At 36.5% G+C, this 121,896-nt stretch overlaps 6 protein-coding genes and 1 non-coding gene across 15 annotated transcripts; 3 read left to right on the forward strand and 4 right to left on the reverse strand.

The window, feature by feature from the left end:
* Positions 1–5,654: 5,654 nt before the first annotated feature.
* Positions 5,655–54,181, forward strand: LOC106062437 (uncharacterized). Of its 8 annotated transcripts, none has more exons than XM_056030135.1 (15): positions 5,655–5,766; positions 10,782–10,857; positions 12,140–12,256; positions 20,645–20,776; positions 26,470–26,604; positions 32,304–32,401; positions 33,942–34,120; positions 34,897–35,124; positions 36,283–37,436; positions 43,541–43,732; positions 45,365–45,509; positions 47,114–47,281; positions 48,353–48,633; positions 49,973–50,158; positions 50,878–54,181. In XM_056030135.1, exons 3-15 carry the CDS (start codon positions 12,170–12,172, stop codon positions 50,950–50,952), a joined length of 3,060 nt encoding a protein of 1,019 aa, XP_055886110.1. In that variant the 5' UTR covers positions 5,655–5,766; positions 10,782–10,857; positions 12,140–12,169; the 3' UTR covers positions 50,953–54,181. The 8 variants fall into 8 exon arrangements, with proteins under 8 accessions (XP_055886110.1, XP_055886106.1, XP_055886105.1 ...); XM_056030131.1 differs by having other exon boundaries at positions 5,656–5,766; positions 10,782–10,862; XM_056030130.1 differs by having other exon boundaries at positions 5,743–5,790; positions 10,782–10,862.
* A 2,162-nt stretch (positions 54,182–56,343) lies between these two features.
* On the reverse strand, positions 56,344–72,450 carry LOC106062430 (uncharacterized). Its single transcript, XM_013220702.2, has 9 exons — positions 72,348–72,450; positions 69,830–70,100; positions 68,497–68,656; positions 68,252–68,364; positions 67,266–67,400; positions 65,216–65,420; positions 64,563–64,707; positions 63,386–63,500; positions 56,344–62,472 (listed from the first exon to the last, which is right to left on the reverse strand). The coding sequence occupies exons 2-9, from the start codon at positions 70,004–70,006 to the stop codon at positions 62,317–62,319; spliced, it is 1,206 nt and encodes a 401-aa protein (XP_013076156.1). The 5' UTR covers positions 70,007–70,100; positions 72,348–72,450; the 3' UTR covers positions 56,344–62,316.
* Positions 72,451–77,659: 5,209 nt separating this feature from the next.
* Positions 77,660–77,731, reverse strand: Trnah-gug (transfer RNA histidin (anticodon GUG)). The gene has a single exon. It is a non-coding gene; the product is annotated as a tRNA-His (tRNA).
* A 434-nt stretch (positions 77,732–78,165) lies between these two features.
* On the forward strand, positions 78,166–85,676 carry LOC106062429 (KH domain-containing, RNA-binding, signal transduction-associated protein 2-like). The gene is made up of 10 exons (XM_013220701.2): positions 78,166–78,305; positions 80,736–80,866; positions 80,972–81,088; positions 81,208–81,351; positions 81,520–81,632; positions 81,771–81,827; positions 81,935–82,088; positions 82,366–82,439; positions 82,773–82,864; positions 83,379–85,676. The coding sequence occupies exons 1-10, from the start codon at positions 78,215–78,217 to the stop codon at positions 83,489–83,491; spliced, it is 1,086 nt and encodes a 361-aa protein (XP_013076155.1). The 5' UTR covers positions 78,166–78,214; the 3' UTR covers positions 83,492–85,676.
* Positions 85,677–85,785: 109 nt separating this feature from the next.
* On the reverse strand, positions 85,786–91,956 carry LOC106062428 (uncharacterized). The gene is made up of 3 exons (XM_013220700.2): positions 91,798–91,956; positions 89,294–89,884; positions 85,786–85,990 (listed from the first exon to the last, which is right to left on the reverse strand). The coding sequence occupies exons 2-3, from the start codon at positions 89,874–89,876 to the stop codon at positions 85,947–85,949; spliced, it is 627 nt and encodes a 208-aa protein (XP_013076154.2). The 5' UTR covers positions 89,877–89,884; positions 91,798–91,956; the 3' UTR covers positions 85,786–85,946.
* LOC106062426 (ATP-dependent DNA helicase PIF1-like) lies at positions 88,464–112,257 on the forward strand. Of its 2 annotated transcripts, none has more exons than XM_056029299.1 (13): positions 88,464–88,771; positions 98,974–99,132; positions 100,162–100,329; positions 100,947–101,379; positions 101,675–101,764; positions 102,149–102,302; positions 103,670–103,784; positions 104,712–104,818; positions 105,592–105,731; positions 106,790–106,896; positions 108,060–108,147; positions 108,746–108,891; positions 110,880–112,257. In XM_056029299.1, exons 2-13 carry the CDS (start codon positions 98,977–98,979, stop codon positions 111,132–111,134), a joined length of 1,959 nt encoding a protein of 652 aa, XP_055885274.1. In that variant the 5' UTR covers positions 88,464–88,771; positions 98,974–98,976; the 3' UTR covers positions 111,135–112,257. The 2 variants fall into 2 exon arrangements, with proteins under 2 accessions (XP_055885274.1, XP_013076151.2); XM_013220697.2 differs by lacking the exon at positions 88,464–88,771 and adding an exon at positions 97,520–97,587.
* Positions 111,920–120,026, reverse strand: LOC106062427 (G-protein coupled receptor 157-like). Its single transcript, XM_056029300.1, has 5 exons — positions 119,499–120,026; positions 117,670–117,853; positions 114,827–115,038; positions 113,476–113,667; positions 111,920–112,480 (listed from the first exon to the last, which is right to left on the reverse strand). Exons 1-5 carry the CDS (start codon positions 119,742–119,744, stop codon positions 112,178–112,180), a joined length of 1,137 nt encoding a protein of 378 aa, XP_055885275.1. The 5' UTR covers positions 119,745–120,026; the 3' UTR covers positions 111,920–112,177.
* Positions 120,027–121,896: the final 1,870 nt, after the last annotated feature.

The raw sequence follows: 121,896 nt of genomic DNA on the forward strand, positions 1-121,896 counted from the left end.
AGCGCACTTGGCCTCTCGACCACGCTTACCACCATTATTGGTGGTTTGCTCGCGAATGTTTACCAAGTTCAGATCTACTTGTCAGACTACAAATTTTAGACCATTGCTTCTTCCATTTGGCAAAATGTTCAAATGTTATTTCTAGTCTGGTGATCATGCATTGTCCGTGAAGCACAGTCGTGCCATGGACTCTTTATGAGTGTAACTTTTTTGTTGATTTAGAAACAGATATATATTTAGATATGTTAGCCTACAAGATGGTTTATAAGTCACTGCTGTTTTTTTTAATGCTTTTTTTAAAATCTATTTTATTTGATGCCACCCTATTCACTTCCCCTATGGCCTCACTATTCACTTCCCCTATGGCCTCACTATTCACTTCACCTATGGCCTCACTATTCACTTCACCTATGGCCTCACTATTCACATCACCTATGGCCTCAATATTCACTTCCCCTATGGCCTCACTATTCACTTCACCTATGGCCTCACTATTCACTTCCCCTATGGCCTCACTATTCACTTCACCTATGGCCTCACTATTCACTTCACCTATGTCCTCACTGTTCACTTCACCTATAGCTCACTGTTCACTTCACCTATGGCCTCACTGTTCACTTCATATATGGCCTCACTGTTCACTTCATATATGGCCTCACTATTCACTTCACCTATGGCCTCACTGTTCACTTCATATATGGCCTCACTATTTACTTCACCTATGGCCTCAATATTCACTTCATATATGGCCTCACTGTTCCCTTCACCTATGGCCTCACTATTCACTTCACCTATGGCCTCACTATTCACTTCATCTATGGCCTCACTATTCACTTCACCTATGGCCTCACTATTCACTTCGCAAGCGGCCTCCAATTACCTAATGCCGGCCGTGTTTACACTGAGTAACTTTGTGGCGCGTTACTAAGCATACGGTGTGTAGATGTATTTTCTTTAAATGTAAATTTAATCAATAATATTGTAGTTACATCTAGGTCTATATCTTATACACAACACTGTTTATAGTGCGGTCTTGCCAAGTATCTTTGGTGAAAGCGCTCAAGTAGTCTTAGTTGCTTTCTGTATAGTACCCATGTCTCGGATCCATATAGGGGGGTTGAGAGAGCCACCGCTTGCGAACGCAGGTATGGACAGTTTAAGGAGACTTCTTATGGTCCGACAGTTGCGCTGAGCAGTGCAAGTATCCCGCATGAGAGACGAACGTATGCCAAAGGCAGTCTTTTTTGGTAAAATGTGGTCGACGTAACAGAGGTGCCCCACGGAAACGCTTTAATGGGCGGATTGGGTGCCAGCTTGCCTTAGAGATATGGAGGAATGCACCTGTTACCATGCGGCCTCAGAACGAGACAGCTGAATACACTTTAGAGACCATACTACGAACCGCTGCCAATGACAGACGCAGACGGTGAAAAGAAATCCTTATGCCTTAAGCGACAACTTGCGGAAAAATGTTAAATTAAATTCTTAGGATTCTGCATGGTACTAAAAAGAGCTAATGAGTTTAGATTTATATCAATGTTTATTCTTTTAAAAAAAAAGGTCTACAGTTGTTTGCATATTGTTGAATTATTTTATTTAAAATAAAGTAAGCTTTTAATGGTGCATATGCACATATGAAACTAATAATGTCTTTTTACAAAGCTTATATCAACTCAGTTTGTCTGTCTATCTGTCTCTCCTTTATTCCATATCAAACAAAATAATTAATTACCAATAATTAATTGACTAGTTGGTTAATTTTGTAATAGATTCTTGTTTTGCTAGATACCATAGCTAATTGTTTAAAGTCTCAACTTGTTGATCGTCCAAGGGCTGAGCCGAAGACTCTTCGAGCTCTAAATTTGAAAAAAAACCTGTTTGGACGCAAAACAGTTAAAAAAGAAAAACCTGTGTGAACACAGTTCTGTTTGAGAGAGACCCGAGAGAGACCCGAGACAATGCCTATGTAAAGCATTGCTGTTTCCAATGCTTTTGGCCCCGGACGCATGCTTGGCTGTACATGGCCGAAGGCTGAGGACACCGGAAGCCTCCGCCATTTTCCTTCGTTATACCAAGCTAACCGTGGGGGACTCGCCATTTATGCAACAGTCCCTTGAGGAACACCGCATGGATGTGTGACAGGTTTGTGGGGACTTTTTACAACTCCGCACCGTGCAATGGGTGGACTCTCGTCTACCCGTGGTCACCCTCACGGGACGTTTTGTTTGGCTACCCATTTAACCTAACCACTTCCTCTAATGGTCGTTTCCACACGAGCTCCACGATGAGGCAGAGTAGCTTTGCTCGTGAAAGTTTCAACTTGATTCGAGAATAGGTGTGGGAGAAATTACTTGTTCAATTATCTAATGGGACGAAACCCTACGTATTTATCTGTATCTTTGAATACTGAAGATTACTTTCCCTTGTTGGTATCAAACAGAATAATAAGTTTAATTAATTTATTAATACTTTAATCGACTAATTGGTTAATTTGTTGTTGTTTTCTTATTCATGTCTTTTCTCTTAAATAAAATAATTCAACAATATGCAAACAACTGTAGACCTTTTATTATTATGTATACACATTTATATTTATCTAAACTCTATCAATATTTTGATGGTCTCTACTCATTGTAATTCACCTGTGAAGGTTATGAAATCTCCATTTAATGTTTAAGGACACTAGTAGACTACAATTTGTTAATAATTTAATCAATTAATTGGTTAATTAATTGTTGTTTTCTTATTCATATCTTTTCTATGCCAATGAATAATTGGTCAAAGTTTCTTGATCCGACAACGATTGTGACAGAAATAACTGATACACAGTTGTTTGATATTAGCTTTGTAAAAAGGAGAAAGAACGGGGGAATGACTCTCAAATATTACATTCCTTTATAACCAAATATAAGAATATAAAACGAAGATCGCAGTACAAGTAGAGAACGAGACAAAACAAGACACCAGGAACAACGTTTGAGGTTCCAAATGGAGGGAATTTTTTTTAGGGGGTGGGAGGGGGGAGGAGGTTGTAGAGTTGTGATTTGATATCAATGGGAGTAAACTTGCTAAAGTAAAGAATACTCAAGACTCTCTTTATATCTTTACAAAGCTAATGTCACTCACTCTGTCTGTCTGACTGGTACACATTTTGAACACGCCATTACTCCCACTTACCATTCTCGGATCAAACTGAGACTGCACAATTGTTCCTAACAAAGCACGAATCAAGAGAAATACATCTTACAGTATATATTTTGAACTGCGCTCTTCCCTCTAAGCGCAAATGAGACTATTGTCAACAAGCAAGATGTGGATCCCTTTTTCCTTAGATAAACTTTTCTTGAAGTATGCTTTATATTTTGTTTGTTAATTACTTGTGTTTTCCACAGGTTGTAATGCTAACTGATCGCTAGAGTCTTATCTAGATCTACATCTTCTTATTTTGTGTCCCCTTCTAGTACAGTCGCTTCATCTGTTTCTGTCCTATTTATGTTTCTAGAATGTCGTCTTAGTCAATGAATCCCGAGCTATTAGAACCATACCATTAGCGTATATAAACTTACATCAACAGAAGATAATTCATTTTACAAGTTACATACCGAAAATACTGTTTAAAAACATGTACAATTTAAATTACAAAAAAAAAAACACTTTTTTTAAACTTATAAAGGTTAAATATTTTTTTTACAAATATTTTTTTTAAACCTATAGAAGATAAGAATAACAAATTACTTTTTTTAAAAACCTATACAAATTAAATATAAGACAAGCAATAGAAAAAGAAAGGAATACTTTTTAAAAACAAAGCTTATCTAATCGAAGTAATTAAGTAATTACAACTAACTGATTAACTAATTGATTATTTTTTTTATGGATTCATATCTTCTCATCGACAATGAACAATGGTGCAAAGTTTTTCAACTTGATCTGATCATGGGAAGTGGGAGAAATAACGTGCTCAAAATTGTTAACCACACAGACAGACAGACGAACTGACTTGATATACACCGGGAGGCTTTCTTTATAAGTAATTATTGTTCTTTGTAAATCAAATAAAGGACAGGTTAAGGTCGTTCAAGATCTCAATACAATGTCTTGCGTACCTAATGGTGAATACAAAAATCTAACAATGCTGCGTACAGATAACTCAATTTATTTCCTGAACTGTCTTCCAATCCAACATTTCTATCATGGGCCGTTGACAAAAATATTTTAAATCTTGGAATTCTATTCATTTATTCTTGGAATATTATAAAACAATCCCCCCACCCCAGGGCCCTTTTTTTTTTTCCCACCCATGCAATTAGTTGACCAATGATAAAGGCAACAAAAGGGTCACTAGGTCGTGACTGAAGCCAGAGGGGTACAGTATCAGGTGCCAGTCACGCCAACATCGATCGGTGCTCCAGAAATTGATTTTTGCGTTATCTAAGAAAGGGGGATCACTTCTTTGTATAATGGTGTCCTTTCATCGAGTCAACACGAGTGGTTGCCCCTGAATATTGCGAACTAGCTTATGCGCTATCATCGACGTTTAAAGAAACATGTCATTATTCTAGTGGAACAACGACCTACAGGTTGATCGACCACGAGCTTGGGAAATGTTACACAACAGCCACGCCGTCGTTCCGGTACACTGTCGAAGGTTAATTAATACCATTCCATAGAAGAACAAGCCGATGGAAAGAAGAGAATCGGAACATGGAGCGAAAAAGAGGGGTGTTAGAGATGAGAGAGGAGGAGAGAAGGGGGTATAATATGAAAAAGAGGGGAATGCTATACAAATTGGGATCAGCCGAGACCAGCAGTCATAATATAGGCCTGAACACAGACCTGTGACGTGGCAACATGTGGTCAGTTGTCACGTCACAGATCTGTGTTCAGGCCTTCTGTGATGACTGGTCTCGGATGAGCTGATTAAATTTGCAGGAGAGAGAGAAAAAAAATATACTTGAAAGATCAATTTAAAGAAAAAAAAAGAATCGAGAGAAAGTGTAAGAAGAGAGAAATCGTGAGAGAGAGAGAGAGACAGAGAGAGAGAGAGAGTAAAAAGAAGGAGACGAAGAAGAAGAAATCAAGGGGTACAAAGAGAAAAAGAGAGAGTAAGAAAGAGAAAAACAAAGCTTGAGAATGAGAGAAAAAAGGCAACAAGAGGGAGAAATGAAGAATGTGAGAAAGAAAGAGAAAAAAGTGAAAAAGAGATAGGAAGAAAGGAAGAGAGAGATAGTGAATTTTAGTGAATCATATTTAAATAAAGTTTTGGGGAAAAAAGAAAAAGGGAAGAGGGAAGTAGGGCAAGAATTTAAAAAAAACGGAAAGGAATTCGAAAAAAAAAAGTTGGAAAAAAAAAGAATGATTCATAGTTCATTGCATTTTGAGCTAACAGTTTGATATGCAGGCACTTCGAATAGAATAAAATGGAAATAAATAGAACAATATCTAGAATCATCGAAAGATACTAATCTGTATAGATACATTCAAAGAACGGCCTTCCAGGTCCTCACAACACAAATTCAAGCCTCTGGCATGTCTGAACTCTCGTCCTGACGTCATAGAAGGGGAAGAGCGCTATCTGCCAAAGTCTGTTACGTTAGTATTGGCATCTAATCCTTCCTGGCCGCTACACTCCAGGTGCTTTTTGCGCGCGCACACATCCAACACACACACACACACACACACTTTTGAATCACGTGGAGTAAGACAATACCACGCGATCCAGATCTTCTCGATATCGGAGTATAAGTCAATCATTGGACGATACAGGTTAGTGCCTAGTGTAATTCTCGTGTAAGTATTTGCCATTATTGCTCTAAAGTATTTAAATCGTTTCAGCGTTGTTTATTTTTTAAATTAATTCATATTTTAAATTCGTGCTTTTAATTTGTTACCACGTAATTGTTGATAAATTATTTTGAGACAAAAAAAAAACGAGCTAAGAGATTTTGTGTCTCTGTGTGCGGCCTTTAAAAGCTCCATTTTTTAAAAGTAAAAATAGGGTCTCTCTTAAAGAAACTAGAACCTCTACATTGTTTTCAGTAGCTAAAGGTAACAAGGGTGATATGTGGGCAGCACAAAGACCTGTGCTTTTTCAGATGTTTTAACTTAGGACTTCTGCTAGCGGTACGAATGTGCTTACAGGTTTAAATCATCAGGTATGACTCTCTAGTTAGCCAGGCAGTTCATTAAAAACATATGAAGCCTACTCACAATGCGTATAATGTAGGACGTAATCATCTTTCTTTTTGAAGTAACGTCTGTATTATATAAGATAATATAAGATTTATTACAAATGTTCATACATGGAGAAATATAAATAGCAAGGTTTATTTGTTGTTCTTGTTGTTTTTGTTGTAGTTATTTTTTGTTGTTGGTTTTTTTTTGTCTTAGTTCCTGTTATTGTTTTGTTGTTGTTGTTGTTATTGTTTTGTTGTTGTTGTTGTTTTTTTTATTTTGTTGTTATTGTTTTGTTGTTGTTGTTGTTTTTTATTTTGTTGTTATTGTTTTGTTGTTGTTGTTGTTTTTTATTTTGTTGTTATTGTTTGTTGTTGTTGTTATTGTTTTGTTGTTGTTGTTGTTGTTTTTTATTTTGTTGTTATTGTTTTGTTGTTGTTGTTGTTGTTTTTTGTGCCTTCGATGTACAGAACGCGAAAGTGGAAAGTATTCATAAGGGAGGTATTCTAATCCACCATATACTAAGTTTTGTGCAATTTTCAGCACTGTAGTGTCACATTTCTACGCTCTTTTGCTTTTAGCGCGAAGTAATTTATCATTGTTCAGTTGACGACATAGTTCATGGAATTTCATGTTCATGTAATATTTTGAAAGAAGATGGCGTAACAGAGGTGTCTACCGTAAGCGCAATAAAGATCAAATGATTCAAATCATGCGCCGTTTCGCCCTCACTGGCATTGAGGAAAGTAACTGGCAGCAGATGGCCCTTTGAAAGAGACAGAGAGCTCTCACGAAGGCTGCGGGACATACATTTGAGACACCCCAAAGGAAAGCCTTTATTGAAGACAGGCGCAGAAGACGGAAAGAAAACTTAAATAGACCGACAGGGGACAACAGCTTTGTCTGCATGAGATGCGGGAAAATATTTTGGTCGCAACTGGGTTTGCGTAGTCATGTGAATCCCTGCACTCATTCTTACTTTTGGTATCGAAGATATTATCATAATTATTATTATAATTATATTTCTAAAGTAATTTTTGCCTGTCTCTACAAGAGATTTGTGACGTTAGAGAAGGAAACATACAGAAATATTTGAACAGCAATACAAATAATAATAGCTTTTGTTTTTTGGTCCCAAGATTAAGGACGAGTTCCACAAGACTGCACGTGACCACGGAGACCCAGTTGTGACCTACATTTTTTGCCACAAAATACGTTGTCTGCTCATGTCCTCTGCAGGGGGCTTTTCTCTGGGTCTTAAAAATCTTTTTTTCGAGACCTTTATGAGACCGGTCCAGCTGTCTCTTTCAGAAGCCATCTTCTGTCAGCTACTTTCATCTGTGCCAGTAAGGGCAAAATGGCGCGAGATTTGATCTTTACAGTTCTTCCGGGAGGCGCTTCTGTTAAAGGAAAAGAAATACTGTTAAGAGTGACAAGAATATTGGCTTTAATGTCCTTGCTGGGGATTGACAATAACACACTTCCTTCCACGCTCCTCCCCCCCATGCTCCAAAATAAAATATAGGAGTCTCCCTCCCCCCTTCTCCTAGCCTAAGCCACGTGTGTGCCATTTTGTTTTATCTCTAAGCCCAGGGAAGCCTACGTCCTACGTCAGATAACTTCCAGGGCTTCAAGCGTACAACGTCAAGACGAGATCGTCCAGCCAATATATCTTATCTATAGTAAGAGAGTCAAACTCCCCCAAGTGAAACCGATAATCGATATATGTGATCGAACTACGATAGTAAGCATGTAATCGAACCTTGTGGTACTGCAGTAAATGGTTCCACTAATGAGTCCTTTAATAAGATCGTGTGTGCACCCAACAGTATGCAGTCGTGCCACTGGCTACTACACATGATTTGCTTAAAGGTGTGCATTCTGTATAGCACGTTCTGTTGGGTACGGAGGAAACTATAGTGGATTAACTCTTTCTCTCCTAACTGACGATACCAGCGTTGATTCCACCAGAATGTGGTAAATAATTACGGAGAAAAAGAGTTAACAACTTAAGTTAATAGCAGCAATACGTATTTGACCGATAGTTTGATACTCTGTTCACTGGATAAACCAGCGACTCTATTACCTTTTGTAGACATGTCAGTATACACAATTTAAATTATCAGTTAGATAACTAATGAGGTGCTTAATTGAGGTAAATATTGAGCTAATTATTTAAGTAATTATTGATGAAATCATTAGGGTAATATTGAGGTAACTATTGAAGCAAATACTGAGATAATCACTGAGGTATATTGCGGGATAATTATTATGGAAATTATTGTGGTATTGATTTTGATAATTATTGAGGTAGTTATAGGGGTAATTATGAAGGTATTCTTTGAGGTAATCATTGATGTAGTTTCTTCACTTTCAAATAGTTCTCCTTGGTCTGTTAGATCGTTAAAAATGTTTCTTGAAACTTTAACAAACCTTGTGCTTGTGTTGAACCAAGGACTTTGCCATCCTTTTTTTGTGCTGACATTTAAACCCTTGTAGCACTTGAAAGGAAGCGAGGAGTGTATCTCATGGTATTCTTGTCCACATACAAGGAGTAGCCAGACTCCGGCCAAGAGCCAACTCTCTCTCTCTCTTTGTCTCTGTCTCTCTGTCTCTGTTTCTCTCTCTCTCTCTCTCTCTCTCTTTCTCTCTACCTCAAAACCTTGCAAAATAAGTGTGCAAGAAGTAACACTCTCCAAGAATGTGATCTCATTTTCTCGTCCTCTCGACGGTGGCGGCATCGCGAGTCGTAATTACTTCCAAATCTTCCAAAGTACGTGCCGAGTGTGCAGAGACCGACTCTAAACTGAGCAAAGTCTGCCTGTTTATCACCCTAGAATGCAAAACATGAGTCACTACTGTCTGGTTTACTCAAACGCATTTAAAGCTAACCAGTTTTCTGCATTCCTGTTATTCCACCTTTCTTAAATAAACTTCATCTTATGATTTGATGCTATCTCTGCAATGGTTGTGTCATTACATCTTTCATGGAACCTGGAAGCTGATCTCAAAAAACGACTCTAACAGTTGTATATCGTTGAGAAAAGATTTATTAGCTCTTTGGCCACACTGGGAAAACTCTAGTTTGACCGTTATATTTTTTCAAAGTAAAAAATAACTAAATGTAAATTTGGCTGGAGACTATATCTAGGTCTAGAGCCAACATGGTGTAGTTACCCGTGTTACCGTACAAGTCGAGCAACTTTTTTACGAAATTTCTTATGAAAAGCCGGCACCGAAACCTTTTCCCATACACCCACTTTTTTCTGACTACCCACCTTTTCCAGAACTGGTCCACACAAGAGATTGGACCATAGCGCATTGAGCATCCCAAAAGAATGAAATTGCACTAATCAATGTGGCAACCTCTAATTTTTCTACAATTGTATAATGTGGCTATTTTTTAGAGTATTTCTATTATAAATTTACGACATGATTGTCTCAAAATAATTGATACAATTACGTTTAATATAAACTTTCTTTTACTTTATTTTTACCAATGCGGAAGTTTTTTTTTGAAATATATTTTACTTGTTTTTTTCTGGATCGTATCTAACCAGATCATTGCGTCAGAAAATGTAATCCTTAAAGATAAACTAACAATTTCACAATCAGATTGTTTCCCCTTGATTATAAATTATGAAGTATGAATGTTTTTGTTGTCATATATTTTATATATAGAAGAATGATAACATCTGCATAGCACCTGCACAGTTTTACTGTAAACATAGGCTAACAACATTATGGCCAGCTAGTTAACGCCCTTCAAAGTATGCAAGAGAGGCAATGCTTGTTGAACATAAAAAATAGTCTCAATCTTCCTAAGATTCCCCTCGCCCCCTCCCCCCCCCCCCATTTTAAACCCAGCAAGTTTAAAAGTTTCCTTTTAGAAACTTGCGGTCAGATGATGTAAAGGTCATCTGTTTCTGTGGGCCACTGTTAACGAGGGTGTCATGTAGCCAGCACAATGAACAACCGCCTTTACTTTTCCCCAATTAATGTCAGGTACCCATTAGAGCTGGGTGGAATAGAGGCGCCCTAAAGATCCCGAAATTAAAAAAATCCCAGTTTTCGCCAGGATTTGAAGCCGGTACCCTCCGGTTAGGAAGCCAAGCGTTTTACCATTCGGCCACCGCGCCGCCTAAATCCACTTAATCAGCTTTGAAAACAAAACGATATCTCAATAAAACAATGGGCTACTTCCTCAGACACACCGCGCGCACACACACACACACACACACCCAACAAACTTCAATTCTGTCCACTTCCCACTGCAACGCAAACTTCAGTGTCTCTCTTCGTGACACCACCACCCCCACCCCCTTTTCAATGCCGTCATCGACCCATATGATTCAACTAGCGCTTTAATCAGAGGATAAATCACCCCCCCCCTTTATCCACCCCCGCCCCTCACCACCTCCCTAAACAATACCTTATTCCCCCCCCCCTCTTCAAAATGCTACCCGACCAGGTGTAATGTGAATTACCTGGCACCCAAAGGGCCGAGAACTTTTACATACAAATGAAAAGAGCATTGACGCCGACATGACAATCTTTTGAAAGTGAATGCACATTCAATTTATTTGTTTCTTCTGTTGTCTACCCAGGTTTAAATTGGGACCAAGACACAGAAATGTTATCTCAACACACTTAGTGGCTCAGTTTGTTTAGATCTACTTCTTGGTAAGGTAAGTCCCACGTAGTTTTGTATACATACTTTATATCTACCGAAATGTAAACATATTCTATCTTCATGATCTATGTAGATTAAAAGAGAGTGGTTATTGTGTATGAGTATAAACGTATTCAATATGAGAACTTAGCTGTTCTGAGTAAATCATGGTCCAGAATAATGCAAATATTGAAAACCATAATGGTAATGGATAAAAGCACACTACTTATAAAATGCGTCCTAATGGCATCCGACAACCGGTCTAGATCCTGGCTTTCACGTGTGGCTCAGATATTGAGTCTGGCTTAACTTTTCTCACTAACATGAGAAGAGGCAAATACGGGTAACTGGGGCCTTAACCAGTAAGCTTCGGGCAAGAGGGGCTCGTTAGCCATGGCTGGCTACCCACCTAGGAGAAGGAAAATTCAAACCTCTATTGCCTTGAAGCTATACCCCATCATGGAAAAGTCTTCGGGAGTCAACCCCGAGGAAAAATCAGGAGCCGGTGACCCTTAGGCAGTTTGCAGCACTCATTGCTACACCCTGACAGAGCCAGCGTTGACGCTCTTCTGTATCGGCTTCTTTGAATACATCAGCTGTGGGGAGGAAAGGGGGGGGGGGGAGACTGATGTTTGGGCGATATCATTCCGACCACAGCTAATGCCCAGCCATTAATCTCATTTCCATGAGATGAGTCATAAAGGAGACCATAGTTACTAATGGTAGAGAACGCAAAATAATGATGACCAAAAACAAAAACAAAAAACCGTAAACGAAACGAAAAATTGACTACGACGTTGAAAATTGAAATATCCCATTATTACTTTATGGTATTATTATTAGTTCAATGCATTGGTTAACATTGATTAGATGAAACACACTTGATTGTATGCTACTAAGTTTAGTTGCTGGATTGATAAGTGGATTGATAGATTGCCTGATTGGTGAATTTACTCCTTTGTTGATTTGTTTGTGAATTGGTTGGTCGATTGATAGGCTTTTGAATTGATAGATTGTTTGCAATGGGATTAATTTGTAATTTTTTTTTGATTGATTGATTTTTATTGTTAATCGATTGATTTGTTTGTAAATGAATATATTGAATGGTTGATTGATCGGTTGTTGGTTAGTGTATAAATTGTTAGATCACTTGTTGGGCTGGGTTGGTTGATTGATTGATTGATTGGCTGATTCGTGTGTAAATTGATTGAGTATTTGATTAAATAATTTATTGATTGATTCATGTATAGACTAATTAAAATTATTGGCAAACGTTTCTCTGTTCATACAAAGACAACCAAACAGCATCGACTGCTCTCTACCATGGGCTCCAGTGCCTCCACCACTCAGGCTGCTGAACGAAGGACAATGTCAGCAGATGGGATCAGACCTGTGGATAAATTTCATAGGGTAAGTGCATCATTCATGTCTGCTGGTTAGACGGTTAGAGTGCAAGAATGCCAGACCCAGGCTTTAACTCTTTCTCTCCTAACTGACGATGTCAACGTTGATTTGACCCCCATTAAACTAAATTGATTTTTAGATTTATTAAACTTTAAATTTGTGTTGGGTAAAAAGAGCATTGTACGAAGACCCACCAAAAGTGAATAAAAAAAAAAGAACAGACTACACTGGACAGGTCACCTTGAAAGAATGTCAGATAACAGAGGAGCGAAAATTGTATACAGGCAAAAATCAAAAGGCAGGCGACCCAAAGGCAGACCCCGAATGCGATGGATTGATGATGTGGAATCAGATCTGCATCAGCTTGGGGTTTAGGGCGTGGAGACGAAAGGCCCAGGAGAGATCTGAGTGGAAGGATGTGTTGAAGCAGGCCAGAGCCCTCCATGGGCTGTAGCGCCACTGGGATGGATGGATGGATGAAAAAGAGCATGCATTCTCCTACACTTCAATATTAAATATAACATTTTCTGATAAAAAAAACAAAAAAGTTATTGAAGTTAAATCATAACAGGATAGTGAAATACAAAACGAATAATACTATAGAAACGATGAAAATAATTACGGAGAGAAAGAGTTAAAACAATGTTCCAGTTCTGATCAGGCCCTACGTGAATTTACACGAAACTTTTGAATAACTGACTGGTCTTACCTTTGGAGACATTCGTTCATTTAACGTCAAGAAGAATTACTTTAATTTTTACCAGCTGGAGAGCTGCTACCTTTTTACAAAGCATATATAAACTCACTCTGTCTGTCTGTCTAGTACAAATTTTAAACAAGTTTTTTTTCTCCCACACCCATTCTCGGATCAAGTTGAAACATTACATAATTATTTATTGTACATAACAAAATATGAATTAATTAAAAAAGCAAAATACTTAGTCAATTAATTATTGGTAATTGATTATTTAGTTTGATTTTGATAAAAAAGGAAATGAATTATACAATATTGATATAAATATATATATATATATATATATATATATATATATATATATATATATATATATATATATATATATATATATATATATATATATGTAGATAGATACATAGATAGACAGTAAATGTGGAGTTCTTTCGCGTAGACATTTTTCTTGTTTAAAAACAATAAATAATGGAATTATTAACGCTCTCATCACACAATTTTTTTCAGGCTAAAATTTGATCTACTATATTCTATATTCACATTCGATACACGTGTTTGTACATAAATTAGCCTCGTTTTAAAAAGGGTGTGTGTTATAATCTATTTAAAAAAAAATATGCATATAAAATACACCAAAGTAACGTTCATGAGATTAAATTTATAAGCAGTCTATTAATATGAGACTTGTAGGAGGCAGAAGCCTGCACACACAAAAAATAGCCTGCGCAGGGCCTCCACTTTCTAGAATTCGGCACAAATCCTAGTGACCTAGTCACTAGTCAATATAACAGCCATCGCTTTGTCGAATAGACCGCAAGGGGAGACAACTGAAAAGCACAATCTGTCTGATCTTAGTCAATACCTTTCTCGAAGCATATATCTAGCTGTGCATAGAATGCCCAGTGGGTATAAGTTAACTACTGATGGCCTACTGTATATAGGATGCCCACAGTGCCTAAAGCGCCTAATCTTCATAGAGTACATATGGTCTGTAGAGTGTCTACTGTTCCTAAAGTGCCAACTGTGCCCAAAGTGCCTACTGTCTAATATTTTGGCTAAAGTGCCCATTGTTCAGATATTGCTTACTGCCAAGAGAGCTGCTGAACTTTAAAGGCCTACTGTTTGCATAGTGCTTAATGCTTAAAGAGTGACTGCTATGTCTAGAGTGTCTATTGTGCATTTATTGCTTACTGTGCCTAGCATGCCTACTTTAACTAAAATGCCTACAAAGTGCCTACAGAATGAAAAGACCACGTATTTTTACCGTCTCGGTTATCTTATACTAGACGCACTTCCCAGTAACAGACAATGGTATCTCGCAAGAACAACAATGTAATTGTGACAGCAAGAAAAAAAAAACTTTGGTTATCGCCCTTTCTTGGAACCCGCAATGATTGACACATTGAAGGTCCGACAATAAAAGGGGGAAGTAATTTAACTCAGACCTGGCATTAACTCAACATTCCTGGTAGTGCTATTCTGAAAAGAAAGAAAAATAACATTAACATTTTAACATGTTTTTACAAGTTGTTATTTTCTTCTGTTCCCCTTATCTGTTGTACTACTATACATTTTAAAGAAGAAATTAACAATTAACGGTGGTTGAGCGGTATAGCGATTAGCTTCCGAACTGGAGATCCCGGGTTCGAATATTAGTGAAGACTTTGATTTATAATAGCGGGATCTTTAGTTGCCTTAGAGTCCACCAAGCTCTAATGGGTACCTGACATTAGTTGGGGGAAAAGTGAAGGCGGTTGGTCGTTGTGCTGGCCACATGACACTCTCGTTAACCTTGGGCCACAGAAACAGATGATCTACCCTATAGATCACAAGGTCTGAAAGGGGAACTAAATAACAAAATGCTGCCTCTGTTATGTATCTATAAATGTAGTGGCCTACAAGCCTTATATTTTGAAATACTATTGCTTCTCCCAATTGATACTTATATATACATTTCTCCATTGTCACGGCCAGCATCACATCAAAAAAATAAATTATCTTGAGTGTAATGGATCTATAACTCTGCAGCACTTTGTACTCATAATCACATCTCCAGATACTAGTATGATGTTATAAGCCAGGGGTTCTCAGACTGTGGTACGCGGATCCCCCAGGGGCTCGTAAGACGACCAGGGAATTTTCGTAGAATGATAAAACATTGTATACAATTAATATAACGTTTTCACTAAAAGACACATTTTCAGTTCCGACAATATGAATAATTAACCAGCCACTCACTATTGTTTAATATGTCAATCATGTACTAATCTATGACGACTTAAAAACCAAGATTTGAAAACATACTTCACTTGGATATTCCAGACTGGATATCAGATCCCAATCACAGATGCAGGAGTATTTTATTGAAAAATCACCAAGCAAGGAACTTAAACCAATGTTTTAAAAAAAAAAGATGCCAAAAATTCTGGTTTACAGAATCATATTCCAAATATATTTCCTGCATTAAGGTCATTATGGGGTCATTCTACGGAAGTTGTTAACAACTTTCCCGTCTTCTTATTGGGTACAACGTGGATTCATTACAGTAATGAACCTCGTCATAAAGAGAAAAAAAAAACAATATGTGCTCATTGAGCCGGGGGTAAATACACACATGATATCTTATAAACCAAAATCATTATTTTTTTTAAATTTTATTTTAAACAAAAGTTATAATCTCAATAAATACTCCTTAAACAAAATTAATATGCATTTATAAAGCGTAAGAACCTCTGGTATAAGCGACTCCTTCTTCCCTAGTGCTATTAGAGCATGGAATGGGTTGCCTGAGCTAGCCAGGAAAACCAGTGACTTGGCAGAATTTAAGTCATTGGTTAATATGCATGACTAAATGCATGACGCGTAGGACGTAATCATCTTCTTTTTTGAAGTAACGTCTGTATTATATAAGATAAGACTGGTTACATGACATCCGCATTAAACGCTCACGATGTAACCGGCGAAGATGATATCTTACAACTCTACTTAATTTGTTGTGTAGAAGGGACTGGAGTTTCCTGAAGGATTACTGACATTAGAATTGATTCAACTGCTGACTTTGTAAAACAACTTTGGTGTCAGGGTGTCATGTAAAAAAATTAAATAATACAAATAATGCTAGACAAGCACGCATACTGATAAAAAGATAAGCACACATATTGATAAATAGATAAGCAAGCATATTGATAAATAGATAAGCAAGCATATTGATAAATAGATAAGCAATCATATTGATAAAAAGATAAGCACACATATTGATAAATAGATAAGCAAGCATATTGATAAATAGATAAGCACACATATTGATAAATAGATAAGCAAGCATATTGGTAAATAGATAAGCACACATATTGATAAATAGATAAGCACGCATATTGATAAAAAGATAAGAACGTATATTGATAAATAGATAAGCAAGCATAATGGTAAATAGATATGAAAGCATATTGATAAATAGATTAGAAAGCACATTGGTAAATAGATAAGCAAGCATATTAATAAATATGTAAACACGCCTATTGATAAATTATTTCCCATTTTCTTAAGTAAGGGACTTAATGGCAATCTCTTCGATTCCAAAGATTAATGATGAGTGCAGTATCTCATGATAATTCAGCTGCGACCTGCATATTTGTTCGCATCTCATGCAGTCAAGCTGTTTTCCACCAATTGAAAAAAGGATATATAGCAAGATTGTACGGCTGCCTAAGAGATTCAACCCCAATGTTGGTTCCATACGTTAGAAATATAAAATTTCTAACATAAGAACAATTAAAGGGAAATAATATTAATTCTACAAGAACTCCATTTCTTTCACCACATATATAACACATTGTATGTGTATTAATATTATAAACAGAGAAAAAAAAGTAAAGTCCACTCATTAGGCCACGTGGTCTATATGGCAGATGATGTAAAGGTCATCTGTTTCTGGGGCCTACGGTTAACGAGGGTGTTGTGTGGCCAGCACAACGACAAACCGCCTTTACATTTCCCCAACTAATGTCAGGTACCCATTAGAGCAAGGTGGACTCAGAGGCGACTAAAGATCCCGAAATTAAAAATTCTAGTCTTAAACAGGATTCGAACCCGGGTTCGGAAGCCAAGCGCTTTACCGCTCGGCCACCGCGCCACCATTAATGTAATAAAGTGCATTTATATTAAAGCTTGAAGAGCGAAGGCTTTCTACAAAAATTCTACCTCCAATTACTTAAATCCGGCACTGATTAGGCTTCATTCGAATTTCATGTTACGGCTAGATTTAGGAAATGGGTACCTGAAGGAGGGGTTGGGGGACTGAATTGTGATTCCAGGAAGTCTGCTAGTCCAAACAGGAAAAGCCCCAGCAGCATTCTTGATCACCCGTGCAAAACGGAGACCTCTTTAATTAGTGACAAGGACAGCTTGTGACTTCAAGAGGCGTCAGGAATATCCGAAATCTAAGTTTAATTAATTCTAGAAGTAGGCAACAGTTGTTCCACGCTAGGCTTTTTTTTTTACAATACTTCTATTAAAGTTAGAGCTTCATAAAGCAACCATTTGGAACCTGGACAACTGACACGAATATCAAACGTAGGAATTCTTTTCCCAACGATGTGCATTAACTGTCAAATTTCAAGGAAAATCGTCTAGAGTCGTTTTCGAGAGCCGTGCCCAGGTTCCATTTGTTTCCATGAATGTGAGACCTGAATGCTGAATATAGTAATTTTTCTTTAAAAAAAAAGTAAAAAAAGTTGAACCAGCTAAAAAAAAAATCTCTGTCACTATTGTTTATGTAATAATGTCACCATGGACCACGCACATTGAAATTAACCCATTAACTGCTACAATTACCATGTGATTAGTAAGTAACGTAGAGTTACCCTTTAAGACCGTGCGGTAAATGTATACTTTTAATCGCTCTTTGGGCGACATCTGTCATTGTTCAATAGAAGCATGACATTCCCTAGCCCCACCAGGGTGTCGCCCACGCCACGCGTGCATGTATTTACCTTTCCTCCCTCGTGGTCATGTTTACTTTACAGTCATGTTTTGTTATTTACAAATTGACACAGAAACAAGAAAAACATTTTGAAATATTTTTTTAATAGACAATAGCTACTTTATAGAACTGATAAAGAAATTGTTTTTCCCAATGGTTTAAACCGAGAAAGAATCCTGGTTAAGCGAATATATAGATCTACTACACTTTGTAATATTTCAATGATAGGCCTTTGTTATTAGTTTTTTATTTGTTTGTTTTTTGTTGTTGTTGTTATTTAGTTGTTTGGCACATCGGCACAATTTAGGCCATGTCGCGCCCATAATCCCTTAAGGGATAGGCCTTAAAATCTAGACTTAGAGAACGATGCGCAGAATTAATTTATTATACTCTTCAATTAAAAATGCCTTACATTCGGAAATTCCCGAAGGCGATAGTCCTTTCAAAACCGATGTTGTATCAAGATCTAGTTCTAGTTCTCTAGCCAAATTTTAAAATATATTTCTTTTTTAATTTGAAAAACTATAACGGTCAAACTAGAGTTTTCTCTGTGTGGCCAACGAGCTAGCAATTCTCTGCGAAATACATCAACAGTTAAATTTCTAAGAAAATCGTTAGGGCGTTTTTGAGATCCGTGTCAAGTTCTGACTTGAATAGAGGTATTGTAAAAACGTGCTTGCGCATACAAAGATGTTAATCATGACATAAAAACTAACCAGAATGCATTGCAAATTTTGAGAAAGTAAAAACGTATTTTTTTTTTGCTAAGAATAAATGAAACAAAAATTCTTGAAAAAAATATGCTGAATATCACTTGAAAAAAAAAACACGTTAATTCTCGTTAAAACAATTACGACTGTCTGATATCTCGAAATTAAACTAAATTAACACAATGTTGAAGATTAAGCCCTTGTGATGCCCGTGATGTTTTCCGGTACTTCGAATCTTATGCCCACGGTGTATAATGAAGCTCCAGGGATGTTGCCCATGAGAGATTTGTCTGAAATTTCCCCAGGCTGAAATATGTTGGAAAGAAATGATCTAAGTGAATTGATAGTAGAAGTGTATTGTAGATCTTAGTACTAGAATGGCAATAGCCTTTAAGCTAGGAAACGCTACAACGTTTTAACACAGAAAGAGGGAGAGAGAGAGAGAGAGAGAGAAAGAGAGAGAGACCGAAAAAGAGAGAGAAAGAGAGACAGAGAATGCCTGAAAGAGAGAGAGAAAGAATGAGAGCCTGAAAGAGAAAGAGAGCCTGAAAGAGAGAGAGAAAGAGATCCCGAAAGAGAGAGAGCCTGTAAGAGAGAGAGAGAGCCTGAAAGGAGAGAGAGAAAGCCCGAAAGATAGAGAGAGCCTGAATAAGAAAGAGAGAGAGCCCGAAAGAGAGAGAGAGCCTGAAAGAGAGAGAGAGATAGCCCGAAAGAGAGAGAGAGCCTGAAAGAGATAGAGAGAGAGCCTGAATGAGAAAGAGAGAGAGCCCGAAAGAGAGAGAGAGCCTGAAAGAGAGAGAGAGATAGCCCGAAAGAGAGAGAGAGAGCCTGAAAGAGAGAGAGAGCCTGAAAGAGAGAGAGTCAGAAAGAGAGAGAGAGCCTGAAAGAGAGAGAGAGAGAGCCCGAAAGAGAGAGAGAGCCTGAAAGAGAGAGAGCCCGAAAGAGAGAGAGAGCCTGAAAGAGAGAGAGAGCCCGAAAGAGAGAGAGAGCCTGAAAGAGAGAGAGAGCCCGAAAGAGAGAGAGAGAGCCTGAAAAAGAGAGAGAGCCTGAAAGAGAGAGAGCTTGAAAAAGAGAGAGAGAGAGCTTGAAAGAGAGAGAGAGCATGAAATAGAGAGAGAGGGGGGAGAGAGAGAGCATGAAAGAGAGAGAGCGAGAGAGTGAGAGATTACCAACAAAACCTGACGTATCGTTTATTTCCTCATTATGCTAAGTCGACATTCAATGCTACATTTACTTTTTATGAAATAACTTAATACTTCAATACATCGTTCATCCAGACAATGCTTCGATGTCAGTGATCAGTCCAACTAAAAAATCATTGAACACAAGCTTGTCAATAGCGTGATCTGTAGAAAGCCCCTCTGCCTTTTCCTCCCGCACTAATATAAAAAAAAAATCAATTTTACGATACGCTCGACCTGGCGTCTAATAAGAATAAGCTTTAATCGTTGCGAACAGACTAATAATGGGTCCCCTGCCACCATCGTGTGGCCTGGTGGTTGGTATTATAACAATACCTGATACGTTCCAATCTAATAAGCCGCACAGGGAGCTCGAAAAACTGTGTGATAGATTATTTGTTCATGGAAATTTGACCAGTCTGTACGTATTAAAACATAGCATTGTGTGGTACAACATAACATTATGTATTATTTATATATCAGATGAGGGGGGGGATGCAGGGCCAAGGAAAATAGAGATGTGGTGGCCAGTGTATCCACTCGTAGATAAACTTATTTATAGTGTGTTTACTTTTATATTTAATATTCTGCTGATATTATTATACATATACGGTTTCGTATGATGGGTCCCCCATCATTAGTGGGTCATAGGAGTGAAGCTCCTTCTCAGCTTCTTAAGACTCGGTAAAAATCTACTTAAAGTACACGATGATTTCTTAAAAAGTCTATTTCACACAATTTTAATGACGGCTCCGTACTACGTTTAAATAGCAAACTAGTATCAGTTGTTTTGTTTTTCTTTCCTTCTTCAAGATGTCACTTCCGGCGTCTATGGCAACCTACCACAGGATTCAGTTACCTCCCCCACCCAGACCACTAGCAACAAGAAAGAATGACATATTTCGATTGGAGGATTATCGATTTGTGGATGAGTACGTGCTGCAGGTGAGTAAATAGACAATTTACACGTGTTTCACGTCTGCTTACTTCCCGTAATCTATGTCACAGAAAGTGGTGGTTGTCTTCTCTTGCTACCAAATTCTCAGAAACCTATTATCTTATATGGGTCAGCGTCACGTGTAACAATATTAGAATATTTCATCCTTCTCATAGACAATGCATTACGTCAAGTAATAATTCCATGTCAAGTAAATATTACCTGCTATGCATATATTACTAGTCATGTTTATGTTACCTGTCAAGTATATATTACTTGTCATGTACATATTACCTGTCATGTATATATTACTATTATCTTATATATATATATATATTATTTGTCAAGTATATTTTACCTGACAAGTATATATTACCTGTAATGCATATGTTACCTGCCTTGAACTTTGAACACTTACTTGACTAGTATATCTTACTTGTCTCGTCTATCTTAGATCTTCCTGTATCATACATTTAGCCTGTCTCAAACAGTTCACCTGTCTTATACATTTCATCTTTTATATTCCATCTATCTCGTAAAGTTCACGTCTTGTATTCTTCCTTTCCTTGTATGCTGTCAGATATGCTTCATTTTTCTTGTATGTTTCATTTCTTGTACTCTTCACCTATCTCGTAAATTTCATGACCCGTTTCTTCATCTGTCTTCTAGAATTCATTTCAAGTTTGCTTCGTTTTTCTCGTATATTCCATGTCTAGTATGATGGCCTTAGTAATAGCATCACTACTAATCTCACGTTCGTTGACACCATCCGAGATCTAAAAAAATGGTTTTTAACTCTTGCTCTCCTGATCGACGATACGATCGTTGATTTTGACCTCATTAAAATGAATTTGAATTAATGTTTAATTTTATAAACTTGACTTTTTGTTTTATAACGGCCCAGCACACGTTAGAGACTCCACAATATTTCTTTTCTGTTCTGCATCCGCTGTGTCCGCCATAAAAAATAGTCCCTTGCATGTCTGACAAACCTGAGTACATGTACATGTATAAATGTTCAAGTCACGTGGACAATTCTTACAATAGCATGATGTCAAGTGGCACGGGATGGACGGACCACACAAAACTTCAGCTATTCCCCTTATCTTATTTTATCTTATATACTACAGACGTTACTTCAAAAAAGAAGATGATTACGTCCTACGCGTCATTCTGCCAAGTCACTGGTTTTCCCCTTTCGGAGGCGGCTAACTAGTGTTCATAACCAAAACAAAAATAGAATAACACAAACCACATTCAAAATAATTAGATATCATTATTTTAATGACAAAACACAATAAACATTTAGTATATATCTAAAACATTCCGCGTCAAAACGACCACTGCGCCAAAACGGCGTCCACAAAATGTGGAGTACCGATATATGTGTGATAGTATGTTCTAATCTAATGCAATGGGTCGCCTAAGACCGTCGATAAATGGATTGTTTTTTGTCAATTCTTCTATTGCTGTGTACGTGTGGGTGGGTGGGGGTCGCGGAAGTGTTGGGGGGGGGTGTAAAAAGGGGTTTCCGAGCTTAAAAGGTTGAGAACCGCTGTTGAAACATAAATTGTTGCTGAATGTTTTATTTGCAGTTTTGCACATTACGTATTCATTCCACATCCACAAGGACTATACGCCATAGGACAAGTCTTCTTCCTAGTCAACGGTTCATTGTGTTACCGGGGTGTCATGTGTCATGTGACCATACTAACAATAAGTGATTTTGAGAACCAGACTCCGCCTCAAAACAGAGACCCCCTTAAAAGAGAGACTTCCTTAAAACAGAGACTTCCTCAAAGCAATGACTCCCTAAAAGCAGCGACTCCCTCAAAATAGAGATTCCTAACCCTAACTTCCTCAATTTCGTGACTCCCTCAAAGCTTTGACTCCCTTAGAGAACTTACTCTCTCATAGCCAGTGACTCCCTCAAAGCACTGGCTCACTCCCTCAAAGCACTGGCTCTCTCCCACAAAGCACTGACTCCCTCAGAGAACTTACTCTCTCATAGCCAGTGACTCCCACAAAGCACTGGCTCTCTCCCACAAAGCACTGACTCCCTCAGAGAACTTACTCTCTCATAGCCAGTGACTCCCACAAAGCACTGGCTCCCTCCCTCAAAGCACTGGCTCCCTCCCACAAAGCACTGGCTCACTCCCTCAAAGCACTGGCTCTCTCCCACAAAGCACTGACTCCCTCAGAGAACTTACTCTCTCATAGCCAGTGACTCCCACAAAGCACTGGCTCCCTCCCTCAAAGCACTGGCTCCCTCCCACAAAGCACTGGCTCCCTCCCTCAAAGCAGTGGCCCCCCCTTCCTCAAAGCAGTGGCGCTAAAGTATTACCCCTAGAGGGCCACTAAAGGCCATATTAGAACCTCATTAGTAATGGACACCTTTCGTGTGATTACAGATGTCATCTAACGAGGTTATGGCTCTTAGCGTCTATAGAACATAAGAGAGAAATATTAAACCAGGTTTTGGTTTCATATTAATTGAGTTAATAAACTTGACGTTGTTGATCATGCTTGTCACTACACGTCGTATTAAAAACTCCATTCCACACACACACAAATACAATAAAATCAATTAGTTCAATAGACTGTATCGGCATTCAGTGCATTGAACAGGACTTAACCTATCAATTTTATTAAACGCTCTCTAAGTCTTCGTAATGCAAAATATTCTGGTTGGGATAATTAATCGCAAAGCATATGCAAACCATGCCCACAAATACGTCATCTTTCAGACACATTCGCAACAATGTATACATTGCCTACATTACGATACATACAGTTCCGTACTTAAGCATGGAAAAAGCATATAAAATGCATATCAATATGCATATCAATGTTAATTGCGGGGCTCCTGTCAGGCGCGGGCTCCAATAGAAGCAATTGGTCAAATCGGCGTAAGGTCGGTTCTGATGAAGACGTTAATGTCTTAGGGTGTGGCCAATCCAAATCCACTTTCTGTCTAAGATCTGTCCCTCTATATTTCTTTGTCCTCCCAAAGTTGTGTGTTTTCAACTTTGTCCTAGCACTGTAGAAGTTCTCCCGGTGTTTCTAAAATGAATTTAACTCTTTCTACGTGCATTGATTCAGTTTTGTATCGACCCGTGTTTCGATTCTGTAACACGAGTGTTGGCTGTATCGATTACGCCTTGATCCAATGTTTTAAGGTCGTACTCGAAGTGAAGGTACTCGCTGGTTTGATTGTTCTAGAACTCATTCACAAAGTTGCCATATGGTGATGAAATATCTACCCCCCCCCCCACACACACACACACAGTTTTGCACCACGTGACGCTGCCCTTCATCTTGCCCTATCAAACCGTATCCTTGTTTTATTTATTATTTATGTGGGCCCAAAACCCATACTTGTCAGCATGACGTTACCATAATTTTCTAAGAAAATTTTCTTCGACTATAGCCAATTAAAAGTCGAGTTACCAGGTTACTTCGGGGAGGAGAGGTTGTTTTTTTTTTCTTTAAAAACAAAACAACAAAAACAAACAAACTTTATTTTTCTACTTCATTACTAAACCATGAGATACCACCTGTGTGGAAGTCATCTATAATTGTACCTGTGCCAAAGGTTTCCAAACCGAAGGAAATGAATGACTATAGACCTGTTTCACTTACTTCCATTGTGTCTAAATGTTTAGAAAAATTGGTTAAAATGTTTCTTCTGAATGATCTTTGTAATAAGTTAGACCCTTTACAATTTGCTTACCAAAAGGGTAAAGGTGTAGACGATGCCATCCTAAATATTTTAAACTGTGTCTACAAACATCTGGACTTACCGAATACTTATGTAAGATTGCTCTTTATGGATTTCTCATCAGCTTTTAACACTATACAACTTCATTTACTCATTGAAAAGATGAAAGCGTTGCAGATTAGTCCATACATAATACTATGGGCTAATGAATTTTTGACCCAGAGAGCTCAGAGGGTTAGGGTAAACAATGTTATATCTAATGAACGCATAGTTAACACAGGGGCGCCCCAGGGGGCTGTAACATCGCCATTGTGGTTCATTTTGTACACCAATGATTTTCAATCCGATAGTTCTTGTTGCTCCTTCACAAAATTCGCTGATGATGCGGCTCTTCTTGCCCTGCTCTCAGAGAGCTCAGACGTAAATGAGTATTTCAAAGAACTAGAACACATTGAGGAATACTGTAAAGATAATTTTTTATTATTAAATGTAAAAAAAACCAAAGAAATGATAATCGATTTTCGTAGGGACAAGAAGGGAAATGATATTGTTTCTGTAGCTGGAGAGACTATTGAAATTGTGCAAACCTTTAAATACCTTGGTACTATCCTAGACAATAAACTAAATTTTACTGCAAATACTAATTATATCAGCAAAAAAGGGCAGCAAAGATTACGACTACTAAGAAAACTGTCCTCGTTTAATGTTAGCGAAAAGGCCTTGGCTATGTTTTATCACGCTCACATCTGCAATATTTTAAGTTTCAATATCACTGCCTGGTATGGCAATCTGAGCATTAAAAATAGGAATAAACTTTATAGAATCCTAAATGCTGCTGGCAAAATCATTGGCAAAAAACAAACCCCATTTGGTCAGTTGTTTGAGACAAACATCTATAAAAAAGCTAACAAGATCCTCGAAATAAAGAATCACCCTTTGTGTCAGGATTTTGTGATTTTACCATCACAAAAGAGATACAAGACACCGATAGCAAAGACAAACAGACACAAACACTCTTTTGTTCCCCTGGCAATCAAATCATTAAATAAGAACAATCTGGTATAAACTTTGTCACATGTAAATTATGAGTGAGTCTGGTGTGAATGTACACTTTGGTTTCTTATAGTTATAATGTTTTTTGTTTGGTGTAATGCACAAATTGTAAGACAAATTTCCTTACGGATAATAAAGATTATTATTATTATTAACCTACCAAACCGAAAGAAAAACATTTTTTAATTGTTTTTTTTTAAACGATGTGGGGGGGGGGGGGGAGATCTATAAGGCTGAAGGAACTACCTTGAAATGAAAACAGTTCCTTGTTTATCTGAATTGGAATTTTTTTTTATTGATGTATATACCTTAATATCCACAGCAGTGGACTGAACAAATAGTGTGCCACAAACTAGGATATACCAACCTGTTGTCATCCAGACAGAGCTTATAAAATATATCTCTAGCTTGGGTTTGTACTCATGCTTCTCTACATCACAGAATAGCATGCTGCGTACAATCCTAACTTACATTCAATCGGGTGGGGGGGGGGGGGGCTAGATCAGCAGGCATGGCATCAATATCTGGATCATTACATACTGGAGAGTTGTCTGGACTTTTTCCACACTAAATTGCATCATATTACGTAGAATGTGTGTGTTTACGCATTCCGCTGTTTGTAGATATTGTTATTATTATTTTTGACTAAAATATGAAATAGTAATTGTCAAAATTTTAGTTTACACTTATTTACATATATTCGTTTTCATATATACCTTGATAGGTCTAAGTAAGTTTTAGTGAGAAATCGGATATTCTATTTCTTCCGCTCTGCACTTCTTTGTCCTATGAACCGAACTGAATTACCCCGCCCCCAAGTAATCACTTTTATCTCCCTCAACTCACTAAAAAACAAGGGCGCCCTTGTTTTTTGTACCTATTCCTAATGTACACGTCTCTAAATAAAGATATTTTGTTTATTCCCAGATCCCTCCAGAGTTGAACAGAAGCACCTTTCGGGAGTTGGTCGAATTCCTAACAGCACCACTGGAAGGGACCGATTTAGAAAGAGTCCGTGCTATATTTAGATGGGTGACGTCAGTTGATGTCTTCAGTGTGCAGGTAATTTTTAAACATTCAATAGGGTGTCTGAGAACGAGAGCGTAGTAGGAGAGGGAGGGAGGGAGAGAGGGGGAGAGAGAGAAAGGGAGAGAGAGGGAGATAGAGAGAGAGAGGAAGAGATTATTATTATTGCCCTTTCAAGGTGTCTAAAGTTTAGCTATAAAATAAATAGTACAGAAAAATAAAATTACTACGAACAAATAAAAAAAAGACAAAATCATTACCCAAAAAGACGTTAATAATTATCTATTTTCTTTGATGTTTTTAGTCGTAGTCCGAAATGTTGTTTTTACTTTGGTTCAAGTGGGTTTCCTATATTTATGTATATTGTTTCCTATATTTATGTATATTGTTTTATTCTGTACTGTTGTTCACCCTTGCAGCAGTAAATCGGACATGGATTGCTTTCCTTGGAATGGGCATATATGTCTTGGAAAACTCGTTCATATAAAAAGGTGATAGTGTCAAGCGAAATATGGACTTTGACAAATGAAATTAAGTTCCCCTTTCAGACCTTGCGATCTATCGGGCAGATGATGTTAGCTTGTTAAGGTCATCTGTTTCTTTGGCCAACGGTTAACAAGCAGGGTGTCATGTGGCCAGCACAAAGACCAACCGCCTTTACTTTACCCAGCTAGAGTCAGACTCCCATTAGAGTTGGGCGGACTCACTGGTGCCCTTTAAATCCCAAAGTTCGAAATCCCAGTCCACACCGAGATTCGAACCCAGGACCCCGGGTACGGAAGCTAAGCGCTTAACCACTCGGCCACCGCGACCTGTTAACATATGAAAATGAAATGCTTAACGACTTTTAGGAGAAACGCTAAAGAAGATGGAAGCTTTTAAGATCTATGAAGGACTGGGCAACACTCTTTGAAGTCTAGGCTCTATGGAAGTTCCCCTCCATCGGCGTGTATGAGCGAAAATTCTACCTGGGAAGGATCCAAGAAGATATACATTTATTACATCTTATTTCTGATTGCTCGTATCGCAAGACGCTCGGGTTAGAGGCGAGGCCGAAGGCTGAGCACACCGGGGAAAGTCCCCCCCACATCGCCTCACTGTATCACATCAACGATATACCAACCAGGGTGACACGTTGAGAAGCATTGCCTGGCCGGCCAGATCCCCAATACTGCAAAGTGGCTGGAAGCGTGGATGCTTCAAACACTAATCACGTCTGTGTTTTAAGGCGTTGTGGTGTTCTGTAGAAGAGACATAGTTATCAGAAGTAAGAATTACCTACAGGTAAGTGTGGAAAGAGGGCCAGACTTTGGAAAAATTCAATACACAGTGGTGTAGCTAGGAATTTGCCATCATTTGAGGGCTCTGGAGGCTTGACCTCTTTGGGGGCCCCTGCATTTTGCGTAATTTTAAATATTTAATGTAAAAAACACTCATTTGGGGCCCCCTCAAGCTGGAGCCTGGGGGGGGGGGGATGATTTTCAAATTCTCCCCCCACCATAGCTACGCCTCTGTCAATACAACGGGTTTTTTTTTTTTAATCAGTAGAAGATTACATTGCCTTAAACACACAAGACAAAACAGTACGCTTAATGTTCACACAACGGTTAAGGCTAGCATTGTTCAGAAATTGTTCCAACTTGATGACCATTAGGTTGTCTACTGTTCTCTGTTGTAGACACATGTAACTCACATGTCAAAAGAACGAAGCCCTTGAATTTGGGATTCTTCTTTAGTTTAATGGATGTCCATACATTCCGAGACAACAATGCTATTTGATTTTGTTATCGTGATTTTGTTTGTTTGTTTGTAAAATGTTTTACATGTTTCGGATGTTCCTTCAGAGTTGAAGATAATTACTTCCTAGTCCAAACCTCCCGCAGGACGACGGGGGATGGGAGCGGGTAGGGTTTGAACCCTCGACCATCGATAAATGTGAACGACAGTCCAGCGCGCAAACCGCACGACCAGGCAGCCATCCATGTTTGTAAAGGAAACCTCAGCATTTGCGCTATTCAATTTTAGCCTTGTCATCATAGGAATCCTTGGGCCTTAGGCCTCTTTTCTTTGCCTCTTTTTTGGGCCCTCCTGCCTCCTTTGTGGGCTTTTTTGTGCAAAGCGTTTTATTAAAATAAAAAAGATTTGAATTGATGTACTTTCATGATGTTCTAAAGTTCTGGAGATCACGTGATTTCATCATCACATGGATTTAATGGCACAGAGATCACGTGAGACGACGATTTCATATTGGTATGGAATCACGTCAAATTAAATGAAGATCTCGTATTGATATGAAGATCACGTCAGATTAAATGAAGATTTCATACTGGCGTGATTAATATTTATTGAACCACAAGGTTTTGAGTTAGATTAAAGAATGTATGGTTATATGCAATTTATAAAGCTAATTGAATGTTAACTAAATGATAAGGAACAACAAACAAATTACACACTTATGAAAAACAAAATTGAAAAATGTTCGCATCTAACTTGTCAACTTATTTTCTTTTTGCCAAAAAAAAATGTCTAAACATTTTTACAATGCTATGTCAATTAAATAAGGTCAACATTAGAATAAAAAATAAAAAAAATTAATAAATGATGAAAATGAAAACTAAGTAGTCTCCCCGGAACAATATGACCTACTTACAAGCGTGTGTGAGAAAAAGAGAGTGAGAGAGAAAGAAAGAGAGTGAGAGAGAGAGAGAGAGAAAGAGTGTGAGAGAGAAATGCATATAGTGTTTCACCTATTTTTAAAATCGTCGGGAAGATTTGATCCGAAGCTCTGGTAACTCTAGGCCAGCAAAACGAAAAAGAGATCCCTCTGCTGGCATGCCTGAACAATAGAGCTGTTTGGAGGAGATCCTGTTTTGGAGAACCAAGTATGTGTCTTCGTATCACACCACTAATAACAGACAGGAGAAGTTTGGGGGTGATCCTGTTTGGGAGATCCAAGTATGTGTCTACGTATCACACCACTAATAACAGACAGGAGAAGTTTGGGGGTGATCCTGTTTGGGAGATCCAAGTATGTGTCTACGTATCACACCACTAATAACAGACTGGAGAAGTTTGGGGGTGATCCTGTTTGGGAGATCCAAGTATGTGTCTTTGTATCACACCACTAATAACAGACTGGAGAAGTTTGGGGGTGATCCTGTTTGGGAGATCCAAGTATGTGTCTACGTATCACACCACTAATAACAGACAGGAGAAGTTTGGGGGTGATCCTGTTTGGGAGATCCAAGTATGTGTCTACTTATGACACCACTAATAACAGACTGGAGAAGTTTGGGGGAGATCCTGTTTGGGAGATCCAAGTATGTGTCTACTTATGACACCACTAATAACAGACTTGAGAAGTTTGGGGGAGATCCTGTTTGGGAGATCCAAGTATGTGTCTACTTATGACACCACTAATAACAGACTTGAGAAGTTTGGGGGAGATCCTGTTTGATAGATCCAAGTATGTGTCTGCGTATCACACCACTAATAACAGACAGGAGAAGTTTGGGGGAGATCCTGTTTGGGAGATCCAAGTATGTGTCTGCGTATCACACCACTAATAACAGACAGGAGAAGTTTGGGGGAGATCCTGTTTGGGAGATCCAAGTATGTGTCTGCGTATCACACCACTAATAACAGACTGGAGACGTGCCCAAAGGCCGACCTCACCGTGGACGTCCACGTTTTACTTGTCTATACCAAGCTAACCGTGAGGGGCTCAGTGATTTTTGAAACGGTCACGACATGTGGATTGTTGACATAGTGTTATGGACTCTCATCGCAACCCTGACCATTGCAATGAAGTGATCTCACACCTTCGTAGGCACCGCTACTGGAGTCTTGTTTTGCTACCCTTTTGGTCTAGTTGTTCCCTCCTTAAAACCATTTTCACCTGGGCAGAGTAGTAAGGCCGGGTGTCATTTCACCTGAAATTCCAGTAAAACCAAGTGATGCAATCCCGTAAGCTGAAAGACCCTTTCATCTTCTTACACATATTTATCAATTCCTTCGGGAAGACTTGCTGATCTATTCCTGTCCTCTTCGTGGACTTGTTCGGAAGGCGCCAATCGTGACGCCTGAAAAACGTGCCTCCGTTCCTGTGCTACCAAATGTGACCGCTGTTTAATGCTCTCTGACACAGTGGATATACCTGTATTAATAACATCTTGTATTTAGTAGTAGTAAACGCAAACACATAACACACAATCGCTAACAGACAAGCGAACTGGGATATACTGGTAATAATAATAATATCCATCCATCCCAGTGGCGCTACAGACCACAAAGTGTACTATATCGGCCGTGCGGGTGTCCTCCATAAATAGGGCCCTTGAGGTAAAGTAAAGTTCCCCTTTTAGACCTTGTGGTCTATAGGGCAGATGATGTAAAGGTCATCTGTTTCCGTGCCCCACGGTTAACGAGGGTGTCATGTGGCCAGCACAACGACCAACCGCCTTTACTTTTCCCCAACTAATGTCAGGTACCCATTGGAGCTGGGTGGACTCAGAGGCGCCCGAAGATCCCGAAATTAAAAATCCCAGTGTTCACCAGGATTTGAACACCGGACCCCGGTTCGGAAGCCAAGCGCTTTACTGCTCAGACACCGCGCCTCCTGGCCCTTGAGGAACGGTGCGTAAATAATGATAAGTTTGTTATGGCTTTTTTCCAAACCGGCACTATAAGGCTCGTTCCATAAAAATCTTATCTTGTAAAATACAGACGTTGCTTCAAAGAAAAAAAAAGATGATTAGATGGTTAGACGTGTGTCCCCAGGTGAATCTAGTTATGCGTGTTAATCAATGACTGCAAATGTGCCAAGTCATTGGTTTTCCTGGCTAACTCAGGCATCCAATTCCATTTTTCTAATAGCACTGGGGAAGAAGGAGTATTTGTAAGACTTTGTCCTAGCATATGGAACAAGAAATGTGCCAGGAACAAGAAATGTGCCTAAGGTCCTAAAGCACCTCAAAGGGGGATTTTTTTTTTTGATTCCATATTGGCACAATTGTCTCCTCTAAAGACCGTTTCTACCCAGGGATCTCATTGAGAAGCATTGCCCGGCTGGGACAGCTACTCAATACTGATTGATGGCACGACACTTTGATACTTCAAATACAACTCATGCCTGTGAAATGTTATGTGGAGAAAAGAAGATTTTAGCAGAGAAGTTAAGTTGACATCAGCAGGGGCGTAGCTAAGAATTTTCCATCCATTGGGGGCCCGGGGGGGGGGGCTTGGCCTCTTTAGGGACACCTTCATTTTGCGTAATATTTAATTTTTAGTAAAAAAAAACACTCATTAGGGGGCCTCCCTCAAGTGGGAACCAGGGGGGGGGGATTTTCGAATTCTCCCCATTCCCCCCCCCACCCTAGCTACGCCACTGAACAACAGATAGGTGTGGAGTCAAGATAAGTCTTAATACATTTAGCTTCAATGTCTTCTGGATGAAGTGAACCCGATAAACACAACAACAATCTTTCGACTTTTAACAGTGGTGGACATTTTTTTTAACATTTATACAATTAATTGAATGTTAATTGAATAATAAAACGCCACGAACACATTTTACACACACTGAAAAAAAAATTGCGCACCTAGCCTCCCAATTCGTCGTTTCCATGACAACCAATGTATTTTTTTTTACAAGACTTGTTTACAAGTTTATGTCTTACTGTTGACTTTATTTAAATGACATAAAATTGTTTAACAAAAATATTATTTTTCCTCAGATGGACACACCTCCTCCCAGAAATTCACCAATAGAATATTTTTACAAGATACAGACCAACCAAGGAAACCACGCCCATCTTCTATCTGGACTATGTCAGTAAGTATATATATTATATATATAACGTAGATAGATAGATAGATAGATAGATAGATAGATAGATAGATTGAATAAGGCTTACAGATATTTTTTCACAACGAGGCTAGCGTTACACAGCGCGTAGCACGTAGCCTCGGTGCACGTTTATAAAAAACTTGCCCCAACTTGAGAGTGATCGAGAAGGTCAAAGGTTAAAGGTTTCGTTATTATTATTATTATTATTATTATTATTGTTATTATTATTTGTCTTCAGCATAAGCTTTTCTCTCTCTCTCTTTCTCTCTCGCTTTCCTTCTGTTTCTCTCTCTTTTTCTTTCTCTCTCTATCTCTCTCGCTTACATTCTATTTATCTCTTTTTAACATTTTTATTCTGCTTCTCTCTCTCTCTTTCTCTCTCTCTCTCTCTCTCTCTTTCTAAGGCTTTCATTTTGTTTCTCTCTGTGTGTTTCTGTATCTCTCCCTTCCTGTCTTTTTATCTCTTTCTCTCTTTCTTTCTATATTATTTCTCCTTCACTCTCTTTAACTCTTTTTCTTATTTGTTCTCTCTTTCTATCTCTGTCTCACTTTTTCTTTCTCCCTCTGTCTCTCTTTCTCTTGCTCCCTGCAACATTCAACACATTTATTTCACTGATTCAAAACACCTCGAGACTGAGCATGGCACCTTACAGGCGGTGCAATGTTCACCTTTTTCTTTCACCACCTGTTATCGACATGTGGCCAACACAGCAACAAACTGTTTCCGTAGCCCTAAACAAATTCAAGCCAAAATGACACAAACATCAAAGTTGCTATGTTCTTGTTGTTGTTGTTAGTGTTGCTATCTCATTATTACAAAGTTTATATCAACTCATTCTGTCTGGTAAAAAGTTTGTACACGTTATTTCTCCTACACCCGATCTCGGATCAAGCTGAAATTTTAAAAAATTATTTCTTTTACCTGACAACACAAGAATGAATGTTTTAAAAATTATTTAATTAACTATTGGTAATTAATTATTTTGTTAGGTAAACAAGGGAAAGAAATTGTTCTTTACTGATCTGGTTGTATAAGTTAAATTAGTCCATAATATACTTTTTAGATATAAAAGTTTGAGACTAATAATAGATAACTATAAACCATTCTATTTTCATGAGCTTCATGAGTGGTTAGTGTATATGTGCGAAGAGTCTGATGAGGCTTTATATAATTCAGATCGTTCACCTCTTTTATACATGCATTTAAAAAGCGATCACCCAGATATCCCCTTCTTTCTCCCCCTACCCTTTTCCAACTATTCCAGACAAGTAATAGGATTATAGTGCTTTGAGAAAACCAAAAACATTAAATAGCGCTAAAAATTGTAAAACATTTGTAATCGCACAGATTTATTATTGTTAGTCTAGATCTATAACAAATTTAATTACACGACTGATCCAAACTTTTTGATACAAATACGCTATATAAAAGCTTTGTTGTTTGTTTTTTTATTTTATTTTATTTTTTTTTTCTTGTTACTGTTGTACTACACATTATTCTATCTGCGAATTTTTATCTCACCAGAATGGCAGGTCTCCCGTGCGTGGTCCTAAGTGGCATGAATAAAAGCGCTGCCTACGAGATAGGCAAAAAAGCAGACCGGAACAAGATGGGGGCCCAGTGGAACGCTGTGTATGTAGATGGTAACTGGAGGCTGATTGATGCATTCTGGGCCTGTGCCTGTGTCGTGGGCAAGAAATCTGGTAAATAATGCACATGCAGTCTTATTATACAGGCGAATCCGGGTTATTTGACCACCGTTTTATCGGACCTCCGGTTAATCGCATCAGACGCTTATTCGGCCAGAATCCCAAAATTACCGAAACGAATCCTACTATTACAATCAAATTCGGTTAATCGGACTAAAACAACTAAAACAATTGCGTCAAGATATGGTCCAATTAACAGGACTCAACTGTAATGCAATTTTAAAGCTTGACAAAGTAATAAAAAGTTATTGCTGGGAACGGGTTTGAGGCAGTGCAAAACGTTCACTCAGCCAAGACCTTACCAAGGAAGTGCATTTTTATTGAACCCTCAAAGAAAATAACAGGCTTCATTAAAAATTCTACCGCTGACAGCTGGGTTGGGAAACGATGACCTTTGCAATTGAAACAATAACCGCTCGATCTCAAAGAGGGACCTTTTACTTAACTCTTTCTCTCCTAACTGACGATACCAACGTTGATTCCACCAGAATGTTGTAAATAATTACGGAAGAAGGAGTTAAACATACATTTCTGCTGTTGTGAGGATGGAGGTCTAGTAGGCTTTGGAGGCAATCCCCTTCTGGATTGAATCTCCAAAAGTAAAATTTTCAGGCATATTGATTTCCTCTTTATGAAGATTGAATATGAATTCATTGTGCTTATTTTTTGTTTAAATCTAGAAACCTACAGCTCTAAACATACTGTTACCAATTCTTTTCAGATCTTCAGTTCGGGGCCACAGCTATCTAAAGTAACATTTTCTCTTACAGGTGAATGGACCCTTGTGGATGCGGACGGAGACGTCCAGGAAGATGATGAGAAAGCTACCGAGGGAGTGACGCAGCACAGGATCAATGAGTTCTTCTTTCTCACAGACCCTGATCACTTTATCTTAACTCATTTCCCAGACGATCCAAAGTGGCAGCTTTTAGAGAAACCTCTGACAATGAAGGACTTTGAAAACCATTTCTACGTTCGGGAGTGCTTTCATATTCTGGGTAGGATTTTACTTTTCCCTTACATTTCCATCATGTTTTTATAAATCTATCTATCTAAATATTTATTGAAGTCGTTATTATTCATTCTCGAATTCGTTCCAGAATTATCAGTCCAAGCAGAGGCGTAGCTAGGGTGGTGGGAAGGAGGGTGAGAATTCGAAAATCACCCTGGGCCCCCACTTGAGGGGTGGGGGTCCAAGTGAGTGCTTTTTTACATTAAATACTAAATATTACGCAAAATGCAGGGGCCTCCCAAGAGGTCAAGCTCCCCAGGCTCCTAAATGATGGCAAATTCCTAGCTACGCCGCTGAGTCCAAGAAGGTTGATCTCTTAGTCTATAGAGGGTCAGGCCTTATCGACTTTTATTAATAATAACCTCATGATCTACGTGACATTATAAGCATAAACAATGTTTGACATGCTTAAAAGTTACGTTTAATCGTTCAAGCTTTTTTTTTACGCTAAAATGAGCACCAATGTTGACAACTAAATTTTTTAACGAATTTGAGCCCATCATCAAACTCCCATTCAGTGAGAGTCCGTGAGACTCTAATCCTCAGTTGCTAAAGTCCTGAATAGAAACCATGCTGTTGCGCATAATTCACTAATACACGTATGCCACCATTCAATTTAAGAACTGGTGGTTTCCCAGACATGTCGGAAAGAAAATCAGCCATTCTGGGCCAATCAAAAAGAATATGAGACAAGGTTTCTTCTTCTTCCCCGCTTCGGGAGCACAGTGAGTCTAGAACCTTGAGGAATAAGAATTGATTGGCCTGTCCTGGGCTATAATAGCTTATTGAGATGAGGTCAGCCTCTACCAAAGGGAAGATCGGTTAGAGCGCCGATGTGCTCCTAGGCTACGACGGCAATTGGGGACTTGTCCCAGCACTCAAACTAGTTTTCCATTTCTATCGTTAGGATTATTGCCAGAGCATGGCGGAAGTGCTATAAAACCAGTAGTTCTGCAGTGCTAAAAAGTGCACAAAATGATCGTATGCATTTTAAAAAACACTATGCATCAACTCTTCATTCATTCTGTACACCGGTTACACCAGAAAGCTATATATATATATATATATATATATATATATATATATATATATATAAATTTTTCCGCCATATATGAAAATCTTACTGGTATTTCTAATGTCTCAGGTTTGTCAATTGTTAAAAGCACCAAGAAGAACTGTGTGGTGGAAACAGAAGACGGTGAGATTGACTTTTGCTTTGGACTGCCACCAGGCAGAAGCTCCACCTACCGCTTCAAGTACATGCTGTACAGGTCCCGCAGTGACCCCATAGAACAAAAGGTCGACCTGTTCTTGGATAGGTTCGTGATGTTTGAGCAGCGCGAAGACCTTCTTAGGTTCGCACTCCGCTTTCCGATCAAGGGAAGCTTCAAGATGGACATCTACGGCCTGGATACGACTGACGGAGACGTGTTCGATCTGTGCTGCACCTACATCATAAACTGCCCGCACGCCAAGCCTAACTGCCTCCCACTGCCGGACTGCCCTCCTCTCGGTTGGGGGCCGGTGGCGCAGACAAAAGAGGCCGGGCTGACGCCCAAGACCCACAAGCAGGCGGAAGTGACGTCGAAGGACGGCTACGTAGAAATACGCCTGTCCAAAGACCGTGCCCTAGCATTCCATCAGCTGCTCAAGCACGCGGCTATCGACGAGGCCACGCTCAGCAAGTACGTGGTCACGCAGTTTGAGAACGACGAGATTGTGGTCTACCTCAGGCTGCCTCAGAAGGGCGAGTACGCCCTAGAGCTGTTCGCGCAAGGACTGGAAGAAGAAGGCGCGGCCTCCAACGCGCTGAACTACCTCATCAACTGCAGCAACACCGAGACTGGCTCGCAGCCTTTCCCCAACGTGACCAATGGGGTGTTGGGAAGAAACCACGTGACCTGCAAGAAGTTCGGCGTGGGCTCCGTCCAGCCGTATCAAGGCATGCTGGAATCCAACGACGGGAAACTTTCACTCGAGTTCACAGCCGACCCCGACGTTGAACTGTTGGGGGAGCTGCACACCAACGACGGGAACGCCTTCCACAAAATGTCCTCCAGTGTCACCAACAAGGGAGGCAAATGGAAGTTTGATCTGAACATGCCGGTCAAGGGGGAATACTCCATCAACGTGTTCGCCCGCAAAAAGGAGGACGATGGGAGACAGATCTACAGTGTGTACTCTTACATCATCAAGTCAGCGGGAACAGGAGGAGGAGCAAAGGACGAACCCGATGCCGAGGGTGAAAACATGGACACGGCGGTTCCGACAGAGACTGTGGAAACAAGCGACGACGAGGTGAGAATATCTCATTAATGATTAATCTTTAGTGCTGCACATTCCTGTCTTACGTATATAAATAGTGTACGCTCCAGCAATCACAAAAACATGCTCACTCTTTGTCCCTCACAAGCATACTCGTGCAAACATTCCAGCTTTGAAACTACAACAAATCTCAAATACATATAGAGATAACGTCGATAATGATGATGATGACGATGATGATGACAATGATGATGACAATGATAATGACAATTATGATATACTTCTGGGCTTGCAAACAGTTCCACATTTTAATTAAATGTAATTCACACTCTATTAATCTTTCTAGAAATATTCGGTCATAATATGGTCTTCACAAAAAACATGTTATTTCTTCTTAATGTTGCTATATAAGGGGGATTACTTAACACATTTTCTTAATTTAAAACTCGGCTATCTCTCTTAGTTACCTTATATGGCCTTATAGCTCGCTTAGTATTTAATTATTTGTATTTATAGTCAGTTCATACCCAATGATTTTTCAATTGCAGCGTCTCAAAGAAAAGGTATTAGCTTTAAAACACTTTGTATGTTGAGTTTTTGCCCCTTAGGAAATTAGAATTTATGTCCCTTAGTAGCTTAGTTTTGTCCCTTAGGAACTATTAGGATGTGCCTTTTAGATTTGATCAGTGATTCTATGTTAACATTCTCTCTCTCTCGTTCTCTATCTCTCTCTTTCTCCTCTCATTATCAATCATTCAAACCCTATCTTTCTTGTTTATCAATTCATTATTTCCCCACTTAACCCTGCGTTGAATCTCTTCCTAAAAACGTTTTCTATCTCCATCTCGATGCCAATTGAAAGATGTCGTTGTTCTTGTTAAGAACGTAACAAACAAAGCGTTTATTTGTGAGACTTTCTTTTTTCGCCTATTGAGTGTTATGAAATGTGTGAGTGTGTGTGTTCGTATAGGCTGAAGAGATTGTAACCATTATGAAGTTACAAAATATTTTTTTAAATCCTTATTTAAAAAATAAAAGGAATGCATAAAGAAGCTTGAATTTAAAAAAAAATATTAGGTGAAATTAAATATTAATAATAGAAGAAAAATAAATAAAATAAATTTTAAAAATAACATAAAAATAACTATATATCTCCCAATAATGTAGAAGTTATTTCCCTTGTTTGATGTCAAACAAAATAATTAATTGACTAACTGGTTCATTTTTTTTTATTGATTCGTGTCATGTTTGGTGCAATAAATAATTGTTTAAACTTTCAACTTCATCCGAGAATGGGTGTGGGAGAAACATCGTGTTCAATTATCTCCTGAATCTGAATCAGATGTCCTTAAGTTCCGAGAACTTCCGGTTCCCTTTTATGGACCTCTTGACCAAGGAAAGGCTTTTATCCATGGCCAGGATGAGAAATTTGCTCTTCACCAATCTCTCTGTCCGAAGTTATCCAAAGTGATCATGTATTCACACCTGGTGTGTCGCTGGACACGACCCCCTTGAGCCAAGCACGAGTTCCCGCTCCCTTGCGAGGCCGGAGGCCGAGCCGCGTGGGGGCCCTTAGTATGCCTATAATGTCCCACCGCACCCGCATCCATCACTGCTCGTAAGGCCCCCGTTAGGTAACGAAGCGGTGGGGGGTTGGACTGGTTAGAGAGCCTTTGTTACATCCATACCACGTGCAATGTACAATATCTAGATCCTACGTGTGGTAGCCCACTGAGAGCTATTTGTGCTACCATTCTTTGCCTATCCGACTCCCTTCTCGGACGTTTCCACGGAGGCGCCACTTTGAGGCGACGGTAGCTGGAATATCCTCCGGTTCAATTATCTCAGGGGACGAAACCCTACATATTTAGCCGTATCTGTGAATACTGAAGGACTATTTCCCTTGTTACTGTCATACAAAATTGCTAGTAATTAATTGACAAATGGGTTATTTTTTTCATATCTTGTCCATGCGAATGAATATTTGTGCAAAGTTTCAAGTTGATCCCAGAATAGGTGCGAAAGAAATAACGATTACAAGCTTTTTTACCAGACAGACAGACATAGAGACAGACATAGAGACAGACATAGAGACAGAGTGAGTTGATATAAGCTTTATAACAAAAACAAAAAAAAAGGGGTGAAAGGCTGACGGAAGTACTAGACAGAGACTGAGACACAAAGGGGCAAGTGTTGATTGCTGTTCTGTACTGAGTTATGAACATATCTCTTGTGATTCTACAGTATATTTACATTTAAATTGAAAGATATACAATATAGCTATGTATTACCAATGAATGTTAATCTCGTTTATTGTTTAAAAAGAAGTTTTTTTTTCAAGTTTTATTACAGATTTTAAATTAACTTTATTTTCTTAACCCTAAAGAAGGGTCATAAAGCAGAGGCGTAGTAAGCAACACGTGCGTCAGGGGCAAGGTTCTTAATTGGCGCCCACCCCCCATTGTCCATGAAGATCACATAGAAAAAAGGGTGTATGGCCTACCCCTTCCTCCCCCCCCCCCCCCCTTCACTACGCTTCTGCTGATTCTTTCATAGCTGTAATATTTCTCAGTTCTCTGCTGATTCTTTCATAGCTGTAATCTTTCTACTCTGCTGATCCCTTTTTAGTCTTTTAAGATAATAAATTTCACCAGTTTTTTTGTGTAACATTTGTAAAAAAAATTTTTGAAAGACTGTTTGAAAGAATATTTGATCTTATGACGTACTTGTTTGAGCCAGCGGGTGAAAATGGCAACCATCCAAGGCCCGTGTTAACAAAAAAATATGGAATCTGCATTTAAAATTCTAGTATGTTGTACCTGCTTCCAATACCTCCGCCATTTTGGCATTTCGTCATAAACCAAGCACCCCCACACACACACATACACTGAAGTGCTCAATTTAATATTACCTGTCTTTGTCAACGCCCTGATCTAGATCTGACAATATACTAATCAATAATGAAATATAATATAATGACTTCAAAAAAAAAACAAGTTTTAATGGCGCACAAAAGCGCTTGAAGATCTAATAAATATAATAATTCTTTGATTAAAAGAAGAAAAGTAAAGTTCCCCTTTTAGAGCTTGCGATCTATGGGGGCGGATGATGTAAAGGTCATCTGTTTCTGTGGCCCCACGGTTAAGGAGGGTAACACGTGACCAGCACAACGACCAACCGCTTTTACGTTTACCCCACTACCCATTAGATTTGTGTGCACTCTGGAACAACAGAAAAATGACCCAATTCTAAATCCCAGTCTTCACAGAGATTCGAACCCAGGACCCATGTAAGGACGTGTTTTTACTGTGCGTTAAATTTGTTTAAATATCTTTTTTTTTTCATTTCATATGAAGTTGAATCGGTAACTGTAGGCTTAAATGCTTTAAAAAAACACATTGGAAAGTAAATTGTATTATATAAGTAGTTTATTAGTTTATAATATGCCTTCATAATGGGCGATATTATGACCTCTGGCGTTCATTTCATTTGTATCACTACGCGATATAATGGTGCCGCAAGTTACGGAAAAGTATGTCAAGACGTTAAAGCTATTAACATTTAGAGCGAACGATTTTATGTAAAAAAATGTTTTGTAAACTCAAATTTGAAGGTTAATGTGCATGAAATAATGAAATGAATAGACACGTATTTGTATTTTCATGTGTAAAATAACAAAATAATGTTTTCTTGAATGAGAGCTAATTTAAGTCTAGAGATTTTCATCTCTGCTGCGCATGTGTGACCTCTCAGTCTTGTCTCATCATTTAGACACAGCATGTAAACATGGCCTAGATTTATAAGATACAATACTATTATAGAGTTGGCAACTTTCTTTTTGAGGGTCTTAGGGTACATACATACATACATGATACATACGCCTTACGTTCTACTTTATATATTAGATAAGCGAGTAGTCAGAACTAGATCTTTTTTTTTCTACTCACTATAAGCAAAATCTGCTCTAACCTGAAACACATCTGGCTTGCCTACGTGCATAAAAAAAAAATAATTTTGTTTGTTAAAATGGTTTGAAAGAAATTGCATGGTTTGTAAGAGTGGAACAATACACGTACCATAACTGGCTGGGTCTACGCTTCAAATGTTTCAAATGTGTGATGAATTCTGTATATTAACAATTCGTTTTATATATGACCACTTTTGTCATCCAGGGGGCTGAGGGCTTTGCACTGGGGTTTTATGCCTCCTCATGTGGCTGATGAGACCTAAGTGAGCCCGGAATGTTCGGAATTATTCCAGCTGGAGCTAGTGTCATTGGCCTTGTTTTTCTTCTCTGACGCTTTTCTTCTGTTAGCACTGTTATCTTGTCCTCTGCAACATGTGCGCCAGTTTTCACAGCGCGACGCCATAATGCCCTGTCATGTGCCTCTGTCCGGCAGCTTCGACATAGTCACGGAGGTCACGCTCTGTCTCCCAGGTGGCTGGGTCTAAGCTGAACGCCTTTAGAGAAGCTTTAAGGGTGTCCCTAAAGCGTTTTCTTTGTCCGCCTTGCGAGCGCTTTCCTTCCCTTAATTGGCCATACAGAAGTCGTTTAGGGATGCGGCGGTCTTCCATTCTGCTGACGTGTCCTGCCCATCGCAGCTGGGACTACATCGGGATTGTGTAGATGCTTTGCAGACCCGCTCTTCGAAGGACTTCAGTATCTGGTATTTTTTCTTCATTTCATAGGCTTCTTTTTGAACTACTGGTTGGGGGTCAATCGATTCCTTTACAAATTATTGCATCGTTTTGTTTTTGTTTTGTTTTTTCTCTGCTTGCTCTTGTGACTTGCTCATGTGGCTTGATTATTTCCAGCATATGTTTACGCATGTATTTTCAAGCATGGCTGTTAGCTGATATTAAACTTAACTTAAGAATGAATTCAAATTATATATAGTTTGTTTTTAAGGTAAAGGTATATTTTCCAAATTCGTACATTTTACCATTAAGCTGTACCTTTTTTTATACCCTGTATTCCTACGTTAGTAATAACTATGAATTAATATTGTGACATAACCACCCTTATATACCAAAGTAGCGTTTCTCAAAGTGGGATACGCGTAAATTTGGATTGTTATTAAAATAAATCTCTTTGTTTGTTTTGGGGGGGGGGGGGAGCGAAGGGTACTCAGCGTTACGAACATTCTAGAAGGGGTACGCAAAGGTCAAAAGTTTGGGAACCACTGTACTAAAGCAACTCAAAAAAATAATAACATCTAATTCAATGTCCGTATCAGGTTAGCTCATACGTTGTCTAGACCTTTGACTTCTCAAGTCGAAACAAAAAGTATAAGTATGACAGACAGGAATGTTCAGTCATGCTTCTTTTCAGTGTTCTAAACATAGGAGTGACTCTTTCAGTTCATTTAGATCTGCGTTTCCCAAACTAGTTCCGCGGAACACTAGTGTTCCGCCAGGCCTGAATAGGTGTTCCACGAACAACTGGAATAATAAACTATTAGGCCACCACGTGAAATTAATCTCACTAAAAAAAATAAGCAACGTGTTCCGCTAAATACTCAGAATGTGGGACATGTTCCGCTAAATAATCAGAATGTGGGACGTGTTCCGCTAAATACTCAGAATGTGGGACGTGTTCCGCTAAATACTCAGAATGTGGGACGTGTTCCGTTAAATACTCAGAATGTGGGACGTGTTCCGTTAAATACTCAGAATGTGGGACGTGTTCCGTTAAATACTCAGAATGTGTAAAGTGTTCCGTTAAATACTCAGAATGTGGGACGTGTTCCGCTAAATACTCAGAATGTGTAAAGTGTTCCGTTAAATGCTCAGAATGTGTAAAGTGTTCCATTAAATGCTCAGAATGTGGGACGTGTTCCGCTAAATACTCAGAATGTGTAAAGTGTTCCGTTAAGGAAAAAGTAGAGACCAATAGCTCGTTGCCACGTCGTACAGACATGTGATGTGGCTTCGAGCTATTGGTCTAAACTGATCACATGTTGCGACGTTGCAGGTCAGAGTTCAGGCCTTCTGTATCGATTGGTCTCGGTTAAACCCTGCAATCTATGCATAACTAACAATCTGTGGTTAAGCAGCAATCGTAAAATACAACAACAGTTAGATCTTTATCTCATGTTTAGAAAAAACGACAACTCTAAATTGCTTTTGTCTGACAGGTTATGATTCCAGTTCCATACGGCTGCGAAAAGGCAGTTGCCACGGTCCACAGGAGAAACGGAAATGACCCGCCTGACCCTAAACAAATCGAGTTCTTGTCTGCAGACGACATGAATCTAGTCAAAGTCCAGTTGAAGGATTACGGTGAATATATGTTGAACATTTACAGCCTGGATGAGAACGCGAACTTGGTGAGTACTGTTGGTGTGCATCTTTCTCCGCGTGTAACAGACCTCTTCCACGCTGGCTCTCTCATACTTTCTTTGTATCAGTCTCTCCCTCTCTCTCTCTCTCTCTCTTTCTCTCTCTCTCTCGCTCTCTCTGACTCCTTATTTCTCTTCCTCATAATTCTTACATCCAGACGTCTCTTTTTTTCACGTGGTCTCGTAGACTCCTGCTTTCTCTTACATCTCTCTCCGTCTCTCTGACTCTCTCTGTGACTCTCTGTGACTCTCTGTCTCTCTCTGTGACTCTCTGTCTCTCCCTGTGACTCTCTGTCTCTCTCTGTGACTCTCTGTCTCTCTCTGTCTCTCTCTGACTCTTTCTCTGTCACTTTCTCTCATAGACTCTTTAACTCTTCTACTTTTTATTCCTCTTCTTCTGCATATTCTATTATCATTCTCTCTTTTTATTTCTCTTTCTCTCTCTCTCTTTTTTTATCTTCTTTTTTCCACAATGTTTTCTCTTAGAGTTTCTTTCCTCTCTCCATATCCCTCCTCTGTTTCATTCTTACTTTGTTTCTCAGTCTCCTCCCTCCTCCTGTCTCTCTTCTCTCATCATCTTCCTTCCTCCTTCTCTCTCTCTCTCTCTTTTCTCTCTTATTTCTCATATTTCTCTTTTTCTCTCTCTTTTTCTCTCTCTTCTCTCTCTCTTTCTCTCTCTCTCTTTCTCTCCCTTTTTTTCTGTTCTCTCTCTTTCTATCTCTTATTTCTCTTTCTCCTATCTTTCTTTCTCTCTCTTTCTATCTCTTATCTCTCTTTCTCTCTATCTTTCTATCTCTTATCGCTCTTTCTATCTCTTATCTCTTTTTCTCTTATCTCTCTTTCTCCCTCTCTTTTTCTCTCTTTTTCTCTCTCTTTCTCTCTCTTCTCTTATCTCTCTTTCTCTCTCTTTCTCTCTCTTTCTCTCTTTTCTCTCTCTTCTCTCTCTTTCTCTCTCTTCTCTCTCTTCTCTCTCTCTCTCACTTTCTCTCTCTTCTCTCTCTTTCTTTCTCTTATCTCTCTTTCTATCTCTTATCTCTCTCTTTCTATCTCTTATCTCTTTCTTTTTCTCTCTCTTTCTATCTCTTATCTCTCTCTTTCTATCTCTTATCTCTTTCTTTTTCTCTCTCTTTCTCTCTCCTCTCTCTCTTTCTCTCTTTCTGTCTCTTATCTCTATCTCTTATCTCTCTCTTTCTCTTTCTTATCTCTTTCTCTTTCTTAACTCTCTTTCTTTCTCTCTGTCTTTCTCTCTCTTTCTCTCTCTTATCTCTCTTTCTCTCTCGTATCTCTCTTTCTCTCTCGTATCTCTCTTTCTCTCTCTTTCTCTCTCTTTCTCTCTCTTATCTCTTTTTCTCTCTCTTATCTTTCTATCTCTCTCTTTCTCTCTCTTATTTCTCTTTCTCTCTCTCTTTCTCTCTCTTATCTCACTTTTTCTCTCTCTTATCTCTTATCTCTCTTTCACCCACACCCAGTTTTGTTTCTTTTGTTCCACTCCCTCTTAAACGCACATATGGCCTTTTTGTCTCCTACGCCATCATGTCACGCTGTACCACCAATATGAGTTGCAGACATCTGCAGACGATGATGTCGACGTTATTTCACTTGGATTGATCTTTTCCACAGGTACAAAATGTGGCGAAGTACCAAATCAATCGCAAACGTCCCGGCGAGCTTTACCAAAACAATCTGAAAAATATTATGGAAGACATTACCAACAGCAGACAAAACACTAGCGAGAGTCTGGACAACAAGAAAGACAACTCAGAAGGTAAGAGATCGCCTTAGCCTAGAAATGTGGTGAGTGGTTTGAAGTTACGAACTCATTTAGGTTTAGAGTTTAAATTTTTGAATTTCACTTTACACTACCATAAGACCAGGAAGTGGATAAGATGAGGATAGACCATCTCTATCAAAACACTTTAGTACCTCTGGACTTCCAAACTTGGGGGAGAGGGAGCAGTGGCGTAGTTGGGGGATTTGGGGGCTTGACCTCTTTTAGGGGCCCCTGCGTTTTGACATACGAGATCAAAACATGAGATAATGGCCCTGATATTTAATGTAAATACATATTTCTGACACTCATTTGGGGGCCCCTCAAGTGGCAACCCGGGGGGAATTTTCAAATTTTAATCCCCCTTCCCCCTCCTTAGCCACGCCACTGGGAGGGAGGTGGAACTCTGTAACAAATACTGACTTTCTGTTCTGATGGAGGTTTTCAAACCATGACCCCATTAAATAAATAGGTCATAGAGTCTATATATAGAAACCACTGGTGCTAACTAAATATTCGAGGATTTGCATTTATAGGGATAACTAAAAATATTTCACGCCTCAGGTGCTTCCTAAAGTTCTAGAAGTTCAAATGCCATTCTTTACCTGGATTCGAACTAGACACTCCTCGTTTGGAAAGCCAAGTGAATAACATTCACCCACCACCTTTGACGTGAAATGGAGATTTGAAAGAAAGAAAGAAAGAAAGAAAGAAGGAAAGAAGGAAAGAAAGAAAGAGAGAAAGAAAGAAAGAAAGAAGGAAAGAAAGAAAGAAAGAAGGAAAGAAAGAGAGAAAGAAAGAAAGAAAGAAAGAAAGAAAGAAGGAAAGAAAGAGAGAAAGAAAGAAAGAAAGCAGGAAAGAAAGAGAGAAAGAAAGAAGGAAAGAAAGAAAGAAGGAAAAAAAGAAAGAAAGAAAGAAGGAAGGAAAGAAAGAAAGAAAGAAGGAAAGAAAGAAAGAAAGAAAGAAGGAAAGAAAGAAAGAAGGAAAGAAAGAAAGAAGGAAAGAAAGAAAGAAAGAAAGAAGGAAAGAGAGAAAGAAAGAAAGAAAGAAGGAAAGAAAGAAAGAAAGAAAGAAGGAAAGAAAGAAAGAAAGAAGGAAAGAAAGAAAGAAGGAAAGAAAGAAAGAAAGAAAGAAAGAAAGAAAGAAGGAAAGAGAGAAAGAAAGAAAGAAAGAGAGAAAGAAAGAAGGAAAGAAAGAAAGAAAGAAAGAAAGAAGGAAAGAAAGAAAGAAAGAAGGAAGGAAGGAAAGAGAGAAAGAAAGAAAGAAAGCAGGAAAGAAAGAGAGAAAGAAAGAAAGAAAGAAGGAAAGAAAGAAAGAAGGAAAGAAAGAATTGACTTTGAGTTTGAGTTTGAGTTTTGAGTTTAGGCACATCGGCACAATTTAGGCCATGTCGTGCACCGAAATCCTTTAAGGATCACTCTCCCTTTATATAACAAGGGCTACATTCTATACAGTTCAATCATTAAAAACAAGGTCTATTCACAGTTAAAATAGTAAAGGTAGTAAGAATTGATCTGGACCAGATTGGTGGAATATTCCTAGTAGTAATCCGATGAGTGATATGGTTCAGTTTTAAAATGTATTTACTTGTCTTCTTTCAGAGCAAAATAAACGCCAAGCGAGAAAACTTCTACACAACGCCATCGATCTGAAAGACCCCCGCTCCCTGGAGGAAGCCATAAAAAGGTGCAAAGACAGTGGAGTGCCTGAGAACGACCCGCTGTTTCTCAAAGCCAAACACCTGCTGGAGATACTTGAGGTTAAAGAAGGTTAGAAGATTCATCCTTCACAAACAGAACCACCACCCCTTCTGTTCAGAATGTTAAGTATCCTAAGGTTGTAGAATCATTCATGAAAACTATCTATGTTCTTCAGAATCGTCTGTTGCACTGAAGCAGCACTGAGGTACATAGACTGAAGCTAAAGATGATACGAATATTCATCATTCACAAAGAGATGCTTCTGTCCAGAAACTGCTATTATGGTATCCGTCAACACAATCTAGATTATCTGAGCATCTGTTACGATGGTGGTGTTCTATCATTTTATTTGTTATCGGTTGTTGTTTGGGTGAATATAAAAAATATCTCTTCGAAATGACATCTCATGAAGTTTTTCATTTTTTTTGGAATCTTCAGCTGGACGATACAACGATTCGACCGTGCAAAGACCTAGTCCATACACTGCAGCACATGAAAAGAAGCGGGCATTGTAGTAGAATCCCAAAATTTGCATCTCTCTCTATCCCACCCCCCCCTCTCTCTCTCTCTCTCTCCCTCTCTCTCTATCTCTCTGAAAGAGTAGGTGCTAGTTTTGAAAGCGATAGTTTTATGGCTGTAGGGGTGGAGCGTGGAGACAGAAAAGGATGCTGGGATAGTTAAAAGAGGAGACACCGTTGAGAAAGTCTCAAAAAATGTTTGTTTTTTTTAAAGTAATAGTTGAAATTGTGTAACATCTTATGCTTTTAATACTATTTTCAATTGTATTTTACTTTAGCTTATATTGAGATCTCGAGTATTTGTTTCATAAAAAGTTTAATTTGTATTGCTCATAGAAGTATTCTAGAGCTTTAGTTTAATTTGTAACTATATATTACAAGGTCTATAACTATATAGGCTACTTAGATCCCAAAATTTACATCCATTCATGCCCAATTAAATACCCATTACTTGCAAGCAACAGCTAAATTGTAAGTTTGGCATTTGGAATGAAAATTATAGATCTGGGGAATCCTCCTAGACATATATGGCAGATCCACGGAAACGTGTTAGATCTATGTGAAAACTGTCTTTAAAGATTGCTAAGTATTTTATAAAGTGCATTCTTGGTTTCTATCACAGAACTCATTGCAGCTACACAGAAGAGAAATCTAGCTGTCCTTGACAAAGCAATAGAACACGCTAAGAGCATCAACTCTGGTCATGAGTTGGACCTCCAGATTGCGATGGCCATCAGGCTCAGAGATCACCTGGCCAAGATCGAGAAACTCCGACACGCTGTGCTCAACATGGAATCCAAAACAGTGTCGGAAATCAAATCCTACACCAATCCACCTGATGGGGTTCACCAGTGCCTTATGGCTACGTTCCTACTCTTAGGTCATCCATTGAAAGATTTAAACGTAAGACATTCTTTATATTAATTGTTAACTCTTTCTCTCCGTAATTATTTACCACATTCTGGTGGAATCAACGTTGGTATCGTCAGTTAGGAGAGAAAGAGTTAATATTTATATTAATTGTCACAGTAATGATTAGTGGTCGTTGTGGCTAAGTGATAAAAAGGAGTCTCAGTTTTGAATCTCGTCGAAGACTGGTGTTTTGAATTTCTTATGTTATCTAGGACGCCCTCGAATCCACCCAACTCTAAAAGGTATAGCTAACATTAGTTGGAGAAAGTAAAGGCGATTGGTCATTATGCTGGCCACATGACACCCTTATTAACCGTCGGCCATAGAAACAGATCTGCCTCCAGATCTGAAAGGGGTAAAGCAATCGAAATAAAAAAAATACTTGAAAAAAAAAATCTTACCTAAGGGGAAGAACTCGTTTACATCTATATCCCTCAATATAGTATGACTTATCTCCCCTTTTTGATATCGAACAAAATTAATGATTACTATTTAATTAACTAAATTGTTTTTTTTAATGAGTCGTGTTTTGTTTGTTTCCAAAACTGGGAATAGGGAGAAATAATGTGTTCAAAATGTGTACCAGACAGACAGATATAAGGAGTTGTAAAAAAAAAAAAAGAAAACAGTAATGATTATCATTAGTCATGACCAATTAGATTTTATAGGGGGTGCGGTGGCTTAGTTCTTCGCTTCCGAGCCTAGGGTCCTGGGCTTAAATCTCGGTGAAGACTGGGACTTTGAATTTCTGGAATTTTTAGGTCGCCCCTGAGTTCACCCAACTTTTTGTATCTAGTGTCCTTTTTACAGCTAGTTACTTGCTCACTTTTTAAAAAAATAAGTTTGAACTCATATGGAATCCGAGTTAAAGTCTAAAACTTCCTCAATATTGAAATTCTTTTGTTTTACAAACAGAAGCTCTTAGAATAGATTCTGCAGTGCTGCCAAAAAAAAAGTTCACAAAAATAATTATAAACCTTTTAAAAAACCTAGCTTATCTACACTGTCTTTAGTTTGTACACCTGATACACCAACAATCTAGCTATTTATAAAACCTCCAATATTAAGATAATGTTCTTAATATAAATACTATTAATCTTGCACTGCAAACATAATGTAGGCTCAATGTGCGATGGATTATCCTTATGATCTTATGGTGAAGAGGTCTATGGATTAATCTGAACGATGAGAAATAAGAAATCACAGGGATTCGAACTCGGCCAACACATTGTTTAATATTTATTAATATTTATTCTAATCCATTCTAAATAATGTAAACGGCTAACATATAGTTTCTATTATATACTTTTTAATGTAATCATCTCGATAGGCTTGGCCTCGGGTGCAAGCGCTAATGGGAAAAACTGGTAAAGAATCCATCATGAGAAAAATCTCACAGTTTGATGCCCAGGCAGTGCCCATAAAGTCAGCGCAGACTGCAAAGAAGATCATCGAACCTTACAACAGGGAACAGATCCGAGATGTTAGTGCAGGCGCAGCAACTTTTTATATATGGGTAAGTGATGTCACTGGCCTAGCAACTCTTTTTATATAGGGGTAAGGGATGTCACAGGCTTAGCCTCTCTTTTTATATATGGGTAAGTGATGTCACTGGCCGCCTAGCAACTCTTTTTATATAGGTAAGTGATGTTAACACCGGGGAACAAAGTTTTCCTGATCCCAGAACTGGAACCCTGGTGTAAATATCCATAAAGATAAAATGGATAGGTCAAGGATCGTGGACCTCTTTGGTTTACCATACAGAGTATATTACAAATAGGCCTAGTGGAATGTAAGAAAGAATCAGTAGACCCATCGTCTTTCCTCACAGTAATCGCTTTCTTGGCTTTTACATGGTCTTAAACAGTTCTTTAAATAACCCACTCCCCACCGCCATCCCCCACAAAAAGATAATAATTATTACTTTATAATGCAGTGGCATCAGTGAGGGGGGGGGGGTGCTGGGGGGGGGGGGGTCCCATCTGGTGTAACATGTCAGGGAATAACACTAAATAGATAAAATATCAGAAATAACGACATTTGATAAGCCAGCGGCAGTTTTTATTTAGAAATCTGATTTTTTGGAAAGGGTGATGGGGTCACACTACTAGTTAATGGACATTATGGTGCCAGGTGACACCAACCACATAGAATTCATAGAAAAATACTTTAACCATCCCTCAAACAATATCTTATCAAGATGTACAATCCTGCCCTTTTAAATTTTGTTTTCAGGCTGTTGGCATGATTGAAGAGGTTGAGTCCTATGGTGGCTCTGAACAGAACGATCCCATGCGCCTCAAGAAGTAGCACGCTAATGTCACGTGACAAAACTTGTTTCTAGTCTGTTGACAATGTAAAGTCGTTTGAGAAATGATGTCTATTGGTGTGATAATTTTTTACTGCATTTATTTACAATGTACTTTTTGTCGTTGTTGTTTTTCTTTATCGAATTTTAATTTCTTTTATTGAATGAGATTAAGGAGTCAACATTTAATGCCGATTTCTATTTTGTTTTATTATTATTATTATTTCAAGAGGTATTTTATTATTACAATTGTTTAGAATATGCTTGTAGTCATTATCTAGCACTTCAATTCATTGAATATACACATTTGACTTCATTAGAGTAACACCTTTAGTAAAATCACTGAATTTAGAAACCTTTCATGATAGAAGACTTCAAAGTAAAGTAGCAATTATACATAAAACATTAAACCATAATCTTCAAAAGTTCAAATACAAAATACTCAGAAAGACACAAAGATAAAGGCACATTCCTTGTTCCATATGCTAGGACAAATTAGTACAAACGCTCCTTCTTTCCTAATGCAATTAGAGTGTTGGAATGGGTTGCCTGAGTCAGCCAGGAAAACCAATGACTTGGTAGAATTTAGGTCATCGATTAGCATACATGACTAGATTGACCTAGGAACACGCAAAGGACGTAATCATCTTCTTTTTTTGAAGTAACGTCTACATTTCATAAGATAAGATCGTGTGGTAGGCACTCTGGACTGGTTTCTTGATGATTCAGGGCTTAAACCCTGCACGTTGCCCACCGTCCTGAAGGACGTTTTTGCAAGCATGTAGTAATCTTCAATTTTGAACGAAGCAGGACGTTTTTGGTACGGTGGCCGTTTAAATGCAGCCGTATTGTCACTGGACGTTTTGGCGAGAAATAGTGTAGTCACATTATAAGATCATTTTGTTTTGTCATTATCAAGAATGAAACATATTTAAGTTCTTTTAGGTGTGTTTGTGTTTATATTCAGTCGTCATTTCTATGTAAAAAAACAACAACAATATATTTGTCTATTAGATTGGGACTTCAGTTTGTGTAATTATTATTATATCACCAACATTGCTCTACTTGTATGACCGGAAATTTTGGCCCACGGGGTTCGAACCCAGAATCATCTACACGACATGTCCCAAGCTCATACCACGCGACCAGACAGCCATTCATAGTTTGCAATATGTGATCATAAAGTAGTCAAAATTTTAAAAACTCTTTTTTCGAGGGGTGGGGGGGGTGGAGATTGTATACTACAGTAGGCCCCTGGTCTTGCGGTTTGCGCGCTGGACTGTCGTTTGAACTTATCGATAGTCCCAGGTCAAACCCTGCCCACTCCCATCCCCCTTCGTCCTGCGGGAGGTTTGGACTAGGAAGTAATTATCTTCAACTCTGAAGGAACATCCGAAACATGTAAAACATTTTACAAACATTTTTACCATACCTACTTTGGTATGGTATAGTATATATAATTTTTAGCCTATAATCAAGAATTGAATTTCACGAGGGCCAGTAGTTAAACTTATTTATGGTAGTTAATTTGTTTACTTGTTTCTATTAATGAATCATTCCAATCCGTCCATGTTTTAATGTTTAAAAAAAATTGTTTGTTTGTTGTTTATTTTTTTACTAATTCGAAACACAAAATGTGATATTATTGTTTATATCTGTGTACAGTGCATGTGTAACGTATGCTCCTGTTCCTTTCTTCAATCGCCCCCCCCCCTCCTCCCGACATCGCTTCGCCATTACGCATAGTTTTGGCGCTGCATCATGCAGACCAAAAATAAATATGTAACTAAGATTTGAAGCATATATGACATTGTGTAGGTCGAGAATTTGTGGTTTCCCAGACTTCTCGAGACGGAGATCAGCAAGTCTTGGGGCAGTCAGAAAGAACATGAGCACATAGATCATCATCATTTATTTCACTGTTCAAGGAATTTCTTTCTTGTATGGCTCTTTTGACGTCACAAATATAGCTAGAGGTCCAACACGTTGTCAGATTTTAAGATCTTCTTTTTTATACACGTGAAACGTTGCAACGGTCTTAGTTCTAGCTGTGAGTGTGGACCTTTTACCAAAATAAGCCTAAGGCCTAATTGATTTTTCAGTAATTTTATGTCGTAGTATTGAATTCGCCCACTCTCTGAGTCTCTCTGTGGACAAGTGAATTTGTTGTTATTGTTACATAGATCTAGATTCTAGAACTTGATTTCTACTGCTACACTCAGTCTATGAACACTAGTAAATTTCCTGAACTTCGTTGCGACGTGGATAGTTATCTCATTCCATCTGTCTCTTGACTTTCGTCGTAGCGGTGCTGTGAAAGTTCGTGCAGCCAAATTCCTCCACTTTTTCCCTCGTCAGCAGCTGTTCTTTGCAGGATATCTAGAGACAGGCCGGTCAGTTCTTTTACGTTATCCAGCTTTTCTTTGGGCGACCTTTTCATCGTGCTACCTCCACTGTACCTTGAAGGATGAATTGTTGATAGTGAGTCATGTCTTTCAGTAGCTGATTCGTCTCTTCAGTGTAATGGAGTTATTACAAGTGTTGATTTGTACTAGGCCTAGCTTAGGCGTCAACTTTCCTTGGCTGACACAGAAGAGAGCACCTGGTTGCATGCGGCCTCAGAACGAGACAGCTGGAGGTCACTCACGAAGGCCGCGGGATACACATTTGAGACCAAACGAAAATCTGCTGCCGAGGACAAACGCAGACGGCGAAAAGAAAATCTAAATCGACCACCTGTGGACAATGATTATGCTTGCCCTGGATGTGGCAAAATATGTAGGTCACAGCTGGGACTGCGCAGTCATGGGGTATACTCCATTCCTCACTGATCTTCGGACTTGAAGACTAGCCTTATTATTAGCCTACAAATTCATTTGTCTTCTTTTTCTGGTATTTGATATTTAAGAGTGTGACGAAAATTGATTCTTTAGATGTCATTGCATTACGTCAGTGATGCCCAAAATACGGCCCGCGGGGCATATCCGGCCCGCGACGTGGTTCATTTCGGCCCGCCGAAAAGTCGACACAAAGCGTAGAAAATCTCCCCTCCAAAAAAAGTCGAAAAATTATTAACCTACGTTAGGGCTCTCACATTTTCTTTGATGGATTGGTCTGTGCGTTTATGAAATGTAGAATCTACCAGGAAGAGTGTACGCATTTTACTTTTTTTTTTGTGTGTGGATATTAAGATAACATATTTGATTTGTAAAGAATATGTGGATGTTTAAAGCCGCGAATAAAAGATTGTTAAATCTTTTAAAGCCTAAATGGTAGAGGATCGATGAGACTATTGACCAAAAAGCGACAAGAAAATGAGTCGGTTGTAACGCTAACTACGATATTGCTCAGTAGACAAATGAAGCCATTTTCTGACGCGTGAAAAAAAAGATAAACTTCAAATATCTCATTAATTAATGTATTAGATACACGAATTTGTAATAAAATAATTTCTTGTCCATTTCATTTCTTTTTTCTACCTTTTGGCTCATGTGGCCCGTGACATGAGTGTCGGAAATTAAAATGGCCCGCTGGGGGAATTAGGTTGGGCATCACTGCATTACATTGTTTAAATTAGGTTTTAAATAGATTCTAATTCCCGTTATTGCAAACTATAAGGCAGACTGGGCTCTCTTGTCTAGGAACAAAAGCTACGGCTATCTACGGATTTCTGTGCCACTTTGGATGGTATTTCCACAGTTAAAAGTGGTGTTGGCCTGTGCAAGGGTATCAACACTTTGAAACTACTCACCGCAGGCTGGATGCAATAGGCCTACAGAATGTTTCTATAACTATCCTACAAGACGCTTTGAACTAGCATTGTGCTCGACAGACATGGTTGATAAGGAGATTCTTTACATGTAGTAAAACTAAACTCAAGTGACCAAGCGAAGCACATGGTGCCAGTGTTCGTTGCTAACTTACACTCCTTCTCCCATTCACAAAAATAAAGTGTGATCAATACATGAATGTGAGTTACCCTTCATCCTGTTCAGTGCCGTATCTAGACTTGAAAAGGCCTTAAGTTATTTGAAATATGGGGCCTCTTATACGGACAGATATTATATGTCAGTGCTAAATATTTCTTGGGGTATCATAAGCTATACCTTGTGTTGCCTGCCTATAGGTAATTCCGGCCTTGATCCTTTTCTGCCACTGACAGCATAAAATTCAAAACCATTATGACTACACTCCCTCGGCCCGCACATCTCAACAGCGCTATTTTCTTTGTTTATTTTATTTTAGTTAGTTATTTCTGTCATACTCTGCACCATCAAAATATATATATATATATCAACATTTTAATTCTGGACTTTCTTTGCTAATAAGAATTTTTTTTTTCCTTGTGTAAATTAACTTGTAAATATCTATGTAATATTTTATTCAACTACTTAAATCTTGCTTTGTTTTTTTTTAATATTCATATATATCATTATTATCATATAACAAGCTATGTATGCATATAGATGAACTATTTTGTCCAATCTTGCCAAATTAACTTATAGAGGTATTCCTTGTAGACACATCAACTACTAGGACAAGAAGAAATATTTTATTGCCCTATTATGAAGCCTTGTATTTCATGGGCTTTTCATTGTATACAGATTTTTGAAATATTAAAAAAAAAAAATCTTGCTTTCTAAGCACCTCTGTTGGTTGTTTTTTTCTGTAAGCAATAGCGCGTGATAATTTGGCTGTAAATATAGTATAAGCCAGAAAAATAGCTAAATATTTAAGTTCACCTGGATATGTGCAACTATATATCTTGGAGGTAAATTATATTTTAAAACAAGTTTCTCAAGATTTTTGAAGTACATTTGTTTATAACAAATTTAGTGAAAGGAATTCTTAACATACAAACTTTGACAGTGAAAGAAAGTCTTAACATACAATTTTAGTGAAAGAAAGTCTGAACATACAATTTTAGTGAAAGAAAGTCTGAACATACAAACTTAGTGAAAGAAAGTCTAAACATACAAACTTAGTGAAAGAAAGTCTGAACATACAAACTTAGTGAAAGAAAGTCTAAACATACAAACTTAGTGAAAGAAAGTCTGAACATACAAACTTAGTGAAAGTCTGAACATACAAACTTAGATAGTGAAAGAAAGTCTAAACATACAAACTTAGTGAAAGTCTAAACATACAAACTTAGTGAAAGAAAGTCTGAACATACAAACTTAGATAGTGAAAGAAAGTCTGAACATACAAACTTAGATAGTGAAAGAAAGTCTGAACATACAAACTTTGATAGTGAAAGAAAGTCTGAACTTACAAACTTAATGAAAGAAAGTCTTAACATACAAACTTAGTGAAAGAAAGTCTTGACAAAAAAAAACCTTATGATATTAAAAGAAAGTCTCAACAAACAAATACAGCACCACAAAAACATGTAACTACTGAACATCTCCACTGAGTGGATGCTTCACTTTATTTCACATGATTTTGTTGTCAATGAGCTGTATGTACATCAAGGTCACAAGCTATTTACACATAAAAAAAAAGTTTGTTTTTTTTATTTTATATAGAGTTTGACTCATGGAGGGCAAAGTTTCACAAGACAACTGGAACAAACAAAATAAAATAACAGAGGGGGGGGGGGGAGGAGGGTGGTCACTTTCTCCCAAAAGTTGAATTGAAATATATAACATCATCATGGGGGAAAGAATCAACTGAAGCATGGTTCTCATTCACACATTTTCATGGTCCACGAGAGACTGTTACCACCGAGTAGCAGAAGAACCATCATTCTAGATGTACATAATATAAATATAAATTCATCAAAGTATTTACTGGCTCCATGGTGTGTGTATGTGGTATGTGCAGAAGAGGTGCAGGAGGGCACTGGTTGGTGACAAACTAGGGGAAAAAAAAATTGAAAGGCTTTCTGGAGCAGACACACCTTAGCCCCTGAACTACACAAACACAGGGTAGTATAGAGGTCCATATGAGGCCCGTGCCCCCCTCCTGCTTTCTGCCCATTAGCACATCAGCTATGACAGGTGTTTATCTGCCAATGAATATTGCTATCCACTTTTATTAGCAGTCAAAAAAAGTGAAATAGGTTTTCTGATATTTTTCACCATTTTGATACAAAAAAAAACAAAAAACAACAGTGATATTTCTATTTAAATACCATTTGTACAGCATGAGATGAATGTATTCAGTTCATTAAAAAATTTATTAAGTTTCCCTTGGAGACTCAGTGATGGGTGGAACAGATGATGTAAAGGTCATCTTTTCTTTTTTGAAGGCCAAGGTTAACAATGGTGTCATGTGGTCAGCACAAAGACCAACCACTTTCTTGAACAATACCAGCCTTTAATGAGATCTGAACTCAATACTATATAGATCAGATGCCAGATTGTTATACCACATGGCCACAATGTCTCCTTATTAAAAGTTTCCCTTCCAGACCTAATGCTCTATAGGGCAGAGTCGAACCCAGGATCGGGAAGCCAATGACTTTGTCACTCAGCCACAGCTCCTCTAATGTCTTCACATTAGTTAAAGCCTATTACACAAAATGATTTTCTATATGAAATGGAAAGGGGAATGAAGATAAGATTGTATACATGTCTGTTGTTTATATGCTATGTATGTAAACCATAAGCCTCTCCTATTTAAAGTGTACATATGACATATTGAAAAATCATACAAACATGTATAAAACATGAATCCACATCAAGTTCATTATCATAGACACTAAACACAAGAATCGAAAGGGGGAGAAAATTTGTTGGAAACATAGTTAATTCTCATTGCATAAAAAAATACATGCATGCATAATCCATACAGGCTTAATGACATGACCTGCGTTACAAAAACTTTGAACTGTTGAATGAAACGATTGTCACCTTTTCACATCATGCAAGTATGCTAATAATTTGATGCTGAAAGTCATCAATTCTATTTAACCAAGGCACTCACTCAATGTAACCAAAGAATATATCCGTGCCATAAGCATATATATATAAATATATATATATAAATATATTTCTTTGTTTTTTTCTCAAGTTTTCAAAAATGCATAAAATATAACAACTAACAGTCTTGGTTTTTGAACACCAGTCATGAATAATGTATGGATAAATAGTCAATAAATAGTACAGATTTGTTCATTTCATGAGTTGACTTGCATATATACAGTGGTATACAGCCTCAAGTCAAAAGGTTGCATCATTGGCATCTATACATATACAAATTCACATTTATCCAATATGTCAATGTCATCTTTTTAAAAAAAAAAATTAAAAAAAACATTTTTAAAAAGAACAGCCTCTGAAGACAAAATTATTTCACTATAAATCAGGCAGAGGAACTAAATGGAGAAAAAAAAAGGATCAGTATCTTCATTACATGCTATGTCTAAAAATAGCCCTACATTTCTTGTTTTTGCACCAACATTCAAAGCAATGGATACTAGAATTCCTTCTTGGCTTATAATTTGTAGACATGTGCTTGCATTATCTTGTAATGCATAATAGAAAATGGATTCTCAATTTTTTATCATAAAAGCACTATTTAAAGGGAATTGATTTCACTTCATTTTTTAGAGGGCAAATGAAAAAGTTTGCTCAGGAGCCGAGGCACAGTTGAACCAAAATTCACACAACCCATTCTGTGCCTGTCTTGTGGTTTACCTGTAAAATATTCCCAATGAAATAGTCTTTAAAAAAAAAAAAAAAAACATATTTAATGTTTCAGCAATCAGTCGACATTGAAAACACCAGCTAAATCATTTCTCCTTGTGGTCTGAGAACAATGCCTTGCATTGGGTGTTCCTTCAGAATGTAAGATTATTACATCCTAGCCCAACCCCCTCCCCCCCCCCCCCCCCAAAGACATCAGGAGAGCAAGCAGTGTTTGAACCCTGGACCATCAAGAGGACAGGAGCATATACCACACAACCAGGCAGCCCTAAGTAACATAAGCATATGTTAATGAAACAAAATGCCACTTGGTTACCCTTTAAATACAAATTTACTGCCAAGTTTCTTACAAATAATTGGATAAGAAAATTGATTGAATTGACTATAAGTACTACAAAGAAAACACAAAATCAGGACATAACCCGAGATAGAAATAATAAAGTAACTCATTAAAAAAAACTTGGATGACTCTAAGAGATGTATAAATTAACACGAAACAAAAAAAAAGTATGCTTAACCCACAAAGACTAGAAATATTACTATTCATTATTTTTTAATACCATGCTATTTCTCTAAATAAAGATAGCGTATATAGTGAATATTAATTAAAATGTTTAAAAATGTGTAGCTTACATTATTGTGAACTAGTACACTTTAGTCACACTTTGACTTTTCCAAATAACACTATCTCATTTTTGTACATAAAAATATAAAGATTGTACAGTCATTGGCTATGTTTAATTATTAAATATCACTTTAAAAAATATGCTGTGAAATAATGGAGATTATCAAGCATGGCAGAAAAAAATATATAAATACCCAGCTTTTTGGTGTCTCTGGTGTACAAACTAAAGGAAATGTGGATAAGCTGGGTTTTTTTTTTAAGAATATATTTTGTGTGCACCTTTTGGCGCTGCAGAATCCAATGTTCTAAGCACTTCCGATTACAGCACAAAATTCAGTATGGAGGAACCATTAGACTTTCACTCTAGGATTTAAAAATTTGTTTAAAAACAAAATGGACAACTAAGTAGAGGTAATCAAGGGGATTTGATATGAAGATCAACTTCCCTGCATCGAGATATTCTTAAAATCCTTTTTGATTTCGTTGGCAACTGGGACATTCAATTTAGCGTCCTTGACATGGTTAAGTTTATAGTGAAAATCTCCAATACCGATGAACTTGTACCTAATAGATGTTATTAAATGTCAAATAGTGTTTACAAACCAATAACATTGACATTCTATGATACATGATCATGTTTACTATGTTCTAGCTACTTGGTTTGTGCTTTTTTTAATTACGAATCATACATTCTGAAATGTTGCTTATCCAATCAATGACCCAGTTTAACATCAGAAATAACTATTCCTACTTAAATATTTTTTTCTACCTACTGACTTTGCAAATCAGCCACTAGATATGATGTAAATATAATTAAATTAAAAAAAAAATGTTTCCCAATTTTCTGATGTTCCTCCAGAGTTGAAGATAATCTACATCCAAGCCCAAACTTCATGCAGAATGATAATGTTATGAGCTGGGACCATCAAGACGACTCAATGACAATCCAGCGCACCCACCGCACGACCAGGCAGCCATCCTGTGAGAAACTAGCCACATGCAAAATGACACTCTAAAAAAAAATATGTTTGAATAAATCAAGAATGACGACATCCCGAGTTGTATTCATGTATTCAGGAAGATTTGGTCAACCCTCCATCAAGCCACTAAAGTTTCTTTTACATGTTTACGGATTTTCCTAGTTTTAAGCATTAGTAATAAAGTCATGTTTGCAATCTTTAATGCAGCGTGGTCTAACACATTAGCCTGCATAAAAAAAAAATTGAGCCATGGAGATCAACATTGGTGAATGCAGATTATTTAGAGCCAACAAAACAATGGCAGCAAAACATAGTTGAGCTATTGCCCTTGAAAGCACAAAGTGTGTTGATACATATTTTTAGAGCACATGTTTCTTTGACCGAACCAAAAAAAAACCTTGATTACTTTGATAAATGAGTATCACTTAACTTAGATTCAGTTTGGACACGTAGTAATTTTATAATTTCAATAATACAAATAAGAAAGTGTACACTAGTTGAAATAAATATTGGACTATGTAATGATTACTTTATAATAATAACTTTCTCTTGAAAAGTCTTTTTTTTTTTTGTTATGTTTTATAACAAGAGAAACAAAAAAATATGCTTCACATTCAAATAAATAAAAGTAAAAAAAATAAACTAGTTTTTTTTTTTCTTTAAAAAAAAACAAAAAAAAACAACAACATTCCTGGAGCAATTCTTTCAACTCAAAAGATATTAAAACACTTTTCTTTCTGCCCTGTTCCTCCCTATAATAACAACTGAATGATCATACTGAATAATAAGATTATTGTTAACCATTTACTGCTTGAATGCACTGCTGGAAGTTTTCATTCTTCATACACTGGCTTACATACACTGTATGCTAACATACAAACCATACAGGGTCAAGCAAACTGGACATTTAGTTAACTAGCCATTAATAAAAATATAGTATTTTAGGTAATCCATAAGCATTCACCAAATTCAATTGAACTCTTTAACATTGCTTTCATTTCTCTTTTTTCACACAAACTGTCCTTACTTTATTATAGCTTTTATTTAACGCTACTTTCATGCTTATAGCATGCTCAGAGCGCTTTTGGTCCAATCTCATTTGTGGACCAGTGGGGGGAGGGGGTATCTAGGAGAAGGTTTTCCGTGCTGCCTTTAGGCGCTCAGTAAACACAACTCTGCCCGAGCTGGGTGTCGAACCTCGAGCCCCCTTCATAGGTAGCCAAGCCAAGCCAAGTTCAAGCGTACTTAACCTCTCCACCACGCTTCCCACTTGGCCCTTACTATTTCTTCACTTGTACTATTATTTCTTCACACCTTGATCAAAACTTTCCATTAAAAAAAAAAAATCACTTCATTTAGTTTTTTTTGCACATATACAATGTCAATATTTAAAGCTAATACAAATCTATACATTCTCAATCAGCTTTTTTTTCTAAACTCTGTGCTGCTGGTTTCTTATCTCCCAGTAGTCCACCAATCAAATTTTTTTTTTAAGCTACAATAGACTGATAGTGCCACCAATTGAAAGGTATGATAGCATTACAAGAGGGGCAATCACATGGGGGGGCAGAATAAAAGTTTTGCTTAGAAGAGAACTCCAAAGAATGCTCCTACGCAAAGCAAGAAAAGCATGTAACTAACTACCTGTCCATTGTAAAGTGTGTGAAATCACCTTCCTCTTTTTTTTAATGCTGTAAACCAATTAGGGATACTGTGAATAAAAAGTTATGCACGTTTCCGTAAAGAAAAAAAAAAATATTCTTAAACTATATGTGAGATCAATGGTCTAAAACTTAAGAGAGGTAGCACAGTACTGGATTGATTGACTGAAGACTTAATTTGATTCAATCACTAGTAGATGCAATGATCTGCACCAAATAAAGCTAAACAGACATTCATTTTGATCACATTATTCAATACTTCACTTTAAGGATATAGACTATGACTTGAAGTTAACATGTGGACAAAAACAATGTCAAAAGGTTAGTCCCGCATCTCTCATCACAGTGGACTTGGAGGGGTTTTCGTTTTGCTTTTGTTTGCTGCTGAAGCCCTGACTGACTTGACATAAAACGTGACCTCAAGACAAGAAGAAAACCAACAGAAATATCACAAAACTTGGCTGGCGGCGCTCTGACTCAGGTAGATAATAGCACCGACAAAGTTCACCATGGCTGCGATCAGAAATACTGGAAGCCACCTGCCATGGGATTGAGTAACAAGCTCTGCTGTCAGTGGACCACACAATATTCCAGGAATAGTTGCCTGTAAAAAATAAAATAAATTAAAGTAAGTCATTTTGAAAGTACAATTATAAGGTTAAAAAAAACAAAAAAAAACATTCAAAACCATTATTAAATTTAGAAATCAAACCTATGAATGTGTACAACAGCAACATCTGCCAACTCAAAAGATAAAGATAATACACTGCCACTTAATGAAAATAAATAAGACCACAAAGGGTCTTACTGAAATGATAAGGAAAATGTTTGAAAAAGTCCCTTTGACCACTGAGAAGTATTTCTCTAAGCTGACAACTAGGAACAGGGACTCTTCACCCCTACTCCTGTCTGAAGGATCCTGTCTGAGACCTTTTCAAGGTTGGATCACACCATATTTCACAGTGTCAACTTGAGTCAACCTCCGTCCACTTTCGCTCCTGGATCTAAGCAGACAAATTTACAAAACATGTTTCCATCTGTGCCTAAAGTTTAATTAATTTATGTATGTGAAACTTTAATTTAGAGTACTGGCCTAACCAGCTTAAGATTTACATTGGATATCAGAATATAATGCATAATTTCATGTGCTTTCATAGAACAATTGTAACTATTTTAAATAATTCAAAATGAAGATTTTAGATCGCAAGTTAAGCGACTTTACATTTCAAAGGTCTTCAGAGTAATCTGAGTGAAATGTTACATTTTAAAAGGAAAATAAATACAGTCTAATCCATATCAGGAAGCAATCATTAAGGTCCTAGCAATCAGCTGGCCTGATTAACCAAATTCAACTGTATAAGTAAAAAAAACAATAAAAAACAAATTAAAGCTTGTTTTCCCAAAACAATGTTTCTTTTAAGACTACTAAAATTTTCTATGTGCTTTTATCACAAATGAACTTTATACTTAATAAACCAAACAAAGTTTAAGAATATTAAGATGCAAAGTCTACTTACAAGGGTATTTGATATGGCAAAAGTGATTCCAGCATGATTCGGAGCAACTTCTGCATGGTTGCTGAGATGACCTGATGAGTTGCATGCACTTAGCCCCAAAGAAATTGAAACAAATCTAACAGGAGAGAGACATAAGGTTGTAAATTAATTTCATTCATTGATTATTAAATAAATTACAGTTTTAGTAACTAAATTAATGTCCTTATATCAAAATTACATAAATGCATTTATGAATTTTTAAAAAAATCATCTTATAGATAAATACCAAAATGATGACTTTTTACAGAGAAAAACAAAAGGGGGGAGAGTAATAAGGAACAATAATCATAGCATCACATGTACTATAACCCTTATTTTGCACACACACAAATACACCAGAGGATAATTTCACGATGGCCCAAAAATCAATGAGTGCAATATCTTGATCAAATACAGGCCATAGATGCTAGGTAAAGCTAGTAATCTATAAAACATAAATCATGTCTGTTGAACAAAGAAACAGCATCTGTTTATCTAAAGGGAGAATGTCAATAAGACTGTTGTAAAGTCAAAGCCAACAAGATAAACAATTGTAAGGGGAGACTATCAATGGCAAGATAACATGAGATGTAGCATGGGAAGTGTAGGAGCAAATAACTCAAGACTCTGTGAAACCCTGGACCATTGAAAACAATTTCTCACAATGATCAAAACTAAAGCAAGACATCTTTTACCCCTCTCCCTATCTCATTCTGCTATCGACCACACCTTTATATGGTTTTTCACAAAAGGTGAAGAGAAATTATTTTATTTCTGAGTGTAAATTACTTTTTCTTGACAAAATCATTGAAAATTATTGGTATGTCTTTTAGTGTGGATATTTGTTTTAATTTGTAAAACTGTTTAGTTTTTCACATTGCCTCGAGTCCAGAAAAGTGAACTCAACTATAAAAGCCTTACGAGAAAAATGTACTGGTCAAACAGCAACACAGTTGTTTTACAAAATAAAAATAAAAAACTTGTAATGACTACCCTATCAATTTTAACACTTTTAATTCCTATTTAATGTCAATTAATGGACTAAATTTACTTTAAATTCTATACATCAGATTAACTTTGTTTCATCCTTAAATTAAGCTTACGAAGGAAAATTTAATTGCAATCCAGAGCTATATAAACACTTGTGACTATTACTTACATAACAGCTAGCGGCAAGTTGTATACAGCACTAAAGAATAATATGAAAAGACCTGGCCCTAAAAGCCCAACTGATGTCATAAGGCGTCGTACTGATAAGACTGTCCACTTATGTGCTATCAATGCATCCGCAAAATGTGCAGCCACTGTAGAACAAAAAAAAAAAGAAAATTTACTTATGATCAAGCTAACTGCTAACATTTGTGAGATGAGAATTTCTTCCCCACATAATTATGTTTCAAGCTTGTTAAGGGCTAACTGAAGTTAATTTTCTGTTTGTTACAATGGAATTGGAAAGTTAAATCTGATGAACCAATGTCCAAAGTTTGTCAAAGAAACTTATTTAGGTTGATCTTCAAGTAGAAACAAAAAAAAAATAATTAAACACACACTATATAACAAGCAACAAAACACATTATAATCTAAATTCAATAAATTCACTGAAAGTTTTCAAAGCAGAAATAACATAAAACTTTTTAGTTCTAGTTAACTCCATTCAAATGCTTACTATTCTAAGTGGAAGCATGAATTTTCAAGAAGTCAATGAATAAACTTCCTGTTTACACTTCTCTTGTGACATAAAAGATATCCACCAGTTGACACAGTTCTAAAGGTCCTTATATCAAGAAAAGTCAAGGAATAATGGTGGCTTACCGACACTAACTAAGGAATTCATGACGTAAGGCACAGCAGTGGACATCATGTGCGACTGATTGGCCCCTAATGTGGATGACAAGTAGGTAGGGAGCCACTGCATGATGATATAGTTGGACCAGTTCATACTGAAATGAGCAATGTAGATGGACCACAATGGCCAATGTGTTATGAAGTCCATCCAGCGGACATTAGAATTGCTAACCTGTTTCCAAATAGATTTGAAAATATTAAAAAATATTAACTTAATTATAAGTCTTAAATCCCAAGCTCATTAATATACAGAACACAAATAAACATAACAACAACTAATATTATTTTTATCTCCATTTTCTATGTTAGGAAAAAAAAAGCAGAAACAACACAGAATTTTTCATCATCTATGGTACACCACTGTAGGAAAGAAGAGGAAACCGTGTCTCATATTCTGTTTGACTGCCCCAGACTTGCTGATCTCCGTCTCGACAGGTCTGGGAAACTAAAAATTCTCGACCTGTACTGTGACATGTATACACTACGCTTAACAGCAGGGTTTCTGTCCAGGGCTTTTGCAAGAGAGGATTTGAGCCTCTCAAGCCCTCACTCTAATGGAGTTTGATGATGATGATGATAGTACACAGAAATAAAGTAAAAGGAAAGTTCCCCTTTCAAGCCTTGTGATCTACAGGGCAGAGGATGTAAAGGTCTATGGCCGCAGTTAATGAGGGTGTCACAAAAATATATGCAACAAATGTTGTTCCTAATCAGGAGGTTTAAGTTTAATATTGTATGTTACAACACACACAAAAGATTAAAAAAAATCATTTGACTATTAAAAATAATTAATGAAAAAAAAATATATATAATTAGAAATAATGGCCCTGAGAGACTTGATTAAAAAATGTCATTTGTTAAATGAAGAAATACATTAACTTCAATGGAAATTCAATTCTTATTTGTGCACATTTCTGTTTATTTCTAACTATATTTATGATTTTCTTAAAATATTTATAGCTTTAAATTTTAAATAAATACAACAAAAGCCTTTTTTTTTTAATTTCATTTCACAATTACCTGATTTTTGTTTGTTGTGTTTTATTTTGTGTTGGGTGGTGGTGTAAACAGTTGAGATTCTTATTTTTCCCTTTACTGATGAAACTAATTGCTTAAATCTTTAATACATTTTTTTGTCAAATTGAAAAGTAATTTTTTTTTCATTCTGTCTCAATGACTAGCTTAAACCATAGTTCATTTTAAATTTAGTCATTTAATTCATCTTCATCTTTCAAGTTCTTCATGGAACATTGGGCCTTAGTAAAAACACACCACTCTCCATGGTCTCTTGCCAGTTTTTTAATGGCTTCCCAGCTCTTTCCTGTCCTCTAGGCTTCGTCTAGTATACTGCGTCACCACATTCTTTTTGGTCTTCCTCTGCATCTTGTTCCCTGTGGGTTCCTCTCTAAGGCCTGCCTGGCTCTGTTTTTGGTATCTTTTCTAATGGTGTGACCAATCCACCTCCACTTCCTCTCTAAGATCTGCACCTCTCTATTTTTCTGCCCAATCATCTCCCACAGTTTGGTGTTTTCTACTTTGTCGTACCAGTGTATTTTTAAGATATAACTCAGACATCTGTTGATGAAGGTCTGTACTTTTTTTGTTGTTGCTTCAGCTGTTCTCCATGTCTCAGAACCATACAGTAGGACCACCTTGACATTTAGTTATGATAGTGCAAATGATCTAAAAATGTACAAAGAGCACTGTTGTACCAAAGTAGGAAACTTAGTTTGAATACAGTGAACATATTTGTCTTATTTTAAAAACAGCAAAGATATAGGGTGTATGTATATTAGTTCAAGGTTTAAGCCAATCAAACATTATATTTGTTCGTGGTAAATTATATACCCTTATTCCGCACAAATAAATGCATTTTCGGAGTACTGAAAATTCTGCAACCAAGGTTTCAATTGATTACATGTAAGAGCTAGTTTTTCAGATTGAATCTAAAAACTACCTTTGTTTATAAGTTTTAAATAAAAGAAATGAGATATGTGTTCTTTTTATTTTTCTTTACCTTTGGAGGGTCAACAAAATCCTCCTCTAAACTGCCCCTAGACTCAGTGTACACTGTGTACCAAATGCCAAACCAAACAAATCCAATCAGCCCAAACAAATAAAACATCCAGGCCCAATGAAGGTGAGGGCACACCTGTCAAAAAAAACAAAAAAGAAAAACATAAAAAATACTTCTTAAAAAAAAACTTTTTATTAAGTTTAGCTGTTTTAATCATTTTGGATTAGTCATATAATTAACTTAGTAGTAGATCTAGACTAACAATAATAAATCTGTGCGATAAGAATTTTTTTTTTACCAATTGCTTTTAGCTTTCTCAATGCGCTATCATGTGTCAAGATCAGTTGGGAAAAAAAGGGGGGGGTATTTAGGTGAATGTTACTGTGATTGCTTTTTAAATGCATTAAAAAAAAAAGTTGTACGACTTGAATTCGAACTCACGGCTCAAGCCTACTAAAGGGGACTAATTCAATTTTTACCAACACATCTGTCAAGAACAATTTCTTTCCAAATTCAATACCAAACTAAATGATTAGTTACCAATAGATAATTAACTAATTGATTTTTTTATTTATTGGTTCTTGTTTTTTAAGGTACAAAAATTAATTGTGTAAAATTTCATCTTGATCTGAAATTGGGTGTGGGAGAAATAACATGTACAAACTTTTTACCAGGGTGAGTTGATATAAGCTTAGTAAAAATATACTTGAGATAGATAAACTGGACTAACTCTATATATTTATATTGAAACAGTAAGGTAAAATTATACACAACAAGGACTGTGAGTGGGCTAGTTTATGGGCTTGGATAATAACGACCAAACAATTGTGAGACGTTTCTTCTAAGAGTTTCAAAAAAATGTTCAAAGTTTTAGTGCAATATTTTACACAGTAATTGCAAATTTAAAACTTCTCAGCACTGATCTTAAAGTTTATACTGAATATGAAACTAATATAAAGAAACAATACAAGTCACACAAAGCTCACCAATGAAGCCACTGTCTGGCCAATAGATCCAAGAGCAACAAGATATCCAAAAGCTCTTGATCTTTCTTCACTTGGAATGGCATGAGAAAAAATGTGAAAGATTGTGGGAAGGCCTGAAAAAAACAACAACATGGAATTCTTAACTTCTTATCTTGAAACAAAGCAAAGCATGTATATGTGTGTATAGATGTATTCTTCTTACTAAATTATTTGACTAGAAATTTAAACAAGGGCCTGTATACTACCTAATCCTTCTCCTAATCCAAGTAAAACTCTGGAAAGAATGAGCATGTGCAGGGAATGAGCGAACAACGGTACAAGAAATGTGGACAGTGACCAGAGGATTACAGCCAGACTCAATATCTTTTTGCCACCATATTTTTTAGATGCACTTCCACCCACCACCTGCAAATGTTATAAATATGTTACAGATAAATATATTTATATACATAATACTTTTTTTCCTTAGATGCTACATCTTTCATCAAAACCATTAGAGTCAGTACAATTTTGATAGAAGAAAAAATATCTCCTTGGTGTTCTGTATTAATAATTAATTTATAACATCTATAATGATGACATGGTTCCAGGTAATTCAAAGTCAAAGGTTATTTTCAGGGACATAGGTGGTCAAATCAGATGTTAGTCTAGTTGCAGATAGGCTTTGGGGCAGGTTCGGAGGACTGTAGTTCAATTTCTCGACAGAGCTTACCTATGTTTCACCATATTTTTTTATTTACCCTTCTCTCAATAACCAGTGCACCCTAATGCAGCTATTACATGTTGTTATTATATGTCCTGTTTATGTATATATATGTTAATATAAACAAAACAGCTCAAAAGTGTGATTGTAGCAGTAAGCTCACAAGAGTATACAAAGTTACAAAGATACTTATCAAGCAAATTTGTTCTCTTTTTTTTTTTTAATTTACAATCCATATAGTAAATGGTTTAAGAGTGTATATCAAAATATTTGTTCTGTTCAAATGTTACCCTAGAAAAATTAATGTATAGATTACCATTAGAGTTATAACAAAACTGGAATGCTTATGAACATGTAAACAGAAGAGTAGCTTATCTTAATCTTTTTTTTTTCTCTTAAAGTATCTCCTGAGTTGACATTTTATATCTTTGAACAGAAGTAAACAAAATAATTGTTTGTTTTTTTTCTATAATAGCATTGTCTATAGTAATTGAAACTTTGAGCGTCCCCATAGAAGTTTTTACATTTTTTTCAGGGTTGAGAAATATTGCGTTAAAAAATATCATGCATCAAAAGCATCAGAGCGTGCTACTCATGATAAAGGGTTTCATTGTTTCACCAATCAGCTTACGTGTAAGGTAACAGTTTAGGAATGAGGAAAGAGTGTCAGTGCCTGCTGACCTCAATGTGGTGTTCTCTGGTAACTACAGTAAGTTCTACCTTCTTGGGGTGTTCCAAAAAGGACTACAATCAAGGGAGCCCCCGAATCCTGCATATGCACACTTGATTGGTGCAGAGCTTTGCTGGCAGTAATCGGAAGAAGCGCTAATTTTTGACTGATATGGGGTCATTTTAACAGATGTCCTTAAACTCACCTGACTACTCATGTATCCAATGGCAAAGGCACTGTGGACCCAGCCCTGTTGATGCAGATCCCACTTAAACTCCTGGGCCATGGAGACTATGGCTATGGGCATGATCACACGATCAGCAGAGTTAATGAAATTTGCCACAGAGCAAAGAGCAATGATGCGAGAGGGCTTTGTTAACATTTTTTGTTGTTGTTCTCAAGGATGATGAAACCTGAGATGCTTCAGTCAGTTAATTATGAGCACAAACTCAACTATATGAAATCCTCCATTTCACCTAAATACATATAAAATATATAAAAAAATATTATTAAATTGGTCAGCTTCATTTTAATATTTATCTTTTTTACAAAAAAAAAATTTTTACTTTTTTTAAAGAGAAAAAATCTATTTAGCATGCATATAAGTTGGACATAATTTAAAACAACAATTAATAAGTAGTTTTTCATATTATTGCATGAATTGCAGTGCTACACTATATGTATAGAACACTAAACTAATGCAAAAAAAATAATTTTTTTATGGAAATGTTTTTTTCTTGAGGATTTGAATAAGAGATTGACCCTTTACAAAACAATTAGATCATATTCATTATAAGACATCAGTTAGGCCAGGTTCACATCTTTCACATTCACTTTCACCTATCCTTTGGTCTGCTGGGGCACCACACAAGATCTGTGAACCTTCTTACTCAATTCTTCTCTGTCAATTGTCTTTAATAGAATTTCATTCTTATGTTCTTTCTGAAAATATTGAAACCTGCCTTTTTACCTGCCTGGATGGACAACTTCGGGGGCCAATTTTGAGTTTGTGTTTCCTAACAAACTGTCTTTGTAACCTTGTTTTGTAATCTAATGTTGGTATTTTAAATTTTTAAGTTTATAATTAATTATTATTCATACAAACTACAATCTAGCAAGCTATTATTTTACCTGGCATCTCTTGGATTAAAAATATGGTTTAAAATTTTTTATTTATAGCTCACAAATATTAGTGTATCAAGGAAATCAATGCAAGACATATATTTAAATATATGTTCAATGTCCAATGTATGCATAAAACTCACATCCAAATTACAAACCTATACTGTTTACATAAAGAAGAAAAATCAAAAAGTCATTGCCTTTAAAACCTTGTAACTTTCCATTTTAGAAATAAATAGATTTAGAGATCTAATTATAGTAATCTAGACTCTAGATCTAAATAAATGTATGTAGTAATAGCAGTATGTCAAATGTGACTGTCTATCATCTGTCTATGATCAAAATGTAGATTATAATCTATTCCTAATTCTAGATAGAATAGATCCTGTTTATGTATCTATCTAGAATCTACTAATGATCTAGCCTAACATTCTTCTTGTACTTATTCTTAGATTTCTACTATTTAGATTCTATCTTATCTATTTCTAGAAGTAGGACTAGAATCAGTGACTGGTTTCTAGATCTAGATCTTCTAAGTTCTAGACTCTAGATCAATAATACTATTTAATAGGTCTAGACTCTAGAACTAAATCTAGTAAACTAGTTCTAATAGATCTAGTACTTAGTAGACTCTCTTCTCTCTCTTGATTCTAGATAGACTAAGTAAAGTCAGTTTAAGTCTACTTTTACTAGATCTAGATATCTTAGTTTGTCTAAGTCTTTAATAAGTATATACTATTATATAGTTATAGTTAATAGTAGTATACTAAGTATAGTATACTAATAATACTAATATTAAATACAATACTGGATTACTGGTCAATACTAAAACTAAAAGTAATACTGTTACAATGACTGTAAACTGTAACAGTAAAGTGTAACAATACCCTGGACCCTACTCATTACTCAGCCCCACTCTAGGCACTTAACTCTAGTTATGTCATAACTAGTATCATATGATATTAGTACTATTACTATTACTAGATTCTAGATCTATTACAGTATTAGTTATTAGTAATTAGTACTATTTACTATCTATTACTCATACTATTACCTATTTAATAATTAGTATTACTATTACTAAGTAGTATACTATTAGTTATTATTAGTAGATGTAGTATTAGTCTAGTATGTAATATGTAAAATGTAAAGTTATACTATCTAAGATCTAGATCATCTACTCTAGTATCTATCTATAAATATAATCTATACTTGAATTACTAGATCTAGATCTATTATTCTATACTTATACTAAAGTAAAAGTTATACTAGTTATACCATAGTAAGTCTTAGTCACTTAATGAGTTAATCTAGAATTCTAGATCTATTTAAAACCAAAAAAAACAAACAATTTTATGAAGATTTACTAAGTTTATCAGTGACAGTGTAGTCTGTAGTACAGTGTAGACATCTGACTCAGTGACTCACCTCACTGACTGTCACTACTTTTCTTAGTTTTTATTTTTTAGAGGGGTAGTCGGTAGACTTTATTAGAAATATTCAAGCTATTTATAAATAAATGCTTAGAAAAAAATATTTGCACTTTTCTATTTTAAATATTTCTTTAATTTCCTCTGCGATAATAAATATTTTTCTTCTACCTTATTTTAATTTTTGACTTAAATCAGCATTCAAACTTGACGTGGCAAGTATCTATGTTCAGCCATTTTGTTTACGAGTTAATGTAAAAGCATAAATCATTGTATCTTCAATTGCAGTTTCGAAACAAAATATATACATATTTATCTAGAGATCTATACCTATGACCTATATCTTATCTAATCTTATATAATGCAGACGTTACTTCAAAAAAGAAGATGATTACGTCCTACGCCGCGTCATGCATTTAGTCATGCATATTAACCAATGACTTAAACTCTGCCAAGTCACTGGTTTTCCTGGCTAGCTCAGGCAACCCATTCCATGCTCTAATAGCACTAGTGACTAGGGAAGAAGGAGTATTTGTACAAATTTGTCCTATCATATGGGACGAGGAATGTGCCTTTATCTTTGAGTCTATGTAGCTTCTCTCTCTATATATATATACATGTATATATTTAATAAATGTTATCTGCAACAACAAAAAATCACTGTTATTTTAACACGATACTATAGTTCATTTCAACAGTAACAATTAGTCCAGATCTTGTCTACATCCACATTGACATTTTTTTATTGACCAATCAATAATCTTTAAAAAAAAAATAATTTTAAAAAATTCCTGGATGCCCAAAATCCGGCCCGCGACGTGGTGCTATCCGGTCTGCCGAAACGTTTGCAAGTAAAGAAAAGAGTCGCCATTTTATTTTTTTTTTTTTGTTTGTTTTGTTGGGTCTCTCAATCTTTCTTTGGTGGAGTTCATACTATGGTATTTTAATAGTCTATTATTGTAGCCTATGTGCCATCACGTCACAACCGAATGAATTTAACACCAAATTTATACGAGAAAGACACAAGTTGATTTCCAATGTGTATGCTGACTTACAAACGAACCCGCGACACTTCATTATGCAGGCGAAAAGGTTACACGTGCATCGCACTGCATGAATTGTAAATCCATTTTACTCAAAGAAAGAATAATCTAATTTATATATTTAAGACTCTTTAAACGATAGTTTCAATTAAATTTTTAGTCTTTTCGAAAAAAAATCCATTTTCGGTCCATTTTACAAAGTGCCACGAAAGACCAACAACTGAAACTGATTAACTAGCAAAATTAACCATACATATTGACCAACCGATAGTGACAGAAATAAGAAAGAACAGACTACGTTGGGCAGGTCAATTGAATGAATGTCAGTGAACAGAGGAGCGAAATTTGTATACCGGCAAAAACCAAAAGGCAGACGATCCAAAGGCAGACCAAGAATGCGATGGATTGATGATGTGGAGGCAGATCTACAACAGCTTGGGTTTGGGGCATGGAGACGAAAGGCACAAATGAGATCTGATTGGAGGGATGTGTTGAGGCAGGTCAGAGCCATCCATGGCCTGTAGCGCCAGGAATCAAAGCAGAGGCGTAGTGAGCACAACATGCGTCCGGGGCAAGGTACTTTATTGCCCCTTACTATGCCTCTGACTCCGAATAATCTTTTTAGAGAAGAAATAGTGAAATGAGCCCGATAGTATTGTAGTCACACGGTTTTTAATAAATTGCTTAGTTTTATTTTTTAGCTGTTTATTTTTTATTTGTCTATTTCATTTGGGGGCCACCAAAGGCAGACAAAAACGAGAGAGTTAAAACAGAGAATTGATTTTTAAAAAGTTTTAAATAGGTAGGTCTAGATCAGTGATTCCCAAAGTGGTCTATATAGACCCCCAGGGGTCTACGAGACAAAAAAGTTTGGGAACCACTGGTTCAACAAGAGGATTGGAAGCGTAGTGAAGCAAATCAATGTCACTATAGTGCATTAGTTAGAGCCTTAGTAGTTGCCATTGCAAGTTACCATCTGTAGGCTACTACGCTGATATCTTTTTGACAAAGCTTATATAAACTCACTCTGTCTGGTAAAAAGTTTGTACGCGTTATTTCTCCCACACCCATTCGCGGATCAAGTTGACCATAACCCTAAATTATTATTTGGCAAAGACAATACATGGATCAATTAAAAAAAAACAACAATTAGTCAAAAATTACTGGTAATTTATTTTATACGGACAAGGGAAATTAATTATTCTGTATATATGGAATGGGCGTAGCCAGGATTTTTTTCGGGGGGGGGGGAGGGGGACTAATATATGTATGTGTGTGTGTACATAATTAATCTTTATTACATTCTGACCCTTCATAGGCTCATCCTGGAGTTAGTTGACTCCCCGCCAATGCCAGCAAGGGGTTCTGGAGGAGCTCCGCCCCGTCGCCAAGCGCTATTTTGGGTATTGAAAGTCAACAAAATGCATATTCTGAGGCATTGACAGTGCATTATCCTGCTATTAAAAAGTTTTATTTCAAAAACTGACTTAGATCCTCCAGCGCCGTTCGGCGCATTGGGCGGCAATCTGTTACTGGCAATGTCTGAAGCCTCTTGCCACCTGCTCTGAGGACCTCCATGAAAGTGTGGCGCCAAGTTGTACTAGGATGTCATCGCAACTCTTATTATTCGTAATTCATTTTGTCAAAGAACATGACCCGCAAACCTCATGCGACGCTCTGTCACAAGCTTACTAAGGGGTCGACTCCCAGTTTGGCATAGGATTTCTTTGATTGAGACCCGATCTCTATAACTGATTCCTAAAATCCGTCTCAGCCATCTTTGTTGAGCCACATTTAGTGTTTTTCAATTTTGGCAGATGACTATTCATTGCACTTCATTAATGAAGCCCAGCCACTGGTAAAATGTGTAACCTCTCTTGACGACGCTCTTGGAATTAGGTGATTGTAGTTTGCTTTAGATTTTATATCGAAAAGGGAAGTTTTATCATCAAAATCATCTGTTGGGGGGTGTTAAACTAAAAAATCTCTGGAGTTGTTTTGTTTTTTAAAATTCAAAACCCCATTTAGCTACGCTCATAGAATTTGGTAACTAGTTTTCTTTAGAATACTATTGAAGAGAGAGGTTTTTAACCTCAAAACTCTCTCTAGTTGGATTTTAAACTCAAAACAATCTGGAGGGGTTTTTTAAATTTAAAAAAAAGCAGTCTTGAGAAGGGGGGTTTAAACTCAAAACCCAACATTGGCTTGGCTACGCTCAAAGCATTTTGTGTGCGTAGTTTGCTAGTTTGCTTGTTTTTTATATTGAAGAGGTATTTTTAGCTTCAAACCCCCCTGAAAAGGGGGGGGGGGCTTAAACTCAAAACCCCTTTGGCTACGCTCATAGAATTTTGAGTGTGTAATTTTTTTTTATACTGAAGAAGGGGTTTTATCGAAAATTTCGGAAAAAGGGGGGGGGGTAAAATCAAAATCTTCCTTAGCTATGCTCCTGGAATTTGGGGATTGTCGTTTACATTTTCTGTTTGTTTTGTTTTATATAATAGAAGAATTTAACTGCAAAACCCCCTGATAGGGTTTGTTTTTTTTAACTCAAAACTCCCTTGGCTATGCTGGGGCAAATAATGGTTTAGTATTAAAATCTCACCTAAAAATAAACAAAATGAAAGCAAAAAATCAGTTACAAAACTTCGACCACTGGAAACCACTCCACAATTCATCTCACACATAATATTGGTCTAGTCATCTGAACGCTCTAGCAAAAAAACTTATTCAATGGATCCCAGCTCATATAGAACTAGAAGGAAATGAGAAGGCTGACACACTCGCCAAGAGTGTGAGAACCAGCTCACTAATAAACTCTGCACTCTATCCAGAAGAATTGAAGAAATTAATTGTAAATAAAATAAATGAGAAATGGACGAGCTCTCATCCAAATCACAAGAAAGATGACGCTTACTTTAAGCGTCAAGACCAACGTCTAATCTTTCGACTCAGGACCGGACACAACAGAATGCGACAACACATGTACCGGAAGCTCAAAATTGGAACCAGTGAAATCTGCCCATGTAGTATCACCAGAGAATGCCGACCACGTCCTTCAAAACTGCTATCTCTACCAAGATGCCCGTATAAGACACTGGCCCCAAATCACCCGAATAGGAAGAAAACTATATGGAGAGCTCCCTGATTTGGAAACCACTGCGCAGTTCATCTCATGTATTGGTCTAGTCATCTGAACACTCCAACATAACAATGAGAACGAAGAAGAAGAAGAAGAAAAATCTGAACGCTCTAACATAATAATGACAATGAGGAAGAAGAAGATAGGCTAAAACAAAGATCACAACTAGACCCCAGACCATAGGAAACGTCCGTGAATTGGAACATTAATGCAAAGCTTCAAACAGAGATATACAATCGGGTCCAACCATAGATATAAAGTCGGGTCCAACCATAGATATTCAATCGGGTCCAGTTACTTGGACCTAATCCTAAAGCACCGAAACCAATCCTTTTATGCAACCAAATCCGATTAATCAATCCAGCTGGTTATTAGGACCAAAACGATCTCTTTCCGATGTGGTCTGATCTAAGTCTAACTTAGGGGTGAAAATTCAACTGAGATCCGCTAGCCAAGTCCAACATGTCCATCACATTGTTTGTTAGTTTTATATGCTTCGGGTTTCCTTCACGAATTGAAGATGATCCGAGTCCGGAACCTACTAGACGACAAACCACACTACCAGGAAGCCATTGTTTCACGTGGGGATTGTTCCAATTTGAGAAACTGGTGGATCAGGGGCGTAGCTAGGAATTCTCCATCGTTTAGAGGGCCCGGGGGTTTTGACATCTTTGGGGGGCTCCTGCATTCTGCGTAATATTTAATTTTTATTTTTTTTAATAAAAAAAAAACACTCATTTGGGGACCCCTTCAAGTGGGGGCCCGGGGGGATTTTTAAATTCTCCCCCCCCTCCACCTAGCTACGCCACTGTGGTGGATATCACATTATCAGTCCTCCTTTCTTTTTATTTTCCTTTTTTTTTCTTTCCCTAATTGTACTTTTTGAATTACATCATTATTCAAATTTTATGTAGTAAGAATCTATTCAGTCATGATTCAGTTATGAATGTTGGTTTCAACATACTAAGGCATTGTGGGGGATTTAGATCCGACGCAGAGCCAAGAGAAAACGAAAGAAAATTAGATTATAAATCTATTTAATTATTTAACTAAAATGTAGGCCTCCGCTTTTATTATTGCCTACTTGAGTAAGAGCTAACTCAGTCATCATCTAATGTTTAAAAAAAAATCATATACACGACCTTTACCCCAGACAAGTGAAGGCATGACTGGCAAAAAAAAATATATATTTTAACAAATAAAAATTCAATTTTTATTTTTGAGATGCGAGTTCTCCAAATCCGAAAATAAAAACAACTAAAAAAAATTGCTGACTTGGACGTGCGAGACAACACAGCCTCTGCCGTGACCAGGATTCGAACCTGGGTTGTCGCGGCCACAACGCGAAGTACTAACCACTATACGATCACGGCCAGTACGCCAGCACACTCAACTTGCAAAATTAAAGATAACATTGTTAATTAAAAAATATATATCTTGTTTAAAAATATATAGAATTCAATATCTTTTTTCTAAAATATATGATATTTATTTATAAATATATTAGAACTATATTATAGTGCCTTTAAAAGATAATGATTAGATTTACCGAAATGTGTCTCTATCTATATAATGAGATATGTTTTGCCAGGATGGCTTTCATTAGACTAATTACCTTTTCAAATTAGACTAATTACCTTTTTCAATTTTATTAATTAATTTAACTTGGAAATCAAGCTAAACGACAATAATTTTTGTTATTTCTATAATTAAGATGAACAAACTTTGTACTTAGTTATTTATTTTTTATTTATGTGAAGCTAACTTATATTTGTTTACTGACTGCCATTTTTCCGTTAGTCCTTGTAATAAAAAACCTGGACTTCTTTAAAACACGCTTCAAAATCTAACATAAAATGGCGCAGACGGGAACGTATCGAGAGGAATTGGAAAATGAACTTAAACAAACAGACCCAAATTCACATGCAAACAGATTAATAGCACAAGGTAAACATATCTAATTCATTTAACTGTGATAATCAGATTGATTCACGTTCGTTTATGTAGATCTGTCCCATATCTCGGAATGACTAATTTAGAGACTGTCAATCATTCATCAAGACTCAAACTCAAATTTTACATTTTACCATTTAAAAATGGTTGTCCACAGTCCAGTCTTGGACTCTTGGCTCTTGGTCTAACCAAAAGCCGGTCAGACTAGATCTAGATCTGCGCACAGCAACATTTTTTTACCGCTTGCAGTCATCGCACCCTTTGTCTAAGAGCATAGTTTTTGTTATTGCATGATTATTATAGCAGTGCCAGACAAAAAAAAGTTATTTTTCAAGTAGATCTAAATCCTGATTGTCCTGAATGTGAAACTCAACTGTCTCAAATCTCAACCAGTTGAACCAACCACATTGACGTCAGTGAGAGCCATTTTATGTAAAAAAGAAAACATTTAGAGTGGTGGGGTAAGTGTGTCTATGCTCAAGTTAGCTAGGCGAAAAAACGCGGAAGTGTGAAAGTAAAAAATGACCGATAAACTTGAGATTCTATATTAGGGAGATTGCGTTTTTGACTTTTTTTCACATAATGATAAACCACACTTGCAAATTTAGTACACTTTTGAATGAAATGTGAGAAGTTTTAAACTTGTGTTATCGATTACTTTAGACAATGGCCTATATAAAGCTTAATTACGTTTTTTTTTATTTGTCATTTTTACATTTATTATAAAAAATAATCATTTTTTGTTTTTAGCAATACAGGGTCCAGGAAAATGATCAATGATTCATTTTTTTTTTCACGGTAGATATCATGCCTGGCTATAATTCTACCATGTTTTATCGCGATATCTCTGTCGCATCTCTCAAAAACTTGAAAATACGGTTTACCATTGGGGGCTATGGGATTTTCAGAATTTACTGAATTTTGATAAGAAAATTTCATCAATGTAAAACCACTGGAGGCTATGTAAGGCCTAATATTCTGGATATATTCAATTAGATTTTATGTATTAATCGTCGTTCCATGAATTATAAAGCGCATTTGAAAAATAATTGTTTCAGATGATTTTGATCCCACTTTTTTAAATATTTTGTTATTTTCTGCCATCAGAACGCCGCCATTTTGTCCCCGCCTCTCTGACATTTCTTGTAGATCTAGACCCGATAATTTGTTTATTTCATCAATATTTACATTTTAAACAAGTAAAGTTCATAAATATAAATGAAATCAGATTTGTGAGCTAGAAATTTACTATGGATACTAAATCTACTATTATATTTCTTATTTAATAAGTAGATTTATCCTCTACGAAACTCAATTCCAACTTTTTGAGCGGGGGGGGGGGGGTGTCTCGCTGGCTTAGCGAGCGAGACGCTCTCATGATGACTCATCTTACTTGTTCCATGTCAACAATGTTAAGTCAAAACGACACAAAAAAAATCATAACTTTCTAACTATTAGACATACAGTCATAATTTAAACACCATTGGAAAGTTCTTTATAAGTATTTTAATGATGTACTAACGAAAAATTGTTTTTTCAAAGATCCAATTTTTTATTTCACCTCCCTACTCAAGTCCAAGTCTTCACTCACAATCACAATATCGAGTCCAGTTTCACAATAGTTTCAGTCCAGCTGAAAGTCTTTATTTTTTTTGTCTCACTTCACCTTTAGGGTGACCCATTTTCTATTTAAAAGCTTCTTGTAAATATGTCAAGTTATACACCATTGTTTGCAGAAATGGATGACTATCGATTCCGTTTAACATTAGAGACGAGTATGAAACTGTTGCGGGTTGAAGTTTATTATTTGCATTGTCTTCTTATTCTGTTGATTAATTAAATCATTTTAAATCTCATCAATTGTAGATACTTAATGTATAAGAAGCAAACTAGCATTGTTACTTTTAGTAGTAATTGATGATTTATTTATTGCGCACAATGAGGCTGCCAAACGTAAACGCGTTTATGTTCCACATTGGGGCCCAAAATTCCACATTTTCAATCTGCTGAGTGTTCCACATTCTGGATATTCGGGGTATGCATGTCTGCTAGCTATTTTCTAACACACATAAAATATGTCAGTACTTTGAGTTTAATAACTGAAGTTGTTAGACGATTCCAATATTTCTAGAAAAATATCTAGCATTCTATATTAGGGAGATTAAGAAAGGTCAAAGTCAATCTGATTTATTAATTTGTATTGTCATTATGTTTAAACTTTAAATTAACTTAAATAATTCACTGTTCATTTTTAGACAGCCTTTAATAATGATGTGCAAACTAAATAACCTATTGGGCTTTGGAGGTGGTTTAGTTTTAAAGAAACCACCTTAACCTGTTGTTTATAAATAAGTTTGCTTAAAGCTTTTGAAATGAAATTTTTTTTATTGCATACATTTTCAAATATTTATTACTTTTCCCTAGAAATTGACAGGTTAACAAAAGGTGAAGATGACAAGAAAGAAAGACCTCTTGTGGCTATGTATGATTTGCACACAGACCGTCAACAGAAATGTTCACTTAAAATTAGAATACCAGTAAAGGAACATCCAAGAGTGAGTACATTATAAATTTTGTCACGTGAATGTGTTTACAGCAATGTATAATGAATTATTTGTAAGTTATATAAAAACTTTGTTTGATTGTATTTTTTTTTTCAGTATAACTTTGTTGGTAAACTGTTGGGTCCTAAAGGTCAAACACTAAAAGCTCTACAGGACCAAACTGGTTGTAAAATGGCCGTCATGGGTAAAGGATCAATGCGTGAAAAAGAAAAGGTGAGATTTGTTACCCCCAATAAATGTCTCCTGAACTTATAAGGAGCAGATCTGAGATGATACTAGTTCTGATTAAATACTCTATTGTTGATTGTGTTTTTTGTTGTTTTCCTTTATAGGAAGAGGAACTTCGCAAGGAAGGTGGAAAATACGCACATTTAAATGAAGATCTTCATGTTTTGGTTGAGTGCTTCACTGATATCACAGATGGTTACCACAGACTTGCAGGGGCTCTTGTTGAATTAAGGAAATTTGTCATTCCTGTAAGTTTTTGTATTTTGAACTGTCAGCTGGTTTGCTTTTTTTTCCCTGCTTGTCTTTGTTTTCTGCAATATTTCAACAAACTTAGATGAAGAGTTGTGTTTCAGAGCTAAGTGTTAGAATCTTTCAAAGTTTTTATGTGTGGTATTATCGTATGCTCTTTATTTTAGGATATGGCTGATGAAATGTACGGAGGTGATATGGTTATGGATGAAATGGGCATGAATGGAGGTGGTGCCCCAAGAGGCCGTGGAGGATTTAGAGGAGGGCCACCAGAGAGAGGGTGAGTCAACTTTTACAGATGTATTACTGTAATTAGATTTTTTTGACATGACTGTTTTAAGAGCATTTTATCTTTTGTTTTTTTAGCTTTTGAAATCCTTTTTGTAAATTAACGTTTTTATATATATCTATATTTAAGGGGTCGTGGTGGATTCCGTGGTCGTGGAAGTGGACCTGCCCCACCACCTGCTGGCAGGTTTGTTTGTTTTAATTCTGTGTTTTAGGTGTTAAAACTTTTTTATATAATTTTTTAAAAAATTTTTGCATGGCTTGCATATATTTTTTTCTTCTAATGTTTTGCAGAGGAGGGCCATCTACTAGAGGAGCACCACCACCAAGGGGAGCACCTAGAGGGGCACCAGCCTCTAGGGGAGCACCACCAACAAGAGGAGGTGCCCCATCCAGAGGAGCCAGAGCTGCAGCTCCTGCTGCTGGTTATGATGGCTATAGTTCACAGGTTGGTTTGATCGTGTTTTATATCCTTGTATTTGTTCTAGAAAAATGTTTTGGTTGTTTAACTAAAGGTTTTCCTACTAGTGTGATATTTTTAAACCACTTCACTTAACGGTTTGTAATAGTTGTGATTATTTCCTATAAACATACTAAGAGCAACATTGTTTGGAGGTCTGTTGTACAAATTTTTTTTAAAAGCACATAATTAAAACGTTTTATTTGTTATTGAAGAAAAAATATTGATAATATTTTTGGCTTAAATCATGTTATTTATTCCTCAGGGCTATGGATCTGGTTATGGAGCCAATTATGATGCATCCTATGAGGAGGCTTATGGACAAAGCTATTCTTCTGGGTAATTTTTTAGAAGGCCTTGCAATTTTTATGGGTTTTTTTAAGCATGCATATAAAATGTCATTTGGTTTTTGTATGTTGGCTCAATTTTGAAACAGGTAGATCTGTCTACAAATGCATGTTGTTGTTTTTTTTATATCACTTTTTTTTTTCTGCTCATTCATCTGTAGAGCAGTTTTACTACTTGGAATATTTAATTTTTTTATTCATAATACTGTTACTATTTTCAGTCACATTTTTTTATGTAACTTTAAGTTGCTAAGTAAGTACATTATTCTATTTTTATTTTGTGTTACAAATTTTTTAAATTGCTAATTTTTTTTTCTTTTTGCAGGCAAGATGGTTCTTACTATGAATATGGCCCTACAGCAAGTGGTGCTGCTGCATATGACTCATATGGTAGTGCTGGAGGTTATGGAGAATATGGTAAATTTGACTTCATCTGTCTGGCTTTATAACTTTTTTTCTTTCTTAACCCTTGAAACATCACAACCTTGTATTGAAAGGATGGCCAATTCACTGAAGAAAAAAAAACTTCAAAGGAAAATCAATGGGCTATTCAAATTAACTAAAAAAAAAACTAATTGTTATAGCTTTAAAAATATTTCTCACACAGTTCACCAAACAAGCTTCTTTGTCAATAAGGAAAATTATGCTAATTAGATCAGGGCCCAAGTCAGCTAAATTAATTTCAGGTGCTTAATGTATGATCTGTAGTATTCCTTGTCCTAAATATACAGTTATGTGGCTACCAACCTTCTTTTTATGTCAGTTTTTTTGACCATTTTCTAACCATGCTTATAAAATGCTTAAATTTCGTAGGTGTGATAGAAAGTATTTTAAGACGCTTCGAGAGTTAAATCCTGGTTATGTGTGAATATTCAACGGTATACAATTGTGGATTTTGTAACCTGACATTTTTTTTCTTCTATCGTTTCAGCTGAAAGCTGGGGTACTGCTGGTGGCAAAGCCCCACCATCAACTCGAGGAGCTGCTAGGGCGCCAACCCGTGCCCACCCTTACTCTAGGAGTGCTCCGAGCGGAAGCTACTGAGCTGCACTAGCCTTTTGAGGGCTATGTCCAACCATAGGTCAACTCTTCCGAAGGCATTATTTTGTGCACTTTCACTGCCATGGCCAGATAGGTTCACAGAATGCATATTTGTTCTCAGCAAGTTACTGAGGTACACTATAGGGGGCATTTTTAGTTTCTAGTAAGACCTAAAAGCTAGCTAACAATATAAAGGGTTGAAATAAAGTATATGGTTGGGTAAAATTTAATGTTATATGGCTATGTGAACCTCAAAGCAAAACTGTCCAAGATATGTATAAAATTGTTGAGTTAAATGCATTTTATTGTAGACCATCATTCCCTGAATAACATTTTAGTTGTGGGTTTTAAATAAAAGTTGTTTTATGACATGATTTTAAAATGACATAAATGTTCTGCTATCATTACTATTAATACCATATTGTTTTACTTCGTTTAATGTTTAAGTTTTAAACCTTCAAGTAAATACTATGTCCTTTAATGTTGTAAATTCAGTGTAGATTTAGCTTGTTTATTGTTCAATTCTATTTTAACCCAACTTTGTCAGTGAAATCAATATTGTGAACATTTTTTTTACTCAATACATTTAGGTGCCCTCACGCGCCTCATTTTTTTATAAGGTATCTTTAACTCATGTGTACATAAACTTCATTTCTCTTTTAAAACCCAGCAAAAGTTGTATTTCAGTTCTTCCTAAAAGTGTTAAGTATTGTTCAATACAATGTATTCAGTTTAATTTTGTTCATTGGTCAGTAATAAAAGTCAAACTTAATAAAAACTCTTTAGGGTCAATGTAAGTTTTATTCTGCATGACACTTTTATCAAAAGTCATTTTGAATTTAATGTTAAGACTAAAAATTCAAAATAAAACCAATGTAAGAAAGAAAAAAAAAGATTCTTATTGATATACAATTACTTTTTTTAAAATTGTTACTTAAACTTTTTTTTTTCTGAAATTTTCAGTTCATTAAAAAGTTTCAAGTTTAATCCTGTTAGTATTAGACATTAAAGAATTTATTTCAATGTATTTGTTAATACCATAATCTTTGAGAAAGATATTGGAATATTTTGTTATAAACATTTCAGATGAATAAAAATTTTGTTACTCAAAATAATTTAAAGACGTTCAGTATATATTCGTTAAGCCCACCACAGTTCAATTTTTAAATCAATTTTGTTGTAATATTTCTTGTAAAAAAAATTAATCATAATAAACCTAGACTAAAGAAAACCAATATCTTTGAGTAAAGCTAAACTTCCTTGACTTGCAGTATGTTAATGTTTGTCCCAGAAGATGTTAATGGGCTGTATAGCCAATTATTTGTCTACCTTCAAATATTAACCACTATTATAAGGTCTACTGTGACCCAAAGGTGTAAGAAAGCCAATGTACAGACACCATAAGAAGAGCAGATAATAATACCCTGAAATTAAACAGGGACACCGCTTTTAAATAATCGGGTTTATTTAAAGCCCTAAAATTAAAAGCAAAGGTGAAAAAAAGCCAAAGTCCAGGTAAATAAGATTTTAAACATCAATAAGAAAAGGCATTTTGAATGACATAGTCATTGGTAGGATACTAATTTGACTTCTAAATAATAAAGTTAGGCATAATATACCCTAAATTATTTAAATTATGCTTTATTATTAAATTGTCCAAGATAAGTCCATAAGAATCAAAATGCCTTTTCATCTTTAATCAAAGTTAAGACTCTTTAAAAAAAGATTTTTAAAAACACTTTAAAATAGTATCTCTTTTTAGTATCTACCATACTAGTAAATTGTTTAAAAATAAAGCTTAGTTTTGCTTTAAATTTTCTGACATTCTAGGTCAATTAAAAAAAAAAACTATTATGCCCTAAAAAGGGGAGCATGAGTTTAAAATATGTTAATAGGCTAGGCGATATGTAGAAGTATATAATTTAATGTCTATAGTGTCCTCTTCATTAGTGGGTTGTTATTTACTGATAGTTCTTAGAGCTAACCATGTTAGTTTTGGTTTATTACTAACAGTTGTCATGTGTATTTCCAGAACTCGCTGGAAACTGTTTGACAGAACCTAGCAACTGTCAAAAGATTATGACTGATACATCATTTGAGATGGCCCGAGAGACCAGCTGAGAGGATTTTACCAGAGTTATCTGAAAGTGCTGCTGATGGATATGATAAACAAGAAAACAAAAACCAATTGTTTGTTTGTTGAGTTATTGGTTTTGTGTGGTTGCCTTTTAAATTTTATTTACACACATGCACCTACCTACAAGACAACAACCAAAAAAAAAAGACTTAAACACAAATTATGTATGTGTGTATATATATATATATGTATTTTATTCTCTGTTGTTGCCAAGTGTTAACATGTACACTGAAAATAGCAGGCCTTGTAACAACTAGCTGATTTCTTTTTAAAAAATGTATGTTGATTGTCTACTGGGTAGTGCTGTGGCTAGTGAGTTGTTCAATCATCGTCACCATCAAAATCCCAGTCATAGCCATAATATGCTGTGAAAAGTAATGAAACGAATTATTTTTATTTACTGGTATTTAATATTTTGTTAGTGATTATAGCTACTGGGAATTTTCGCATAGACTCAAGGGTGCGAAAGAAAATGATATATGGAAGACCTTATAAAATATTTCAGTGCTCAAAAACTCTTATTGTAAATAGCTTATCTCATGTATCACTTATTGTGTGCTCCGGAATACACACACATACACGTTTTATGCTATTGAAGATATTTATTGGGTGATTTAAAAAAAAAAACATCACATCATTTATGGCAATATGTATTGTCCACGAAAATAAATCTGCAGGTTTACGGTTCAGACCGTCGCAAGTTGCATCCGAGAGCTGATCTCGGACAATGGTCGCAGGATTGATGCCAAAAAGCACAATGATTAGGATTCAGTGAAATCGCTTTTGGCCCAAATAATCTTAAGTTAAAAAACTCTAAATACAAAACTACCATATTCCCTGTCTGTACATGAAACAGCTACAAATTATTTGCAGCCAGCCATACACATTTTGTAAATGACTTTCTGGGAAATCCATTCTTTTTGTTAGATCTTATAGGAAACCAGAGACTGCATCACATACTTAAGGAATACCTTTTTTTTTTAATGTTAGTCATTTTATATTTTTAACTATAAAGATCCACCCATAACCCACGAAGAGATAGTAGGTTTAAAAAAAAAAAAAGTACTAACATAAAACTGGGTAAGTGAACACGAATCTCGAAAACGGCATTAACGATTTTCCTAGAAATTTGACAGTTTATGTACATCTTTTGGGGAAAAGAATTACTAGCTAATTATCCACACAAGGTGACATTCATTTGAATTTATTATAGTTTCTCTCATACTTTAGTCGTAAGTGGTATTTCAAAGAGGGACCATCTGTGAGTTTGTATGAACGTACAGGATGGGGGAAGCATAGTTTGTACATGAAAGATTTCATTTATAGGCTATGCGTCATTGTCGTTTTTTAGTTCACTAGTCAGTAGCATTTCTAGCGCCGGTGCCACCCCTCCCCCATGCAATGAAAACTATCGTTGGGTTGTTAATAAATCGAATCAATTGTATCTATTTTGTTGGTCATTTTATCAACAGCTATTGTAGGCCTATATTAAAATATACGATTATTAGAAGCCAACCTAACGTCAGCTGAATATGTTTTCATTTTCGGATACTAATGACTTAAACTTTATCAAAACTGTTTTACATTAGGCCAGCGTTTCTCAAACTTTTACTGGCCATCGTTAAAAAAATAATAATTAGGAGCCTACAACCAAAGTGGAGGTGCTGAGAGCGTTCTCTGGTTACATCGTTGAATCGCAAGCGTGCTTAGGTGCTGTCAGGAAAGGACAGAGAGGGATGAAGACATAGGAGCTTAGTTCGGATGATCCAGAGAGAATCATGATTCTAGAGGTCGCAGAGTAGACGATGAGAGAGTATACCAAATTATTACAGAATGTATTGTCTTGCATGGAAATATGGTAGAGAGAGAGGACTGGTACACTAGTGAGTGTTACCCGGCGCGGAGCGCACCCCTCAGTAGCCCCATGGAGACTCTCTCTTCCATTTGTCCTCCCACAATTCAATTTTCTATCACGAAAAACATTTTTTAATTTACTTTAAAAAAAAAAAAAAAAAAAGCTTAACAAATTTGTGTAATTATATCATTTAGTAGGCCTACGGATCGACCTAGACATAATAAATCTGTGCGATTAGAAGTTTTTGTTTAGCTTTCTTAATGCGCTATGCCCCTATCCCTTGTCTGGACCAGTTGGAAAGAAGGGGATATCTTGGTGAATGTTTACATGTTCGTTTTTTTATTTTAATGCATTAAAAAAATGTTCAATCAGGGCGCAAGAATCCTTAAGGGGACTAATTTAACTTATAATCACGACAATTGTCAAGAACGATTTCTTTTCCTTGTTCATCATACTTAGCAAAATGATTAATTACCAAAAGTTAATGAACTTAAATTAACTAGTTGGTTTATTTTTTGTTTTATTGATTCTTGTGTTGTCAGGTTAAAGAAGTAATTTGCAAAATATTCAGCTTAATTCGAGATTGGGTGTGGGAGAAAAAAACTTTTTTACCATACAAACAGAAGACGTAAGCTATGTAAAAAGCAGTGGGTAAACAAGGCCAAGAACTCTGGGATCGATAGCAGATAACGCGTGAACCAATGGAAAAAAAATGTTGGCCACATGACTGATCTATAAAAGTTTGGTTTATATTCAGTAAGGTATTAGTCTATATAATACGCATTTAAAGTTTTTGTTTTATTTTTTTATAGGCTTATGTAAATTGTTATCAGATTATTTTAACTTGAGAACGAATTTTAACAGGACCACGTTTTTGTACTAAGTCTAAGATGACTTACAATACATGGAATACTCATTGATGGAGGTACTTTGTTTTATTATATATCTTTTGGGGGTATGGGGATTAAGCAATTTCCCAACAGACTTTAACTATTTAATAAGAATTAATCACTTCCTGTATTAGGCCTATCATTCACAAAGCTATTCAGAACGAGGCAAGTTCTGCATATAATTATATGAAATCGAAAAACAAGCAAAATGTAAAATATAATAGATAGGCCTATTATTAAAACGTATCTAAGATAAATAACTGCACATTTACAGCCACATTAACGCTATTTCATTAACTGACTGGTTAAATTTCTTTGTTCACTTATTCGTGTTTTCTTGGGAACAAGATTGATGGAATGAAACGCAAGAGAAACAGCGTGTTCAAAATGTGCACCAGACAGTGAGTAGATAAAAGCTACGTAAAAATAAATAAAAGCATAGGCTCACATGTATAGCTTATGTAGGCTTATATAGATTACATAGCGACTGCAAGCTAACACTAACCCATAGGACCCTCATTCAAATTACCAAAATGGATACATCATTCTAGCTTTATATATCATTTTGCTGTACATCTTGATATCCAAAGAAAAATTCTGAGGACTCTCTAAGAGCCTATGCTGTTAATCCCTTTGCTCACCCTTAAATCCGGGCCTGGCCACTATTATCTGACGTCTAATACCTGGGTTCCTGGTTCGAATCTAGGTGAAGACTGGGATTTTGAATTTCTGGACTTTTAGGGCGTCACTGAGTCCACCCAACTCTAATGTGTAGCTGACTTAAGTTGGGGAAAGTAACCGTTGGCCACAGAAACAGATGACCTTAACATCATCTGCCCTATAGATTGCAAAGTCTGAAAGAGGAACTTTACTTTTCTTTTTCTAATACAAGCACTGGGCATGCTAAATGTAAATGAACTCACCTGGAGATCCGTATCCACTGAATCCGTATCCAAGACCACCATAGTTGTTGTAGTTATTGTAGGTGTTGTAGTTATTGTAGGCGTTGGCACTAGCACTAGCGCTGGCTGCGGCGGAGGCTTGTGCGTAGGCGTTGTTGTTGCCCCAGCCTCCGTAGTTACCTCCCCATCCACCCAAGCCTCCGTAGTTGCCTCCCCATCCACCATAGTTTCCGCCCCACCCTCCATAGTTACCGCCATAGTTACCACCCCATCCTCCACCCAAACCTCCCCAACCGCCGTATCCGCCTTTACCTCCCCAACCGCCGTATCCGCCTTTACCACCCCAACCGCCCAAACCTCCCCACCCACCATAACCCCCTTTGCCGCCCCATCCGCCGTAGCCCTTGCCGCCCCATCCGCCGTAGCCTCCCAAGCCGCCCCATCCGCCGTAGCCCTTGCCTCCCCATCCGCCATAGCCTCCGTAGCCGCCAAGTGCGTAGCCCTTGCCGTAACCACCGTATGACGGATAGGTGTTGTAACTGTATCCGGAGACACTCAGGGTCAATGCAACGACCAACACTAGCAGACACGAAAGATGATTCATGGTGAAATCTGCAATGAATAAATAGAACACAATAATCAAAAACAAGAATTAACACGTTTGAATTTAGTTTAAGATTAAAATAAACGCAAAAGTACAAGTAGTCTGGTAGCCTATTTAACGACCCGATTTGGGATTGTTGTTTTTTTTTTTTTTTCCACTTTGTTTGAATAATGTTTCACGTGTTTCGGATGTTCCTTCAGAGTTGTAGATAATTGACTTCTTAGTCCTAATCTCCCGCAGGAGGACGGGGGAAAAGCTGCTGGCAGGATATGAACCCGGGACCATCAAGGCGACCGAACAACAGTCCAGCGCACATTTTAAAGATCCCTTTTAAATAGTCATTAAAAAAAATCCTTTTTTGATACAATCAAAAAATCTTAGACATTTCATTCCGCAGTGCTGAAAAATGCACAAAACTTATCTTTTTGTGATATGTTAAAATACTTCTCTCATCAATACTTCCGTTTTTTAAACACCAGATACCAAAAAAAAAAACAAAAAAAAACTTGTCTTTTATTATATATAGTAGCCTCCGTGAAATCACCAATAGCTGTTAGCCCTCTCTTTTGAATTAATATCAGAAATTCACACAATGAATGAACATGAAAATCCCGGTAACGCTTGGGGAGGGGTGTGTGTGTGTGCATGGATCTTAAAAGGACATTTTATGGAGAAATAAAAATTAATTTGAAGAAAAAGGTACACTGTTTAGACCACCCTCATTTAAATTTCAATTTAGTGGGTCTACAATTTTAAGCAATAAAATAAATTAATATAGAAAAACAAGAGAGGGCGATGTGGGCAAATGTAAAGGCATTTTAAGGGAAACGTAAAGAAAAACGGTTTAAAAAATAGATATATTGAAAGAGATTATGATATTAATAGGAAAATTAAACAATGACAAGGGGAGACTTAGGTCTAAAATCAATTAGACCTATTAAATCTAGATCTCTATAGGTCTGTTCCTATGCTGTGTCTCGTTCGTTTAGGCTACCTTCCCCTAGTGTAGTCACTACTGACCTAATATAGTCTGCCAAACGTTCAATGTAGCTAACTAAATAATTGCAAATTACAAACAAAAGGGATGATAAATTTAAGTGCTAAACAGTGCCAGACGATTCTCGTAAACGTTTCCAAATACAAAGATTATCCAAACTTCCTGTATTCTGGACACCGGATACACCAAATGTTATTTAAAGTTATCCTCCGTAGATGAAAATCTCCATTAGAGGACCAATACAAGCTAACTCTTAAAAAAAACACAACATTATGGCTAGGCAGACATGTATGGGCCTAAACATGTGGGGCACCACGATAAAAAATCATGGAAAAATAACTCTTTCATTTCTGCAAGCCAGACTAGAGTTATCCCACGTATACTTTTTTTAATTTACTTATAAACACTCTATACAGGATTATATTTTTTTAACGTTTATGTCTTTCAATTAATATCAAAATTTCGTCCGTTTATTTTTCTCTCATAATAAGCCTTTTGTAAATACCACTAAACTTGTTATCATTCAGTAGCATGAAATCATACTGAAAACAAATGAATGCTAGCTATTGTGATATTCAGAACAAGCGCAGACATAATTCTTTAAAACTGAAAGTCTTATTAAATATTATTCCGTCATTGTGTAGTTGTGTAAGCATTAACTTCTGTGCTTAGTTCTCTCAGCAAGATACTGTATTAAAATTGGCTTTTACTTTGTTTATTTTACTGACGATCCTATGCTTCGTACCTAAACCTTGTAAAAATATAAAATATCGTATATCAAATTGACATTTTTAATATTATCTTTGTTGTTGTTTTTTTTTATTAACGCAATTTTGTAAAAAAAAAAAAAAAAAAAAAAACACCAGAAAAAAATGGATAAATACGATCTAAATTGAAAAGATAACCTTAAAACTGTCAACTTACTGTTTTAAGCACGGCTACTATCTCTTGGAAAAAAGCGGCACTTTCAACTCAATAATTATTTCTAAGTTCTCGACTTTTATACTTTTCTTTTCATGAAAATGCCGGGCTAATCACTAGTCTACTGTCCTTCACTTCACCCTACAACTCATCGCATGCCCCTGGGGGGAAATTGGCGGCCAAGCGAGCATAGTTTTAGAATTTTACTGTCGTATTAGAATGTCACAGAAATATTTGATGAATGAAATTTCTACATACGGATGAGAAAAAGCAAAAAGTTGATGGGGTCGTTTGCGGTTTTCGATGAGTTTATCGGCAGGATTAAACGCTGATCTTATCTCTTGTCAAATTAGCTCGATGGCTTACCCATCACTCCATTCATGACATCGTCTAGTTAAAGTGTGATAGACCAATGTTTAAGCATTTTGTCAGTGACTGCGGGCTTAATCTCAAGATGGCACGTGCTGGTAAAGAAGAGCAATAATAATAGATGGAAAATGGCGTGTACTAAAAATGTGAATATATGTATGTCTTAAGTCAGGGCCGGTCTTAGGCTACTGCAACCTACGCGCTCGCAGTGGGCCCCGCGCTTTCATAGCCCCCGCGCTAATTCTAGGTGTAGTAATAAAGTTGCAAAATATATACGAAAAATTCCTGGAATTCTCTCAAATTTATTAAAAATCTCCCGAAAACTCATAAAAATCTCCTGAAAAATAGACAAAATGTCATTTGTGAATGTCATTCATTGCGGTAAACGCCAAAATCCTACGAGCGATAAAAGAAAAAAAAAGGCATTGTAAACTTTCATGTAAAAAAATGTAATAGTCGGGCGAATTTTCACCTGAATCGGATGTTCCAATACTTTATTTACTTTCGTAGTCACTGGCACAATACCATATGTTGCAAGGCTCGTAAAGTAAAGTAAATTTGATCGCAATTTTGTACTTAGTAATGAATACAATTCAAAGTCGAATTTTTTTTTGCAATACAAAATCTTCATTTTCACTTATTATCCGTATTCCCACCCAGAGTAGGCCCCGCGCAATCAGTTTCGCATAGGGCCCCGCAATTGTTAGGACCGGCCCTGTCTTCAGTGATATTAGGGAAGCTTTGTATTTTGTGAAATGGACATATTTTGATGGTCCTTTTTGGGTCTGGGCTTTTTTTTAAAGTCTGTAGTTAACGTGTGCTTTGTTCTGTCACACGTATTCTTTCCGCTTCGGACTGTCTCCACTAGGGTTGGGAATACTAACCCTGACGTCTCTTACACCTGACGTCCCACAGGAGTATTGGACCGGGACGTAGATTCTCTTATCTGAAGGAAAGTCGTAAACTTGTGGAGGAAACAAACAAATGTTTGGAAACTGGAAACAAGAGAAGCGCAAGTGTCGATGTAAAAAAGAGAGAGTGTTGTTTATTGTTGTAGAAAGGAGGTTCTCAAACTTTTTTGGACTTGGGGACTCCTTTATATAGTTTTCAAATTTCAATTTTGTGAATATGCCTATAGGCCTAACTTTTGTTTAAAATAATATTTAAAAAATTAATGAGGTGGATGAGATTTTATCAGTGTATTTATGTACGGCACAATGTTTGTAATTAGCGACCTCAAATATCAATAAGCACAAATTTCTAGTCAGTTTCTTTTATTTGTAATGAGGTTTATTACTGTAATAAATCCATGTTTTACCAAATAAGAAGATGCGAACGCAGTCAGCATTTTCTGTTCCCATAATGCTAGATATAAAATTGGAATCTGTTTTTTTTAAACGAGAATTTTTGGTTTGTGTTATTTCAATAAGCTGCTCCCGTATTAATGTGGATTCACTTGTGATTGGAATCTGAGTTTGTCCACACGCAAAATGGTTCATTCGGGTTTATCCAAGTGTTTTAGGTCGTCAAAGAATAGTTAGTTAAGTAATAAAGATATTAAACAGTAGTGCGTGGCGAGCTAATTATTTTAAAAATTATCTGATCGGATAAACTTGCTTTTAGCAGAAAATTTACTTTAATTGTATAAAATTTCCACTTTTCTGCGGACCCCCTACGGTCGCCTTGAGAACCCTTGGGGATCCGCGTACCTCTGTTGTAGAATATATACAGTAGAGTAACCTGGGAAGTTAATAGTAGTTCAGCTAGGTGGAGAGATTGCTTTTCCTTGTCATGTGATACTGGTGGGTGACTTTGTCCGAGACCAATCGTTATAGAAGGCCTACGATGTCGCAACCTGTGGGCAGCTTAGACCAATAGCTCGTTGCCACGTCAAAGGTCAGTGTTGAGGGCTTCTATAACGAATACGTTTTATGAAGAATGTGTGTGTTTTGTGGCAGCCCCTTTTGTTAATTAAACAGATGAAAACGCAAAATCTACTTGTAGACTAAACATGTATATAAAGCCTTAATATTGTTATATTTAAAGGAAAGTTCCCCTAACAGATGATGTAAAGGTCAACTGTTTGAACTGTTTCTGTGGCCTTCGGTTAACTAAGGTGTCATGTGGCTAGCACAACGACCAACCACCTTTACTTTTTCCCAACTAAGTCAGGTAGGCCTACCCATTAGAGCTGAGTGGACTCAGAGGTGCCCTAAGGATCCTGAAATTAAAAATCGCATGCTTCACCAGGATTCGAACAAGGGACACAGGTTTGGAAGCTAAACGCTTACTTTACCACTCATCCACCACCTCCTTTGTGATATTTAGTTAGCTAGAATTAAGAGAGAGAGAGAGAGACTTGGAGAGAAAGTTAGACACTAGAGAGCTGTATTATAGAAATGTATTAATAAACATAGAAGAGATAGACTTGTCTTTGCTGTTGTTTGAAGAATAGAACTTAGAGTGATAAACCAACAATAAAAGAACGTGCACTGTAAGAGATACTTAGTGGCCCAAGACCTACTTCCAACTTTTGATTTTGAGGATAGTGATTGTGATAAAGACATGCGACTTTTCTATTAGAAGTGCACTGACAAGTGCACCACAATACATGTCATTAAGTTTTATGTCATGCTCTCTTTCTCTCTCTTATTATTAAAAAAAAATATATACCTTTGCTGGTACTGCCTTTTATAACACAACGAAAGCAAAATAAAATTATAAAAGAATTTGATACCTTTTGTTAGGATTTTTAAAGTGTCCGCTTGGGCCCCCATTTGGTCATGGGCCCGGGTTCATTGAGCCCCATCGCGCCATGAATGCTACGCAACTGTCTCTATCTTTTTCACTGCCTGATCTCAACCTGTCGTCACTTTTGATCCAGACACTGCTGACACTATTTTTATTTATTTATAAAGATCCACTCAAAGACTTCGTATAAATTTAGAGAAAAAATAGGGGAAAATAGGATAGCTCCCATGCCATGTAATATACGCTTTAGAGTTTAGAGTGACGGTTACGATGGGCCCTGAGTTTGATCCTTGACCCCCGCTATCTCCCAGCAGTCCCACAGGAGGTTTGGGATGGTATAACTTTTTCTTTGCTACAATGCAAAGTTTAATTTGATCTTGAAAATATTAAGTCCTCGTCTTTGAGCTCAATGAGTAGGGCAACAGATAGGTGGATTCTTTTTGTTGAAAGATATGTCTGATACAACTGTTTTGAGAGAGGAGAGGTGGTGGGGGGATGTGTCAGATGTTAGTAATTGATCGTTCTTCCCGCTGGGCTTACTGTCAAACGATCGCGCTCCTACCAACTCAATTAACAACTGTGATTGGCAGGTACTCCATACTCGACATAACACTGACGGTATTTCTCCAGGCGTAAACATGATTTGGGGAGGTTGGGGGGGGGGGATAAACTATGATGACATTTTTGTCACAGAACTCATTAAATGTCACCCAGACATAGTAGTTAGCAGTCACATAACTTGGAGGGTCTCAAATTGTGGTTCGCGACCATCTAAGATTGAAACATTTAGTTCCTACGAATGGGTTTTAATGTCGCATCAGTGGCCCACATTTTCAATGGGACATGTTTTTTAACAAAAGGAATATGAAGATATAGTAAAGTAAAGTTCCCTTTACAGACCTGTTGATCTATAGTGCAGATGATGTAAAAGTCAACTGTTTCGGTGGCCTACTGTTAACGAGAGTGTCATGTGGCCAGCACAACGACCAGCCGTCTTTTACCTCAACTAATGCCAGTTACACTTTAGAGCTGGATGGACTCGGAGGCGCCCAAAGATCCCGAAATTAAAAATCACAGTCTTCACCATGATTCGAACCAGGGACCTCTAGGTTCGGAAGCCAAGCGCTTTACCGCTTAGCTACCGCGCCTCTGGCCCTAATCACTCCAAGAGGTAACCTTTAAGAAGCATCTTGCCGGTCCAAAGCCTATGTGAAGGAGGAAGGTTTGACGTGAGACTAACAATCTACCTTTACAAAAATGCATTGCCAAAGACAGCACAAAGCCAAAAAGACCTTGGTCACGGGGATTCCTTTCAAGAAGAGTTCATGACGCACACCAGTGAAATCCCAATGGGAAGCTGGTGGGCCAACAAATCTACTGATGACCAAAGCAAAAACCAGAATAGGGACCTGGAATTTTAGAACCCTACTAGAGTGTGGAAAGTTCATCAAGTCGCAAAGGAGATGAGGAGATATAGATTAATATTAAGGTGCCCGGACTAGCGGAAACAAGATTGTCCGCAGGTGGTCTATTTAGATTTTCTTTTCGCCGTCTGCGTCTGTCCTAGGCAGCGGATTTTCTTTTGGTCTCAAATGTGTATCCCGCGGCCTTTGTGAGTGACCTCCAGCTGTCTCATTCTGAGGCTGCATGCAACCAGGTGCTCTCTTCTTTTGACTTCTATGTCAGCTAAGGCAAGTTGGCGTCTAAGCTGGTCTTTAAAGCGTTTCCGTGGGGCGCCTCTGTTTCGTACCACCTTTTTAACTCACAAAAAAAAAAAGACTGCCTTTTCGCATACGTTCGTCCCCCATACGGGATACGTGCCCTGCCCAGCGTAACTGTCGGACCATAAGAATTCCCTCTATACTGTCCATACCGGCGTTCGCAAGGACATCGCTGTTTGTAGTGCGGTCCTGCCACCGTATGTCCATGATGGAGCGCAAGCACCTTTGGTGAAAGCGCTCAAGTAGTCATAGTTGTTTTCTGAATAGTGTCCATGTCTCAGATCCATATAAAAGGATTGAAAGAACCATCGCTTTGTAGACATTGATTTTTGTAGACAGGTGGAGACAAAGACATATTACTTAATTTGAACCAAGTAGACAACATAGGAGATATGTGTGTGTGTGTATGAGTGTATATAAATTATATAAATGCATATATCTGTGGCACTTTACGACTCGAGAGATTACCTTTTCTCTATGCAACTTCTTGTGTGACTAAAGAGGCCAATCCTTGATACACATCTGCGGTGACAGGTTGGGCATATGTAATCACCAGACGCCGTTGCATTTTCACCCTTCTTTCTTCTACTGTTGAGTATGGCATCTGCAATCCGGTACCCTTTCTTTATGCTCGCTCTCCGTGTGAATCTATCAAGTGCCACTTTTCCCAGCTGACTGTGTCGATTTTAAAGAGCTACATGTCGCGTTTGCAGACATCCGTATAGCCTACTTTTACTTTTCATGCATGTACTATATAAAAGATATATGATTATGTATATAGGTCTGTGATCTACGATTTCTGAGTGGCTGCGATGTAACTAGCCTATAAACATTTTAAAAAATATTAACTTGATAAACGTTACTTCAAAGTGGAAGATTGTTACTTTTTTTTTCTATTCTTGACTCGAGACATTCGAAATTCAAATACTGAAATACAGCACTGGTGACACTGGTGTGTTGGACAATTTCATTTGCTCTTGACTCTAAATAGATCTAGTTCTAGATTACCTAGATCTATAAGTTATATCTACAGATTATCAGATAGAATAATAGATCTAGATGTAATCTATATTATAATTAATAATATAATATTATAAAGTATATAAAAAGTATATTAAATATTATTATAATTATGTCTATTCGATTGTAGATAGAATCACAGATCTAGTCAATCTAGACTCTAGACTTCTAGTATTCTAGACTAGAGTCTATCTAATTTATTTCTAGCCATTCTAGGTCTCATCTACTAATGATCTATATGACTAAACTAAGTCTTAAGTCTAGTATCATAGTATGATATTCAATGACAATTGCCCATCTATGACTAAGACTAAGTCTATTCTAGATCAGATATAATCATATATATATATATTTTATATAATATAAATAGTATATTCTGTATATTAATACTAGTCTAGTGTCAGTACTGTGACTATTATATCTAGATCTAGAATCTAGTAGATCTTGTAATCTAGTACTACTAGTAGCAGTATTAGACTAGTATAGTAACTAGTTAAACTAGTATTAGAAACTAAGACTAGATTATAGTAGATCTAGATCTAGTTATTCTAGTATGAGTAGTAGTAGTAGAATAGGGCTAGTTGCCGCTAGATCTAGTTTAAAAATTTAAAAGTAGAGAGTAGAGTCTTAATCTTAAGTACTCTTAAGTCTTAACTGAGTATAGACATAGATTGTCATAGATCTAACAAAACTCTAGACACTCTACTCACAACTCACACTAAGTACTAGATGTCTAGAATGTTACCAGAATAGATCTATAGATTTAGATGGTATTATACTTATACTATATAGTATATATGGTAACTAGACTAGGTCACTAGCTTAGCTAGTCTAGATTTATATTCTAGATCTATATAACACAAGTGTAGTATGTAGATCTAGATCTATAGCTCTAGACATTTTTTACTATATGAATAGGTCTTAATATTTTTAAAAAATTCCCATGCACCCCCTTCTGCCCCCCCCCACCCCAAAAATAAAGTTTCAATAAAAATACTGACTATTTTACCAATAAATATTTACAAAGGCATAGTCCTTCCTGAAACAACAATAGTAAGATGCCCCCCCCCTCCCAAAAAATTATAGCTATATACCCGAACAACCTTATAAAAAATTTGATAATATAGATAGATTTATTAGGAAAAAAAATTTGGGTAGGGATGATTTAGCCCCCAATTTAGGCTTTGGAAGGGACACTGTTAGTTGACCCCACTGAGAATCATCCCCACAATGCCTCTGTTGGTTAAATATTTGAATTATGTTGCTCTAATATTAGCGCCTCTTTTTTTTTTATGCCTCATTTTCTTTTTCTCTTTAGCTTATGATAATTAACTGTGGCAATATGGAGAATCCCACTTTGGTGTGTTCAGTGTCTATAGAAGAACTCTCCCCTACTGGAAACATTTTGAGGAAAGTGCACCACAGAAGTTTGACCATGACACTAGGTAGAGATGAGTTCAGGGAGCTTCAAATGAAGGTTAGTTTTTATTTAGTCATACTTAGTTTTAATTTACTTTGATTGTACATATGTGATAATTAGTGAAGGGCTGCAGTTGCACCCCAGCTTCATTTCTCCACCATAAACAATTTGGAGAACTTTCATTAATTTGACCTTAACAGTATTTTCTTGTGCATACGTGTCTAATCCGCACATTCGAATACACTGCACAGATCATAAATAAGTAAAAACAAAATCTTACAACCCGCAACCGTATACACCTCACAAGTGCAAAGTGTGACTTGCCCTACGATTGGCCTGATTTTGCATCTGTTGGTACTTGGCCTTGTTGTGTACGCTATTCATTCCCAGGGCAATCAGCATAACAGATATTCTTGTAGTTCCAACGTCGTAGTGTATAGTGTGCAGCATGGGCAATTAAAGTGTATTAATTATAATCAGTACTCAGTGGAGTTTTTTTAAGCCAAAAAAGGCCAAAGCATAATTCAAATACAGCCTATTTTAAGCTGCAATTTTATAAAGTTTTCCAATGTACATTTCACAACCACACAGCCAACTATAGGAGGTTTAAAGACCCACAAGTATGTTCATAATTTCTGTTATACAATGTTAATGAGTAAAATAAATTTTGTAAACCCTGCACATTTGTATACCCTTCACAGCTGCCATTGTTTGTAAAAACTTGAATAACCGGCTGGTCATATTACGAAACTACAGTATTATGATAGTGGTCTTTTGTTTTGTCTGCTTCAAATTTGACACTTCTCTTTCTCTGTTAACTCCATGTGTGGTAAAACTGTTTCCTTTTTCTACAACTTGCGGCTTCTCCTTTCCAATTTGTTGGTGTTTAAGTGTTTGTCAATAAGATACTTATTCTTTTACATAGATGTTTGCTTATGTTAGCTACTTATATCATATTGCTGGCTGCGTCCATTAGCATTCATTTATCAGGCTTCTGTCGCTTGATAGTGTTTATCCATCTATCCCTCTCAGGTCTCCGCTGAGTGAAATGTGCATAAAATTTATTTTTTTTTGGTTGTATTTCAGGTGTCCTTTCCAAAAAAGGAGTGTAAATATGCTGTCAAGGAACTTGTTATCCATAAAAAATTTGTTAAAGATGGTAAAGCCACTATTAAATTACCTGATCATAAAATCCAGTTTATGTTGTCCAACTGCCCACCAGACAAGCTTGTTCTATTTTTACAAACATTGCAGGTAAATAAACAAAATTGTTTGGATGTAAATTACTTTGCATGTTTTTCTTTGTCATTTAAGTTGATTAAATAACTGTCTCAGTCATGAGCTGTCTCTATGTCTTTGTTGAATTTTTCTTTATTTTCTTGCCTTGACTAATCCTGTTGATGTAATATTCAGGCATGAAGTCTTTTTAAACTTATTCTGAATCCATTGGTCATTCTGAGCTATTCCTACATGTGTCGCTTAGGGCTAATGTTATTCACAAGTGGAATTAAATAAGCACATTAGCGCCCCCCCCCCCCCACCACCACCACCACCAAAAAATCAGTTAAAAATGACTTACATAATTTAAGTATACATTAATTTGTTTAAGTATTGTAAACTTATCTTCAGAATCACAAGGAAATGTTTAGATGTTTCTGTCTGAATGAAAATTATTAGATCCTACTCAACTTCCTCTAACATGGCGGGTTTTATACCCAGAACCAAATTATATATCCCATGGCCAGAAAACCATCCATACATTATTGATTTTTAAAAATGTTTTGCATCGAAAATGTCTTGATAATGATTTTGAAATTCATTTCACTTTTAAAACATTAATATAACCATAACTCTAAACTTTTTTTTCAAAGACAAAACTTGATGTTCTCAAACAAAAGGGATTCGTGTCTCAGCGTAGCAAGCTTTTCTCCGGAAAACAACACGACTTTGATGAAATCTCTCCTCTCACGTTAAAAGATCTTCAAGTCGCTCATGCAGGAAAAGCTGCACAACCACCGACACTTAACCTTGCCAACAAAAAAAGACCACTGGAGGCTGCTGGTCAAGTGACAAGCAGCAACCCCACAGAACAAGATGCAAAAAGGTTAAAGCTGGTCGCTACAAAAGCTGCACTATTGAAAATGACAAAAATTAATGGGATTAGCCCTTCTAAGGTTTTAGCCAAACCAGTTCAACTTACTCCGGAACAAAATAATGTATTAGAAGCTGTGTTACGAGGAAGAAATATATTCTTTACAGGGAGTGCAGGAACGGGGAAATCATACCTTTTGAAACGAATTATTGGTAAGTTCATTATTATTTAACAAAAACTCTTTTTTTTTTTTAACTTTATTAGGCCAAACAGCTGATGAAATACTCCTCTTACATCAAATTGCCTTTTATTTAAATAACACATCTAATTTAGTAATGTTTGACTCTATTTGAACATAGCATAGTTAAGTTAGTTAACCATAGGAACTTGCATTGGCTGATTTTTATGATAAAAACAAAATTGCCAAAAAAAAAAAATTACTTTATAAAATATTTATAGTTTGTTGATAATTTTATTTTGATAAGATTTAATATAAATATCTTTTAGGAGCCCTACCTCCCAATCATACATATGCAACTGCGAGTACTGGAGTTGCTGCTTGCCATATTGGTGGTACTACACTGCATTCGTTTGCAGGTTAGTCATTAATTTACTGTCGCTTATAGTTTATTTATAGTAATTTATTAGTAAGTAAGTAGTAAGACCTTGCGATCTATGGGGCAGATAATGTAAAGATAATGTTTCTGTGGCCCACGATTAATAAGGGTGTCATGTGGCCAGCACAACAACCAGCTGCCTTTATTTTCCCCAGCTGTCAGGTACCCATTAGAGCTGGGTGGATTCAGAGGCGCCCTAAAAGTCTCAAAATTAAAAATACCAGGATTCAAACCTGGGACCCCTAGGCTCATAAGTTAAGCATTTACCACTCAGTCACTGTGCCTTCATAGTCATTTATTACTTGTATAATAAATTACAATTGTAAGTAAATGTTGTTTTTAAAGCTGTGTTCCTCTTTTGTAGGGATTGGCTCTGGGAAGGCACCTTTATCCCAATGTGTTCAGATGGCTTCTCAACCCAGGATAGCACAGCAGTGGCGAAGCTGTAAACACCTGATCATTGATGAGATCTCTATGGTGGATGGAGACCTATTTGACAAGCTGGAAACTGTAGCTAGGTAACAGTTTAGTTATTTCTACTTCATAATTAGAATTCTTTTTTCACTGTTGAATTTCATGCATTTTTCTTGGCCCATCTTTAACGCAACGTTTGCTGGAAATGAAAAAATAAGTTGTTTTCTTTTGAGGGCATACCAGAGGCATAGCTAGGGGGGAAGGGGGAATTTGAAAATCTCCCCTGGCCCCCACTTGAGGGGGTCTCCCAAATGAGTGTTTTTTTTTACATTAAATATTATGCAAAAATTCAGGGGCCCAAAAAGAGGTCAAGCTCCCGAGCCCCCAAATGATCATAAATTCCTAGCTACGCCACTGGGGCATACCACACATTCTGAAGTTTGCAGAAGAGTAAGATTGTAAATATGATGCCAAACATAATGTGAAAAAATGATTGACCTTATGTTAAAAATGAGCAAGAAAAAGTTTTGTCAGATTTAGAAAATGATGACAGTAGTTGAAAATAATGAAAATAATTTGACTTTGAAAAGTACAATTCATAGTTTTTGTTTCATTTTATTAATAACATCTTACTTTTCAAGTGATCTACGTTCTATTATCAATTTTAATATCAGTATTAAAGTATTTTGATAGTTCATTAAAATTTTGTGTAATTGTGATGTAATATAAAGCAGTTTATTTTTACATTGAATACTGTCTAGCGCAAGGTCATGTTTGCATGTTGTTGACGAGTAATGACAAGTTTATTTAAAACAATGACAGTTTTTCCATAAGCGCTAATATTAGTTTGGACATTATTTAAAGGGGAAAAAGGTAGTATTTATAAGATGGATATTCTGTTGAAGGACAGCGATGAATAGAGCTAAAGAGTTTAATTTGAACTGTACTGTACATTTATGTAGTATGTATATTATTAAAGTGATTCTTAGTTCCAGATTTATTATTATTATAGCTTTTATATAGCACTACTTTCATGCTTTTATAGCATGCTCAGAGCGCTTTTGGTCCAATCTCATTTGTGGACCAGTGGAGGGGAGGGGGTATCTAGGAGTTTTCCGTGCTGGCTTTAGGCGCTCAGTAAACACAACTCTGCCCGAGTCGGGTGTCGAACCTCGAGCCCCCTTCTAGGTAGCCAAGCCAAGTTCAAGCGCACTTGGCCTCTTGACCACGCTTTGTATTTATTTTAAAAATTTCAGTTTTGAGTTTATACTTTGAATTAGTATCTCTGGCATCACAATGTTGTTTGAGAATTCAGAAATTGTCTAAAGGAGAAATTTATACGAAATATAACATCAGAAAGGCATTGTCTGATCAACACAATCTCATTGTAACATCAAGACACTGTTGTCATCTGGCTCAAACGAATCGTATCACTAATGTTTATTTATTTCTTTGTTTGGATTTATTCTAGAATGGTTCGTAAATCAGATCAACCATTTGGTGGTATCCAGTTAATCTTGTGTGGAGATTTCCTTCAACTGCCCCCTGTCACAAAACCAGGGGAAGTTAGGAAGTTTTGCTTTCAGGTATATGTCTTCTTATAAGTATTTGTTTACTGTATCCATTAACAACTGTAAAAAAAAAAAATTCAACTTTAAACTTACAGGTTTAAAACTAAATATATTTAATTGTCTTGCTTGATGATTGTTTTATGAGTTTTGACTGTTCCTTCAGAAATGAAGATTATTAGGTCCTAGTCCAGACTTCATGCAGGACCGCAGGAGATGGAAGCGAGCATGGTTTTGAACTTGAAACCATCCTGATAAGATTCCAAAGCACATACAACACAGCAAAACAGCCATCCTGTGCATAAACTAATAATTTTGCAATTTGAAAAAAAAAAACATGTCAAAAAGTTTCATAATTGCAAATTGTTCAGTTATGTTAGCACATAACACTGTCTATAATCTTCCATATACATTTACATTATAGGTACCCCTTTCAGATCTAACAATCTGTACAGCAGGATAATGTAATGGTTATTGTTTCTGCGGTTGACAATCAACAAGTGTGGCTAGCACAGCGACCAACCGCCTTTACTTTCCCATAATGTCATAGAGTTGGGTGGACTCAGGGGCGCCCTGAAATCCAAAAGCTCATTTATCAATGTTCACAGAGATTTGAACATGGAACCCTTAGGTTCGGAATACAAATGCTTTTATCTCTCAGCCACCAGATCATAATTTTCCGTAATATAATTTATTTTTTTTAAAATATTCACTTAATTAATTAATAACTCTTTAATGAAGTTTTATGTCAATGTCAACCTTTTGTCACTTTATCTCCTGTTTTGCACTGGAGACGCACACTGGCATTTGTTAATTAGAGTCACAGTTGCATTTGTTTTACTAGAGACACTCAGTGGCATTTTTAAAAATCTCACTAGAGACACATATTGGCAAAAATTATTTTCGTTTTGATGTTCATAGTTGTTTTTTTATTTCTGTTTCAAGAGTGAAGCCTGGCGAAAAAGTATAGAAACCACAATGGAACTGACAGACATTAAAAGACAAGTGGACAAAAACTTTATTAACATCTTGCAGCTTATTAGAAAAGGACTGTAAGTCTATAGATCACCTTTAACCTAATCTAATAAGTGTTATTATCCCTTATCTCTTTCTCTCCTAATTTACGATGCCAATGTTGATTTGATCCCAGTAAACTAAGTGGATTTTTGGATTATAAACATTAATTTGTGCAGTGTAAAAAGAGCATGCATTCTCCTTTAATTCCATACCTAATATAACATTTTCTGAGAACAAACAAACAAGTTATTGAAGTTTAATCTGAACAGGATAGTGAAATACAAATGAGCAAAATTAATAATACTGTTGGAACGAGGAAAATAATTATAGAGAGAACGAGTTAAGAGCAAACTGTGTGCTCAACTTTGAGGTTGTTTTGATCATTCATGTTTATTTGTAATTTACAAATAGATAGTTTCTTATTGAATCTATTGTCTTTTTCTTTAGCTTAGACATTTGACACACTGTGAACATAGTCTTTATAATATTAAATCGAGAAAAACATTTTAAAAAATACTTTTAAAAAAAATAAAAAATCTCAAATTAAGTGTAATGTGTATCAATTAGTTTGGATCAGTCATGTAGTTAAATTTGTAATAGATCTAGACTAACAAATAATAAATCTGCAATTTAAAATATTTTTTTACCAATTGTTTCTATTTCGCGCAATTTCATGCTTTTAGCTATCCCAATGCTCTATGCTCCTATCACTCTGGACCATTTTGGGATTGGAAGTGGGAGGGGGGGGGGGGGTAGGTGATATAATTTTTGTTTAAAGATGATGTTTACATTTTTTTGTTTTTGTCAGTTGTCCTGAATCTGTGTGTCAAGCCTTGATAGAGACCAGCAACAAATGTATAGAAAGGAATGGTGTCCTGGCCACTAAACTCTGTACCCACAAAGTGGATGTAGATGATATCAATGTCAGTAGGCTGAAACAGTTGACAGGTACTTGGTGAATATCTAATGGCAGACCTTGTGTCAATCAATACAGTCTCAGTCCATTCTACTTTAGCCCATTCAACTTTAGCCCATTCTACTTGTGCTTTTTCATGTCCAATTGTAATGTTCCACATCATGGCCTTACTTAGCGGTAGAGTGTTGGGATACAGCTGTGGTTGTCCCCCAGTCTACTAGCTATTGAGGAGGTTCCTAAGACGATCATGCTTTAATTACTGCAAACCTGGCTGTCAATTTTCTGTTATTCTGTCCATTAAACACCAATCAAACATTATAATTAGCTATCTTTAGAAACGCAAACACTTCTTCTTCACAAGACCCTTGAGGTCTTCAAGGAAAAAGTTACTAATTGTAACTAAAAAAAAGTAAAATTCCCCTTTCAGACCTTGTGAACTATAGGGCAAATGATAAAAAGGTTATCTGTTTCTGTGGCCCACAGTTACTGAGGGTGTCATCTGGCCAGCACAACGACCAACCAATATTTCCCATACTAATGTCAGGTACCCATTAGAGCTGGGTGGACTCGGAGATTCCCAAAGATCCCAAAATTCAAAATTCCAGGATTTGAACCTGGGACCCACAGTTCAGAAGCCAAATGCTTTAACGCTCAGCCACTGTACCTACCTTATTATAAATACTGTTTAAAGCAAAGTTCCCTTTTCAGACCTTGCGATCTATGGGGCAGATGATGTAAAGGTAATCTGTTTCTGTGACCCATGGGTAACGAGGGTGTCATGTGGCCATCACGCAGACCAACTGCCTTTACTTTTTCCCCAACTAATGTCAGGTAGACATTAGAGCTGGATGGACTCAAAGGCACGCTAGAGATCCCAAAATTAAAAATTCCAGTGCTCACCAGGATTCAAACTCGATCTCCTCAGTTAAGAAGCCAAGCGCTTTACCACTCTTTTACCAAGCCTCCTATAACTTCTGGGTGACAAGAAATTTTAGTTCCACAATTTTTTACTTTTTCTGGCTTTTTGAATTTCATGCCTGAGTTTATTTAAACTTAATATGTAATTAATCTGAGCGGTGTTACTTTATAGGTGATGTACGCATGTTTGCAGCTGTAGATGACAATGAGGTGTACAAGCAACAACTTGACACACTTTGTCCTGCTCCTGCTTACCTGGAACTAAAACTAGGAGCACAGGTAAATCTTTTAGCGTTAGCTATTGCTTAAATTAATCTACCTTTATGTATAGACTAAAACAGAAAGCAATAAAGTCAGATCTCAAAACATCAAACATCCTTGTGACAACAAGAAGTATGTGTAGGAGCTTTGTTTCTGTGTAGCTCTTCTGTTTGTCTCAAATAACACTTGGCTAACCTGACAGCCTATACATCTGAGTGCCATTTTCTCTACTAGCCCAATTGTTGTCTGTTTTGCTATGAAATACTGAACTACATTAAAATAACTTCATACACTCACTTCACACACAGATTAAATTTCTACACACATCCCCTTGACAAACCTGTTTTGTTTTTTTTCACAAATCTTCTTCTCTAAGCTTTTTACAAATTATATACTAGAATATCAGTTTTATCACATAATTTTATTTTCTGTGAGATTTCAATAGTTGTTGTTTTTTGTGCAAGATTTGATGAGTTATTCTGTGAGAATCGATTAGTTATTCTGTGAGATTTGATTAGTTATTCTGTGAGAATCGATTAGTTATTCTGTGAGATTTGATTAGTTATTCTGTTATATTTGATTAATTCTGTTGTGAGATCTTATCTTATAAATCACAGTCATCAAAAGAGAAGATAATTACATCCCTGTGTTAATCTAGTTGCGCATGTTACTTAGAGACTTAAACTCTGCGCAGTCATTGGTTTTCCTGGTTGTTTCAGGGAAACTGCTCCCTGCTCTAATGACACTTGTAAATAAGAAGCACCTGTATATGATTAGCACTTCTCTCATTTTGCTTTGTTCTTCTGTGACATTTGATTGTTCTGAAAACTTAAATACAGACTTAAAATAATCATAGCATTATTATAATTAAAATGCTGAAAAAGCTCCATTTCTAGTTTTTAGAATCAATTAGATTCATGTTCAAAATAGGACATAGCAGATGAGTATAGAACCTAATCATATGCTCTCATGTACAGACTTAAGTGCTTTAACTCTTTCTCTCCTAACTGACGATACCAACGTTGATTCCATCAGAATGTGGTAAATAATTACGGAGAGAAAGAGTTAAGTATGCTCCTTTTATTTAGTGCTGTAGCAATGGTGGATGCACTAATTCTCTCACCATTTTTAAAATCAAGAGCTTCAGGAATGTAAAAGTCTTTTTTATCATTTTTTTTTAGGTGATTCTGTGTAAGAATCTTGATATACAAAGAGGACTGGTGAATGGTGCACGTGGTGTAGTGGAGGGCTATGATAACAGTGCTAATGGTAATATGTACAAAGTATTGGTCTCATTCTAACATAACCTTTTTGTAACCTCTTGCTGTATTAGTTATTGAAAGTGATTTAAAGGAGGAAACACACAGCAGTGAGAAGTAAAACTGTTTGCCATTGGTCTAATGTAGCCGTCTCCCAATTTCTTTTCCTGAAAAGCAGATAAAAACTAATTTCTGAAAGTGTTGAATTAGAATATTTTCAAAATACACATTTTTGTTGGGAATAATTTCTGAAAGTGTTGAATTAGAATATTTTCAAAATACACATTTTTGTTGGGAATAATTTCTGAAAGTGATTGAATTAGAATATTTTCAAAATACACATTTCTGTTGTTTTTTTCCCCAATTACTGTCTGGTTAGAGAAGTCCTCCTGGCTGCTTACACAGCCAACTTCTTTGTGAATCATTCTGAATTCATCTGTGGGAGGTTCAGGCAACTACTTCTGTGGTGTTAACTGCTAATGCCTCATCCTTTCCTTAAGTTTGTCAAACATTTCTTTGAGTTTGCTATCTTATTAACATTACATTTCTACAAGTATTTGTAAGTGCGTTGTAATTTCTATACAGAACAACTCTTTGGCTATTTTCAGGCTATCCTGTCATCAAGTTTGTGAATGGTGTCACCGAGGTACTCAAACCCGTTAAGTGGATCTTCAAAATAGGAGGGGGGAACACCATCATCAGAAAGCAGATACCTCTGAAGTTAGCCTGGGCGATATCCATTCACAAAAGTCAAGTAATATTCTTGATCTAAACTTGAGTTTAATTTATTACATGATTTTAGTCATTCCATTGTTTAGTTGTTTTACATGTTTCGGATGCTCCTCTAGAATTGAAGATCCTAGCCAAATCCTCTTGCAGAACAGGGTTCAAACCCAGGACAGTTAAGTCCAGAGTGCATACCACATGACCAGGCAGCCATAGATCATTGATTTGATAAATATTCTTAGCTATAGGTCATTATATTTTCAAAAACATAAAGGCTGCCTTTCTATTGTGAAACGATGGTGGAAAAGACTTTTCTTAGCACATTGTATTAGTCTAAAAATGATTATTTCTGTGAATGGTTATTGCTTTATGTTATATCACTAACAGTGCCCATGGGACACAACTCTAAACTTTCAGATCAACATGTGAAATCCACAAACCCCACTATTGGAGATATTCATATATGGGGGAAAAAAACTATAAATAGCTAACTTTTGGGTGTATCCGAAGTACAAAAAGGCAGTGCTGATAAGCTATGTACATTCTAATTTTTTAAACTTTTTTTTAACACGGCAGAATCAAATTTTCTAAGCTCTTCCGTTTGTAACACAAAATAATTTCAATAAGGAATTACCATTAGAGTTTCTTTCTACGGCTTACAATATATTAAAAAAAAAGGGGCCCTAACTAGCTAGAATTTATACAAAGATTAACTGCCAATCATTTAGGAATTGTTAAGATAATAGCTCAATTCTTTTTTATTTAAGTTGGCAACAGTGAAGTTCAATTTAGCGTCCTTGACATTGTTTAGTTGAACTTGAAAGTCTCCAATAGATTCATATACAAATGTTAACTGTTGTAAAGTTTGTTAGAGATAGGTCCAAACTGGACCAGACATAAAATGTGACCTATTTAAATAGGGCTAAGACAGAACCTTAGAAGAAATGGTCAGCTACTACCTAGCCTTCACACTGATACTCTCTAGTTATGGACAGAAGACAAGGACTTGAACTCTTGTGGTTAATGATTAAAGTTGCTGAGCTTCATGCAGCTCTCATGGCATCAGTTTTTGTGAAGTGCCTATAGTATTCTACATCTAACTCAGATAACAGCAGTAATTTGGTAGTAATATGCCTCTTTAGTCCTATGCAAACATACAGATATTTTACAATATTTCCATTTCGAGTAACCCAAGTTATTTCATCTGTTGCCTAATCCAATGGTATGGAATTTTTAAATATAAGAAGATCATCATAGTAATATGCTAAGAGCTAGTAACAATTAAGGAGATTTAATGTCCATGTTTTCTCTTCCCTATCTGTTCTTTCATCTATCTTGTTGAAGTATTGATCATTTGTTTATTACAATACATTTTGTGTTTTGTCTTCTAAGCCTAGATCTAAAGGCCTATCAATGGAATATTATAAAGTGTAATAGATCTATACATTCGCTTCATCACGATTCTTTCTTGGGGGGAAGGGGATGGGGTAAAAATATTCCATTGTTTTTTAACGTAACATTCATTAGTTATTAAGAGAAAAATTAAAAGAAAAATAATCGCTCTATAAGTTGTATATAGGAGGCATTGTCTTTTTTTTAAAAGTATTTTAACGTTTTTCTTGTTATATAATAAGATTTTCACAATTATTTCTTTTACCTGACAACACAAGAATAAAAAGCATATTTAATTAGTAAAGTTCCCATTTCAGACCATGCAGTCTATAGGACAGGTGATGTTAAGGTCAGTTTCGTTTGGCCAATGGTTAACGAGCAGGGTGTCATGTGGCCAGCAGAGCAACCAATTGCCTTTCCTTTTCTTAACTAAAGTCAGGTACCTATTAGAGTTGGTGGGACTCAGGGGCTTCCTAAAAATCTCAAAATTCAAAACCCCAGTCTTCACTGAGATTCGAGCCCATGTCCCATGGTTCAGAAGCCTAGCACTTAACCACTCAGCCCCTTCCCCATTAAGTATATTAGTTTCTCTATATTTTTATTTTTTGTTTTCTATTTTGTCAGGGAATGACTCTAGACTGTGTTGAAATCTCTTTGGGCAAAGTGTTTGAAACTGGACAAGCATATGTGGCACTCTCAAGAGCCAAGAGCCTGGAGGGCCTCAAAGTTGTCGACTTCAACAAGAACTGTGTCAGGGCTGATCCCACCGTCTTAAACTTTTACAGCAAGCTGGAGCTGCGACACAGGATGCTACACAACGGGGTAGAAGATGAGAATGAAATTTTCCGTCCAAATCCCAGCCTGCTCTCTAGAAGGTGACCTCAATTTGAGTAAATGTCTTTCTTTTTTTAAACCTCAGGGAAAACTTTTTTTGAGTATATAAATGTTAAGTATAAATGGCTCAGATATTTTGTTTTTCCATTTGTGTTCTACTTGTAGTAATACTGTGTGGTAGGGATTTGTTTTGCTTTAAAGTGTATGTTTAAAACGTAATTTACCTTGTGCAATAATTATTTTTGCAGTCCAATCAAATTTCTTTGGTACATGTAAACTGAATTTATTTATTCTTTTGTATTCACTTACTCTGTGTTCAGTTGAAACATCAGTTGTTGTTTTTTTTTTAGTGATATTAATAAATAAATTAATAAATAGGAGTGAATTTTTCTTGGAACATGTGTAGCTGAGTGGAATAATCCTCTCAGCTACTTAGCAAGGGGCCTCGAGTTCAAATCCTAATTCAAACTCAGTTATGTTTGAGTGTCTAAGTGGAATAATCCTCTCAGCTACTTAGCAAGGGGTCTTGCCTAAAGATCCTCAAAATAGATTGGACCAGATTGCATTTAGCGTGCTTTATCATGAAAGATGTACATTACAAGAGTATTAAAAAGAAAAATGTGGGATTTTTTTTTTCTTATGCATACATGTTACACTTTTATTAAGTCATTTTTTTTTATTTATCGATGTGGTGATAGAAAAAAAATCATTTGTTTATCAAGTAGTCTCTTTTTTGTTTCTTTTAAATCTCAATTTTGATCAATCTGGATACATACAAAATTAAGAAAACTTAGATGTAGTTGAAAAAAATCCAAGTGCTCAAGAATTAATAAATGAACAAACTTTAAGCTTTAATGTAATATCTCATATCCAGATCATCACACAGTCACAAAAAATGTTTTCATTTGAGTTGGTAACTGAATTAAACAAAATGTTTATTATGAACCAAGACCATAAGGCCATGCTTATATGTATATATAATTAATTATTTATTGTCATAGAGGTAAGTCCTAGATACATGCTGTTTAATGATGAGTCCTAGGTGCATTCTGTTTTGTTGCTCAATAGTAGGTCTTAGGATGTTCTATTCACCTCTCAAAGATCACTTCATCTTCCCCTCCTGTACTCTCTGTTGGCAGATCCAAAGAGATCCCAGACAAATCCAAATCACTGCCGTCCAACTGCTTGGGTCTCTTGGGCCCTTTCCTCATTCGTACGATAGAGTTCACCCCCTTCCATTTGTCTTGGGCATTCAGCTTCTGTTGTTTGCACCAGCCGGAGCAGCAGAAACAAAGTGTGCTTAACTTCTTGCCCACCACTAACCTGACTTGCCTAGAAGATGTGCAGAAGTATATGGCATTGACCAGGCCTTGACTGTTGTCACCGATAGCCTGAGAAGTAAAGATATGTCTTTATTGTTCTTGCATTTTTTAAATTTAAAGCTGAACAGTAACTCTGAATGATACACAAGCTTTATTTTATAATTAAAATTGAAACAGGCCACTTTAAAATGCTTATTGTAGCAGCTGTTAGTTTTTTAAAATACTTTTATGTATTTTTCGTTGCTTAGGAAATAAATTAAAGAAATTTAAAAAATTAGATTTGTTTTTGGAATGTTTATTCTTTGACTAATTTTTGCATTAAAAAAATGTTCTTTAACCAGTTTTATTATTTTATCAAAGTACTTTATGTTAGATCAAAGTTTCAGTCTTTTGGGTTATGGTTTAAAATTAGTAACTTTTGTCTAACAAGTATTATTAGTATTACTTAGCAAAGAAATCTTTGAAAGAATTTAGTCTTTAGATTTGTTATGAAACAAAGCCTTTATAAAATATACATACACTGGTACATCAGTTCTCGACCATATTTATTTCTAGATTTGTGGTTTAAAGCCAATTAGTTCAAGTACTGAAATTATTTTTCCCATAAGAAATAAGGCATTTTGATTTATGGTCCGTATACAGTATAAAAGTGTCTGATCTAAAACAAAACACATGCCATACTGAAAAACAAGGTCCAAACATGCACTTTCATATTTAGCCATTATTTCCTTTTTCAGTTCAGTAGTCGTTCTTGCTTTTTCTCTTTCTGTTGATTGATGAATTTCTTTGAACCCGTAGATTGGAGTGGTATTAACAAATTAAAAAAAAATTTTTGCATTATGCACAATCTCCAAGTCGTCCATAAAGGTAGATTGAATCAAACCAGCTGATATCAACGTGCACACACTCAGCCAGTGATTGCCAGCTTGCCATGAGTGTTAAAAAATCAGTTAGTGTTCTGAGATATCTTTGACTGAAATATTTCAGTTAAATACTGCATTGTTAATCTTAGTTGTTTAAACACTGAGGTACTACTACTATATATATATATGATGAGTCATTACCTTGAAAATCATCAACCAGTCTGAAGCTCTGAGGTGACTACTGTCTTGATATCTAGTAAAGAAAAAGTAAGCCGTCCCCCAGAGCCTGGTGGCCACATAGAGGGCTGGAATGAATCGAAGGTGTTCATTGGCTGTTTGAATGGCTAGTTCTTGGACAACATCATCTCCAGCAAGAACTCTTCCTCTGCCTTTCTGAAATAAAGGGGTCATCTCATTACTGCCAGAACTTGTCTATTTTGTCTATGTAGACAATTTTAGTGATTAATGACTTATGGCACATGCAAGCCTTCTATTCATTTCCTTTTGTGCTTATTTCTTGAAGAAATTAGTTTCAGTTTATTAAGATGTATAAGAAAAAAATGTGTACCTTTGAATATAATAAAGATGAATATTATTATTAGTAGTAGTATTATATACAAATAAATCTATATTCCTTTGTTCCCTTTTAGACCTTGTGGTCTATAGGGCAGATGATGTAAAGGTGATCTGATTCTGTGGCCTACAGTTAACGAGGGTGTCATGTGGCCAGCACAACGACCAACCGCCTTTACTTTGCCCCAACTATTTTCAGGTACCCATTAGAGCTGGGTGAACTCAGAGGCACCTGATGATCCTGAAATTAAAAATTCCAGTCTACACCAGGATTCGAACCCCAGACCCGGGTTCAGAAGCCAAGCGATTTACCGCTCAGCCACCATGCCTCCTCTATTCCTTTGCCATCATCAAAAATAGTTTGTTTTTTTTAAAGTTGTAATTCATCTTGTGATAATATATGTTTAACAGATTCTTTCCACCTGTATTGGGGATTTTCACAGTGAACTAAACAATGTCAAGGATGCTGTAATGAACTTCAAAGTTGCCAACTACAAAAAAAAAGCTACAAATGGAACATAATACATGCAAACTTTCAACTTGATCTGAGAATAGGAATTGTAGAACAAACCTGTTCATAAACATAAAAAGGGGAATAACTCCACACACACAACCACATCTCTCAATAAGTAGAAATTATTTTCCCCATTTCAACACCAAACTAATTAATTAAAAAATTGGTTATTTAAATTTTTTTTTTTTTTTGATTGATTGTTTTTTATTCATGTTTTGTTACGTACAATGAACAATTGTAAAAAGTTTCAAGTCAATCCGAGAATGGGTGTGGGAGAAATAACACGTACAGAAATTGTACCAGAAAGACAAGAGCTGATATAAGCTTAGTAAAAAAAGTGGACTTAGTCTTTTCCATGTATAGTCATCAAAGTACCCTATCAACCAAAGATATGAGTGCAGATGCCCTGTTCACTCAGCAATGGTACTAATGAAAAGCACACACACATACATTGTGAAGGTCTACCTGTTTCATGACAGACCCCGTAATGAACAAGTACATGATGGAGACACTGACAAATGCTGCCATGACCCAACCCTCGACTGTCAGTAGGTGCCATTGTGTGGGGTTAGCCACCCTGTCACTTATCCAGCAAGATGTGGGATGATGGTACAGGTAGAGGTCCTGCGTACTGTATCCGTACACTCCTGAGATCTCGGCTGAAGTAGCAACTAATACTGTCAAACGAAAACAAAAACTGGATATCATTATCGTATCAAGCATATTTATCTTATCTTATAAAAATACAGACGTTACTTCAAACATGAAAATGATTGCACTGCTTATGATTCACGTCCCTAGGTCAATCTAGTCATGCATCTTAATCAATGACTTAAACTCTGGCTGATTCAGGCAACCCGTTCCTTTCTCTAATAGCACTAGGGAAGAAAGAGAAATTTGTCATAGCATATGGGACAAGAAATGTGCCGTTATCTTTGTGTCTTTCTGAGTATTTTTTATCAGGTTTTGTTTTCGTATATGAAGATTTTGTATTTTATGTATAATTGCTATTTTACTTTGTAGTCTTCTATCCTGAAGTGTTTCCAAATTTAATGATTTTACTAAAGGTGTTACTGTTATTAAAAGAAAATTGTCATCTTGAATTTCACGCATACGCTTGACAAAAGAATATTTTCATTCAATGTATCTGAATTTAATTATAGATAGCGCCCTTAGATTTATTCATGTTGTTGTTAGCTGACTATACCACTTAGAAAATAGAATGTATCATATTAGTAGGCACTTTATCACATACTATACTTTTTGCGTTTTTTTAAACGGAATATTCATTGTAACCTTTGGTATTCAACTATCTCTTTGTTGAACCGTTGGTGCACCACACATGATCTGTCCACCTTCTTTATCTATCCTCAGTCTTTCGCCTGGTTAGAATATCTTTCAGTGACAGGCTTGTCCATTCTTTGATGTCTTCCCATCGCTTTCTCTACCTTTTCTTCTTTTCCCTGGTACTACCCACCACGAAAGGCTTTGTTCCTTCGCCTGAAACGATATCTCTGAGGTATTTTAAACTTCTGACAGTTGCACGTTTTTTCGTATCTAATACTGATGCTATTTTAAAGCCTTGTTCGCTATTGGTCATTACGTGTTTTTTTTTTCTGATTTGCATACCATATGCTGCGGAAGTCTTGTCACAAAGCACAAGTTAGTAGGCATATTTCTTCTTCCTCTAATGCTTACAGTACCTTCGTAGTCTCAAGAGCATCTTCCATGATCTTTTCAATGAAGATATTGAAGAGTGTTGATGAAAATAGGTATGCTCACTGTATCTGTGGTTTTTAAACCAGTCCCCAGAGTTATTATTGAAGTACACAGCACTAGTGGCTTGGTCATAAAGATTCTGGATTATTTTAATTATGTTTTGTTTATATTGATTATATTTTTCCATTGAAGGAATGAACTATGCATTGATCTATAACCTATGCCACTGTATCCCAAACTGATTCGTGGAACACTATAATATAATAGGGTTTGGCGAGGCCTGAATAGGGATTCCACGAACGATTAGAACAATTATCTTATCTTATATAATACAGACGTTACTTCAAAAAAGAAGATGATTACATCCTACGCGTCATGCATTTAGTCATGCATATTAAACAATGACTAAAATTCTGCCAAGTCACTGGTTTTCCTGGCTAGCTCAGGCAACCCATTCCATGCGCTAATAGCACTAGGGAAGAAGGAGCACTTGTACAAATTTGTCCTAGCATATGGGATGGAGTATGTCTGCTTATCTTTGTGTCTTTCAGAGTTTTGTATTAAATTTTGTTATTGTATTTGAATATTGTGGTTCAGTGCTTTATGTATAATTGCTACTTTTTTTATCTTATCTTAACTGTAAATTAACTACAATCCCTACATGTAAATTAATTACTAAGTAAATACAGAAAATAAAATAAAAATTGATCATATTAGCTCTTCTTGGTAACTGAAAAAAAAAAGTGTATAACAGTATCACAATGAATCTAATTTTGAAACAAAGCTACCATTAAAAGATATAGCAGGTCGAGTTTTTCTTTAAGGGTACCACACTATTTCGAAAGTTCGGTTTTCTAAGACAACCTGTTTGTATGTATCAGGGTTTTCATATTACTCTGCAAATAAGTCCAAGTCTAGAAACATTACGTCACACCTGTATTAGAATTCAGCTTAGCAATATCGTGCCAGATATCAAGAACGAGGCTATACTCTTCAAGGACAAATTACCATCAAGTTTCAAAAGCATGTTTTCTTCATATGATTATAATAATGACAATTTTAAATTGTTATTTAAAATAAATAGCAAATTATCCAGCCTAAAAAAATAAGCAAAGTGTTCCGCTAAATTCTCCAGACGTGAAAAGTGTTCCGTTAAAAGAAAAAGTTTGGGGTACATTGCTAGATGTAAATTATTTATTGTTCTCGAAAGTTGAGACGTTGTCTGGTCATATCCAATGTTAATGGGAAACCAGCACCACTTCCCCTATCTTTTTAAAACAGCTAACCCAGATAAAGTTGGGTTCAATAAGATCTATCTATCTATCTATCTATCTATCTATCTATCTATCTATCTATCTATCTATCTATCTATCTATCTATCTGTTTGTCTATCTATCTATCTATCTATCTATCTATCTATCTATCTATCTATCTATCTATCTATCTGTCTATCTATCTATCTATCTATCTATCTATCTATCTATCTAATCTATCTATCTATCTATCTGTCTGTCTGTCTGTCTGTCTGTCTGTCTGTCTTACTACCTCTCTCTATATATATATAATACATATAAATGAAGGCTACTTACTTGGCATTCCCCAACAGAAAATATGAAAGAGAAAAACGATTCTGTTGGCCACCGTGACATAGCGACACGTGACACAGAGAAAGAGATAGAAGGTCACGGCCACCGTCCAGAGTGCAGCGCAGATTTGAGAGAACACCAACAGACTTGCCGAGATCTGACATCTGTAGGACTTCTGCTGGGGAAGCTGGTGGGAAAATACTAGTTATAATAGTTAATCACAGTAACAGAATGCTTCAACACTGATTTTAAGAAGAATGGTCGTAGGTTTACTTGTTTCTGTGGCATGAGGCTGTGTGTAACAGAAAGAAATCTATTCGTTAATAAAATAAATTAGGTTCGATGAGCGGACCCTTTCCCCAGTGTCTACCTTGTTGTATGAGATCGAGTTGATGCTTTTAGCTTTCTCGATACGCTATAATCCTATCACTTGTCTGGATCAGTTGGAAAGGGGTGAGAGAAGAAAGAGGGGAGACACCTGGGTGATCGCTTTTTAAATGCATTTTTTTTTTAAAAAAGGTGAACCAACTGAATTCGAACTTGACAACTAAAGCCTCCTCAAGCTAATACACTTACCACTATGCCAGGGAAATGCTTATGAAAATAGAAGGCTTTAAAGTTATCTATTGTTAGTTTCACACATTTCTTTCCATAAAGTATAAAGGGGACTAATTCAACTTATACCACTTTATCAGTCAAGCACGATTTATTTCCCTTTTTTGAGATACCAAACGAAATAATTATCTAACGTTAATTAACTAATTGTTGTTTTTTTTTTATAATCGATTCTTGTTCTGTCAGGTAAAAGAAATAAATGTGTAAAATTTCAGCTTAGGTTTAACATGTACTAGCTTTTTACTAGACAGACAGATAGACAGCGTGAGTTGATATAAGCTTTGTCAAATTTAATTTCATGATAGATTCAAAGTATTTGATGTCATTTCTCTGAATATAAGTTTTTTTTTTTTAAATATATATTTACGTGTTCTTCTACAAGTTAGACAAGAATATATGAAGACAAGAGATACGATTTGTCTTCTAATCTTTCATGACATCTACATAAGGATTCTGAAGAAAATAGAACTTTTTTTTACAAAACTTATATCATTTCACTCTGTCAGTTTGGTACAATTTTTGTACAAGTTATTTCTCCCATACCCATTCTGGGATCTAGCTACACAATAATTTGTTGTACCTAACAATACAAGAATAAAAAAAAATTAACCAATTAGTTAAACAATTCTTATCTTATCTTACAGATCTGAAATAAAAAAAAAATGATTACGTCCTACGCGTGTTACTGTCAATCTAGTCATGCATGTTAATCAATGGGTTTTATTAGATGTGGTCATTGATTTTCCTGGCTGTCTCAGGCAACCCATTCCATTCTCTAATAGCAGTAGAAAAGAAGGAGCATTTGTGTAAAATGGTGTCCTAGTATATGAATATGCCTTTATCTTTGCGTCTTTCTGAGTATTTACTTAGGTTAAGTTTTTGTATTTGAAGATTATTGGTAATGAAGTATTTTGTTTGGTATCGAAAATGATATCGATAAAAATGCTACTTTGAGAGATGTGGCTGTATATGTGGAATTATTTCCCTAATTACGTTTAGTACACGTTCTTTCCCCCACTTCCCATTCTCAAACCAAGTTGAAATTTTGCATCATAGTCGATCGCAATACATGAATCAATAACAAAAAAAAAATAAAAAATAATCCATTAGTTATATATATATAAGGAGTTACATCCCTTGGATAAGATATTTTTTATACAAACAGTTTTGTTTATATTTTGCTTGTTATGATTCAAAAATATTTCTATACAACTCACAGCTATGCTCTCATAGTACGTTTCTGTCTGCAGCACAGTTGAGATACACACGAAAATGTCTGCCACGCTAAGACAGACTAGAAGCAGACGGCTAGTAGTCCTGAGGTTTTTATACGCCACATACAAGATGATTATAACCATGCATCCTATGCAGCTCAAGACGCTCATGAAGTCACTGATCAGAACGTATGCCGTATCCACAGATTGAAATGTGATATTGATAGGCAGACGACCATCGACTGCCATATTTACAATGTACGGTATACAATAATTCCTTGAATTATACAGTAATCAAAGAACTTAAAAGAAATCCACAGATCTGGGTTATTTTTTTTTTTTTTACTAATGATTTCTAAAAAAAACATATAAGAATATTATTACATTTTTTTCTCAGCGCACATCCATTGCACAAATAAAGAAACAAGTTCCAAACACACACACGTTCAAGCCAATTATCTACGTTTACATTTCAATGCGATATTTCAGTGTCGTAATTAAAAGGGATGTGTCGTGGCGACACACCGTTATCTGTGCAGTGAACACGGGGTGGGACGTTGAACTCATTAAAGTCTTGATAATGATGACTATCACTAGATAATGCTGAATGCATTTTTATCTCAACAAGTGAAAGTTGTGTATTATAGGCTGAGGGCTTTCTAGGTCTTTTGTTGTTCATCAAATACCATATCATCGTTGTGATATGAGTCGTTTCAAACCAGGTAGGGTGAGGTTAGGCTGTATCTTATTTCAAGTATCTGGAAACACTCACGAAACTGAGTACAACGTCTTACTTGTGAATAGCTTTCAGAATTATTGGGGGGTACGAGGTGGAATGGTGGTAAATCTCTTGGCGTCAGAACCGTAGGCCCGAGTTCAGGAATACGACGTGAGGCCTCCTCCAGTAAGCTGAGTGTGACTGGACCCAAATTGAGCCGTATTGTCTCTAATGGAGTAGATCTACATCTCGAAGAAAACAAGACATAAGACACACTACACACAAAGCGCACGTGTTCCTCAGGGGTAAGCAAGACAGACACCCTCAAACAATGGTCAACCATGTCACTTGCCAGTGGCGTAGCTAGGGTGGGGGGAGGAGGGGAGAGGATTTGAAAATCCCCCCCGGGGCCCCCAAATGAGTGTTTTTACATTAAATATTACGCACAATGTAGGGGCCCCAAAATAGATCTAGCCCCCGGGCCTCCAAATGATTGCGAATTCCTAGCTACGGCCCTATCACTTGCAAGGATTTCGAGTTACATGCTGGATCTTCAGATATGTGTATTGTGTAGATATGTGAAGTAGCGTCACTAGGTGGGTTCGGGGGGTGCGGTCCGCACCGGGTGGCACCGATATGGGAAAAAATATATCTTGGCAAAAGCAGACACATACAAACAATCTCTAGATATATACCCAAACGTGCATTGGCAATCTACTGTAGTAACCTAGATCTATATATTTTATTTTAGGCCTTATTGTATTTTTGTTGTTGGTACAAATGTCTAAAACGCTTTCAAGCAGAATGCAAAATTGGTCTTTCTTTTAAAAGAGCGCTTGTATTTGCATTATAGTTATTTTATACTTTAGTGTGAATCAGGTAAAAACGACATTAGCACCAAATTTTAAGAAAGAAAATTATTAATTTTAAGGGACGTTATTATTTTAACATCTAAGTAAAATCTTTTTTAGCAACAAGATCGATTCAAAAGGTTCTTTTAAAGAAAACATTTTAATGCTTCTTCGCCAACGCAATTCTATAATCTTCCTCCTTTTTTAGGACAGAACGGACTAATTTCTGAGGAGTAACTTACCATAGTACTATTGACGTCTTTTGAACACAATAAGACGCCTTGTTAAACACGAGGACGATCTTATAACATCAAGCCCATTACAAACGTGCATGATCTCCTGCAGCTTTTCTTAGGCTGTGGGAGGCACCTCAATTGGAGGAGGGCGTGCAACGTTCTCTCATGGAAGGCGCGACGACCTGACCATTGGCGAGGGGGATGAAGCCGTTCAAATTTAAAATGTGTATTTCATTGTAGTAATCAATCAACGTTTGAATATTAACCCAGTAAAATAACGTTTTTATCAATGTTTAAAATATTGTAAGTTGAAGACTTCCTATCATCTTCTTTTGAGTGTGAAAAAAAACTCAAAAGTTCGCGGCAAGGCTTATTACTTAACACGAAGTTTATCTTAAGACATACTTGCGCTCATGGACGCCCGCGGGATTTTTTTTCAGGGGGGTGCAAGCTGCCACCTATGGCTCAACTTTCTTGTTATAATATTAAAGAAAAGAACTACCCCCCACCCCCAATCGGGCCCTCACATCTAATCGATATTAAGTACATTGTAAATATTTCTTTTTCATGAAATAACAACTAAACACGTGAAAAAG

The sequence above is a fragment of the Biomphalaria glabrata genome, chromosome 5, assembly GCF_947242115.1.
Source record: "Biomphalaria glabrata chromosome 5, xgBioGlab47.1, whole genome shotgun sequence".
Classification (NCBI taxonomy): Eukaryota; Metazoa; Mollusca; class Gastropoda; family Planorbidae; genus Biomphalaria; species Biomphalaria glabrata.

What these genes read in the sequence shown, in the direction of transcription:
- LOC106062429 (XM_013220701.2), top strand. Translation starts at nt 78,215, where the DNA reads ATGGCGCAGACGGGAACGTATCGAGAGGAATTGGAAAATGAACTTAAA. An exon ending in AAACAGATTAATAGCACAAG is followed by an intron (nt 78,306 to 80,735) that starts GTAAACATATCT and finishes ACTTTTCCCTAG; the next exon opens with AAATTGACAGGTTAACAAAA. An exon ending in CAGTAAAGGAACATCCAAGA is followed by an intron (nt 80,867 to 80,971) that starts GTGAGTACATTA and finishes TTTTTTTTTCAG; the next exon opens with TATAACTTTGTTGGTAAACT.
- LOC106062430 (XM_013220702.2), bottom strand. Translation starts at nt 70,006, where the DNA reads ATGTTAACAAAGCCCTCTCGCATCATTGCTCTTTGCTCTGTGGCAAAT. An exon ending in GAATTCCTTAGTTAGTGTCG is followed by an intron (nt 64,708 to 65,215) that starts GTAAGCCACCAT and finishes TTTGTTCTACAG; the next exon opens with TGGCTGCACATTTTGCGGAT. An exon ending in TTGCCATATCAAATACCCTT is followed by an intron (nt 62,473 to 63,385) that starts GTAAGTAGACTT and finishes TATTTTTTACAG; the next exon opens with GCAACTATTCCTGGAATATT.
- LOC106062426 (XM_056029299.1), top strand. Translation starts at nt 98,977, where the DNA reads ATGATAATTAACTGTGGCAATATGGAGAATCCCACTTTGGTGTGTTCA. An exon ending in TACACTGCATTCGTTTGCAG is followed by an intron (nt 101,765 to 102,148) that starts GTTAGTCATTAA and finishes CCTCTTTTGTAG; the next exon opens with GGATTGGCTCTGGGAAGGCA. An exon ending in TAGGCTGAAACAGTTGACAG is followed by an intron (nt 105,732 to 106,789) that starts GTACTTGGTGAA and finishes GTTACTTTATAG; the next exon opens with GTGATGTACGCATGTTTGCA.
- LOC106062437 (XM_056030135.1), top strand. Translation starts at nt 12,170, where the DNA reads ATGGGCTCCAGTGCCTCCACCACTCAGGCTGCTGAACGAAGGACAATG. An exon ending in TGGATGAGAACGCGAACTTG is followed by an intron (nt 43,733 to 45,364) that starts GTGAGTACTGTT and finishes TCTTTTCCACAG; the next exon opens with GTACAAAATGTGGCGAAGTA. An exon ending in ATCCATTGAAAGATTTAAAC is followed by an intron (nt 48,634 to 49,972) that starts GTAAGACATTCT and finishes TCATCTCGATAG; the next exon opens with GCTTGGCCTCGGGTGCAAGC.
- LOC106062427 (XM_056029300.1), bottom strand. Translation starts at nt 119,744, where the DNA reads ATGGCAGTCGATGGTCGTCTGCCTATCAATATCACATTTCAATCTGTG. An exon ending in CGTACTATGAGAGCATAGCT is followed by an intron (nt 117,854 to 119,498) that starts GTGAGTTGTATA and finishes TTTTCCCACCAG; the next exon opens with CTTCCCCAGCAGAAGTCCTA. An exon ending in TTTCTGTTGGGGAATGCCAA is followed by an intron (nt 115,039 to 117,669) that starts GTAAGTAGCCTT and finishes TTCGTTTGACAG; the next exon opens with TATTAGTTGCTACTTCAGCC.
- LOC106062428 (XM_013220700.2), bottom strand. Translation starts at nt 89,876, where the DNA reads ATGAATCATCTTTCGTGTCTGCTAGTGTTGGTCGTTGCATTGACCCTG. An exon ending in CAGTGGATACGGATCTCCAG is followed by an intron (nt 85,991 to 89,293) that starts GTGAGTTCATTT and finishes TACTTTTCACAG; the next exon opens with CATATTATGGCTATGACTGG.